This window comes from Gymnoscopelus braueri, assembly GCF_963280865.1.
Source record: "Gymnoscopelus braueri genome assembly, chromosome: 18".
Taxonomy (NCBI): Eukaryota; Metazoa; Chordata; class Actinopteri; order Myctophiformes; family Myctophidae; genus Gymnoscopelus; species Gymnoscopelus braueri.
In genome coordinates this window covers 24,577,460-24,721,638 of record NC_137618.1, presented here as the reverse complement: position 1 = coordinate 24,721,638, position 144,179 = coordinate 24,577,460, and the positions used below count along the sequence as shown (strand labels likewise).

Here is a 144,179-nt window from a genome sequence, read left to right as displayed (position 1 = left end):
TTAAGGAACCATCTGGATCAGAAATGCCTCGGAGTGCTCTGGTGAAACACCACTTCAGGCACTGGATTACTGTCTACTTGCCAGGCAATTCCCTATATTCAGCCTGGTTCATTGGGGAGGTGTAAAAATGCTTCTGTCTATTGTGTGCATCTCCATCACAGACTTGTGAACCCCCATACTGTAAGTGTCCCATTAACAGTTCTTCCAGGAGATGGGGAGATTGATTCTCAAAAGCTTTCCTTTGTGTTGCCAATGCATGCTGCTATTGTTGGCTCTGCAACCAGGAAGTACGAGACTGAAAAAAGACAATCACAACAATCAAGCATTTGCGTTTATATGAAATGGGGATGTGGAAAGACAGTCCTTTATCAATATGGCAGGACTTCAATAAAAAAAGAGAAAAAAGAGAAATTTAGCAACCTTGTGTTGAATAAAAAGGCAATTCTGTGAGTTATTTCGTCAATCATACAACGGTTTGGAGGGTATGCTCTATCAACACGCCACATTACTTGAGCCTTCCGATTTTTACTATGATGCTGCTGACGTAAAAGGAGAGAAATGCAAGATGTTTAATTGATTTTGAGCATGCACAGGTCTTATGAGATGGCTGTTGTAAGCTGAGGAGACACTCTACTGTATGGTAGGCCTGTCCCTCATTGGTGAGGAGAGCCACTGCATGTCAAGCAGAGGTGGGGCCCTGTCCCTTGAGTCCCCTATCACAGCAGGTTAACCTGGCACTGCTTTTTTAAGGACTGATTGCCAGGCCCCCCGTAGCTCGAGGTAAACTGACAATTTTCCATCAGCAGGGAACGCGGCTTTATTAGTGAAAGAAGGGGGGATGGTGGGAGATAAGAGAGAAGTGAATTCAAGTTCACAGAGGTTGTTAGAATGATAAATATGACTGGAGATTTTAATCATACGATCAATCATCACAATCGTCTCTAATACAAAGAATGGAGGATTAACTCATTTGTTAACACAGCTTTGAATTAACATTAGCCTTCCCATGGAAAACAAAACACCACAAACAATGGGTAGATGCATCCCATCTACCTTAAAGACATTCTGTTAGAGACATTAAAAACAGATTTAGCAAACAGCCTCCGGGTATCTTTTAAAGTAATCTGTAAAAAAGACAATAAAAGACAAATCTGTAACCAAAGACATACTTTAATGTCAAGCACAAACACACCTCGAGCAGACTTTTTAACAGGTGGGGAAACATCACCTGAGTGAAAAAACTGCAGCCCTCATATAAAGATAAGACAAGACAGACTCTCTGAACAGCAAATCAATATTATCCCTCGGCTACATGTAAATTTAGAAAGTCAAGTCTGCTACAGATATTGTATTTTTTAACACAAAACACAAACAGATCTACGGAGAGAAAAAAACTGCCCATGAAGCTACCTCTGTTTTTTTTAAAAGCACAACTTAGAGGGCAACAAGCCAAGCCTTATGGTTTTCAAGGTCTCCATTTGTTTTGCCATGTTCCACTGTCAGGCAGAGAGAGTAGAGAGACCAGTGGCAAGTATGGTGAACCATAGAAGGTTAGGAGGCCACGGCTGGGATTATAGCACAAGTAAGGACCCCATGCAGGGACCTGACATGGCTACCAGCTTACAGTGCATTTTTCTCTGACACTGCAGGGTCACTCGAGGTCAGGAAGCATGAAATGTTTTCACACACGTTGACAGACGAGCGAGTCGCTCTGTGTCGGAAAAGGCTTCTTCAAAGGTTATCTTTCTGTGTTGTGTTTTTTATAATCACAAAGTCACATAGCAAAGTCACAAGCAGACAGAGAGCTGTTCTCCACATCGCATGCTCTGTAACGTGTGACTTAAGGGACAACAGAACATATCCACCTATTTGGCGGAAACTTACGGTTCAGCGAGTGCGATAAGGTTCACTACAGTTCTGAAGGCGCAAGTAGATAAAAAAACATCAAAACATTCCACCTAGAATCCACAACGACGCTTAAAACAAACGATCATCTGCATCTCCATATTAATCATATTCATAATCACTAACACAATCTCGGCATGGCTAGATTATACAAATCAGTAAAATCTATATATACATAGGCCATTACTCACCTCTCACTGCTAATGAGAGGCCATTGAGCGCGGGGACGTAGCGAGGCCTGGGTGATAGTTACCGATCAGCATGGGAGCCAGCTAATCCAGCCACTGATGAACTCATCGTCTGTCTGTCCACTCCACCCTCAGACATGTGCTAACATGTCATAATCGTCATAATTCTCCACTGGCTCTCGACTCTATCACCCCAGCTTCCTGATTAGGGCCCTGCTCCCAAAGGGAACAGGGTTAATGCTTTAGTAATTCCACCCTTAGCTTTGCACCACCCTGTGCGTGGCCTTTCCATTAAATACGGCATATCTCAGGCAGTCAGGGAGCCTGAGAGTGTCGAGTGTTTAAGCACAAGGAGGCGAGCAGAGCTGTTATTCTTGGTAAAGCTCTCAGTGGCATCTGTCTAACAAAACGCGGATATGCATCTCAATGTGTCATCCTTGTAGCTTCTGGATACGGCAAGATACCCTTTTATCAACAGCCAGCCACGACACGTCCCACATATTGAACACTAGGGGTATCTTTTTCTTCATTCAACCTCATGTGTGTTGTAGCAGCAACCTGTTTTTGCCACTCCCCCCAAATCTGCTCCTTTTTTTTTCTCCAACCATGAAAATACCTGTCATGAATACCCCTCTTTTCATGCTATTCCCCATCCTCGCGCTACACTGTAAGCGGCTGTCAGCAGTGCGTCTGATTTATTTGTCAAGTGTTGGTAGGATGGAGGCTCCCGCTTGGCAGCCCGGGTCCAGGAGGGGGGGTTCCACGGGGGCTGGTGGTGCCTCGGCTCCCCCCGGCTCGGGAGACTCTGGGTGGGAAGTAAACTTAGCCGACTCCCATCAAACAGAGCCCCGTACACCCATCAACACCTCCTTTGCAGGTGAGCCGAGACAAGCACGAGACAGGAGGGGATGTCAGTCTTGAGTGGAGCGCTGAAGGAGCGTATGTCGAACGTTTTGGAGTCATGTTTATATTCATGTTCTGCCAGGCAAATATGGATTACTCAGAAATGGCATGCATGAACTTGACAAAAAAAGCAACAGCAGCAGCAACAGCATGCTGACAAATGTGTGGTAGATTTGATACAAATGTGTGCACTGACACCGCAGACCGAAACGCAAATGCATTGAATATTGCTTACACATGCCTACATGCACTTCTATCACACAGGTGCACTACAGTTCATCAGCATGATACCAGTTGTTATGCACTGATAAAGATTGCTACTGAAATTAGTGCAATGATGAAACCAGCTATGAGAGTAATGGTGTGGCTGCACAGGGCCATGTTACATGTGATATTCCCAGAAATACTAAGTGGCTATCAGCAAAACAAAGAGATGCTGCTTGCATTAACGCTCACTATACCATCTTGCATTTTTAAATTATCATAGGTTTTCTAACAAGCAAAGGAGCAACACTGCTTTCATACATCACCTCTACATCTACAAACGCAAATGGATCTCTAAAAGTTGGAAACCTTTGTCAGCAATCCTTTGTTTTATCTGGAACCAAGGAGAGATTTGTTGACAGGGGGTTGGCTTAAGATTTCAATGACAAATGGCTGGGATTAATTTGGAGGTGGGCTGATGGAAAAACAACAAAGCAAATTAATGGCTGATATAGACAGTTTATCTCACTAATGGGGTATCAAACTTTTAATGTGGGCCAATGTTAATGTGATACTGTTAAGGTGCCTTTAAGGTGCAATGTATGTTCAAATAAAACATAACATAACAAAATAGTAATAAGTGCTAGTTAATCTCTTAATCATACCTGCTAATATACTGTTTACATCTGAGCAATATACCAGCCAAATGAAAAAAATGAAAAAATAACCTGAACCGTATCACTTGTTCATGCAGCTAATATAACCCTGACTTTAACATGTCTGTTGGTCCGGACATTGACATGTGTCAGGTGCTAACTGACTGCCCGTCGATACATTCACTGACCAGAAAGGTCTCTAGCTGTCAGGGGACTGGTAGTAGCTTCCAGTGTGGAAAAACTTGGAGCTGAAAGTCAATCAAATTAGCTCCTTCCAGCCCACTAACTGAAGAACCGAAGGCAAGCAGTCAAAGCCTTCCTCAGAGAGAACTGACAATGTCCACGGGGTGCAATCTGAGAGGCACCCCACAGAGAGAGACGTACAGGAAAATGAACTGACGATCGAATAGGCTTCAAATAAAAACAATATTTGGGAACTTTTAAAGAATTACAGATGGCACAGATGATTTATTCTGACCAACAAGCACGCACTGGTTTTGATGGAAACGCTGTGAATGTTGAATGCTGCTGTTTCACATGTGACAAAACCTAATGTCATGATGTTTATTTTTTTGTTTTGTTTATTTGTCTGTATTTTCAGGTGAGCGGAGCCCTCTGGAGAGACGCAGACAATCAAAATGATATAAAGATCAGAGTGATAATGACTTACTGAACAGGAGTCTGCTTCGCGGGGTCCGTAACGGGTTTGATCCCTGTCCTCTTTCATTTCTGCCTTATTAGAAGAACCTGTGGACGACAGACAGCCCTTTTGTTTTTGTACCACTGATGTGCTTAAGAGACATGAAACATGCAACACAATCATGTCAGCACACATCATGAAGTAAATCCTCAAAGCAATGGGGAAACTACATTGCTGAAAGCACATCCTTCTGTCTTCCTTTAGATTAAGTTGATGTCAAGGGTTGTCTGTAAGGCTTGAACAAATCAATGAACAGATTCTGAAGGGGGGAAAAACTAAGCAGGCGACAGATGGTTGGGTGGATTGTGTGTGTGTGTGTGTGTGTGTGTGTGTGTGTGTGTGTGTGTGTGTGTGTGTGTGTGTGTGTGTGTGTGTGTGTGTGTGTGTGTGTGTGTGTGTGTGTGTGTGTGTGTGTGTGTGTGTGTACTATGCGCGTGTGCATGCACACTCAAAGTGGTAGGGGGTATTTTCCACTCATTCCTGTGTCAAGTCATATAAATCTATTTGAATATTAGCAGTGAGTTGTGTTTTCTGATCACTCTTGAATTGAATATGAGTGACAGCAGGGGGCAGGTACAGCGTGTTCCTGGGCTAGCTGGCATGAATTGTTGTTCTGAAAACAGACCTTGAGAAACTATTCAAGTGTCTCAGAGAAGGTTCAGAGGGAGAGATCAGTAAAAACAGCATTGACTGAGTTTCAATGTTTGTTAAGATTATACAGCTCAAGGTTCTCACATCTTTACAACATGCTATTAGTAAACTTCTGGCTTCATCTCACCCTGTCACAAGTGTCTTCTCCTGTCAGAGAAACCCAAATCAAATGCCATTGAGTATCCTGCTATACATACATAATTACAATCTTGTCTGGTTTACTTAGTCAGTTGGCTGTCATTTGTTTTTGTTCAAAGCTGTCTTCTCAATAAAGAAATTCAGGAACTTTTCACAGACAATCGGCCTTTGGCGGATAACGGACTGTCTGTATCCTGCTCTTGTTTTTAAACCCTGCTGTTGCATTTGATTTCTTTTTGTTATATTTTATCATTTAAGTTTGTGTCATTTTTCAGTACTTCTGTTGATATTGTTGTTTTTGTTTGTTTTATACTGCTTTGGCCCTGCCCTGGCCATGCCTCCTTAAAGGAGTAGTTCACAAAGGAGTTATTTTCTATCAATTACACACCCCACGATGCCTTGAATTCATGGATATATTTTTGTTTTTGTCGCATTCCTAAGCCAATAATTTGATGACCGGTGGACTCTCCGGTAGGAGACTCAATTGACCTGCATTTGAGTCTCCTACCGGAGACTTAGCTGGTCATCAAATTATTGGCTTAGGAATGCGACAAAAACTTACAAAATCTCCTTGAATTCAAGGCTTCATGGAGTGTGTAATTGATAGAAAAATAAGTTTTTTGGGGGGTCAACTACTCCTTTAAGCTCGTTGTCACTTCCTGGTTAAACAAAGCTTATAAAATCACATGTTTGTGTTTTCAGAAATATTTCACATTAGATGCATTCAGTTGAACTTAAGCACTGGTGGTCTCAGTCTCATTACGAATTTGCCATGGTCTTAACCTGGTCTCTGACAATGATTGCAGATGTCTTTCTGATAAATCAAATAAGTCTGCTAATCAATAATAGGTCAAAAGTCTATTTTGGTCTTGCTGTCATTGTGGCATTTTAATGGGGCATTAACATATTTTGAATGGTTCGCACTGGTTTTCCTTAATCTTGATTTTGGATGTGGTCTCAAACTTGTCTTGGACCGCCGGTGTCTGGACCACAACACCGCACAGAGGAATTTACCAACATGCAGGGGAGAAAAACAAACTGAGAGACAAAATGGCCACTAGGTATGTTCCATGACTTCCCAGAGTACATATAAAAACACAGAACACACACCCATCTAGTCACCTCTACTATGCACACTGTCCCTCAGGGCACAGCACTGGCCTGTTTGAAGATCAAAGGAACTGAGGTGAAACATCGCGTTTACAGGTGTTGGGAAATTGAAAATTTCCTTGGCTCAGTGTGTTTGGAAAGGTTGGAGCCAGGAAGAGGGTGTGTGTGTGTGTGTGTGTGTGTGTGTGTGTGTGTGTGTGTGTGTGTGTGTGGGGGGGGGGGGGTATTCAAACGCAGGCTACCCCATTCAGCACACTGTATATATCACGATATGCTTTATATATGTGCTTCTTCTCATCAGTATAGCTGCTAATGTTGATCTTCTCTGATTAAAATGAAAACAATGCTAATAGGAGGGAGGGAAAAGGATAAGCTTTTGCATTTACCACAGTGTTTTATGTGTGTCCCGACTCCCATCATTTGTTATGAATAAAATAACTGAAACATTTTTTTTTAAACATCAAAAGAATTATGCCCACCATGTTTGTTGGCGTTTCTGTTCCGCTCACCGATGATCTGCCTTTGATGGCCCACCTGCTCCTGTCCTGTCCTGGAGGGCCTCGGCTGTCTGTCGCAGAAAGAATAGCCTATAACCCTGAAAACACCGCATATTCAACGTGCGTTCCTAGTGGTGGTGAATACTTATGTACCCTTTTCACAGCTGCTATTTTGACATGAAATAATAGGGTAAACACAGGTGTTACTGTTTACCAATGATGATACTAATTAAGTTTCCGCGGAGCTTTCAGGCTATTGTGCATGTTTGCTCACTGTAAAGGTTCTGCTACAATAAATGAAACTGAAACTGAGTTGTAAGCTATATTGATTGATTGAATACTTTACTAGTAGTCTGCACCAAAAAAAAGCACAGGAAAGTACAGTTCAAAACAAGGTCTGACATATAATGGTAGCATGTTTACCCTACTATTTCATGTTTATATGATGAACAAGGGTCTATGGGCAAGATGGTGGCGTTTAATCACAAGAGACCCTCGCCGCAAAGTGCTAGCAGGGGAGATTGGTATACACGTTCGCCAGGGATTAGTGGAATTAGCCTATTTCTTCTTCTTTTTTTCAAGCAAAACAATGAATCTACCTTAACCACATCGAGTAGGCCTATGCAATTTACTCTGCACCTCTCCACGTGTATTCCCCCGTCTCCGCAAGACGCAGGGGTTGTCAACCTGTGGGTCGGGACCCCCAGGGGGGTCCCCACACCACATGATTGTTGGGGGGTCCCCAGACCCCAGATGACAGTGAAGTGACAATTAAGACATTTTTTATTCCTTAAAAAAAAAAGAAGGAAACAAAAGAAAAAGACCATTATACTGCATCTATAAAGTAATCAACAAACTATTCTATAAAAACTGGTCAAACATTGGCCAAATTGTCACATGAAGAAAGAATGAGGCAAACATTGCGAAAATAGCAGATCTACAAGCTCACAATGCCTTCCCACCAGGTGTTGTGAGCTTGTAGATCGGCTGTTTCACAATATTTATGTGTCAAACTAAATTGAATGCCTCAACTCCTACATTCCAAGTATTTATCAGGTGGGGGGTCCCATAGTTCAAACATGATTATTGTGGGGGGTCCTCAGTTCAAATATGATTATTTTGGGGGGTCCCCAAATCAAATATGATTATTTTAGGGGGTCCTCAGTTCAAATATGATTATTTTGGGGGGTCCCCAGTTCAAATATGATTATTTTTGGGGGTCCCCTGTTCAAATATGATTATTTTGGGGGGGTCACTGCCTGAAAAGGTTGAGAACCACTGTTATACTGTGTTATACGCTTTGGAGGCTATATTTGTGCGCCATGACTCTGTGGTGTTTGTGTCCGATTGGGAGGTGCCTGCCTGCAGCCAGTTTCCTCATATACAGGAGTATAGGGAGTTTTGTTTGTTTCTCCTCCATGCCAGGAGGAGGACAAGTGACAGCCATTCCGGCTCTTTCACAGAAACACATTCATCTGTGTGTGAGAAAGGCAGGCAGCCGCTGAGCTCACATGAAAGGCCACGGGGGCTGCGTTACACAGGAAGGCAGACTGTACATAGGTTACTCAACATGTCAGACTGGGGGGGGGGGGGGGGGGGGCGTCGAGGGAGGGAGCGACGAGAGTGTGTATTATTTATTTATTTAACTGTCTTTTATTTTTTTACATATAAAGTGGCATCTGTTTGGGTCAATAAGCTGACTCCGAAATGCATAATATCAGGGGTCTTCAACGTTTTTCAGGCCAGGGACCCCTCTATGTTGCAGAAATTTTTACTTGGACTGCTATTTTTTTTTTTACTTCTACACCTATACCTCTTTGCCAAAAATAGCCGATATGCAAGCTCACAACACCATTGTCAGCTTATCTGCTATTTTTGGATAAATTTCTCATCAGAAAAGGGATGCTATATAGGGTTCAAGTGGTTAATGTAAAAAAATAGTCATGTCACACAAAAAAATTGCGGCCCCCTGTAACTAGAGGACCCAGACCCCTAGGGATCCCGGACCCCCTGTTGAAGACCCCTGGCATATATATTTTAATGCCAAAATCACAAGTGATGTGCGCATAACCCGCACTCCCATATCCATAAACTTGTCCTGGGCTGGTCCTATTATTATCTTGAATCGTACTACAAAGCTGTTAACTTTGCATGCTGGAATGAGGAAGGAACCAGTACAAAAGAAGTCCGACATAATGAATCTATTTTGGTTAAAAAAATAAAATTATGTCAAAAATAGGCATACCATTCATGTGACATTTATTTTGCCTCAACAGGTGACCATCATATTCTAATAATATATTCTTGCCCATTTTGTTAAGAAAAGAAGAATATATATATATATATATATATATATATATATATATATATATATATATATATATATATATATATGTATATATATATATATATATATATATATATATATATATATAGTATTTATTTACTTTCAGTCCACACTTTTTTCCCAGTTTTTTTTTTGTCCACACACACGTGTGTGTGGACCATTTCGAATAAACAAATTTGCAATAGGCTATCAACAGATTTATTTGACAAAATGTGAACTAATCCAATGGCATGGCCGTCATGTAAAGGGGAATATTATAGGCCTGCATTCACTGACCCATTTCCATTCATTTGAAACGGCTGCGTTTTCCTGAAGTTAATGTTAATTTCAATTAGCATTTTCTTGTTGTGAGTCTTGTGAGATTAGTGTAAAACGAAATAAGATCTCAAATAAGTCTAAGGAAATATTAAGTCACGACTTTTGACTTATGTATTGAAGCACTCAACAGGTTTATCTTCCAGGAATAATGAATAAATGGACAAAAGTACAAGACGTTCGTTAATTTTCACTGCAAATAAATATTCCACATTTGTTTTCTCAATAAAGACCGGCATGCCACTTATAATTCGGCCAGTGTAGAAAAAATAAATAAAAATAAACTTTGCAAAATGTTTAGCTTAAATAGCTATAATAGCCTACTATTAATTAATACAATTCTAATTTGAAATATGAAAAATAGTATATATATATATTACATAAATAAATAACCAATGCAGTATTTTTTTTCATTGCTGAGGAAGGCTACAATACACGCCACACACAACTTATTATTATTAGGCCTGTATTAACTGTCTCATAAGCATAAACTATAACATGTTTGGAACACAGACATCTACAACCTATCTAATCTGAAACTAAAACAGGCTTTTCTAAATCAACAAGCTAAAACTATCTATCCCAGGTTTAGAGGGGGAAAATATGTGTTCTGCGCCCCATTATTTAATGTGTGAAATATGAAAGATTGCCAACAATATTTTATGAGGACACACTGAATCATGCCCAGACATTGTGCTTCCTACGCCTAGGGTCTGTGTTTTCGTTGTATTTTTCAATAGAGGCAACACAAGAAAAAGGTGGAAAACAATCATGTTGAAAACACATTTTACAATAGCATTAAAATCAATAGCAAGTTTTGAGGTTGAGAGAAAATGTGTGTGTGTGTGTGTGTGTGTGTGTGTGTGTGTGTGTGTGTGTGTGTGTGTGTGTGTGTGTGTGTGTGTGTGTGTGTGTGTGTGCGCGTGCGTGCGTGCGTGTGTGTGTGTGCATGTGTGCATGTGTGCATGCATGCATGCTTGCGTGCGTGCGTGCATGCGTGTTTAATGGGTCATGGTTGCGCTATGAAAATAATGAAATTGACTATACCATTGTTAAAACACAAGAGGCAACGTACGTTGGTCGTGACTCGTGCTACTAATTTCTTCAATCAATACCAACTATTGTGCTCCTCGTGCATCATGGCCTCCTGGATTATAGTTATGGTTATGGGCGGACCATTAGTCTAGTTATGACGCAAATCTACTAAAGTGAGCCCTCGAGAGTGATACAAGCCCCCCTACCCACAGGCATCTATCTCCCCCCCCACACACACACACACACACACACACACACACACACACACACACACACACACACACACACACACACACACACACACACACACACACACACACACACACGGCGTGTGGACTAGTCTGGACACAATGTGTGTTTAGTAGGCTATACGCATGAAATTACTAATATTTATTAGAGAGGGTTGTATGTAGCGCCCATGCATTTTAGTTGATGCCGTTTTGTTCCCTTTGTCCGATTTATACTGTTGACTCCATTTAAGTCCCTGAAATAGGAAATCTAAATCGTCCAGCTTGAGGAGGTGACCGTGCGTCTGTGATAATTGTGTCCAAACGGAATCATGTCGTATAAAGCTCAGTGTAGCAGGTGACTCTTCTCCTTGAAGAATAGTAGTATTTTCTAAAAGCCTTTCCCTTCTCTGTGGATCAATATCAGAACAGCATGTGCCGAGGAGGAAACGGCATCGACGCGCCGCGTGGGGCTGACCTTTTCCACTCCCCACAGGTCATATCATCCTCCGCGAGAGAGGTCACAACACCGAGCCATGCTCGTGAGAAACCCTCGCGCATGAAAGGCCATTAGGACCCTGATTACATATGAAGTTCATATTCCGTTATTTTTGTTGTCAAGCCTGAAGCCTCTATAAGCCCGTGGTTCTCAAACTATATAATTTCAAGGACCACCGTAACTCTGACCCTTACGGGTCCATTTGGTTCCATTTGTACACTCTCAGAGTTACAGAGCCTGTAAGGGTCCATTTGGTATACCCCCTCAAGGCACACTGAGGGTCCCTGGCTCCCACTTTTAGGGAACCACTGCTCTAAGCCAAATAATAACAAAAGCTGGTAGGCTACAAATGAAATACTTTGTTACCAAGCGAATCGTCGTGGTTGCCCGTATAGCTCATATATGAACCACCATGAAGTCCCATAATAATGTACTTAACTGTTCACCGTTATTAATCCATATAGGCTACCGACTCGGACGCCCGTCCGTCCCCCAAACACAATGAGATGACCCATGCTTTTCTCAACATATAGACACCGACACTGAAAACAGCTCATCTCCAGCAGAAGCAAGTAGCACGTCCTCTCGCAAGAAAAAAAAAACATATCTCACACAGACTTTCTTTCTGCCTATATCCAAGACAAAAGTTAAAGCCTAAAATTCCTCTGATTTACACAGCATTCGCTGTCATGCACAATCTATATGACAAATGTTTATGAACTGTACAATTGCCTATCATGGGCGTATAATGGCTTGCTCGTTTTCCAGTGTATAGGGCTACTACAGCCCCAGTCAAGTTCAAGTTCACGGCTGTTTGGCGCAACTCCCCTACTCTCAAATGACCAATGTGGGGGAGGGGGAGGCTATTTGCATTTTCGGCATAAGCCTATGCAGAGGTCTGTCTGCAGATGAAGAATTAGATTACAATAAATTACATAAAAAATAAATCTATAGGCTGGAAAATGTGCCATTTCCTCCAAAAGCAGAGTGCTATGCATGCATCTCAACAAGCACTGAAAATGGATATCAGCCTATATCTCAAAATATTAGGCCCAAAACAATAACTATCTTGTTTAAATTCGTATTTGAGTTTTATCATTCTAAACAAAGTATTTCCAGGAAACCCCAAGTTTGTTAGCCTACTTTGTAACATCCAGCTACAAGTGATGACTCATTTACATTTCAAAACATACTTTTGGTCATGATGTAGCAGTTATGCCATTTTAGCACCAACAGCCATTACCACGCTTTGCAAAGCTTGAAACAAACATATATTTTTTTTAAAGGGGAAACTTTTCCTTGAATAAACTATTTCAATGTCTGAGACCTGCATCTGCCAATGTTTTTAAATATTTCTGCCATAGTTACATGATAGAAAACAAGGAAAACCTAACCATGTAAACAAACGGAATTAAGAAAAAAACAAAGGGGATATTTAACACTTGCAACACCTTTTATTATATTTGTATGCAGTAAAATTCTTATCACAATAAGGAAGAAAACACCTCTTAAAACTTTGAACAAAACACAACAAAACAACTGCCCATGTTTAGCTCATAATTGTACATATTTATAGTAAAGAAACATTCTTTATAAATATTGTTTCATCTGTAGCAAGTAAATACCATAATTTAATTACAAATGGATAAATATGGCAGTTGATATTTACAAAAGTAAGGGTGTAGTTACAGAAATTCGAACGGCACAACGTTTATTTTCTTCATAATCTTCGAGATAGTATTTCACAATTTGAACTTGCAAAGCACAAAACATCACAAGTTAAGCCCAGCAAACTAAAATATACATTCACAAGCAAAATATTGTGGTCTGTTTTGAGTTAAATGTTGACTTTGGCACGCTTTCCAGTTTATAGATGTTTAGTATAGTACAATCAATTTGCCTTAGGATCACAATATTCAACATTATGGTACAATTTTATCGTAGTATGTGCACTAAAAGTCCAGTTAGAGAAATAGCTACCATTGAAGGAACATCTATACACCAAAGACTGACAAATTCTATCACAACCAATGGGAAAGAGAGTGTTTAGTAATTATTTACAGTATTGAATACACATTAACTATATTACAAACTCTGGTGGCAATTGTCATCTTCCCTGGTGAATTGAAATGATTTCCAAAATTGTTTGTGTGTGTGCCTCCTGTGTGTCCGTGTTCCAATCTTCTATGTCCAGTGCTGTGAAATGAACTGTGTTGGTTCATTTCAGCTTTGTCCTAAACATACCATTCACTGAAATTGGAGGATAGGCCACTGTGACTGCTGGTATTGTGCACAGCTGAGGCGGGGGACAGGTTGTTGTGAGTCTCAGTGGTTGGAGACACCAGGCCTGGTGGTGTAGAGGATTCATAACCAGAACTGGCTGCCGGCGATGAGTCAGATGGTGGTGGTGGTGGAGCTGCTTCATGGACCTGTAAAAAAACAGGGGAAAAGGGGACAAAAATACAAACAGACATGAATACAATGATATATGGGCCCAGAAAACAATAGTCTAGTAATTCATGTATTTAAAGGAGGAGCATGGGATATAGTTTAACCATAGGCTAAGCTGATGAGTTCCCAAAATACACATAACACTATCATGAATACATTGTGGTCACTATACCCGCATCCACTCACTCACTCACTCATTCAGTCACACTGCCTGTTTCTGTCTCTCTCGGTTATTTATTTACCTTCATGTGCTTGCGGAGAGAGCTTGGATGCGTGTATGACTTGTCACACATTTTGCAAAGATATGGCTTGTCCGACGTGTGAACATGCATATGTTTCTTTCGGTCGCTGCTGTTAGCAAATCTCCTGTCGCAGCCCTCAAACTCACACTGGAACGGTTTCTCTCCTGCAAAAAATAAAAAAGGAAAAAAAGAAAGACATACGTTAAAAATAATAACAATAGATGGTTAGAGACATCAACACTGTTATTCAGAGAGGCCTCTTGCATAGCATTACAGTTGTACAGTTGGCTAATGACGTTCAACCGTACAAAGTTGACCATTTGAATGCTACATGTATATTGTGGACGTTAAATGAAGACTAGAATAATTCAAAGAAGTGAGGCAACCAAACATGAAATTAAACTTCGAAACTGCAGCTCATTATAATCATGAGTGAGTTGCACTCATAAATGAGTTGTGCTCCCATATTTTGCCTAAATGATCCATGTAGGTTTTTGCTATTGTAAACGGATTCGGCCGATAGGCCTATAATGCTCACCATTTGTTGGGAAACAATACACATTTAATTAACACCTGTCCAATTAGATGGCACCAAACCACAACGACTACCCCAAGAAAATAGTTTGGTTGCACCTGGCCTCAAAGCAATGCCTACGATAACAAAAGACACTCGATGAGAGTTTAGGTTGGCTCAAATTCACATAAGACGAATTAAGCAACTCCAAAACAATAGCGAAAATATAATATAGCCTATATATACATTTTAAATCGATAAATATTCAGCATTTATCGATGGATAAATGGGATAAAACGGGAGGGGGAGCTGCGGCATGAATTGTAAAAGCGCAGTCTGGCGTAAACATTAAACCAATTGATGAGATTTACTACGAGGCTGCGCTCCACGGCGCACGCGATGCGAGCAGAGCACAGCCCTCGTGTCGCCTTTGACCCATTTTTAAAGTTTACGAAGCACAAAACCTCCACAGACTGGGTTACATAATTTACTACACATAGTTGCGACACCACTCTCTCTTAGAATTAAACAAAACCAATATTTGCGGCCCGTGACAGATAACTATTCGCATGTTAGCCCTACTATGGTAATATCCTAAATATTATTTGACAGAATAATGTTCTTGGAGGGCTAAAATAGCCACATGTAATTAGATTGCTTGAATTGGTTGAGATTTTTAACACAATGTGTGTATCTACTCCATAATGTTACGACAATAGCACAGTAAACCGTTTGTATCTATATGCACATGCTCGATTCAATGGGCCTATTAAGGAAAATGCATTATGCAATCTTCAAAACAAATTGAACAATTTTTACCTGTGTGTGTTCGCTTGTGTATCTTCAAGTTTTCCGACCGTGCGAAGACCTTCCCACATCCAGGGAAGGGACATGGAAAAGGCTTCTCGCCAGTGTGCACCCGAATGTGGTTCACCAGTTTGTATTTCGCCTTGAATGGTTTGCTCTCGCGGGCGCACTCCTCCCAGAAGCAGATGTGGTTACTCTGCTCCGGTCCCCCGACATGCTCCACTGAGACGTGCGTGACTAACTCGTGCATGGTGCTAAAAGTTTTGTTACACGACTTCTTGGGGTTGCAGAGCTGCTCCTGGTCGATCCATTTGCAGATGAGCTCCTGCTTGATGCACTGTTGCCTCATGTTTTTTTTGTAGATTGTAGATTCAAGCAAAACAATGAATCTACCTTAACCACATCGAGTAGGCCTATGCAATTTACTCTGCACCTCTCCACGTGTATTCCCCCGTCTCCGCAAGACGCAGGGGTTGTCAACCTGTGGGTCGGGACCCCCAGGGGGGTCCCCACACCACATGATTGTTGGGGGGTCCCCAGACCCCAGATGACAGTGAAGTGACAATTAAGACATTTTTTATTCCTTAAAAAAAAAAGAAGGAAACAAAAGAAAAAGACCATTATACTGCATCTATAAAGTAATCAACAAACTATTCTATAAAAACTGGTCAAACATTGGCCAAATTGTCACATGAAGAAAGAATGAGGCAAACATTGCGAAAATAGCAGATCTACAAGCTCACAATGCCTTCCCACCAGGTGTTGTGAGCTTGTAGATCGGCTGTTTCACAATATTTATGTGTCAAACTAAATTGAATGCCTCAACTCCTACATTCCAAGTATTTATCAGGTGGGGGGTCCCATAGTTCAAACATGATTATTGTGGGGGGTCCTCAGTTCAAATATGATTATTTTGGGGGGTCCCCAAATCAAATATGATTATTTTAGGGGGTCCTCAGTTCAAATATGATTATTTTGGGGGGTCCCCAGTTCAAATATGATTATTTTTGGGGGTCCCCTGTTCAAATATGATTATTTTGGGGGGGTCACTGCCTGAAAAGGTTGAGAACCACTGTTATACTGTGTTATACGCTTTGGAGGCTATATTTGTGCGCCATGACTCTGTGGTGTTTGTGTCCGATTGGGAGGTGCCTGCCTGCAGCCAGTTTCCTCATATACAGGAGTATAGGGAGTTTTGTTTGTTTCTCCTCCATGCCAGGAGGAGGACAAGTGACAGCCATTCCGGCTCTTTCACAGAAACACATTCATCTGTGTGTGAGAAAGGCAGGCAGCCGCTGAGCTCACATGAAAGGCCACGGGGGCTGCGTTACACAGGAAGGCAGACTGTACATAGGTTACTCAACATGTCAGACTGGGGGGGGGGGGGGGGGGCGTCGAGGGAGGGAGCGACGAGAGTGTGTATTATTTATTTATTTAACTGTCTTTTATTTTTTTACATATAAAGTGGCATCTGTTTGGGTCAATAAGCTGACTCCGAAATGCATAATATCAGGGGTCTTCAACGTTTTTCAGGCCAGGGACCCCTCTATGTTGCAGAAATTTTTACTTGGACTGCTATTTTTTTTTTTACTTCTACACCTATACCTCTTTGCCAAAAATAGCCGATATGCAAGCTCACAACACCATTGTCAGCTTATCTGCTATTTTTGGATAAATTTCTCATCAGAAAAGGGATGCTATATAGGGTTCAAGTGGTTAATGTAAAAAAATAGTCATGTCACACAAAAAAATTGCGGCCCCCTGTAACTAGAGGACCCAGACCCCTAGGGATCCCGGACCCCCTGTTGAAGACCCCTGGCATATATATTTTAATGCCAAAATCACAAGTGATGTGCGCATAACCCGCACTCCCATATCCATAAACTTGTCCTGGGCTGGTCCTATTATTATCTTGAATCGTACTACAAAGCTGTTAACTTTGCATGCTGGAATGAGGAAGGAACCAGTACAAAAGAAGTCCGACATAATGAATCTATTTTGGTTAAAAAAATAAAATTATGTCAAAAATAGGCATACCATTCATGTGACATTTATTTTGCCTCAACAGGTGACCATCATATTCTAATAATATATTCTTGCCCATTTTGTTAAGAAAAGAAGAATATATATATATATATATATATATATATATATATATATATATATATATATATATATATATATATGTATATATATATATATATATATATATATATATATATATAGTATTTATTTACTTTCAGTCCACACTTTTTTCCCAGTTTTTTTTTTGTCCACACACACGTGTGTGTGGACCATTTCGAATAAACAAATTTGCAATAGGCTATCAACAGATTTATTTGACAAAATGTGAACTAATCCAATGGCATGGCCGTCATGTAAAGGGGAATATTATAGGCCTGCATTCACTGACCCATTTCCATTCATTTGAAACGGCTGCGTTTTCCTGAAGTTAATGTTAATTTCAATTAGCATTTTCTTGTTGTGAGTCTTGTGAGATTAGTGTAAAACGAAATAAGATCTCAAATAAGTCTAAGGAAATATTAAGTCACGACTTTTGACTTATGTATTGAAGCACTCAACAGGTTTATCTTCCAGGAATAATGAATAAATGGACAAAAGTACAAGACGTTCGTTAATTTTCACTGCAAATAAATATTCCACATTTGTTTTCTCAATAAAGACCGGCATGCCACTTATAATTCGGCCAGTGTAGAAAAAATAAATAAAAATAAACTTTGCAAAATGTTTAGCTTAAATAGCTATAATAGCCTACTATTAATTAATACAATTCTAATTTGAAATATGAAAAATAGTATATATATATATTACATAAATAAATAACCAATGCAGTATTTTTTTTCATTGCTGAGGAAGGCTACAATACACGCCACACACAACTTATTATTATTAGGCCTGTATTAACTGTCTCATAAGCATAAACTATAACATGTTTGGAACACAGACATCTACAACCTATCTAATCTGAAACTAAAACAGGCTTTTCTAAATCAACAAGCTAAAACTATCTATCCCAGGTTTAGAGGGGGAAAATATGTGTTCTGCGCCCCATTATTTAATGTGTGAAATATGAAAGATTGCCAACAATATTTTATGAGGACACACTGAATCATGCCCAGACATTGTGCTTCCTACGCCTAGGGTCTGTGTTTTCGTTGTATTTTTCAATAGAGGCAACACAAGAAAAAGGTGGAAAACAATCATGTTGAAAACACATTTTACAATAGCATTAAAATCAATAGCAAGTTTTGAGGTTGAGAGAAAATGTGTGTGTGTGTGTGTGTGTGTGTGTGTGTGTGTGTGTGTGTGTGTGTGTGTGTGTGTGTGTGTGTGTGTGTGTGTGTGTGTGTGCGCGTGCGTGCGTGCGTGTGTGTGTGTGCATGTGTGCATGTGTGCATGCATGCATGCTTGCGTGCGTGCGTGCATGCGTGTTTAATGGGTCATGGTTGCGCTATGAAAATAATGAAATTGACTATACCATTGTTAAAACACAAGAGGCAACGTACGTTGGTCGTGACTCGTGCTACTAATTTCTTCAATCAATACCAACTATTGTGCTCCTCGTGCATCATGGCCTCCTGGATTATAGTTATGGTTATGGGCGGACCATTAGTCTAGTTATGACGCAAATCTACTAAAGTGAGCCCTCGAGAGTGATACAAGCCCCCCTACCCACAGGCATCTATCTCCCCCCCCACACACACACACACACACACACACACACACACACACACACACACACACACACACACACACACACACACACACACACACACACACACACACACACACGGCGTGTGGACTAGTCTGGACACAATGTGTGTTTAGTAGGCTATACGCATGAAATTACTAATATTTATTAGAGAGGGTTGTATGTAGCGCCCATGCATTTTAGTTGATGCCGTTTTGTTCCCTTTGTCCGATTTATACTGTTGACTCCATTTAAGTCCCTGAAATAGGAAATCTAAATCGTCCAGCTTGAGGAGGTGACCGTGCGTCTGTGATAATTGTGTCCAAACGGAATCATGTCGTATAAAGCTCAGTGTAGCAGGTGACTCTTCTCCTTGAAGAATAGTAGTATTTTCTAAAAGCCTTTCCCTTCTCTGTGGATCAATATCAGAACAGCATGTGCCGAGGAGGAAACGGCATCGACGCGCCGCGTGGGGCTGACCTTTTCCACTCCCCACAGGTCATATCATCCTCCGCGAGAGAGGTCACAACACCGAGCCATGCTCGTGAGAAACCCTCGCGCATGAAAGGCCATTAGGACCCTGATTACATATGAAGTTCATATTCCGTTATTTTTGTTGTCAAGCCTGAAGCCTCTATAAGCCCGTGGTTCTCAAACTATATAATTTCAAGGACCACCGTAACTCTGACCCTTACGGGTCCATTTGGTTCCATTTGTACACTCTCAGAGTTACAGAGCCTGTAAGGGTCCATTTGGTATACCCCCTCAAGGCACACTGAGGGTCCCTGGCTCCCACTTTTAGGGAACCACTGCTCTAAGCCAAATAATAACAAAAGCTGGTAGGCTACAAATGAAATACTTTGTTACCAAGCGAATCGTCGTGGTTGCCCGTATAGCTCATATATGAACCACCATGAAGTCCCATAATAATGTACTTAACTGTTCACCGTTATTAATCCATATAGGCTACCGACTCGGACGCCCGTCCGTCCCCCAAACACAATGAGATGACCCATGCTTTTCTCAACATATAGACACCGACACTGAAAACAGCTCATCTCCAGCAGAAGCAAGTAGCACGTCCTCTCGCAAGAAAAAAAAAACATATCTCACACAGACTTTCTTTCTGCCTATATCCAAGACAAAAGTTAAAGCCTAAAATTCCTCTGATTTACACAGCATTCGCTGTCATGCACAATCTATATGACAAATGTTTATGAACTGTACAATTGCCTATCATGGGCGTATAATGGCTTGCTCGTTTTCCAGTGTATAGGGCTACTACAGCCCCAGTCAAGTTCAAGTTCACGGCTGTTTGGCGCAACTCCCCTACTCTCAAATGACCAATGTGGGGGAGGGGGAGGCTATTTGCATTTTCGGCATAAGCCTATGCAGAGGTCTGTCTGCAGATGAAGAATTAGATTACAATAAATTACATAAAAAATAAATCTATAGGCTGGAAAATGTGCCATTTCCTCCAAAAGCAGAGTGCTATGCATGCATCTCAACAAGCACTGAAAATGGATATCAGCCTATATCTCAAAATATTAGGCCCAAAACAATAACTATCTTGTTTAAATTCGTATTTGAGTTTTATCATTCTAAACAAAGTATTTCCAGGAAACCCCAAGTTTGTTAGCCTACTTTGTAACATCCAGCTACAAGTGATGACTCATTTACATTTCAAAACATACTTTTGGTCATGATGTAGCAGTTATGCCATTTTAGCACCAACAGCCATTACCACGCTTTGCAAAGCTTGAAACAAACATATATTTTTTTTAAAGGGGAAACTTTTCCTTGAATAAACTATTTCAATGTCTGAGACCTGCATCTGCCAATGTTTTTAAATATTTCTGCCATAGTTACATGATAGAAAACAAGGAAAACCTAACCATGTAAACAAACGGAATTAAGAAAAAAACAAAGGGGATATTTAACACTTGCAACACCTTTTATTATATTTGTATGCAGTAAAATTCTTATCACAATAAGGAAGAAAACACCTCTTAAAACTTTGAACAAAACACAACAAAACAACTGCCCATGTTTAGCTCATAATTGTACATATTTATAGTAAAGAAACATTCTTTATAAATATTGTTTCATCTGTAGCAAGTAAATACCATAATTTAATTACAAATGGATAAATATGGCAGTTGATATTTACAAAAGTAAGGGTGTAGTTACAGAAATTCGAACGGCACAACGTTTATTTTCTTCATAATCTTCGAGATAGTATTTCACAATTTGAACTTGCAAAGCACAAAACATCACAAGTTAAGCCCAGCAAACTAAAATATACATTCACAAGCAAAATATTGTGGTCTGTTTTGAGTTAAATGTTGACTTTGGCACGCTTTCCAGTTTATAGATGTTTAGTATAGTACAATCAATTTGCCTTAGGATCACAATATTCAACATTATGGTACAATTTTATCGTAGTATGTGCACTAAAAGTCCAGTTAGAGAAATAGCTACCATTGAAGGAACATCTATACACCAAAGACTGACAAATTCTATCACAACCAATGGGAAAGAGAGTGTTTAGTAATTATTTACAGTATTGAATACACATTAACTATATTACAAACTCTGGTGGCAATTGTCATCTTCCCTGGTGAATTGAAATGATTTCCAAAATTGTTTGTGTGTGTGCCTCCTGTGTGTCCGTGTTCCAATCTTCTATGTCCAGTGCTGTGAAATGAACTGTGTTGGTTCATTTCAGCTTTGTCCTAAACATACCATTCACTGAAATTGGAGGATAGGCCACTGTGACTGCTGGTATTGTGCACAGCTGAGGCGGGGGACAGGTTGTTGTGAGTCTCAGTGGTTGGAGACACCAGGCCTGGTGGTGTAGAGGATTCATAACCAGAACTGGCTGCCGGCGATGAGTCAGATGGTGGTGGTGGTGGAGCTGCTTCATGGACCTGTAAAAAAACAGGGGAAAAGGGGACAAAAATACAAACAGACATGAATACAATGATATATGGGCCCAGAAAACAATAGTCTAGTAATTCATGTATTTAAAGGAGGAGCATGGGATATAGTTTAACCATAGGCTAAGCTGATGAGTTCCCAAAATACACATAACACTATCATGAATACATTGTGGTCACTATACCCGCATCCACTCACTCACTCACTCATTCAGTCACACTGCCTGTTTCTGTCTCTCTCGGTTATTTATTTACCTTCATGTGCTTGCGGAGAGAGCTTGGATGCGTGTATGACTTGTCACACATTTTGCAAAGATATGGCTTGTCCGACGTGTGAACATGCATATGTTTCTTTCGGTCGCTGCTGTTAGCAAATCTCCTGTCGCAGCCCTCAAACTCACACTGGAACGGTTTCTCTCCTGCAAAAAATAAAAAAGGAAAAAAAGAAAGACATACGTTAAAAATAATAACAATAGATGGTTAGAGACATCAACACTGTTATTCAGAGAGGCCTCTTGCATAGCATTACAGTTGTACAGTTGGCTAATGACGTTCAACCGTACAAAGTTGACCATTTGAATGCTACATGTATATTGTGGACGTTAAATGAAGACTAGAATAATTCAAAGAAGTGAGGCAACCAAACATGAAATTAAACTTCGAAACTGCAGCTCATTATAATCATGAGTGAGTTGCACTCATAAATGAGTTGTGCTCCCATATTTTGCCTAAATGATCCATGTAGGTTTTTGCTATTGTAAACGGATTCGGCCGATAGGCCTATAATGCTCACCATTTGTTGGGAAACAATACACATTTAATTAACACCTGTCCAATTAGATGGCACCAAACCACAACGACTACCCCAAGAAAATAGTTTGGTTGCACCTGGCCTCAAAGCAATGCCTACGATAACAAAAGACACTCGATGAGAGTTTAGGTTGGCTCAAATTCACATAAGACGAATTAAGCAACTCCAAAACAATAGCGAAAATATAATATAGCCTATATATACATTTTAAATCGATAAATATTCAGCATTTATCGATGGATAAATGGGATAAAACGGGAGGGGGAGCTGCGGCATGAATTGTAAAAGCGCAGTCTGGCGTAAACATTAAACCAATTGATGAGATTTACTACGAGGCTGCGCTCCACGGCGCACGCGATGCGAGCAGAGCACAGCCCTCGTGTCGCCTTTGACCCATTTTTAAAGTTTACGAAGCACAAAACCTCCACAGACTGGGTTACATAATTTACTACACATAGTTGCGACACCACTCTCTCTTAGAATTAAACAAAACCAATATTTGCGGCCCGTGACAGATAACTATTCGCATGTTAGCCCTACTATGGTAATATCCTAAATATTATTTGACAGAATAATGTTCTTGGAGGGCTAAAATAGCCACATGTAATTAGATTGCTTGAATTGGTTGAGATTTTTAACACAATGTGTGTATCTACTCCATAATGTTACGACAATAGCACAGTAAACCGTTTGTATCTATATGCACATGCTCGATTCAATGGGCCTATTAAGGAAAATGCATTATGCAATCTTCAAAACAAATTGAACAATTTTTACCTGTGTGTGTTCGCTTGTGTATCTTCAAGTTTTCCGACCGTGCGAAGACCTTCCCACATCCAGGGAAGGGACATGGAAAAGGCTTCTCGCCAGTGTGCACCCGAATGTGGTTCACCAGTTTGTATTTCGCCTTGAATGGTTTGCTCTCGCGGGCGCACTCCTCCCAGAAGCAGATGTGGTTACTCTGCTCCGGTCCCCCGACATGCTCCACTGAGACGTGCGTGACTAACTCGTGCATGGTGCTAAAAGTTTTGTTACACGACTTCTTGGGGTTGCAGAGCTGCTCCTGGTCGATCCATTTGCAGATGAGCTCCTGCTTGATGCACTGTTGCCTCATGTAGCGAAAAAAGGCACCAGGGTGGTGATGGGCTGCCATGTTCATATTCATGGAGCCGTACTGGTGGTTGTGGAGCTGTGCGTTGTGGAGCTGTGCGGCCGAGTACGGATCGGTCCTCGGGCTGGAGACCTGGTGGTACTGGTCGGACCGTCCAAAAACTTCTCCCGGTAGTCCCAGCCGCATTTGGCCGTTCAGTACGTTCGAGGATCCATGGGACCCATGCTGATCGTGGATCCCAGGGAACAGAATGTGGCCTTGACTGTCTGTGTGTGAGTGATGGAGGGATCCCGCCGTGGGGCCAAAAATAGTATGCTGGCTGCTCACCGGAGAGGACTCTCCGAAGCCACGGCTGCGAAAAAGAAAGTCCCTGGTGGAGTTGAAAGGAGAGCTTGCATACGAGGTGACATGAGCGGCGTGAGCCCCCAAAGCCGCAGCGGGGTAGCCCGGCGCCTGGGCGCTGAAGGCAGAGCTCTGTCCCGGAGAAAGATCATGGTTCAGCTTAAATGCACCCATGTGTGCCGAGTCTACAAAGCTATTTTGTGCCAAACTCAAGTCTCTCTCCTGCATCTCGCTTGCTGAGTGATGTCTGGCAAACGAGCCTACTCCCAGTCCAGGAAACTGGTGACCAGCATCCAGTAACATGTTTTCAGTTAGCGTATTTTTTTTTTTGCTCGAATCAGTAATGGTTTAGGCTACGAAGTAACGAGAAGAAATTCAAATGGTAATGCTGACACGCAACGCTTTAACTTCCAACGTTGGAAACATCATATCAGGCGTAATTCAAAACGGCGATCCGCTCATGAGGAAAAATAGCCTGGCTTTGCTATCGGCGTCTGAATTCACTTGTAGTTAACTTATGACTCAAAAATCCCAACGTAATGAAGTGAAGAGTTTCCTTTAGCCCTTTCCTCTCGAAACAGTGACAGTTGGTTGTTTTTAAAATACATTTAAAAAAATGAAATAATGATCTTACTAGGTGTCCTTCGCATTCACTGAGAGAGGGTGCTGAAGCATCTCAGAATTGTTGTTCCGACTGCTATGTTTATTTCTCTCGCTCGCCTGTGTATTATCGCGGACGGTCCCTGTTTCTCCGTGGACTGGCACTACCTCCTCTTACGCCCCCTTTAACTGGAGCCCGTGCATTCATTCCACGCAGTCTCATTGGCCACTGCGGCTCATCAATCCCAGGTGCCCCTCCAATAGCAGGTACCGCTTTGGCGACTAATAGATGATCGCCATTTTCCACTAATAATTACCGCCTACTTTTTAGAAGAGGATTTTCGGGGAAAGAAAGAGATATCAGAAAACACAATTGTTTTTTTTTCCTCCAGTGGGTAATGGGTTAATGTATAGATAATGCGAATGCAATGTCTGGTGATATCAGAAGGGCGCTGACATATAGACTACTATTTTCGAAACAAATACATAAATAGCCTTAATATAAGCAAATAACTTCGAACTTGGGAGGTGACGTTGACAATTGACGCTATTTTGTTTGCATAACCCAAACATGATACTGCTTATTTTTTGTTTTATTTTATCTTCGCTTACAAATCTTGCATTCGTGGAAATGTTTATGGAAAGACACCATTAAAGTATGCAAATTGAGCCCTGGCAATTAATCACAATGTCATCTAAAATGAAACAATCCATGGACTGTTAATATCATTTAAAAGCAACTTAAGCTTTAACAACCTAACAGATTTCCGTAATAAATCTTTGTTACTGGATATCCCATAAAACTGGATACATCAAGCCCCAATTTCGTAGCCTACAGTGTTTATCTAAGACATATTACATGGAACGAATATCATGACGCACAACCTCCCTGTCGTGTCTCAGCTATATAGGATAGTCAATGTTTAGTAAGAAAAATGGCTTTCCTCTGTGTGAAAATCCAATTTCCAAACCAAAATAGTCTAAAACTGATTAAATGTTAGTTGATGATCTGTATATAGTCCTACACGATGAACATGTGGTTCTTAAGACGCTCTTTGTGGGTGAAATTGTGGTAAACGCTGTAAAAGCATTCCTATTTGAAGAAAGGATTCTGTTTGACTAAGACGCGTTCATAGTTCCACACCACCCCGCGGGGCTCCATAAGGAATCATGTGTCTTCTGTGGTTCTGTGGTTTAGCACTAGAACCACGATGGGACGAGGTGCTATGGCTCAACCGTCAGTGGTTCTCGGTGACACCTTTGGGTTCCACAGACTATTGGTTCTCCATCAACCTGCTGTGAATCTCCAGAGCTTTTCAACTCAGCTACACCTAATTAAGTCTCATGTTATGACTGTGAAGTGCGCTCAGAAAACAATTTACAAGTAATGATTAAGGCTCAAGGCTCTCTTGAACTAACACGGTTGATATTATAATGTCTAAATAAAAGTTGTAAGTCAGTGAATAAGAGTGGTTTGAAGTGGTGCTGCTGTATTGGTTCTTTAAAACATATTCCATGTTGCAACATAAGTGGCTACTCTGTTATTACAAGTTAAACCACTAGCCTATTTTGTACAGTTAAGCTCTCCAGTTTTTTTATGTGAGACTGAGACCTCATATTTGAAGTAGAGCGTCAATATCTCAAAGCAAGGGCTCACTGGCAACCTTCCATTCAAAGCACACGAATCTCCGTTTAAATGCTACGTACAACAGCTGCCCATTCAAATGTTTACATTTAACTGAAAGGAGGTTTACTTACACTTTCATCAAATTAAAGTCCCTTGAGCACTCCAGTTGTTCCAGCACACAACAAACTTTCTCTTGCCTCTCTCAACCCTTCGGTGCTCCAGGCGGTAAATAACGGGAAGCCGAGTTGAACGTATAAGGCCTACAACTTTTGAAATTCCGTGTCTCAAAGTGGGGCAGCCTGAGCATACACGCCATTCTTCCAAGTCTATTTCAACCCGCACCACAGGAAACTTAGGAGCTGATCCAAGTTCAAAGTCACGTCTGCCGACCTCTATAAGAACTTCTTTATTTCTGTAGAAAACCACAAAACATTCCCGATAGGAAAAAAGAAAAAGAAAATTAAAAAGAAAGAAAACTCAATCGGCCAGAGGCACATGGCTGTGGGTTTCCCTTCTGCTACGAGAAGAAGGGGGATAACATAATGAAATCCCCAAAGACCACTATTTCAACAGGTTTTAGGGCATGGGATAGGGGACGTCGGGACGACAAACTGCTCTAAACCAATCGCACACATTAAATATTATTTATTATATAATCTAACGCATGCAGCTATTTCAGAACTGGAAAAAGTAAAATTATAAATTAAAGTGAATAACATGAAGGCTTGTACATTAAGGCAAAAGAGAGTTCTATAATGGCGCTGTGCCTAACACAGGCCAAGGGTGAGAGAAGCGGGGCGTATTTCACTTCTCTATTATTTGACAATATCAATATGTTGACGCATTGGAAGGTTACTTGTGTGGTTTCCGTGACCTTGTGTTTCATGGATGTTTGACCCATGACCCCTTAAGACCACATATGTTGCCCTCTTGACACTTTTGGTAAAATAACCCTTTTTATGACAAAGCGTCTTTGTTTTAAAGGGGGAAACGTTTAAGACATCCCCCTTACTCCTTGGAAGACATCGACATGCTTTGGGTGATTTTAAAACTAAAAGTTAAGGGAGATTAACCCATTCATTAGTTGGTGAGTTTGCTCTGGCGTTTCCCTCTCCATTTTAACTAATTGATTGACGAAGATGTTAAAACATGTGCCTCATGCTAACATGAAGCTTTATACTTGAATAGTTCTAAAAATGTAGGCATATGATACAATATCACCATATTGACACAAATTGATTCCCCTGAGTAGCTGGGAAAATCACTCAAAAATTTTTTTTTTCTTAATTAGGCTATATAGGGACTTCATCATAACTTAATTTTGTGGTTAGAATGTTGATTGCTAATTTATTTACCGTTTAACTGAACAGGTCCATGTAGCCAAACAATCATAAACAATTAATCACATGTCAGAAGGTAAAAATGTGCATATAAACAAAACTGACAAACTAGTTTATAGGCAAGTAGCCTACCGTAGGCTAATGGAACATTATTAGGCTATATTCTCGGTTTAATTCTTCCAAGTGGAAAAGCTGCAGTTAAACATTTGTTTATTTATTTTAATGTAGGCTAGCTGGTGAACTCTATATATGCAATAGTCTGGCGAATTAAATCATTTTATCCAGAATTGTGCTAACCCTCCCTCACACCTGATAGCCTTGCCTACTAAGTGCAACACAAACTTACAAGTTGTAGATTTATAGACAGCTGTTGCACATTTTAAGGTGAGCTCTTTTAAAGTTATCAGACCTTTGAACATCCATGTCCAACTATTTAAGGTTGGCTGCGGCTATATCAGAAATGGATTCCAAAAGGGTCTTTAAATTAAGACATTAAATCGATAACAGATACACCTGCTGAGAAAAGGGGGCGTGATGTCTAAAATAAAAGTGAACTTTTAGGCTATATATCTACACTGTTTAACAACTTTGTTCACACTTCACCCATATGGACATTCTGTGATGATCATTGATGGTAGCTCTTCTGGGTTATGCCACCGTGCACGTTTTACAAAGTGTATTTATTTTCACTTATTACCAATGTATTGGTACAGTGAAAAGTATAATTTGTAAATTATTGTGATCAAGATTTAAATTATGTCAACATACGTTTTATTATTATTCATGTGTAATAAAAGAAAGATTCTGAAGTCAATTATTGTGGCTTTTTCAGTTTGCCCCGTCTCAACCATACAGCAATATCACAAAACTGAGTTTAAAATGTAAAGCTTCTTATAGCCTATTAAGCCTACTAAGAGTCACGAGCAACATTAAGACATAGGCTGAACATTATTATAATAATTATCATAATGCAGAGCACATATTAAGAGGCTTACAAATGTCAAAATGGTCATTAACTCATCAACATGGCATAAAAATAAAATCATCATTTTAATGCTTACATGTCAGATTTTACAATTGGAAAACTATGTCAGGTATGATATTTATTTAATTAATTTGAAGTAATGTAAATATTGCGCATTAGGGGAAAAAAACATGTGAGTAGATATTGACAAATGCTTCTGGGAAACCACAAAAGACAAAATGGTAATGAAAATGACAATTGCCAACACAGCCCTCATGTCGTCAGTAGGTACGATGAATGCATTTTTTCATGTTTTACTATTTTAGGCTAATAATTTTGATATACCTCCAATAGTGGTTGGAAATGTCATCAAGATAGCCCTAAAGTATTGGACAAAAAAATACAAAATACAAAAAAAAAACACTCATAGTCCTTAAATCCACTAATGTTTCTGTCGTTTACATACACCACTACTATAAGCGGCACAAACAGATTTGTTGGTAACTTTGTGAGTACAACTTTTTGGAGTCAACAGCGATAAAGAGAGTGAGGGGGCGGAACCCTGCTGAGACCCTGCGCTGAACGACAGCCAATCGCTTCGTTCTCTTAACTGCCAGTCACCGAAATCCGTCCAATACCCGCAGTGCCATTTCTAAACTGTATTCCCTACTGTGTCCTCCAACTGTTGTATGTTCTGCCAATCGCTTGAGGACAGAGTGGGAAAAGGAGCAAGCAGAGTTAGAAGCAGGACAAAAGAAGTTATAGACCCTTATAAACATATATTCTAATGTTTTAGATTGCGTGGTGTGGGTAAAAACAATAGCGGTGAGTGTGGATGGACTTGACAGTGTAGTTATGGAACCCCCTTTAAGCAAGAGGAATCCGGCGATAAGATTAGCGGATTTGGCAGCGACTCAACCCCTGCCTCATCAGAATATGACAGGCTTCCCGGGGCTAGGGGGGCATCACCCTCTCTCCCACCATGCCCACCTCCACCCTGGGGAGCTGGGCAACGACCCTGGAGTGGCACTCACTCCATTTGGACCAGAGCACATGGCACAGACAAATGCTCTCAAACTTAGCCCATCTCAGCACATTCAGAGCCATCCCGAAGCTCAGACCGCGGCATCTTTCAGTTGTGTTCAGACCACAGTTGGTTTCCCCGTGGCTCACCCCCACTCAGGCTACTCGAGCAGCAGGGACCTCATCCTCAGGAGAGAACTATCAGCCTCTGCTATGCATGCACTTGGCGAACAGCATAGTTCCGCCTCCTCCCCTCATCACCATGGCATGTTCATCTCCCCAACAGGTGCTTATGGGCACGCGGAAAGTGGGGCCCATCCACTTTTCACTGGACTTCACGACCAGGCGTCCCCAGGTGCCCATCACCACCATGCCCTCAACGGGCAGATGCGCCTGGGTATACCGGGGGACATCTACGGCAGGCCGGAGCACTTCGGGCACAGGCCAGAACACTATGGACCCTCTTCTCTCCACAGCTACAACTCCATGAACCTCAATGTGAACATCGCTTCTGCTCCGCACGGAGCGGCGGGGGCGTTTTTGAGATACATGAGGCAGCCCATAAAGCAAGAGTTAATCTGCAAATGGATCGACCAGGAACAGCAAACTTCGAAAAAGCAGCCCTGCTCGAAAACTTACAGCACGATGCACGAACTGGTCAACCATGTCACCGTAGAGCACGTCGGGGGACCCGAGCAGAGCTCCCATGTCTGTTTCTGGGAGGAATGTCCGCGCGAGGGGAAAGCTTTTAAAGCAAAGTACAAACTGATCAATCACATCCGAGTACATACAGGAGAAAAGCCGTTCCCATGTCCTTTCCCAGGTTGTGGAAAAGTCTTCGCTCGATCGGAGAATCTTAAGATTCACAAGAGGACTCATACAGGTCAGTAACCTAGACAGACGCGATCTAACAGTAAGAGCTGCGTGTATAACCGTCCACAGAGTACCGTCTGTAATGCATTGTAGCACTTGAGTTTGTTGTCTCCCTGTTGTTGACATTCTGACTGTCCACGAACAGAGCATGACGGTGCGTAATTGTGCGTAATATAACGAACAAATACGTTTTTTAAATGACACATTTCTGACAATGTATCGCCTCGCGCGAGTAAAAATGCATCATTTCCTCTCTGAATCATAAACTTTGCTCGTAGACGTCTGATGCTGTAGTAGGCGTGAGGGGATTATCGCATAGGATTTGTAAAACGTGCTTACGTAGCCTACATCTAAACCAGTGCGCCTCAATGCTAAGCGTAAATGGAGTTATCCATAATAGTCTAGACGTTTACACATCTGGTTTATGGGGTGGGGGGAGTTTGTGATTAAAAGGTCTGTGCATAATGCTGTTATTCCTATGACGTTGGATTAAAATATGTATAGGCAGCACCATTTAGCACTCGAACTGTTAAAGACAAATGAAATATAACTAAACTATTTACTTAGGCCTATTGTTTACTCCTTCGCGTAGTTTTGTGCAAACTTTGCTGTGCTGGTGCCATGGCTTTATGCATTCAGATAGGCTATGATGGTCTAACCACAACAATGGCGTCAGTGCAGCCCATAGTAACAACACAATGAAATGTTGTGAAGAGTCGCACGTGCTATGCAAAATAGCTAAACTTTTAACTGTAGTGTGTAGACTACCAAACCTGGATATATAGGCCTATGTTACTTACTAATACTAGGATCTGCTGGTCCTCAAGAGCTTTTTGGGGCATGGTTTTCTTTTGAACTTCTTTTGAACTGTCTCGTTGCAAAGTCGTAGGCTATGCCACGAATAAGTATGTCTTCTCTATCGTGATTAATTATTAAGGATCAGAAGTTCAACAATGGAAAAGAAATACCCTTGTGTTTCGAGCCATTCTATTACAAAGCATACTTGCAGCAGCACGTTTTGAATGGTTGTATATTCGACTGTTTTGCCTCGTGAAGGTGTATTTGTGTGTGAAGCATGCCCGTATTAATTCCACTTCATGGGGCACATAAACGGCTCGTTGTGGCCGTGGCGGTGCTCTGAGTATAACCAAGAGGTCCTCTGACATGGTCCACGTGCTCAGACAGGAGCCTGCTTGTAAATGTGTCTGTGGCACATATATGAATAAATAAACTATGATGAACAGGAAGTGGGCTGCCACAGCAACCATTTATTGAGTAATTGGCCTTCATGACATGAAGTATTAAACGCGGTATGCTAAGAAGCAGTGAGGGGCCCAACACATTGGTTGGCCAGGCGTACGTAACTAATGATATGATGTGTATAGTGTTTAGCATAAACGTAGTAATCGAGCATATATGAATAGCTTGTACACAATGTGTATCTGTGTGTCAGAAATAACATTTTATGGCGATGCACTGATCAATCTTTGTTTCCCTCCATTCAAGGAGAGAAGCCTTTCAAATGCGAGTTTGAGGGCTGTGACAGGAAATTCGCCAACAGCAGCGACCGGAAGAAGCACTCTCACGTTCACACTAGTGACAAGCCTTACTACTGCAAGGTCCGCGGCTGTGACAAGTCCTACACGCACCCGAGCTCACTGCGAAAGCACATGAAAGTACATTGCAAGTCTCCACCGCCTCCCTCCACGAACGCCGCCTACATTTCCTCCACAAACACTATAGGAGACCCCCTTTCGCCCAACTCTGAACCGCACAGGAACCGATCCGCGAACCTCTCGCCTCAGGTTACCAACCTCAATGAGTGGTACGTGTGCCAGGGGAGCGGAGGACCCAACCACCTTCACACCCCCTCCAGCGAGGTGGCAACGTCAGAGTCAGACGACGAGGACTCTTTCAGAAACACAGACCCAAGAACAATGCTCTGATGAACATGTTTACAGCTATACAAGTGTTGCCCATGTTGTTCTGTTTAAATGTGTAGGCCTATACTGGCCCATGTGCATGTGGGAAATTGACCAATGGCATATCAATATTTTAAATATCAACGGTAGACCACAACTAGCCTATGTAATATTACAAGGTTGTGCTAAACCGTGTAATAATAACTTAATTATCGTTGTGGATGTAGGTCTAATAATATGGGGAGCAACTGCAATGTGTGCCCTGCTCCTTTCCTTACAACAGTGAATGTATAGATCACAACTTTCAGCTACTTGACACTATATAGCCTACATTGGAATTGGATCGGTAAAAACAACTTTTAAAGGAGTTAGCCTATATTCCTTGTGAAAGAAAAGCTTTATTATTTGAGAGACCCATGACGTTTGGAGGAACCATGTTGTTAGACAGCTAGACAATTTAACCACAAACTATTTTCAAAACATGTAAGCTCGACTGGTGACTGGTGTCCTATACTCCTAAACTGACATTTGGTCCAAAATGATCTCCCGCCATTCCCTTGCAAAATTAATAAGTTGCTTATCAGTCACTGTCAAACTCCAAACATTCCAAGGGAAAACAATTGGGATCGTTTGTAAACCCTTAAGTGGCAGTGAATAGTTCATATTCAGTAGCTAATATCACTTTGAAGTTTTATTATTCCATGTGATTGGGACTACTTATATACATGTGGTACAAACACTGGTCGTTCGTTCACGAGGAAAATAAATATATATCCAAGCATTTGAGTGTCTTAAACGTTCACACATGACTTTCGAGATTTATACATTTGTTTGGATGGAATTTTGTAATATTTAAAAACTATTTAAGACTATATTTTATGCAAAAAATAAAATAAAAAAATAATACGCCAGTGCTATGCTCGTTAAAGAGTACGAATAAGTCCCTCGAGACCCTAAATGTGTACACTGACAGGCTTTGTCCCTGAAGGATTTGTATATATGTAATTGTATTGATGCTCGTGAATGTCGTAGTTTTAATTACGAAAATGTCGTTTTGTACATTGTAATTTATTTGCTGGTATCATTGTTGTACTGGAATTACAGACACACCAAAGAATAATAATATCAGTTTTGGTGACATGTAGTATACTGATGCTTTTTATTGTGTTCTGTAAAAGAAAATCATTTTTACTTGAATAGGCTGTGTAATGTGAAAAGTCCCTTCTCGCATGCCCTTTTTGTAGTAATCTGTCTTTCTCTTTGAGGTGCATGGTGCCGTTGAATCTGTTGGATATTATATATATAAAAAATGACGAATCAGTTACAGTATGACTGTGCAGACCCTTGATGTTCAAAATCTAATTTGACATAGTGGCAAAGCTAAATAATCACACCTAGGGCATAACAGTAGCCTGAATAGTGAACAGGTCTCATTTAGTCAAATTACTGGTTTATAAATATTTTTTGAACAGCCAATATGACAGAGACAGAATAGTCTGGCCATTCAACAATTTAGTTAGACTGTAAGGTGTATGATTGACACATTTTAAATAACAAATACAAAATCACTGTTTCTGAGTGACTTGCAGGAAAAACAAACAAACAAATATAGGCTTCCTAAATATTTATATAATTGTTAAATGAAGTGATAAGTCATAAAACTGGCCTTACTTAAAATTCATACCTTGACATTTCTACACACTTTTCACTGTTATCTCACAAATATATAACGGCCCAAATATGAGACTAGCATGGTATAAACCAATCACTGGTCTAATGGGGGAACTTCTAGCCCCCTGATGGCGCTACCTCTGAAAGGCGGGACATGCACAAAGCTGCCGAGGCATGAATCATTCATGGGAAAAATAAAAGATAAAAGCTATCTGACAATAAGCAAGACCTTGTATGGAGTGTATGAAACAAGTCCCCCCTCTTATTTCCTCCATTAAAACGCACAATCTCACTTTCAAAGTGTTCCCTGTCCCGTCTATAGAATTAAAATTGACCAACGCGAGTCCTGCACCACTTCAAAGGCTGCTACTTCTGAGCGGAAGGCTGGCCGCGTTGACAGTCTTCATGGTGCGTTAGGATTTCTATGGCAATTGGGTGGTGAGACGCTCACATTTGAATATGTCTGGTTGAAAACCATTAGCTTGCCACTAAATGAACTATAATCAAAGCGTACGGCACACCTTCTCCCTAAATGTCTGATATATGTTATCACAAGGCTATGCCTATGTTGACAGGTAAACAACATGGGCCTGCATGATGGGTAGCATTCAGCCGTCTTGGCTGCTGGTGAGAATGAGGAGTGAATATGGTGAGCCTAAATCATTATGCCCAAAAATGTGTGCAATATTTGAATTGGGTTAACCTGAAGAACATTCTGACTAAGCATACATGCATGCAATGTAGTATTATTTCATGCATGCAAATTAAAAGATCAACAAACTTCATATGAACAAGAACCAAATTAGCCTAATTTATTTCAAAGCCACTATACTGTATAGCCTTTATTACAGCAGTTACATTATAAAGGCTATAGGCTTATGGTAGCTTTTATTGCCATCATAACGTTTTTTTTCCCACACATTGATGACGTGTTATTCAAAACGAGTCCTGAGTTCCTTTTTATTGCTCATGAACTCTTTCTTGGGACAAGGGCCTATAGAGTAACCTATATTGTAGGTTCTATTTAGAAACAAGTGCTCCATGAATGTTACAAAATAAACACGATGAAAAATAACCAAAGAGATAGCCCCTTTGGCATGAAAGGGGGGACTTAATAAAAGGAGTGAAGCAGTCACCCTTCAATGAGAAACGCTTTGAAGTAGAACTTATTATCTGAGAAATACTTTTTGGTTGTCCTAACGACGCTGCTGAATAGGAAAGGCACTCCTTTGTCAGCGATTTGTTCTCCTTTAGTGGGATGCCCGTGGAAATCACTTACATGGGCCACCTTAACATACTGCCTGCAAATCAGTAACTGGCAGAGTCAGACATGCAGACGCCACTTTGGAAAGGACAAAGCAGAAGTCGCAGTGAAAACGATGCTCGCTCTCTCATTCCACCATTTAAGGGACTGAATGATAATTTCTCAGACGACCGTAGAACCCAAACAAATGCTGTCTTGTCAGATTTTACAAGCATTATCCATCTCCTGAATACTGTTAGCACAATGCACATAGGACTGTTTTGTGAGGTGATCATTTTGGGCTACAAAAGTTAGTTTGTTATAATGTGGGTAGTCAAGGCTGGTGCGCCAATGCACCTGTGCCAAGCGTTCCTTGGCTTGCCGTGAGAAAGGTGTTATTGTTGTTGCAACAAAAGCATCTCTTCTCTGTCACTTTATAGCCAATTTTTTTTGTCATATTTTTGTAGAAAGCAGGTGGGGGAAAACCCCAAAAACGAATATCAGCAGAACTGCAGCACCTTGTGACAGCTTTCGCACAATCCCCGAAGATCAACCCTCTCTGATTCCATTTCAACAACTATAAAGAGTTGAACTTGACTACAGGAATAGAGGGCTCAAAAATTAGAGAAAAAGAATGAGGAGGAGAACCCATTTGTGTTAGTGTAAAGTTTACTTTTGCTGCTTTTACTATTGCTGCTGTAACAGTGAAATTTCCCCCGGGATTAATAAGATGAACTAACTACCTACCTGGGGGCAATATGTTGGGAAAATAATCAATGCATGATGCCAATCTGTTGCTAATTTAATTGAAATGAGTTGTTGTGGAAAACAAACAACAAATGACCACTGTAAATGGTAAAGAAAAACAGTTATTATTCTAAATATAATAAATTTATATATATATATATATATATACACAACATTTCGTTTACCTTTGCAACAACATAAGGAACACATCTAATTGGAATGATGCAGACCTTTACACCATTGATTCAATCAATGATTGGCCTATACTTCCAAACAAATTGGGAAGCCACTTGTTAGAACATATTTGATTACAATATGCCTATAGCCTAACTATAACCTATATCACCTGTTATCAAGGACACACACACACACACACACACACACACACACACACACACACACACACACACACACACACACACACACACACACACACACACACACACACACACACACACACACACACACACACACACACACACACACACACACACACACACACACACACACGGAGAAACACCAGGAAAACATCGTGCTCATTACAACACAACAAACAACATTTCCACAACATAGTATTATATTATATAGTACCATTTCATAATTTTCTTAGATTATCTGTCGCAGTGTGATAGAGTGCCCGATGAAACTGCAGATTGTCATTATCTAGGCAAATTGCCAACATTTCCAAGCACCCTACCTGGCTATCTTATAAGTTTCGCGAACAAGTGAGAAAACGAAAATCAGTTCCAGTTGCACACGCTACGTTCAGCCTCATTCTGAACCACAAGACTGCTATCGGAACAAGACGTTTTCTGTGCAAGCCCAGCCGACAAAAGCTGTTTCTTTCTGCTCAGCGAACAGTGAGTATGCACGATAAGCGTAAGGGGAATGAATATGCAAGTTTAGTTACAATCGACTTACAACTTTGATATATTTGGGCATGAACTTTAGTCTTTATACGATGGATGTTTGTCGCACCGGTAGAATTAAGTAGCTTTTGTCCCTTTACTTTGGAAGTTGGGCGAAGACTGCATGGTGCGGACTGTTCGGACGTTTGTAGGAAAAATGTGCTCATCACAGCCCCAACTTCAGCAGCTGTGGATTCACCTATTAGCCCCGATGTCTTTGCGAAAGGAGAGCGGGAGTTAACACCTGACAATGGGCTCACTGGGGGTTCACTCGGCTGACCTGTACCCCGTTTTTAATAGTTTCATGGGAACTTCATTAAATCAATTACTTAGTGAGCATATCATCATTTATTTGTAATGATCTCTGGAAAAAGCTCGTTTCCTCTGGCATTTATACGTGGCTATATGGGGAAAGCCCCCATATAAAAGTATAGTCTAATTTTAGGATACATTCATTCCCTAATTCTATTATCATATTTCAACAAATACATAGATTACAAAAGGCTATTCTATACCCCAGATGTCATTTTAAACCATGTTGTGTAAGGTAAATAATTCCCAAAGCCTTAAAAAACATTTCTCTTCTTTGTATATTGCTCCATAGACACATTGACAATTTATTTAATTAAATTGATTTACAAACCCTAAACTTAACGCACTTTCACAGTAAATTCCAGTGTTCATTTGTAAGACTGGTCACAAGTTAAATGAACACTTTTAGAACGTTGTACTGTGCATAATGCAACATACCATTCTACAGAAAGTTAACACCTTTAAATGTGTTAATTTTTTTTTATCAACTATAGGCTACAATGTTGTATTTCCTGGAGACAGTAAACATGTAAAAACAAACAAACTGCAAAAGCACCAAGCTCACATGATATAGGCCTCTCAGTGCTCTGGTTATTATCTACACAAAATATTTACAATAATAAATCAAAGTAATAATATTTGCCAAATTGTTACATTCCTCTACAGCTATTTCATTATTTGATTTGCATTCATTTGTAAAAATCATATAACACATTTTTCAGAAACCCAAGGTTTTTATTTTTACATTTCTTAAATTGTGTTTAAGCATTTGGTTTATTTTGAAATGTTCTGCTTTTTTCTGCTGTTGCTGAGTAGTGGGTAAAATAGGTGGACAGCAAAATGAAGAAATGTAATTTAACTACTACTAAAGTAGTATACAAGTGCATTTTTACACTGAACATTCTGGATTTTACTGTCAGTTTGTGGCTGGCTGGCTCTGAACAATGTGAAGGCAAGACCATGAAAACTATGATTTTCTTTTTTAAGGAAAGAAAAAGTAAAAAACAATATATATATATATATATATATATATATATATATATATATATATATATATATATATATATATATATATATATATATATATATATATATATATATATATATATACATATATTTATATTTCATGGAGAGTTTTGGGGGATTAAGATAATGTGTTTTCCATATAGTCACATTACTGTCTAGTGTCTACTTTACATTCATCCACTGCTCTACAGAAGAGCTAGATACATCACTCTAATCCTGCCTGTCTCCATCTCAGAGAACTGACATAATATCTGGCGGCTCAGGAACATCTGTGGGGGTAGAGACTTGGTGCTGGTCCAAAGCCCCATCCGAGGACTGGGAGCCACTCCAAGGCAGTAGGTGAGGAGACCAAGGTCGTCCACGGACAACCACATGAGCCAGGCCCTGCTACCTGGCCCTTATACAGCCCACCGGCCAGAAGGTAGAAACTAAAGTGCAGATAAGCGTAAGTGCACTGCCCTGGTAGTCTCTCATTGAGTGACAGGGCTTTCCTAAAAGCCCCTAAATGCAAGATGTAACATTGAATGTAACAGGAAACTAGGCTGGCCAGGTGTGTGTGTGTGTGTGTGTGTGTGTGTGTGTGTGTGTGTGTGTGTGTGTGTGTGTGTGTGTGTGTGTGTGTGTGTGTTGGGGAGGTCCAGCGTAATATTTAGACTAATTCCCATTGATGATTCTTTAGAAGTATCATCCAGAAAATGTGCCTTTTTTGGGGGGGGCAGAACACTTAATAATGTTCTGTATAGAGTTTGAAAACAATTAATGCAGGGTATAATTAACTACTTTAGCCAAGTAACCTATATAGCAGAGATTCTAGAACAATGTGGGCACCTGTTGTTTTATTTGATGCAGGTTGGTTGGCATATGTGAGCATATAGTTGAAAGATGAGAATGGTGATACATTATTAAAACATAAAAAAATAATAGTATATCAATTAAGTTCATCATATTCCCATGATGTTGGTCTTAAAATCTAATATGATATTGTGATTATTGCTTTTGATGTGAAAAATGGCCAAAGGCCTTTTATGACTTCCTGAAATCCTTGCAACCCAATTTGGAAAACTGTATCTCTCTTTCTTTAACCAATCTAAGGACTCATACTGTGATGGGCCAAATATGTGCCAACATCACAGTCCAAGTGCATCTCTATAGATAGACACAGATTGGTATCTCATGGAAGATTTGTGTGGAACTATCATACCTGCAACATCAGAGGGTCATCCCTGAATGCATCCTGTTTTATTGCAGAAAAGGTCAGCATTCAGAATGGGAGGAATCATTCTCTCACAGCTGGAAAGGGGAATGGACTATCCTTTAAGAAAGGAGACAGAGGTGAAAGGCAAAGGCAGGTAAGGATAGAGAAAAATAAAGGCATAATAAAACACATCCTTATAAATAAAGCAAAAGTGAGAAGGAAGAGTCCACAGGAACTGTGAACGTATGAGTAAGATATGAGTTTCCCCAAGCTCTTACCCGCAGATATTTGATTGATTTCACATTGTGGGCCTTCTAAATTGTTTATCATGGGCAAATTGGTTAAGTGTGGTCACCAAATACTTCCCTTATACCAGTCCATTCCTGGAGCCCTAATCCCATATGTGATAAGCCAGTGCAGCAAAGTATCCTGTGTGGCTGTCCACTGTCTCCCCAACCATGCAGAGCCAAGACCTCCCCCTGACTTCATGGATGTGGCTTGGTGGATAGGAAACATCATAAGACTCACGCCCATCCTCTCTAACCGACTTTGGATTGGCAATAAAAGATATGGCTCTGGTTGGGCAGAAGGAAATATGGTGTCTTGATGTTTCCAACTGACCAGGGATAAGCCAGAAAGGAAATATGGCTGGATAGGCAATAAGATTGAGATATGGGGTCTCCAACTGGCCTGGTGTCTTCAAAGAGATGTTATTTTAGTTTATGGAAGCCCCGGACAAGGCTTAAGAGATGAATGATTTAATAGCGAGATGACCTACGTTATGAATGTTGTCCAGTGAAAAGCATGCACTTATCCAGATCATCGTCCACCTTTCCACCTCGCCTTCTATAGTCCATCTTGGTCTATTGTGGAGTCAACATGAGTCTCACTCCAATGCTCAGTCCCAACCTGTAGGTAATACATCACAATGATGAGCAATATTTCAAATGCTAAATAAAATATCCAATAACCCTGTCCCCCATCTAAGGACGAGCAGCTTACGTATTAGGGCAGGCTCTTTTACTTGTTGTGAAGAAACCGATGACAGCCATAATGTGTCTGGTTGTCCCATAGGACACTTAGCTCTGGACTGTCCCAATCACAAGACTAATTGTATAATTAGGCCAGCTCCGCTGGGGATGGGCACCTTTTGGCCCTTCCCTGACACTTGCCATAGTAAATGACAGTATATCTCACAAACTATCACTGCCGATCCATCTTAGTGACACAAAGCCTAGAGAGACAGCAATATTTTCTTAACATGACTGATGGTTCCTGGGGGGGGAAAAAAGGTAAAGATAACATGAGATTTATTTCTCAAGTGAAACAGTACAAACCATGATATATCATATATGTTAATTGCAAAGTTGTAAAGTGATTACTCTGGTCAATATGAAAAGTAACCACACATCATTCCAGGATAATGACTCCTCTCTTTTCTGTTTTTAGGGTATGGCAATGTGCCTTCTTAAGTTTATAGCTAATTTCACGGTTCTAGACTGTAAAGTGTGACTTATATTATTGGGTTTTGTGATCCCTGTTTTGTGAACTCAGCCTCATAAAGCCCCTTGGAATTGGTCCTGATGCAAAGTGCCATGCAGGCCCCTCCCCTCATGGAAATTCCTTTTTATTTTCCTTAGAACAATGCCAACCAACAACCCCTCCTTCCATTTTCAGCATCACCATGCAGATCATTATAGTTGTCAGAACAGAAGTTGTGCATTGAATGTGAACTGTCGGTGAAAGGGGGCTGCGGCAAGGCGCTGCCCGGGGGAGCCGTGGAGTGAAGGTGGTGGTGCAGGCGGTGCTGACTGGCCGTGGCGAGGTTAGGAAACCTTTCCATCCAGGAGGCCCCCACAGGTACCCTCATTACGCCGACTCCATGGAGCACCGAGCTGCGTGCAGAGGAGCGAGGAGGTGCGACTCCTTAACTGAAAGTCTCCCGTTCCCACCTGGCCCCTGTCTGCCTGTCACAACTCCTATAGGGAAGAGTCCTAATATGAATTATAATAAGGATGATAACCATCCCGTGTTTGCGGGAACACTGAATATATTACTATCGTGTACCAGCAAACACAGATCCTATTCATTGTGAATGTGCCTCACATTCTGATCATTATACATGTGTGCTTTACTTCATTCACGAATCACTAGGCCTATATCCTAATAGCAAACAATGCGCATATTATAATAGTTAATCATCACTTTAAAAGTGTAGGCTCTGCAAGTTTAATCACCGTCACTGCTTTTACTTCTTGGTAAATGCAGCGATTGAAATGGCATTAATATTCGTTTCAAATAAATTGTTTGTTAATTATAATTTCCTCTGCATTTGTTTGCTGTTGCAGGTCCCTACTGTATAGGCCAAACAGTAATATGGGCCACATAATGTGTCCACAGCATCATCGATGCATGTGTGTAAACGAATGAAGTTCGACCAAACTTCCCCGCTGCATATCTTTGACCGAGATTCAAAGGGCAAGTGGTGCTTCATTAACCGTATCCCCATTTACTTTAGTTCCCCCCTGAGTCTCAGAGAGAGCGGATTAATGTCAATTACCTGTCATTTTGGAACATCTACAATATGTTATGTAGGCTGCTGCTTGGCTCCAACGAGGGCATGAAGCCATTTCGTCAAAAACAATATCGAATCAGTTTCATTTAACACCTAAAAATTATGCCATTAAAAAAAATTATTTTAATTATTTTACATCAAATGCTTAGCTTTATATACGTAGCAAATGTGTCTAAAAGTCGCATATAGAAGCATTGAAAAAATGGTTATCCAACAACTTTTTCCCCTCCCTCCTGGGGACATTTTTATCATACTTTCATGACAGGAACAGAAACCAAACAAACGAATATATTAAGTCCTGTCTAATTTATAATTGATTTGGATGAGAATATATTTGATCCAAAACCCAAATAGTGGGTGACTGAGTGTTCTCCCTATCCTTACAAATAGTTTTGCATTAAACACCTGCAAAGTAAGACAAATTATGCATAGGCCTATTATAATATTAATAAAGTGTCATGGATTAAATAAAATCGGGTTATCCTTCACAAACTTAACACGCAATTACGATCCAGGGCCGTAGAGAATTGTTCAACATGAGTGCATGGAGTATAGGCCCATACAAGAGACCTGCTATCTCATTTTCAAGTAGCCTACTTCTACAAGGGAATCCTTACTCCTTTCACTTTTCAATCACTTCTGCCTCTGCTCGGGATTAAGGAGGGCTCTTGACTCTCTCTTTCACACAGAAACCAAGAGTGCTTGTCAGCAACTCGACGGAGAAAAGAAAAGAATAATATAGGTGTCCTGCGCACGAGTTCAGGGTTATCATGTTTAATTGGATTAGATGGTATCATATTGGAGGTTAGGTCTGGAGCACGACAAACAATTGCCATTGACAACCAAGAGGGGCATACACAGGCTTAAGAAGAAAAGGAGGGGAAAAAAACATGTCCAATTCGTTCTCAAACTAGCTGAAACTAAAGGCACATTTTCCACGAAGAGTTCTCACCAAAATAAAGAACATAACTAAACTATACTACAGTAACTACACCATTAAACCATGCCCCCCGTCGTCTAATGCAACATGTTGCGACGAAACAGTCAAGTTTGTGGCATTATTACCTTGACTGCATGCACATGCCGCTGAGGCAGCGAAATGGGGACAGGAACCCAAATCATTATCTTTTCTGTCTGCATTCCCCTTAACCTGTTGTCGGCCTGAAAGAAGGAGACAAGCACAACTAAACAGCCTGCACTAGACACAAAGTGGAAATGAGTGGAGCGCCCATAACCAGTGTTGCCAGGTTTTGCGAAAGAAACAAGCAACCGGGTCTATGAAAACAAGCCCAAAAGAAGCAATCTTGAATATTTAAAAAACATTTTTAACACCACAAATCTTGTATGGGGGTAGACACATTCATTTGGGGGCCCTTGAAATGAAACTGTTTGAGAACCACTGGTTTAAACAACATTAGGAAACCCAAAATAAGCAACTACACTTTAGAAACAACTTAAGCCCAAAAAACCGCAACCATGCACCGATAAGCAACTTTACAGAAAAACAAGCCCAAAGTCGCTTATAACGAGCGGACATGGCAACGCTGCCCACAACTCTGCATTGGAAGGGAATAGTGCGGGACAGTGATTGTTGGCGGAGCGTCGCTGTTTCGCGCCCGTCGCTGCAGCGGCAGCAATAACAAGGCGCGCGCAGCTGAGCGTGCAGGTGCCCATGCCGCGCGCCCGGCATCCACCTGTTCAGAGAGAGAGAGAGAGAGAGAGAGAGAGAGAGAGAGAGAGAGAGAGAGAGAGAGAGAGAGAGAGAGAGAGAGAGAGAGAGAGAGAGAGAGAGAAGAGAGAGAGAGAGAGAGAGAGAGAGAGAGAGAGAGAGAGAGAGAGAGAGAGAGAGTTTTTATTGTCAGAGTGAGAGAAATGAGAAATGATGTATGACAGCATTGCTCTAAATGTGGTGTATTTGTCCTTTTAGGCTGGATGGTTAAAGGCGACGGATGTGACCTTCAGTGAAGCTTGTCAGTGTGTTTAAGGCGTGAAAACCTTCATTCTAACAATGTAGGCTGAACAGTTTGGATGCTTTTATTGGGTGTATTTAGTCAAATAACACGCTGGCCCTTTGACCTTGTATCTGCTGTTTATAGGCTATATAGGCTACACTCTGCAGGACAGGTGATGTGTTGAAAGTTTCTTTAAGAACTTATTTGACGTGTAAATAAGCCCAGATAAAATTGGTCAAATAGGTAGTAATATCCAACAAAATATGGAAACTATATAGTAGCATGACGGCTAGGCTATTCCTCATCTGTGTCAGTGGTTCTAACCCTTTTCAGGCCGTGACCCCCCAAAAGAATCATATTTGAACTGGGGGCCCCCCACCCTGACAAGCACTTGGAATTGTAGGGGTTGAGGCATTCAATTTTCGATTCCACAGATAAAAAATTGTAGATCGGCTATTTTCACACATTTTACCTCTTTCTTATATTATTTGACAATTTGGCCAATGTTTCACCAGTTTTTATTGTATAGTTTGTTGATTACTTTTGATGCAATAATGGTCTTTTTCTTTTCGAGGTATAAAAAAGGTCTTAAAAGTACTTAAATTGTCACTTTACTGTCATCTGGGGACTCCCCCATCCCCCCCCCCCTTAAAATCATGTGGGGACCCTCCTGGGGGTTTCGAGTTCCGACCCACAGGTTGAGAACCACTGGTCTGTGTGAAAAAGACCATAGCCACAGATCCATTCACTTTATGAGGTGCTGCTGGTTTGTTAACATATATCTTGTCTGGTGCGTTTATACTGCGTTAGTAGCGCACAACAGCATGTGGAACAACACAATAACAAACACGCACGCTACTAGTGCCCCTGTCCCGTCATGTGGGCCTACTGTTTAATAGTCTATATAGCCTAATATGGTAAGACGTTCAAGAAAGATTTTTTTTATTTAATTTTCCCCTTTTATGGCACTACTTTTCCGAAATTAAAAATGTGTCTAAACAATTACAAAATGTGAGGATTTTACTGTATATACCACATCACAGTCGGTCTTCCTCAAGGTTTCACCCATGCCTAAAGTCTCCATGTAGCCTATAGTGTTCGGGACAGACTTATAGGTTATTAGGTTATGAAGGTAGTTAGCTATAAGTAAATCAATCGATAAACACCCCTTGGGCATAGATAGCCATATTCCCGTAGTAGATGTGGGCCCAGCCAGATCTGAAAACCAGTAGGCTATATGCAAGTATAGGCCAACAGCTCTAAACACCAGTGGTTCTCAACCTGTGGGTCTGGACCCCCGGGGGACTCCCCACGTGATTATTGATTATCATCATTTATTTTGGGGGGGGGGGGGTGTCTCCAGGTGACAGTAAAGTGACAATTTAAGGACTTTTAAGGCCTTTTTAATATCTAAACTTTTTTTTAAAGACCATTAATGCATCAAAGGTCAACAAACTACGTACAAACATTGGCCAAATTGTCAAATAAAATAAGAAATAGGCAAACATTTTGAAAATTGCCGATCTACAAGCTCACAGTAGATCTGGTATTCAACAATATTTACCTGTGGGAGTCAAATGTAATGCCGCAACTCCTACGATTCCAAGTGCTTGTCAGGGTGGGGGGGTCCCCAGTTCAAATATGATTATTTTGGGGGGTCGCGGCCTGAAAAGGTTGAGAACCACTGACACCACGACGTAAAAACGAAACGTTGGAGCAACTTCGTCAGTCAGTCCGTCACACTGTAACGAGTCTCATTACTATGGCCCCGACACCCTGCCTCACTTTACTAGCCTCCTAGCAACAGCAGACAAAAGCGGCCGGGTTTTAGTGGGTCTCCGTCGGGGCCGGGTCAGCCTTTGATCTGTCCCCGTTAAGGAGAAGGGAGTAGAGGTTGTCAGCCCCAAAGCACCCGGCCGGGGGCCGGCCGAGTAGACTAGAGAGAGACCATTCCAGTCTATACTCCCCGAGAACTTCACACGTCGATAAGCAACCCACTGACAATGAAGAATTATTTCAACATACCAGACAAGGCCCAAGTAGCTAAAGCAAGGCTAAGGGACACTGTGCGCACTGCGCAGTGATTCTCAGCCAGTGGGCTGGGCCGCGAGGGTATTCCAAGTGGTGCCCAAAATAATTGGCAAACCACTTTTAATGATAATATAACATTTTTTTATTTTTTTAAAAAATGACATAGTATTTTTATTTAAAACGTTTTCGGCGTGAGCAGGCAGCCATGCCCCGGACATAATAGTCTCTGTCCTCGTGTGTCCTGCTCCCTCTGACTGTCACGAACCGTCAGACAATAGATCTTCTCAAATGAAGTTGGTAATGGTCCACATGTGCCAGATCACTCAACCAGTCGGCATGCAAATTGAATGAAAGAGAGGCTGGACATGGGCGGTCATGTGCCCATCACTACTGGAAAAGATGCGTTTCATGCCATTTACTCTGATCTTGCACTTGTAAAGCCGGATAAGAGCGTCTGCTAAATGTAAATTGTAATTACTGGAGGGGAAAAAAAGTGCACATTCACAAGTTATAGGCCTATCCAAGTGTTTATTTGTATTCAGGAATATGACGTGAGCAAAAAAAATTATGTAGAACGTTGACAGTATGACCTGGTTGGCTATTCAAAATGATGGGTTGAGGTGTTATTTTGTGTAAAATAATAAACTGGGGGGGAAACCATGCATTACCAAACAGACAAGTTAGAACGTGTTGTGTTGCAATAACAAACCTGTATCATTCTTAAATATTTCAATTAGGGAATGTTAGTGTGTTGATTCTATTGCAGCTAAATCGTTTTGCAGTTTAAAAGTAATATGGTTTTCATTCCAGAAGAAAGGAAAGTGAAACGAATTAATTTCCTATAATATAGGCCTACTTATTTGGAATATTTTTTTTGTATATTAAAACACTTCCCTGTCTATACAGAATACGAAATGTCGAAAATTTATCATTATTAATAGAGTAATAAGCTAAAGGTTTGTAAACAAATAAAATAAAAATGTTGCTTCTTGAATAGGTCTAGGCCTATATCACAGAAGTGTACTTAAATTGGAGATTTTCTGAAAAAAATGTCAAATGCTTCTTACAATCAATAATAGCCTATTGAAATAAAAACATCTGTTATTTTCTTGATCAAACTCCATGCGCATTTTTCTTTTAAGCAATTTTGGCTAATAGCCTAACACTTTTCTTTTCAAACGGCGAATATCTGCAATAACGCGAGGTTTCATCGCTCCGAAATAATCTTCCATTGAAATTAGTTTGTCATATATTGTCATTAGCACACTATTAAAACAATGAAGTCATTATTTGGGCGTCCCCGGGCGAGGAATTAGAAGAATAAAACCATCTTTGCCACACGGGTCCCATTTAGATTAATGGAAAAATATGTAAAACATTTCGTTTTAATTTTCCTCAGACAGTGTTTTGCATACATGCATTTTCTCCGCATGCGTTGTACCTCATAATTTATGAAAGCAATCTTCACCAACACATTACGGGGCTGTGAAATAGTGCTTGCAGCCTAATTGATTCCCGTCACAATTTTGTGAGGTTATAATCGTGTTAATTGTAATTTACTCTCAGGGAATACCGGAGAAATGTATTTAAATAAATTTGCCGAGTGGACTCAAAAGATTACACACTAAATAGAAATGTCAATTACACAGCAGAGGCAGACAAAGAAAGAAACATTCCACTAATCTACAAAGATGTCACTCACATCAATGACTTTTTCTCCCGATATATAATGTTACAATTATCTTGAGACGCTACGAAAAGAGAGAAACTAGATGTGTAGCCTAAATCAGTGAATTTGAACGGAAACAGAATAATTTTAATAAGAAGAAAGAAACAAAAAAGTTTCAGTGGAGAGGTGTACTAAAGCTTATGGGGGGGGGGGGTGTATCATCTTAAGGTTTCAACTTATTTTAAGGGAAAATAAACCCCAAAAGGGTCTCAAAGAGAAACTGACTGCAGACACTCAGATGTGATTTAAAACATTGTTTAATCATCCCTAGATGATCAATTTAAAACATTGTTTAATCATCCCTAGATGATCAATTTCGGAATAATGTCAAGTATTTGATTGTATATTAATTGCATATTTTTTATGACACCTGTTTGTTGCTCCAGGAAAGGGCTTAAGATGATATATTGCCCAATCAGCGGATTCTCCTTAGCACATGTTGGAGCAAGGTAACACACTTGTCACCTCATCCATGGCTACACTGTAGCTGATGTAACATCATTTATGTTTATATTTATGTAGCACATTTTTACAAAGCAAATGTTCTTACATCAAGGACTCTTTGGGTCACATGACTTTCTGTACTTGCATGTCGAGCCTATAACCACGAAAAGATACATTGTGTCATAACTTTGTTTTGTGAAATGTATTGAAGTCACAGTATGTGTTCAGAATGATAAAATGTGTTAATATCAACTACAGCTGATGTATGTATGACACAACAGGTTGAACATGATCTCATGCATGACTTTTGTTCTTAATTTAAAGCCATTGTATTTATTAAGTATCTGATCAATAAGTTGTCACTAGCATCAAAAACTTTGTTTAGAATAATTCGTAACTCTGAATCTATGAATCTGAATTAGGAAATAAACACATTCCTTTAATAATTCCGATTCAAGTTGCGTTAATAATTGACTGATGGATTTTTCTTTTTCCTTTTCCAGCATGTGACATACAGATGATTGTTTGGTTTGACAGTTGTCCAAGGATCAGTTCAAATTGGAATTAATGGTTTGATTTGTTGGCTCAGAAACATTAGCTAAAATGCGACTTTGAATGATAAATTAATGAAAGCCAATGTGTAATACAATTTCTTCAATACAATTTAGCCTAATGATGTGCTTTGACTAGTGTAACTTAGACACTTACTAAGACAAGTTCACTCTGAACCACATCACCTTCCTGACTTTCAAGGGGTTATACTATGCTTATAGAACAAAGATCCACCTGAATGTACAATTATAAAAGTAAAGATATCTTATAATCATTACTTCATGTGTTCTTTCAAGTGTTTTAATCCGGGAAAAAAATCGGTTTCAAATTTGCTGTACATATATCACAGTTTAAATTATTCACACCACAACATAATATGGAACCTCTGAAACATAACACTCCGCAGAACTTGCGCTCTTCCGAAACACTGTTTGTGGATTTAACTAAATGTCTCACAAAGCAACCCACTTTGCATCAAGTTCATATTAAAATAATGGGCGGGACTGGGCTAAAAACAAACATACATTTTAAAATTGGACATGAAGGCAGGAGAGAAAAGTGAACCAGGGGTTAGAGAGGGATACGTGGCCAAGTGCCAAGGAGGCTGCTTATTGTTTGGCCTTTAGCTGGACGCAGGAGTGGTTTCGATCTTTTCTGTCTGGCTTGGCCTGGCACAGACCGCAGTCCTGCTCCAGACACAATAGATCATACAGTAGCCTGACTAGTACACAGAGAGAGACAGAAAGAGCGAGAGAGAGAGGAACGAGAGTGGGGTGGGGTGGAGTGGTGTAGTGCCTTTCATTACCATGGTCACCAATGGCACTATTAACCATTCAACACCTCCCCAATTATCCTCCCATCCGCAGTCAGAGAGACAAAGCGCTGGTCGTGGTCTGCTGGAGCAACATGGCCACTAATCTGTCCCACTCCAGCATCACACCCACTTCACTGTTTCTCAAAGTCAGGCAAACACAAGCACTTTACCCAGACGCATTGTCATTTTATTTGTAACTTGGCACCACGAAAAGCACTTCAATGATGCGTGACTCTGGTCTGTGTGGTGGTGACGTTTTTCTTCCAATGCATTCATCCTTTTTTTTCTCCAAACAAACGTCAATAATTACAGGGGCACAGATAGACAGAAAAAATTATTAATTGTGCTGAATGGAACTAGCAGGAACATGTTATTTTGGTTCAATTTGAAGGATGCGTGTACTGTACAGACTTAGAATTCTGTCCCGCTGATGGACCAGGTAAAGGACAAAGCTACAGCATGTGCCACTGTTCCGCAGGTCTGGTGCCACACGCCTGTAGTGAAGCAACCACACAGGCACGCTGCTGATGGAGAAAGAGCCACATGGCTCGATTGAAACAAAAACACAACGTGTTGGTTTAACTAAATTCGTTGAGGCTGTTTAGCAAACAGGACTTTGATGTTTTTTTAGTTGGGGCTGGGGCAGGGGGGGGGGCATGGGGGCTGAAGCCAGCGCTGAGGCCTGGCTTTAAGGCTGGGGCCCAACGTGGTATGGATGAATAGCACGACAACAGTGGCTTGTTGTGTTTGTTTACCCTTTTGCTCAGCTGCCTGGACCCTGGAGATGGGAGAGCATCCGTCGTGACCCAGGAGAGGTGGGAGGCACAGGCACACACACACACACACACACTGGAAGAAAACACAATACGCACACCACATGACACGCCAGCAAGCACATTAAATGGCTTGCCAAGAAAGTGCCCGTGCCCACAGAAGAATCTCAGATACTTCATTTTGACAGGAGCGCCATCAGATGTCCGAGTGTTGCTACATGTCCTTAACTCATTGAAAATGATAGAATTTGCATTTATATTTTCTTTTTTTACCTTAGCAGCAAAGACAAAACAAAAAACATACCATTAACTGAATCAACACACAATTAACATAAATATAGAATTTTGTTTCCAGTGTCCCATTATATTTGTTACTGACATAATTGTTCGTTAAGTTTTTCACACAGTATTGTCCTTAAAGAGACCCATTGTTTTGACAGATTCTGGTGTCATGTGATCTCCTGTCACGTCCGTCTCTCTCTCTGGGTTTATTTTCCCGGAACAGCGGCAGACAGCGTTATGATGTTCTGGGCCTGCTTCAGCGAGGGCATGTCAATCATACTGCCACGGAAGGTGAACGCACCCTGGACAGGATCACAGAACAGCAGAGGAGAGAGAGAGAGAGAGCAACATTAGCAAGTGAAAGGTAGAGCAGAGTTAAATGCAGGTGATTCAACTGAAGGCATTTCCCCAGAGCATAAATTGACCATTCGCTCTGTGGCCATTTTGCCTTTACGTCATACTCGGATGGAGCGGGATACCCCACCCACCGCCGGAATGGGGTTTCCCTCCCCACCAGAGTATGATGTAAGCGCAACATGGCTGCCGTGTGAATATGGTCAACGGACTCCGAGTCTATAAAGGAACATTTAAATTACTGTCCCAAACATATTCATGCAAAGATGAACATATGTAGGATTTTCATTCAAGGATAGCATCCCTTGTGTGCATATGGTGATGTAAAGTAAAGTGTGTGTAAAGTGAAAGTGAAATCTTGAAAAAATAGCAATAAAATTAGCAAAGACAAAAGAACGGCAAATTATGTGTAAATTTGATGCAAAGCAATGAAGCAACTTGACTTAGTTTTTTGTTAGGTAAATTATTTAGCTATATTATTCTTGTATTCTTTGAACACCATCAGCATCCGCTGAAAACACTAAATAGCTTCAACAGATCATCCTCACCTAGGTTCAAGGTTTCTTTATTGATACACTAAGATAATAGACAAAAAACTAATAAAAACATATCTGTATGTCCAACCATTCAATATAATATAAAAGCTCTACCACCTACTAATAACTGTCCTGCAAAGTCAAAATATATAGAAACATGTTCAAATATGCAGAGATAAAAAACTAAACATGAGAAGAACATTAAGTTGATGCCCGAGGAGGTGAGAATTATAAGAAACAAGAGCCACCATGCTCTCTGTTCAAATCCTTGTCATCAACAGCGAGCGTGCGTGCACGCGTGCGCACACACACACACACACACACACACACACACACACACACACACACACACAGTCACACAGAGTACACGCTGTCGGTGGCAGAGGGATGGGTAGGATGGGTCCCTCGGGCGATGCTTAGTGGGAGCAGGCCTGGCAGGGAGAGCGGTGTGGGCAGATTGTGTATTACCTCAGCAGATAGCCCACAGAGCTCCACACACAGGATCCAACCATGCACTAAATTAGGAACAATAATATTGTACACTTAATTGGCCTACCTCCCCCTAGCCTCCTATGTTGTCTCTGAGAGTATACACACAGGGGTGTACAGTAGAGATTCTGTGGAACCACAGAGGTGTGCGAGTGAGTACACAAAGGAACAGTCTTATTCTCCCAAAGGAGGAAAGGCCTGTGTCATCAACATGCCATCTGTCAAAACTGCCTGACACACAGTGCCTGTATGCACAGAAATGACTATTATTATGAATGTACCTTGAATTGTAGTTGTATTGTAGTTTGTTCCAACATTAAAAAAAAGAAACAAATGTAATGCACTAAAGATAACAGACACATGGACCAAAAATTCAGTAAATTCAAAAGTTCCCTATAGAGACCAGAGCAACACTGGTATGTGTACCAGTGGCACCTACTGTATAGGGCACCCTCTCTGTAGGGGCAGCAATCTTGCCCATTACTGCACCAGCGTGTCTACATCACGGTTGTCTTCTTGCAAATTAAATTGTGGTGCTTAGGCACTTACTCTTGTTTTTCGTCAATAACATTGACTCACGTACAGTTGAGGGACAGGAAGCCAGGTGAAGACCCATACACGCCAATAAGGCTTATTGAAAGTTCAACTCCTGTCCTCCCGGCTGAATGCACACAGTCAAATGCACAAAAACACAGCACAGTACCTGTACTTTTGTTACACAAATGTACTTTTGTTACACAAATGTATGGGTCATACAACTGCAAATGACAACCTCATAATGTCGTTACTCATGAATATGACTATTGGCAGAAATGTATCATATATAAAAGTCAAATGACTCAAAAATCTATCCTCACTCTCTGCAGAAGAACCATGCACAACTGATGCTTATCTAGTAGTATTCAGGAGACCTGGATAAGCTAGATTTTGTGGAGGAGATGGTTCAGTTTACCGATTCCATGAGCAGAATTGCATTACATCTACAAGAGGCCGTTCACACAGTCTCAGAGGAGAATAACAATACAAGATCATTTCTTCAAATGTGTATATGGCTTTAACGTTGTTTTACCTTTCACAAACACATGTGGTGAGTGTTCTTTGTTCAAGCTGTCTCTGGTGAAAAACAGACAGATTCATAATGGTCCCAGAGAGGCTTAATCTTTGCACCTTAATCTTTTATACATCTGCAGGCTGTCATTGGCTCTGTACGATGTATATTAAGCTGCTTTCACACATGCACTGAAAGCCTGAACCTCAGTACACATCGTCTGGAGGGGCTGTATGTTTGAACGCAAATGTCCAAAATGTTGTACTGGATTTGGAATGGATTTAACACTGCCAGCTCCCTAGCACAACGTCTGTGTAATGTTTGACTGAGCCCCATAGGCTCAATGTGGGAATAGACCAGGTTATTGCCTGGCAAATTCACAGTGATTGAGTGGGCATGTTGATCATGTTTCCATGGGATTGACATGAAACTAAAAGAAAACATAGCCTGGTATGGCCAGACACTTTTTAGCTCTAGCAGATTTGTCTGGTTTCCAGGCTAACGAAAACAAACTTATTTTTTGTTGGAACAATTGAGGTATGAATTGAAATCGGCCAACTATCTCCTCGGGGCAGTGGGATCTAATGACAGATGGGATCCAAAAGTCATTACAAAGGGACGATACAGAACAAACCAAATTTGTATCATCAGCGCAGCCGAGTATGTGGGTTGCGCCCATGAAAAATGTGACAAATCTTCTCTGCTAATGCCACACGGCTTATTCTGTGAGAAGTCAGCGCAAATATATTAAGTGTCCCCAGATTATGCCCATATAGGGAGATCCATTCCGTCAGCACCAGCTGACATTGTTAGGCAATGGTTATGTCACAGTAGTGCATGATTTTGCCCAAATAGGGGCATGCCTGATGTCAACATACTGCCATAATAGCTGACTGACATGATCAAATGCTGGGTACCAAAACCTTAATGTTGATAAACGCGTTGCTTAATTCGCGGCACAGTGTCAGCGTGATAACCCAACAACTTTTCTTCTGCTTGTTCTTCATGAGCCAGTTTTAGCTTATCATTGCTGTCAGGCAGAAACCTCTTATTAGTTTTTTGTTGTCATGGTTTGTGGGCCAAACACACCAACTGATTATTTAGGGTTAAATCTGTGTCTCCGTTCTCTCAGCATTCTCTCAGGGAGGGGTTCTCCCAGCGTCACGTCAGGGCAGACATTAAATCACAGAGGACTGCTGGGATGGTTTTCCTCTCTGCGTGGATTGCAGTTGCTTTGTCGGAGAAGATGCTTTTCCAGCGTTCAATGTCACATAGAAGGAGGGAACTGGCTTCACGAATCAAAAGGTAGTAACGTGTTTGCTGTGCTGCTGTTGCTGTGTGTTAGCTGGCCAGCAGCACCGTAGTGATGAAACTCTGGAGAGTAAAGCTTGATCTATACTGTACATCTGAATTACCGTACAAATCTGTCTACTGTTTTATTATTAGTCTAATAAATAGTTTTGGTTAATTTGTGAGCTTCCACTGTATCCAAAACATCCATGTTAGTAAAGGCAAGTCAGCAGGAACCATGAACACTGCAGAATGAGTAAAAATGACTGCAAATTACTGCTTGGTGAAATATGCTGACATTACCTTCCCCTCCTTCTGATGATGGTCAAAGGCTGCAATGAGCTCTTTGGCCCACTGGAACCTCTCCTCGCTCGGGGAAAACTCCTCCTGTACAGCCTGGATCTGACCAGGGTGGATCACCTGCTTACCTAGACAGAACAAAAGCCAGAGGCAACGCACGCACGCACGCACACCACACACACACACACACACACACACACACACACACACACACACACACACACACACACACACACACACACACACACACACACACACACACACACACACACACACACACACACACACACACACACACACACACACACACACACACACACACACACACACACACACACACACACACACACACAGTAATAAAATGTAAAAAATATTGTCATAGTGAAAGGACTACGGCTTCTATAGTGATATTCGAGATGAAACACAAAACGAGATTTGGAGTAACAAAACATCGTACTACTTTTTATTTATTTATTTCAGGGGTTAAGTCAATACAGTATATGTTACAGCATGAGGCAATTGCTGTGGGAAATATAGTTACATTATCTGAGGGTAATTTCTCCCTGGGTTCCAGCCGGCAGGTATTCAGTGTGTGTGTGTGTGCGTGTGCGTGTGCGTGTGCGTGTGCGCGTGCGTGTGTGTGTGTGTGTGTGTCTCTCTCTCTCTCTACAAAGTGTTAAGTCAGCATTAAGGTGAGTCATTGAGCCACCGCAGGGCCACAGGATACTATGCATTACAAGTGACATCAGGTGTCCCCTCTATGCTGTCCTCTGAGCCCCGTGTGGCCCCGCTGTAGCACTGAAACCTTGCTGCATGCTTAGTTACACTTCAATCTAACACAGACGCCATCTAGAACAGGACCCTGACATGAGAGAAACCAGGCTGTGCATGCACCCACACACACACAAGTGCATTTTGCATATGGACACACATGGATACACGTACACGTGCACACACACGCACACACACACACACACACACACACACACACACACACACCACATCATAATATATACAAGATACCATTTTGTTACATTTAATAATTGCAGTGAAACAGTAGCAAATTTACAACCAGCCAGTATATATATTATTTTTTCACTGCGCATCGTTTCCTAACCTTTGCTAAAATATGGATTGCCTCGTGAACAGAAACAAATGAATTTGAAGAAATCGGTCGTGTCAACCGCAAATTTCTGACAGCAGCATAAATTAATTTTATGCATTGCCCCATTGACTTCCATTCCAAACCTTTGAGCGGATAATGGTAGAACGGTCACCTGGGTCTCATTTGAGACAGGAGCCTAACGAGGAGTTAAGGCAGACTCCATCTGACACAATCCTCAGTTTCCCTCTGCTCCTTCACAGTTAAATCTGGACGAACGCCACAGACATAATCCCGTGTACATTTGCGGATCAAACTTGCGGCGATAAGTTAAGGTTATGAAACGTCTGGCGACAACGACGGCCTGGCGGCAGCCAGCAGGTTCTCATCAGTTTAGAGCTTAGCTCTGTCTCCTGACAGCAAATCCTTCAAGGTGGCCGAGCAGGCGGCCTGCGCTAGCAGAATTTAACCACTTAAACCCTCTAGACTTAGTAAACTGGACCCGAGTTGGCTGTGTACTTGGACCGCTTTTTGCCATCTACACCAAATGTCTTCGTCAAACATAGCTGACCCACAATGCTTGTAGGTCAGCTATTTTTGGCTAATGTTCCTCCCAGAATATGAATGCTGGGGTTTAAGTGGTTAACCCAGGAAAGGAGAGGAAACAAGAGGAGCCCTCTCCCCTCACCCCAGTTAACCCCCCAAGAAACACCCTCACAGCAAGTTACATAATCAACACACTCTTATAAACCATTTCTACATCAAATATACATGACATAAGTAGTTATTTTCAATGCAAAGATTATCCCCAATCGCGACCTCTGAAAACAGAGTTACAATAATATTATGAACCGTGCAATAAAATCAAATAAATCTGACTGAGGTTTAATTGATCTCTTAGAGTATAGAAAATTACCATTATGGGTCCAAATGTTATAAGACAAGTTCTGACTAAAATGACCTTTTTTTCCTACTTATATTTATCCCAAATAACTGGCCATGCGGCCCCCATAGCATAGAGCAGAGCCCATAAGCATATTGCTACTTGCGCCATTTGTTGCGGTCAAACGTTATTTTTTTCTTCATGAATGCATCCATGCCTTGGTTGTCCCACACGAAGTATCGCGAGGAGTGGAGTAGAGCGTCATTTCTCCCAGCCAGCCATTTGTAAACATATCAACGTGGGGTGAAATCACGCTCTACTCCACTCCTCGCGATACTTCGTGTGGGACAACCAAGGCATGGATGACAACTATTAACAGATTCATGAAAAAAATAGCGTAAGTAGCGATATGCTTATGGGCTCTCTGCTCTATGCTATGGGGGCTGCTGGGGAAACTGGACGACAGGGGCAATTCTGCAAATAGACCTCATGGCCAGTCATTCGGGATCAATATAATTAGGAAAAAAAGGCTGCATGTTATTTTAGTCCGGACTTGTCCTTTAAATTGACACCCAGGGTGTGAAAAGCCAAGGGAAATTGTACTTATGCAGTCTCTGTTGGGTAAACAGCCTAAAGACTCCTTGCTCCCTTGGCAGAGACACACGTGTTTGTGTGTGTGTGTGTGTGTGTGTGTGTGTGCGTGTGCGTGTGTGTGCGTGTGTGTGTGTGCCTGATGCCTTCTGGGATGTAGCAGAGTGGCAGTGTGTCTCATTCCCTCCTCTACCACCTGTTTTGCTTCTGGCAGTGACTTAAAGATGGGAGTGTTTCCTTCACTTTGCCATCAATCCTGGAATTGCCAGGGTTAAATAAAAATAGGCAGTGTGTGTATGTGTGCGTGTGCGTGTGCGTGTGTGTGTGTGTGTGTGTGTGTGTGTGTGTGTGATGACAAGAGAATGACAGAGTAGAGAAACAGACAGGGTGACTCAGGTGCCCTCTTTTACAAGCCATTGGCTCCCCTAAATCGCATCATTCATGTCCTCCAGCCAATCCCTGTCTGCCATGTGGCGCTGGCATCTCATTGGAGGATTACTATTTAGCAAAGTGCTCTCAGGCGAATGATGGGCAGGGTTGCTGGGATGGTAGTGAAATGTGGTCCCTGAACACAGAATTTCCACTGAAATTCAGTGAATCTGTCCGATTGACTGTCACCAAGCAAAAGGTGGGGAAACCATTCTAAACCAATCTAATTTATACTAAAAACTATGTATTTTAAACTATTTTCAATACATTTCATGTAAACACTCCTCAATAAAAATCCTTTGCACCCAGGGACCGTATTTCATTGCCATCCCATGGACGTTGCCCGTCATCTTTTCTCCATTGAGAACACATTGTTTTTGTCATACAACAAAGTTGCTCGGCGAAGTATAAATTATCGTTACCATTTGGGTAAAGGCAGCTGAAACACTCGGACACTTTGAAGGTACAAACAAGATCAAAGCCACCAAATTAATTAGCTCCGAGTCTGTACTGTACCTCACTGTTTTGGTGCAGTGAGATAGAAAACATACAAACAAGATACCTCACCTTCAAACCTGTACACCAGTGTGTAGCGATAGATGTCAGTGCTTCACCTGTGCTCTGTGCTAATAGCTGCTGTATGGGGCTTCGGTAGTGCCAAGGTCAATTACAGCACCGGTAGAGGCTTTTGGCTGACAAGTATTATTGCTTAAGTACACTCTGGCCAGTAATAGCCACTAACTAAGATTATACAGAGTGCCCAGGCTTGTAAAGCCATTAATACACAAGGCCTTTGAATTGTTCTTTTCTATAATATACCAAACTATTTATTTCATCAACGGGTTGCTTCCATTGCTGTCTTTGTTCAAGCTTCTAAAATTCCTCAATCATGCATGATATACTTATTTTTTATAAGAAAAATATTTAAAATGCAAATGAATCATATCACAATCAAATATACAGTATAAGATTGGAAAACTCCCGCACCAAATGTATATTTCGGTCAAACAATCCCATTTCTTCTTGATAGATAATGAACACCAGCACAAAGATGTGCAAATGTGTGTGTGTGCGTGCCTGCGTGCGTGCATTTATACTGTAGTTTTGTGAGTATGCAAAACTCACAAAAAAAAGATCAGCAGTTTTTAATGCCAAAAGATTGAAATTAAGTAAAGGGATGCAAATGTTTGTTTGTGTGTGTGTGCACACGTGCGTATGCGTGTAACATGGGGAGTGTGCTCATGGACTACTCACTTGGCAAATAAAAGCAAAATGCCAAGAATTTCTTCCCTGCCAGTGTGAAATCTCACTAATGATCATAATGTAATAATATGTAACCTTGTGCTGCTCTGCTCAATGAACTCACACAGCTCTCTGACACATAACAAAAAACAACCAGATCATAAAACAAAATGCCCTGAGACGCAAAGCTGATTTATTTACTTAGACCCACACAGAAAGGCTAAATGTTTCAGATTTATATTTAATTAATCTTTAATTGGCAAAAATGCAACAACAACAACAATTTTCACTGCAGACAGAGAAGAATAACTCTGGAATATCCACTTTGGAACAGTCTGTACTGCCTCCTGTGGTTTGTTACACAGTCTGTGGTGCACATTCACGCACGCATGAGTGCATGTGCGCACGTACACACACACACATTCTGAAAGCGTTGCCTGGCTACAGGCACACACTGAGATGTTACACTACAGGCTAACATTCTATGCTAACTGCTTCTCTCTCAGACAGACGTGCACGCACGCACGCACGCACGCACATGCACATGCACACACAGACACACACACACAAATTAAAACCATTTAGTCTTCCTTTCATGGTGGGCAGAACAGAAGTGTCATAATCAGAGAGACATTTAACGACTAAACAGCGCTGTCTGCATTTCGGTAGAATGGAACCAAAACTACTGTGTGTGTGTGTGTGTGTGTGTGTGTGTGTGTGTGTGTGTGTGTTTGGGGGGGGGGGGGGGCAAGCTGAGCAGGCTGGGGGTAATAGTGATTTTTATGTGATATCCTTTCTGCCATGAGCAGGAAGAAGAGTATGTCAATGTCAAAACGAAAAAGCCAGGAGATCATTTGTTCCCTCCTACTGTTTTTCTAAGCAATGTTTTAAACATTCATGAAACGCCTCACAAGCCCTATTCTCCCCGGAAAAGCCAGGAGGAGAGAGGGAGAGAGAAAGAGAGGGAGAGAGAGAGACGGATAGATTGAAACACTGAATGGTCCTGAACAGATGAAAATTATTAGGGGTGGGGGGTGTGGGTCTATCACCAGAAAGTGAAAGGAGATTGAGTATGACCACCCTTGAAAAATTTAAAATATAAATAAAATCCTCAGTCTAAAGCCTGATTTAGACTTGGTTGCACATTGTTCGTATCTTCAGTAGCACCAAAATTAGCAGATCTACAAGCTCAGCACACGTCGGAGCATGATGTATAGTGAGTTGTATTTGGTGCGATGCGCCTGTGCACAACTAAGTATAAATCAGGCATTGCTGTATCCATTTTCATGTATCCACTTGTGAGTTTGAAAATGTAACCAAATGGACCCTTAGTTGCATTTGTACATTCTTAGTGTTAAATGAACACTGAGGATTTTACAGTGTGGATGGGAGATGAAATGAAATCAAAGTCAAAAAGTGCAATATTTGTATTTGAAAAGTAGCAGAGATAAAGTCACGTGCTTGCAAAAAAAAAGAAAGGAAAACACTCCAAAAATGTACAGTGCTCAAGTAAATGTACTTAGTTACTGTCCACCACTGACGACAGGAGAGTCGACGACTTGAACTATACGCAGGAGACACTTACGGGAAAGCTAAAAAATAAAAACCTAGTACACTGCGTTTCAGATTAGCCGTCCCCAACGGGTACGCTGGGGTCGAGTTAATGGGACGGGAGGGAGAGCTGGTCAGCGGGGACGGTGTACCTGTGAAGCCCATGAGAGCCCCCTCTCTGGCCTGCTGTCTCAGCCCCTCGTTATCCTTGTAGTCGATGTAGACCAGGTCGATGGCCTGCAGGCCAAACGCCTTGGTGGTCACCACCACCTTCTGCCGCGCGTACAGCAGCTCCCTGGCGTCCTTAGTCCGCGTGGCGCCTGAAAAAGAGGACATAAATGTGGAGGAGGACACATAATGGAAGACCATCTTTTCACGCCGTTTCGCCCAGGCTATATAAGACCCACTATGCAAAGGACAGCAAAACACGGAGTGTAATATGGTCTATGCCTTCATACTTTATACGCATCAAATAAACAAATACATGTATTTATGTATATTACTGTACTGTATGTAACTGAAATGTATTTTGATGAGGAGTTACCAAACGTCCATTCCAAGTTACGGGCTCGTTTTATTTCTAAAGCTTGGATAATTGGGCAAACTAGACTGTATAATTGTACAGTCTAGTTTGCTCTAGATCTCATACTGTACTAAATACAATGTGAGATCAGTTTATTTAATGCATATCAAATATGAAGGCATACACAATATTATACTTTAGTATAATTAGTATAGTTGGTTTTAAATAGCCTGATCGAAGGTTAAACGCTGTAAAAAGAGGGTCTCTTCCAACACATAATAGACAGCAGGATAACAAGAAAACATGGGCCGCTGGGCAGCGACGGGTGGGTGAGTGGGCGGGGGGTAAAGGGGACTACACGCTACGGTACCTATGCTGGCACAGAAGTCATCAGAGCCGAACACAACACCGTCGTGATGGAGGCCGGCCTTGGGAGCCAGTCGACGCACCTCCTCACACACGGCCTGTAACACACACACACACACACACACACATTTAGACTGACAGAATATTCGTGTGTGATTCTTGTTGAGAGGCATAAAAGACATCCATCTATCTATCAATATATATGACATCATGTTAATCAGTTATTGCGTGTTCATGTTTACACAGAGTTTAATCCAGCATGCCACCTCTGCTTACTCCTGCAATAATTGACATGTGGATGGGAACCTCCAATCACACAGACATCCATGGACACACGCACGCACACACACAGTGTATTGTCTATTGTGAAAAGCCTGGAACAACAGGAATGTGTCTTGCATGTCTTGGCTCCCAAATTAATTTAAGCACTAGCTGTGACACAGCGATTTTTTTCTTCTCGTCCTCAGTCCCTGGGGTTCAGTCTGCGAACACACACACACACACACACACACACACACACACACACACACACACACACACACACACACACACACACACACACACACACACACACACACACACACACACACACACACACACACACACACACACACACACACACACACACACGGGTAACCAAAAGACAAATCAAGAGAAAGAGGACAGAATGTTTCTCCCCAAATCCCCAGACCGCGCCCTTTCCCCCCATGTAGCTGAAGGTCACGCTGAACTGCAACCACACTTGCTTTGATGCCTGCCAAAATATCATTAAAAACTCATCCAATAAGATTATATTGAAACAGGTCTAATTAAAACATGTCAGTGTGTCTATCGAAGGGGAGAGAGCGGGGGGTAAGAGAGAGAGAGAGAGAGATTATAAAGAGACAAAAAAACAACAACCTCAAAAGCCTCATTTTGAGAGACTGTCCGAGCACTTTGAATGCCTGTCCCGTCTCTCTTTAGACACGTGGAGCGCGGTGCCAGCTGACACAGTCTTTAATCTAAAGTGAACGAGGGACAAACAGCAGAATGTCTTACGCAGGCAGTTTTTGGGGGTTGGGATTTTGTTTTGCAATTTTACCTTAAAATTGAGCAGGCCCACAGCGGTTTCCACGAAGGTGACCAGCCGAACGGGCTCCGTCAGCGCTCGTCCTTTCAAGTGGCGCTGAAACCTGTCAACGAACTTAACACAGGGGGACAAAACGCACACACACACACACACACACACACACACACGCACACACATACACACAGTCACACACACACCTCATTAAATACAGTCACTGCTCATCTGAATAGGGGGGAAAAAGCAATCACAATGCATTTATTTGTTTTCGCCACAGAGAGACATCTACTGTTGATCTCTTCTAAAACAGCACAGCAAGGATTTGTCAGTTCTTTGCGTGACCATAGCTCATGCTGTATGCTTTTAGCCATGTATTTGCTTTTGGAGTGAATTGTTCTTCCTTTCTTTATGCAAAACTTTGCTGCGAGGTTCACTATGCCGATATATTTAATCACTGTCAACCTGGCGTCCCTATTTTGGGCATGTCATTATAAAAGAATCTTCAAAAAATACTGAAAATAGCAGATCTATGAGCTTACAATTTGTCGCCATGCGAGGCGTTGTAAGCTTGTAGTTCTATTTAACAATTTTTGTGCAACACGTCATACACCAAAGCATAAAATAGGGCTTAAGTGGGTAAATCCGACAAAATGCAGTGTTTTTCTGACATATCTTTGCTGTATGATGGCGTAGCGAGGTTCAGCAGTCAGAGCGGGGTGAGTGATGTCATTAATGCCTTGCCATGTAACATGAACGGGAAGAAAAGGAATCACCAAACTGAGATATCAAACTGCTTGTGTCAGAGTGAATTTGAAACCGTGAAAAATATTCAGGATTAACAATACAGCAAAATGATAAGACAGGGCTTTATAAAACCACGGTGGGACACACAGAGAGAGAGAGAGAGAGAGAGGTGGAGAGAAAGAAATTGAATTTTAACCCGCAAAAATAATTTGAAGAATCTTGACACCTTTATTTACCTGCACCATTCCCATTGCAGCCTTTATTCAGAGACAAATATTAAGTGCTGGGAGTGTGTGTGTGTGTGTGTGTGGGGGGGGGGGGTGGCGGGTGGGATGGGGGTGAGCAGTGCTGCACCAAACACAGGGGTAAATTATATTTATTGCATGATGAACAAGGCTCCCCAGTGCCTGAAGTCTTCTGCTCCGTCTTCTTTCACAATATGCCGTTCATCTATACACACACACGCCACCTCATCTCCAAAGTGGCTACACGCATGCAAAAAAACACATGCATACGTGTACACACATGAAAAATACACAAAATTGCATGGGGATAAAAACGGTGGGGGAATAAGAAACAAGATTCAGGGGCGTGTTTGAGTGCATTATTCCATTCTGCACCCACCCCGACGGTGGCGGGAAACGAGGAGACTGGAGCAACAACCAGACTGTGATATGACACTTTGCCGAGGCCTTTATTCCGCGTGGCTCCTGCTAATATGCGAGCTCACCTAAAGAAGGGCTTTAGAACCAAGTTTAGTTCTTTGAAGACCAAAGCATTCCAATTTTTTCCAACAGACCAGCTCACAGCCAGCCCTGGACTGCCAGTGGGGTAGCCCAAATTCCAAAATCTATCATCTGGAAACACACAAAAGCCCCTACCGTCAGATATTTTCTTTCAAAGCCTGAATTCCCCCCCCCCCCAAAAAAGGCAGAGGGGGCAGGGGGGGATCTGTGAGTAGAAATGTCTAACTGCATGTCCCCCCCTCCTTCTCTTCTCTTTTTCACTCTCTCTTTCACACACATACAGAGGGATAAGGTGACAGATATAAATAACCTCAGGTAAAGTGTGCGGCTATTTTTTTCTTGTAAATGAGGACCAAAAATAGCCCCCAACGCTCGCACTCATGCCACACTTGTTCTCAAACTCAAAGAGTGGGCCTCCGTTGAAGGATTTGGGGGGAGAAAAAAAAAAATAGGGCCAATTTTAATCATCTCCCCATTCAATCTCAGTAGGATAAATCATATCTGAGAGATTTGCATAAATACAAACCATCAAAGACTTTTCATCTTCAAAGAGGTTTTCAAGACCCAATAGGCTTTGTACTGTAATCATCTGAGGTCACAACCCTGCAGGAGCAAGGCTGCTATGGCAACATAAAAAAACTAACGCTGGGGGCTTAACATAATATAAGCCCCCCCCAACACACCACCCACCCTCTCCCTTCCCAAAATGTGGAGAGAGAGAGAAGGGGAGAGGGGAAAAGACCGACAGAGGACAAGAGAGAGAATGGGGGTTCAAAAGAGGGTGTAGATAAACCTATGTGAAGATATTGGGATGGATATTATACATGATGGATAATACATGCAGAATACCAGCGCTACGATGAGTGTGCAAGTCCTTACCAGGCTGTGACCATGGGGCTTATGTTTGGACTCGGCTGAGTGAAAACAAATGGCAGCTCTATCGGCAGCGCCGTTGGCGTATAAGAGCTTCAACAGCCGAGTCTCTCTCTCTCCCTCTTTCTCTCTCTGATTACATGTTTATATGCTTTTGGTGTATTCTCCAGTTCATCCATAATGGACGTTAAGGGCCCCAATTCATGGCGCACAAGAGGCGCTGGTTGATTGTTCCTCTTGCTTTAGGTACAACCATTAGCTGGCACTCAATGTGAGGACCATCACTCACATTGAGTGAGAGACGCCCTAAACATTTTTTTTAGAGACGCAAAAAAAAAACAAAAAAAACTCACACCTCTCCTTCCCATTTAGTGCCACGCTACAACACAAGCCTGCCAAGGATTTTCACAACTCCGACCATGAGAAGGGAAGGAGGGAGATGGGGACTCTCAAGAAAAAGGAGGCTATAGTGGGACAAGTTTCAATTAATTTTCTTCAAAAGGGGGCCAGATTAAATGTTTCCGGCCTGCTGAAGTGTTCATTTCACAGAGGGGAAGCGGAGAAAGGGATGAGGGGAGGGGACGGGAGGAGGAGGAGGAGGAGGAGGAGAAGAGGGTTGGGGTATAGCGGGGCCAGGGTGCAATTATTTCGGTCCGAGTGCACACCAAATAGTGTGGCGGGCAAAGAATGCGCACGGCTCCGAATTTGTGTGAGAATTGTCCTTGGACAAAAGGAGGGAGTTACGCCTGTTATCGCCCAATAAGGCCTGTCAGTCACACAAGGGCTGGGGGGGAGGAGGAAGGCAGAGCTAAAGATTTCCACACAAAGGAAAACAAGTAAGTCCATCTTTTAGTAACAAATCAGTCTGGAGGTTCCTGTGCTAATATCAATAAAAAAGGGAGGAAAATAAACAGGAGAGGGATTTACTGCCTTGCCTTACAAGGGTGGAGAGAATCAGAAACATGCTTACAACACACAGAAAACACAGGAAACACAAACAGACACGCGTGTGCACAGGAGAAGATATGCAAAGTTTGGCAGGCAGACCAACTCAGCAATGCGCACATAGAATAAATTAATGTAATGTAATAAGGGTATTCAATTCGGCAGTATTTAGTGACACAAGTGTGCACCTGCACCTGTAAACGTACACACGCACATGCACACACGCGCACACACACAGACACACACACACACTCTGCATCAACAAAAACTGGTTGCCACTGGGTCGCTTAAGCAGATATTTGAGGTACAGTCGGACTTTAAAATGGTTAAAATATCCAGCATAACATAAACATCTGAGAAAGAAAAAGAAAAATGATGCCTTTTGAAGTTAAGAAAGGAGGCGAATGGAGAAAGAGTGAAGAGAGAAAAACACCTGTCGGCAATTAGACTGGGAAGAAAGAGAGGGCAGCAGGAAATAGACGTGTTCTAATTAAAACCACTAGTTAAAAACTTCCTGCTCCTGGCCCCAAGTCTCTGGGCGCGTGTGTGTGTGTGTGTGTGTGTGTGTGTGTGTGTGTGTGTGTGTGTGTGTGTGTGTGTGTGTGTGTGTGTGTGTGTGTGTGTGTGTGTGTGTGTGTGTGTGTGTGTGTGTGTGTATATGTGTATGTGTGTGTGTGTGTGTGTGTGTGTGTAGGTTTGCGTAAAACACAGAGGAAAGGACTGGACAACCTCCTTTCACTCTCTCTCTCTCTCTCTCTCTCTCTCTCTCTCACTGTCTTTCTTTTGCAGTGCTTTCCTCCTCGGTGCCTCTGTATTACCCTGAACACTTTTCTTTCCAATGCTATTCTCTTCTCATCGGCTCCCATTTCTTCTCACATTGGCAATTTGCAATCTGACGCTATTCAACACAAACGTTACTGGAAGAATAGAGCCTGCCATGTAAATCCAGTCATAATAAACAGACAGAAAAGGAGAGCGCTGGAGAGATTGATATCAAGAGAACACGGAGAGAAAGACAGAAGGAGACAGAGCGGCAGACAGATGTGCAGACAGACAGTAATAGGGCTCCTCCCGGTAAGTGTCCCATATGGAGCTGATCAGAAAGGCCTGCTTTAATGATGTCACTGTCTCCTGACCTGTGGGAGCTGACATCCGCACAGCGCCCCTTTATAGAGAGCCAGAGGGATGGCGGTCCAAACACAAACACGCCTCTTAACTACTGGTGCAGGCAACTTAGCACAGGGAAATGGTAAAACCTAGGGGGGAAATATCAACGACTTTTTCAGTCAAAATATTCATAATGTTCATTATACTGCAACTGAGATCTTTTTCTGGTAATTCTTTGGTCGGCCAATAGGTTGATCATCAAAAATTATGATCAACGTATTGGACCAGAAGCCCCGTAGAAGGGGAGCTTTTTTGAACCAGTGACATGTTTGGACAACTGATATATATTATTTAAATGTGTGCCTTGGTAAGAAGGGAAAGATATTTTTGCATTGGAGCTCATTTCCATTTACTGCACTGGTGTGGTTGAGTTTGTAGTTTGGTTAGGTGAGGTTTTACTGCAGTTGGCCACAACATGACTTTTTTTTGTTTTTTTTTGTTCCAGCAGTGGTAGAAGTCACCATTGTGCTGTTTCAAGGACCTCTACAGCCTCTGAAGCTAATCTGCAGAAATGTCATCCGTTTCTTGAGCCAGAGCCAAGAAAAACACAGTTTCTCCCTAGGTCCTGCCACAGGGATCGATTCCCGCTTTTACTGGGAAATGGAAAAGTTTGTTATTGTTTCTTTGAAGATTCCCGCGGTTTCCTCTTACTTCATGAGTTTGCGCATGAGTGCCACTGTGTTCTTTAGAGACGCAGCGAGAAGAGAAGAAATGTCATGGGTATTTTTAGTCATGTTCATTTTTTTGTATGCTCAACAGTTCCCTGCTTTCCCTTGGGGAACTAGAGAGTGTGCCTCTTGTGCTGCATGTTTCATTAATAAGGCAGAAAACCACTGATGGCTTCATTTAGCGTTACGTTGTGGATTTTCTTTTTTCAGAAGAACCATAATCTGCTACAGTCTTACCCACTGCACCTCCTGGGTATCCTCCACTTTAGGCAGCATGAGGGCAGGAGGAAGCACCTCTGCCTGCAGTATCACCTGGAGGTCGTCTTCTGCCAGACCGCTGGACACAGAGTTAACCCTCACACACTTCTCAGTCCTGCCCAGGTCCAGCTCCGCCAGCATCCTGGGGATAGTCTCCCTGGCCTCTGTCTGGACCACAAGAACAACGAGACATCGTCACAATCATTCAGTGTGAAGCCACTGGCTCATAATGCAACAGGATGCAATTGTTAATGATATAATATTTCAACTACTGCATGTAAAAAGATGTGAATTTGTTGTAAAGACGTGCATTAAATATGAATTTCATATGTTATGAAATATTTTATTATATTTGATTGATTCATTTGTATTGTGCTTAGTACAAGCAATAGTACAACCCAGAGGATAAAACATAACAGTATACTTAAAGGACCATACTGCTGGTCTGGCATGTTCAACCTATGTTCATACAAGTAGTCCTCACTAATGTTCATTATAAGATGGTGGCCCAGCTCCATGTCTCAGAGCTGGACTGTGGATGGTTCAGAAAACTTTTTTTTATTAATGCAAGAACAGTGACCTCTTTTTTAGCATGCTATAATGCTGTACTTTGTATTAGTTTGGAATCCATATCGATGACGTCATTGTTAGGCAGGTTTCTGAACTGTCCATAGCCTACCAATGGCACGTGGAGTGAGCAGACGGAAATTGTGCCATCTTATAATGAGCATTAAGTGAGGACCAATTCAATGAAAGATATGGTTGAAAATGAGTGAAGTGCTCCTATGAATAGACAATGACATGTATTTACACCTGGTGTGGTCCTTGAACCACTTGAACCATTGATGAAATGTGTTGCAGATATGCTATTTTCAACGTAGAGATTTAGTGTGAAAGGAAAAAAAGGAGGGGACCAAGTGTAGACCTCTGGAGGACCCCTGTCAATGGCGCATGTATGGTTTAAGTGGTTAAATACTCATTGGAAGACAAAAAAAGTATTAAAAAGTGTATACTTGAGAACATGCATGTGTGCAAGTATAATTATGTTTCTGAAATATAGTTGTGGAGAAATATAATATGAGTATATGAGTGTGCGTATGTATGTGCGCGTGACCTGTGCATGAACATTTGCTACTATTCACACACACAAAATGTGTGTGTGCCTAGCCAAGGGTTGCAGCCGCCAGGACCCAAGGAAGCTGCGTGGGAAATAGCATTTATACGCCATACGGTGCAACTTTTGGCTCTGTGTTGTTTAGAGGCCTCTCAACGTGGGACCCAACTTTGGGGTAGATTGGATGCAGCGTTTATCACAATGTGCGTTCAAGGTGTCAAAAACAGAGAGGAAGGAGCGCATCTGTTTGGCAATGTGTCAAAGTTGGAGCGTTAAAATCAGAGTTCCTTCAAATCTCTAAAGGAGTTCCCAAAGGCTCTATTTTGGGACCTATATTGTTTACTATAAATATTAACAATGTTATAAACACACCTGTAATAGCCATTTATATGCAGATGACACAATCTTATATTCCTTTTCAGACTCTGTACAGGTATCTGTCCATATGTTGCAACTTGCCTTTGATTCCAGAAATCATTATTGTATTTTAAATTGGTTTTAAATGCTGACAAGACCAAATTTATGCTTTTTACTTAGGGAAGAGTTTTTAATGATAATGATCCTCAGCTATGCACCTCAAATGGTACTTCCATTGAACAAGTTCCTTATTATAAATACCTTGGGATTTGGTTGGATGGAAAACATACTTTTAATACACACATTGAGATTTTAACAAAGCCATTGCAAACCTTTTACTACAATAGATCCTGTTTTCCATGAGGCACTGTTCCTCTCTGCTTTGGACTATGGGGGACATTATATACAGAAATGCATCAGGCGACAGCTAAAACCCTGATCACACCTGTCATACTGTATAATAAGGTTGGTTGGCCCTCCCTTGCGACTTGGAGAGATCAGCATCGTTTTTTATTTATTTATATAGTTTTAATTGGGCGTTTACCCTCTTATTTAAATTATCTTTTGCAGTGGAAAACTAGTGCCTTTCATACGTGCTCTCAGGACTGTTTGATGCTTGAGATTCCACGTGTCTCCACTGAGTTTGTTAAGTCTGCTTTCAAGTTTTGTGCCCCCCATACCTGGAACACCTTACAGGGGTTGAGTACAGCTCTCTTGTTCCCCTAGGTCAGTTTCAGTCAGATATATCAACTTTTATCAAATCTAAATTGCACCCTTTTTAATTGATGTTGATAAATCATGTGATGTAATTTTCTTTTAAATCATGTGATATTATTTATTTAAAATGTATTTTTATATTGTTTGTGATTTTCTCAGACTTGTAATCTCGGCACCACTGGAAAAGAGGGTCTCGGCCCTCAGTGTGTTTTCCCGAGAATTAAATAAAGGTTCAAATTAAATGAAAGCGTTCATGATTTTTGCCATCGTTTGTAAATCCCCTCACGCAAACTTTAGAAGGCAATCATAGCCAATCGGAATGGAATATGATGTTCTTCACATGATTCCAGAGATGATGTATACTGATTGGTGTGAGGTTTGAACATAATCTGTAGGAGTAGTAGCAAAAGGTGCGTTTAGAAGAAAATGCTAAATGGCAGAAATGGGCGTGGCTTATATGGGGAGCTGCGTCGTGATCCAAGGAATCCAGGGGAAAGAAAATGTATTGTACGACCTAAGGGTCAAGCATTATAGGCCAACACATAAAGCGCCCTGTTATAGCGCCACCATGGCCGATTTGCAACATTTGGGGTGAAGTGCCTTCCTGCAGTGAGCATGCCAAGTTTGATGCCAATTGATCTAGCGATTCTCGAGATTAGCTGTGCACAGGTGGATGGGCACACATGCACACAGACAGGGGCGAAAACATAATCTTTGAGGATTACCTGCAATACTTATACCCCTTTAAGCACATTAACCCTGGCGTCCATATTTCTATCAAATGTTTTCAAAATTGATATTTTTTTCCCTCCAAAATAGCAGATCTACAAGCTCACAACGCAACGCATAGTGATGCCTTGTGGGCTTGAGGATTGGCTATTATTGATTAGCATAGGTATATGATAGGGCTAAGTGATTAACTTAACACATGGAAAGACAACAGCACATATCTGCATCTGTCTCAGAGTCTGGAGTGCAGTCTGTTTGACACAATGCAACTGAAGAGAAACCTGCATGCGCCCCGGATGCCTCTCCCCAACAAACACAGGCATTGTGCGAGGAGGAGAGCCGGAAGAAAAGACGAGGAGGATGGAAAAATCAAAGGAGGAGCCAGCGGTCGCAACGTCTATCAGTAACACGGTAGCACACACACACACACTACTAGATTCAAACCAGATGCCGGACTAGGAGAAAAGGAGAATGGAGGGAACGAGGGACAGAGTGGGTCGAGTGAGAGAAGTCTGGACTGGGAGAGGAGAAAGGCTCTCTGGGAGAAATGTGTTCCGAGTTAAACAGCATGAGGAAATGGTAGCTTAGGAGTTGTCGGGTCAGATCAGAGGCTGGGGCCTGTGAGTGCCTCTGTGGTTGTGTGTGTGTGTGTGTGTGTGTGTGTGTGTGTGTGTGTGTGTGTGTGTGTGTGTGTGTGTGGGGGGTACAGATGCTCTGATGTCCTGTTTGGCATTTTTGGAACTTATGCTGAACATAGATTCCTTAGAAAGAAAACAGATTGATACCTAACAGATGGCCATTTATTAATATATATGGTGCATTTCATTTTATGTTAGTTTATTTTATTCATTTTATCGAGGTTGAAATGACATGTCAGGAAATGAGATCCTCCACCGCTAGATGCTGATGAGTGTCATACGTAATGCACTGCTATTACATGCTTGACAGCAACTTGATCATGCAAATAACATCGATTGTGTTCTGCTTCACAAAATCCCACAGAAATATTTGAACTGGCTGATTACCAGCAGACCATCTTGCTTACTTAGAAGACAAACTGACCAATACCAATGAGTGTGTGTGTGTGTGTGTGTGTGTGTGTGTGTGTGTGTGTGTGTGTGTGTGTGTGTGTGTGTGTGTGTGTGTGTGTGTGTGTGTGTGTGTGTGTGTGTGTGTGTGTGTGTGTGTACTAGGGCACGGACGATATATCAGTCTGGTCCATATATTATTAGATTTTCTTGACGACATAACTATGAGCCAAAGTAGCCAAAGTTTCCCGATTTGTAACCACTTTCAACATGACATCCCTATTTTGGGCATGTCATTATAAAGTGAACAGTTTCAAAGTTTTCAAAAATGTTCAAAAATAGCTACAAACTCACAGCGTGTTGCAATTCCATGCTTTGTGAGTTTGAAGATCGGCTATTTTAGAATCGTTTCAAATGGGGGATTAAGTGGTCAAATGTTTTCATACATTCAAATTTATATTTCTCTATACAAAAAAAATAAGTGATTGTGTATATTTTTATTTATTTGTTTGCTTATAAGTTAAAAGGTTCTCAAATAGAAACTTTAATCAAATTAAAGTTTTTCAAATTAAATCGTACTCTTTTTGACAAAATATCGGTCAAAATATCGGTCAAAACATCGTTAATCGTGGTCTGGGAGTCTCCGTAATCGGGATTGGCATCCGACCCAAACATCTTGCATTGCTCGGGCTCTAGTGTGTACGTACAACAGAGACGCATAAAACGGGGAGCCCATTCATCAACATCTCTTGTAAAAAGCGGGTAGTACAAGGTGGACTAGCAGAGTAGAACTTCAGAGGAGTAGAACTTTATTCTGCTGTGTGGTGGGGGAACCTCAGGGGTCACGGGACGGCTCTTGAGACAGAGCAGCTCTCACTCTGATCTCCTGGAATGCAGAACTGCACTTGATGTTATGAATACCCCTCCAATATCAATAAAATATGGTATCAAAGTACATATCAAAGATTAGCCAGGATTTAATAGGGGGTCATATCTGGGCTGCGCTTCTACGTGTCGTCTGTTCACAGCATTAGATGAGACAAAAGGGATTGTTACACCATGAGTGTGCTGTGATCTCTTAGTCTTAGTGAAGTTTTAGAATGAAGTGCTGTCAGTCCCCCCTCACTCTCTCTCTCTCTCTCACTCACACACACACACACACACACACACACACACACAGAACCAGTGATAGACCCATAACTGTACAGCGGTAACTTAAAACGGACGGAGCGATTTACGCAGCCATAACTCAAGATTCATAAACCTGCTACATGGTGGATAAAATTCTGCCCTCTCTATTCACTGTCCCTCTAGGGTCCGCAAGCGGAGAAATGGATCTGCCTGAGCCGCTGGCTACCCTCATGTGCCGGGAGTCACATTCATCCTTGACCAAACTAAATAAATAGCAGCCCGGCCATCATCAAAAAGCACGGTTTATAACATTCACTGATCAAATAAAGACAGGACAGGGCTGAGTCTCCGAGTCCAGTGTCGGCCTGATATACTGCCAGCCTGCGTGTATAAAAAAAATCCCTTTCATGTAACCAGACACCCAGTCATTCCTAGACTCGTCTCCTGCACTGCTCTGCTTTTGTGATGGTACTTCTGAAACCCACGAAGCCAGGAACAGTATAGGCAGCAGCCAAGGCTATAGGCCACCATGCACTCTCCCCTCTTTTATCTCTCGCTCTCTGGCTCTCTATTGACAGAGAGAACATTCTGCCAGACACCTTGACTCCAACGGGCCCGCTACTCCGAGCTTGAATAAAGCCCTTTGAAAAGGAGATATTTTACATTAATGGACAGCCGTCCGACAAGTTGCTTCAAAGGTCCCTCCCCCCAATCACCCAGCGTCCCACGGAGCATATGCACAGGGCTGCCTCTCCCTGCGTCTTTGATTCTCTCCACCATTCTCATCATTAGAGGCTGATGCACACAGGTGGCCGGGGAGCTGGTGGTGGTGGTTGAGGGGCTGGGGGGGTGGGGAGTGGTCGGCAGGGCCCAGGCTATCCCGTACGCACGGATGCGCACGAGGGGCTTTTCAAAGTACAGAGAGGCTGACCTTCTAGGAGAGAGAGGGCAGCTCCTTAACACACAGCTCACCCCTCAGAGCACCGGGTTCCTATGGAGTGGCACGTATATGCCGCGCAGCACGGCTCTACCGCCTTGCTGACAAAACATCAGACCACAACCAGCCGATGCTGATGTGCGTGCGCACAGCCCACAGCGGGACCACCTCCTCCCCTGCATCAGATCATGGATGTCCATGCAGCCGCAGTGTCATATGGTTTCGACATGGTTAACGCCAAAACACCGCCTCTGGATTTAAGGTCTCTCGCTGCTAACCCACCAACCCCACTAATTAACTACAGTAAGCATTGGTGTTATGCGTTATGCTCTAGTAGGAAAGGTAACGCACACCAATGGCTGTGGTGAGGTGCTGACTACTGAAAGCAAACTCGAAAAGAAGAAAAAAGTGTTGCACATTATGGCCCCACATTAATTGATGGGAATTAAGTGTAATTTTTTTGTCATAGGAGCCAGTGTACAAATGTGTTCCTTCTTTTTAAACATTATGCTTTAAAGTTAAACAAGACCATGTAATCAGATATCAATAGACAAACGAAGTAAACCCTCATAATTTCCCCCAATCAACTAAGCCTTGAAGAAGTCATGTTAAATGTTCGTTTTGAGGAATTGTATGCACTGTTGAGTGTATACTAGGGCTTTCACCAACTAGTCGACTAGTATAACCACTAGTCGACTTTGTTGGTACTAGTCGAATAGTAAAAAAAAAAAAAAAGTTTTTTATTTTTTATTTTTTTGTAATTTGTTTTAATGCCATAGTAATGGCCCATCTTACTATTATTTTATCAAAAGGGGGTAGTATGCCCAATAAAAGCCTATTATTGGGCAATGGGGATCCTTGGAGACGCTGCTGTGGTGCTGTACTGCTGTGCCAGAAGCGCTTCCCTTAAAACGCCATAAAAATAAGGGCAGGAGGATAATAATAATAGTAATATAGTAGTAGGATGGCATTAAAACAATGCCCCCCCTAAAAAAAAAAAAGGGGGGGGGGGGGGTTTTGGTAAAAAAAATGTAATGTAAATTTCGACTAGTCGACTACTACTTGGTCAAATGAGTCGACTAGTAAAAATCATTAGTTGTGAATGCCCTAGTGTATACATAATGCGTATGGTCTCTGTCATCGCTGTTGGTCTGGGGAGAGTGTAGACAACCACATGTCTCTTCAGACACACATGGAGTCGCCACTTCTTTTGCCCCGACTGTGAGGAGTTTCAACAGGAGGACATAATGCATGTGGAGGAACACACCATCCATCCATTCTGCTCCCTGCTGAACAGGTACCCTGACCAAACTAGGAGTCGCTAGTGCAGCGAAACAAAAGACAATCCCCCTGCTGGCTTCCCAACGGTGAACACGGCCAATTGTGATCGTTTGAGCGCCCGGCCAGGCGAGCCAAGCCGGAGGCACGGGTGACGAATCGAACCCGGTCTCTAGTGTCGTGTCCAGCTGCTTAACCCCAGCACCACCTGGATGCCCCCGTGTGACCTTTCCTGTAGCGCCACCCTCAGGCCAAAGTGCCAACTTTGTGCAAAAGATGTTTAATAATCTAACAGGCAGATTGCAGGATGAACCCTGCACAGCCTCAGGAGCTGCAAATGGGGCTCTTAGGCACTTGTTATTGTTTGAGTGTGGGCATGTTTGCATGTCTATGTGTGAGCATGTGTAAGCTAGGGAGGAGAGGGAGGGAGGAAGTAGAGTGGAGATAAAAAGAATGAGTCACAATGTAGCTGTTTTTCCTTCGAGAGCCGGCGTTTTGTGTCCTGCTGTGCCAACTTGTGATGCCATTTAAAATGAACTGTAAACTAGTGTACGTAAAGGCTATGTGAATGATGTCTAAGTGAGTGTGAGTGTGTGTGTGTGTGTGTGTGTGTGTGTGTGTCTCTAACCAGATTCCCAGACACCCTGGATTCATTTTGACAAGTGACACATGGCGTTCCAGAGAGCTGGAGTTGGGATAAGTGACTAATGCGGGCCGGGTTGGTAATAGAGATACAGAGGAGAGATTCAGTCATCTCACTCCGTCATTCAGAAGCACTCTGGGTCTGCATTATTTATTCTTCTGTAAAGCCTCTACAATAAGATAACCAGCACAACAGGGATGGAGGAATTTGTTTATGTTGTTAAACCAGCTTGTCACTCAGAGTATGTGGCTGATGTTTACACTAGTTTAGGTAAACTAAGGCTGTAGCTATGAATAACTAATGTTAAGAGGAGATGTTATTAACACCTTGCAAATAGTTGCAACTCATCACAGAAAGCATTGGAAGTGTTTCTATGCACAAAGCAATCAATCCTCATTGTTACAGTAATTTAATTCTGTGTAAAAATGGGAGGAGAGGCTCAAAGAAAAAGGGAGCACAGTCAAACCGAAATAGACCCTTTTTACGGGTCTATTTGGATCTGAATTCCTTATGTGTCCATTAGTTTTTTCCTGTGCTCCTTTCTTTTACCACACAAACCCTAGCATCCCTATTCTGGTCAGACGGTCAGAGGAAATAGCAGATCTAAATAGCAGGTATTAATGTATGTTTTGTGAGCTTGTAGATCTGCTATTTTCGGTGTATCATAGGAAAGAAGGAGGGGGGGGGGCTAGTATACACCCTTGGGAGCTCTGGTAAACTAAGTATATAGGGTTTAAGTGGTTACTGTAAGTTAAGTTAAGCTAAATGTCATCAAGTTTTACATTTTATATACTCTATACCATTGGTTCTCATAGCGTGTACTGAGTGCCACGCTATGAGCTTGTATATCTGCTATTTTTGAAAGATCCCTGGCACACATATTTTTAAGATGGGGGGGGGGGGGGTCTGCAGCCAAATACATATCATTTTGGGGGTCCTTGACGTGAAAAAGTTTGACATCCAATCCACTGCTGTATACAGTATATGTTGTTTTACGCCGACACTAAACTGCCTCAAAATTAGCCAACATTGTAAGATACATAAAGCACAATTTCAGTCCCCCCCACCCCCACATCTGCTCCTCTCCTCCCTTCCATGAGGGCCGCTCTCTCTCCCCCTGTGGTGGTTGTGCGTTCAGCGGCTCACGTAGCACAGAGCGGTGTGGGCCGCAGCTCTGCCAGGGAAAACACCACAGTGTAACAGGATAATGAGCGAGGGAGAGGGGACCTCTCTGTTCTTCACATCTCAGCGTTTTCTGATCCCTCGCTCGGCCTCAACCCCTGCCCTCGACCCACAGCATCTGGAGCTGCTGCGCGCCTATGTCTGTGTATGTGTGTGTTTGTGTGCGTGTTTGCGCGCGTGTTTACAGAGAAGACTTGCATCTAATGTGTCCCTCATCTGGATTTCTTTCCAAATACAATTTACAATGTAGGCATTTAGCAGACGCTTTTATCCAGAGTGACTTACAAAGTGCAAGAGCAGAGTAAATGGCATGAACCCTTGTCAACAAATGACAGGGTAAATGGTTAAATAAATAGAGTGCTAAGAATGCTGCAAAGTAACTACGATAGCAGATAAACATCAAACCTAGCATCCGTCTCTAAACAACATGCAATCTAAATAACATACTAAGCATTTTGTGGAAAAGCAAACAGTATATGTCCATCTAAAGAACATACATAGCATTATGTGAACAAGTAACCAACATACTGTATAACTAGCATAGATCAAAATAGGCACCAAGAATAAGGAGTACAAGGGGATATAATCAATGGCCTAGACCAGTGTTTCCCAAACCCATTGTGGGTCGCGGACTCGTTTTTATGGGTCGCAAGTAAATATAATTTTTTACTTAAAAAATGTTATTCCATTCTTTTTCAAAAAAGTCATGCATTCTTTTGTAAGTTTGGGTTCCAGGGAGACTCTTTCGGGTCTTGAACTGAAAAAGTCTGAGAACCACTGCTCAAGAGAAAAAGGCAGTTCAACGATTATCTTTACAGTTCTCCTTTTCTGACTCTCCAACAACCCTCCCTCCCCCCTATCCATCTCCTCCCTCGCCTCCATCCATCTCTCTTCTCGTTCCAACACCTGACGAGCGTAGAATTCCACTCGCTCCTCAACAACAGTCGCTAATCACAGTACTGTCATCACCCTCCGATGAACTCTGACCTCCTGCTCTCCTCTCACCCCCCCAAAGGACTCCACCCCGTGCGTGACACCTGACACTGTGCACGCACATACCAACACACGCAGACTTTGATAGACGGGAAGGTTTGGCATGGAAAGTCTTTCTGATCTGGGTCTATTTTCTGGCTGAGCGGCTCGGATCCCCGTTTGTGATTCTTGGCAGTCTGGCTGGGAGTTTCTCTCAACTCTACTGAGTCCTCTGAGGAACTGGCTGCACACGCGCACGCAGGCACGCACACAAACACACACACACACACACACGGAGATACATACATGCACACACATTGTAAATACAAAATGTTCAATATTCATAATTCAAGTCACTGAACCCCAGGAGTTCCTTCTGTCAGGTGTTTAGTCATTTGAATCCGCTTATATGTAGAATAGATCTTTCACTGTCCTCTGGAATAAAAACACTGTGCATTCAACTGAGGTCACGTATCGGTTGACAGTTGGCCGCATAATTTATGTTAAGATGAAAATCTCCAGTGACAGCCAATAGTTCACTCATATTCTTACAGTTCATTAACACCCAAGACAGGAAGTAGACAACAACGATGCCAGCTGCCCTCTCAAATGTTCTAACGTGAGCTACGGAGACAGATAGATAGTGTGTCGAGAAAGCAAATGAGAGGTGGTAAGGTGTGTGTGCATGCCATGCACGCCTTTGTGCGCATTGTCTGTACATGTTAGGTGCATGCATGCATGTGTGGGTGGGAGACCTGAGGTGTGCACTTTTGTTGGTCCAACTTTGAATGTCAAATAAATGTAAATAATTACGTAATAAAAAAATTAATTGTGGGCAAACTGGGCAATTATACAATACAATAAGGACTTGTTCGGACTGGCAGCCCAAATCCAGCCCAAATCTGATTTCCTATGCAGATTAGTGACTTTTGACCAAGTCCTCCCGGTGAAACTCATCATTATCAGGTGAAAAGAAGTGGCTGGTGAATGTCATGTGTATTTGAGGAGACACGTGGTTGTCTACACCCTCCCTAAGACCAAACAGTAGGGGTCAGCAGTGACAGGGACTACATGGGGGAATTGGGATTTGGCATAACGATTAAACTGAGAAGAAATGCGTATTTCCTTCAATTGTAAAAGCACTGAATGTTGAATTGTGAAATGTATCAGAGCCATCCAAATCTCAATGTATGTGCCTGCATGCACAAATCACAAAATAAAGCAAGCAAACAACAAACCAGACTGATGCTCCACCACACAATAACTGAATGATGAAAGTCAACAATCAACACAACGAAACCCTCGCCCACCAGCGGAGAGGCTGGGTTCAATCCCTGGTATTGATGCGTCCGGCTTAGCCGGTTGCTCCAACAAACACGAGTGGCAGCATTAGCCGGGTATGAAGCCGCTCGCCGACTCTTACTGGTTGGTCGGGGCACCTGTTAAGCAGGGAGGATAACTGGGGTGGACAGCATGAACCTCCACATGCACTACAAAACTCTTCACTGTGAGATGAAAAAAAAGTGGATGGCGACTCCATGTGTATCGCAGTAGGCCCGTGGTCTAACCTCTCCCCAGGCCAACAGTCGGGGGTTGGCAGAGACCACAGTACACACGATGACTAAATTGAGAGAAAATGAAAAGTGACAACAAGTTGTTCAACAAAGTGCTCGGGGGTGGCACAGGGGTAAAGTATCTGTCCGCCACCGCAGAGGCTAGGGGTTAGAATCCACCACAGAGCATACGGCGTGGCTGAGTGTCTAAACGAAATACAATTAGCCGTGTTCGGAGGAGGGAAGCACGGGTGGGGAGGGCGTTCTTTGTCGCTGCACTACCAATTCCTACAGTAAAGGCTGGGGTGGTGCCTGTCAGAGGGGGGGGGGGGGGGGGGGGTGTTGTGCGGGAGGAGTAGGATGGAGGCGCTAGTCCACCTGGAGGGGGATTCTCACTGGCAGGTGGGCCAGTAGTTGGGTACAATAGCAATGGCAACAGAGAAATGTGTGGGGAAGGTTAATTTGCATAACGATTAAATTGGGGGGAAAGGGAGAAGACTTTTTTTTTTTTTATAAAATAAAATCACACAACAATCAAAACACGTTTTTAAACCCACTGAGTTAGCACTGGCCCTGGTAAGCTCTCACTGGCCCTGCTGTGGAAAAGTGATGGAAGTGATCTAATGATAGCAATTGCAGACAAGTTCCAAATTCAGAGGAAATGATGAAAATGGGAAAAGAAAACAACATCAGTCCACTTTCACACTTGAGTGAGAGAGGTGCTCCCTGCCAGCCAAACCGCACTGTTTGTGTTTGTCTGTGTGTCTGTGTGTGTGTGTGTGTGTGTGTGATTGTGTGTGTGTGTGTGTACACACACAAGGAGAAACGCACGCTTTGACTCCATCAAGCGTGTATGCACGTACACAATGTGGCACGCACGTGCGCGTCCGGCGTGCACTGTTGCGTGCACGCTAGTGTGAGAGGGAAGGTTGCTCCCTGCCGGCTCGGCCACGCCACCAAGCCATCTGGAGAGGAAATCGAGTGTGAAGTACAGTATAGTTTGGGACCAGGCTCCGTGGCAGCAGCTCAGCGGTTAGTTCATTAGTTCCAAACTTCCAGGGATTAGGAGAGAATCTCTACGACGGGGAGGCAGGGGGGAGTCAGAGGAGGGATGGAGTGGTCCGCAGGAGGGCAGAGAGAGTGTCGGGGAGGCAGAGAGAGAGAGGGAGTAGAGCCAACGGCAGGAATGCTATAGCCCATAGGGCAAACAAGATAGAGAAAGAACGTGAGAGAGAGAGAGTGAGAAGAACAATCTTAACCCTGAGGTCCCCAGATAGGAGAGGCAAGAGGGAGAGAGGGGGAGAGGAGAGAGAGAGCGAGCGAGAGGGGGACAGGTGTAGCCGTCAGTTCCGCTCCAGGGTTTCAACCTGCCCTCTCTACCTCCCTCCCTCCTCCACCCCACTGATCATACAGATATGATGATATGTGTAAGAGTGTTAGAGCAGTCAGCCTTGTCTTCTCCTCCTCTTCCCTCCTCCTCCTCCTCTCCTCACTGGGTCCGCGGTGACAGTTAGCAGCCCCCCCCCAACCCTTATCCCCACTTCCACTTCTCCTTATTTCTTTCCCTTCCTAAGCATCCGGGGAAACTACTACACAGTTTGGGAGTAATGCCTGATTTATAGTTGGTTGTGTACGTGTTGCGCACACAAATAGACATAAATAAAACATGTCGCAGCGCCATGCGTTGTGAGCTTGTAAATCTGATATTTTTAGTGTGTGATACCAGCGCACAACAAAGTACAAATCTCCATTCAGAGTTTCCGGCAAGTAAAAGAGAGGCTACTAGACTTTAAATGAAAATATAGTTGTTTATATCTGTGCATATAACTGTAAATATGACAGGTAACTGTCCCCAATCCTTACTCTTTAGAGCTGCTTCCACATAAACAACTGAGGAGCTGTTAAGAGAGCTCTTCGCTGCTTCTCTCTCCATCTCTTTTCTCTCTCTCTCCATCTCAATTGTGAGGAAGGCAGCAGGCAGGCATTGCAGGGGCAGTGTAAAGGCCTGGCATCGGTTGGCAAGGCGACAGGCCTACTGTGCCGTTGTCATGGTGAACGTAATCGCGGCGAACGTGTGTTCGGTACAATACCAATGGTAAACAACAGGAAGGTTTACATATGGATATGGACACACACATAAATTATCTTCATAATTGACTTTGCATGGATGTATTTATTGATAACGCACTCAATTCCCAAAACAGATTATGATACAAAATGGACTGGGGTTCATTGTTAGGTGAACATTTTGGCAAGAAGTAAACTAGGACAATAACCAGGGAGCATTTCACCCTTGAAAACTGCCACTGGCAAAATAAACTCACAAGTCACAATACAAGGCTTTTTACTATCCTTTGGCATAACCATAAACCATAACACAAACACACATGCCTGTGTGTGCATGTGAACACATGCACACACACAGGAAGCACTGATTGTCCAATAGGGAAAGAATGTCATCCACCTGAAGGCATAGTATACAAAGTGACCCCCATGGATTTCCAATTGCCACGACGGAGTAGAGCAGCTGAGAGTGTGAGGAGTGAAGAGAGGTGCTGGTAGGAAAGGTGCCTTTTATTATTGAGTTAATAACTCATTTATATATTACACAGTACGACCAAGCAAACACATAATGGATCACAGGTTTTCTCATAGCACACTGTGCCAGACTCTTTTAAAGCTAACATATGGTCTCCAAAATTGACTTGAGTCTTGTCCTGAATCAACGCATTGTGCCGTGAAGTGCGGGCTTAGCCAGATCGGAGAGAGAAGGAGGGGGCTGGGGTATGAAGAGATTATTAGTCTTGGAGGGGGACTGCTGGTGTACAATTCTATTTTCCAGGAGTTGATCATTGGCATTTTGATGTGCGGCGCTCAGGGTGGCGCTGACGATACAGAGACACCTGCTTGGCGACATTATTCTGCGTGTTGGGGGAATGAAGACAGCAGAGAATGCTGCTGTCCCCTACACTCATCAGCACCACCTATGAAAGGCCTTACTTATTCTGCGTGTTGGGGGAATGAAGACAGCAGAGAATGCTGCTGTCCCCTACACTCATCAGCACCACCTATGAAAGGCCTTACATTACAGCCAGCTAAAAGAATCTAGGAAAATGTCCTGATTTTTTTACATTATAATATTGGTGTTTGAAATTAAATCATGTTACATATAATAACCATGTCCTTTAGAAAAACAAGACGGCAGTATTGTTGTCAGTATATCATAGGGACAGGTAGCCCTTTTTGGCGTGGCAATTTACAGTCCTTTTGAAATTAGTGAAATGAGTGGAGTGATGGTGGTATACTTCCCTTGATAGAAGATGGAGATGTGAACCTTGTCACGAGAAGACAGCTCAAGTATTCTTCTCGAGCCTGAATGGCCGCTACAATGCTGCATTCCTCTCCACATGTCCCCTCAAACACATAATGAAGATAGAAGCGCTGACATCCACCAACTCCTTCGCAAGGGTCACAGTTTCTAGCCTGTCAGTCACGCGGTGACCCTCATCTCATTGTCTTTAGCATTCTACAGGAATAGCCTCTGGCCATATCCATCGTCTTTATTATCATGACTTAAAAAAAAAAACCTTTGTTATTTGACTTTTTCCCTCTTCTTTTTTTTTTTACCCCCGTCCCCCTTCTTCACCCCACTCTCCAATCACAATTTCATGGGCAGTTTGGCAGGGCCAATGGGGAGGCGGTGTAGGCGGGAGGAGAATGCTTTTAACCTGCTGCATCTGCTGCCGTCCTGCTGCTCACCCAGTGGGACCTGGTCACCTTGTTTTAAAGGACTCTGATAGGGGGCCGGAGCTGCCTTTATGCAGACACAATGGGGTGAAATGTGCTTGTTTTAAACATCTTACTTAGGTGGATTTCCTTTGGGTGATTAAATCTAGCACCTGTCTGAAGGAGGGAGACGGAATTAAAAACCATTTTGTCTCACGCAGCTGCACGTGTGTAATGCGCACTTGTGTCTATGCATGTTATAGACACACGTGGCGCGTGAATCATAGGCATGTTTGTGAAATGCTGTGTGTGTGTGTGTGTGTGTGTGTAAAGAGGTTTGCGTCAATTACCTTTTTGCTCAGGGCAACCCCGTCCTCGCAGTCTAGGACAGCACAGTCGACGTCCAGCGAGGCTAGCTTCCGTAGCTTCCTCTCGTCGTTGCCAGGGCAGTAGAGGACGGCCCTGCGTGGCACATAGCGCAGCGAGGTGCCCGCTGTGTGGTGGCCACGATGTCCCAATGCATGCCACTGCCAGCCGCTATTCAGGAGCCAGCTACCGTCCCTGTCAGCACAAACACATGGTGCACACCAGTGTTACTTTTGAAAGTAACTCGTTACCAGATTACTGCCATCAAACAAGTTTATTTGTTACGTTTCAGGATTACCTACTGAGAAAAGTAACTTGTTAGATTACATTTAAATTACTTTTGCGTTACAGACAGTTAAAACCCCTTTGCCATTTGTTGTGCAAGTCCAGTTGGAGAGTAGGCTACTCAGTGAGCCTGTACTGTAACGTGTATTAACTCTATTGTCATTGGATAGCCTAGTCTACAGCCCATAATCTTTAACTCTACAGGCTATTAACAAGAATTACATACGCAATATCCCCTTTACAGCGCTTTACGGTCATGTTTGGTTAACAAAGTCGAGGGTGCAGCCTACCGGAGTGGCCATGAGTGTTGTGGAGCTGTGCTTGGCTTGGAGATGCTTCTTCAAATTGAACCTGACAGACACTAGGTGTAATTTGCATGACGTTCTTACTCCTTTCACCAACAAATCAAAATAATATGAAGCTGCCACAACGTAAAGTTAACCTCTCTGCCTTCTCCGAGTTTCTCCGAGTTAGATAAATGAGCAGCACATTGCGCAATTACCCACTGAGATGCGCACACCTGCACCTCCTGTGCCTTGTGTTAAGATGCAGGAAATAAACAGAAACAGCGCAAATGCGTCGGATGGATTTTCTTTTTTCAACAGAAGGAACACTGAAATATAATTAAAAGTAACGTACTGTAAGTAACGCGATCACGTTAGTTACTCGAAAAACAAATCAGATTATAGTAACAGCGTTATAATTGTGGAATGAGCAACACAGCTAAACGTGGGTAAATCCCCAACATGCTACTGTTGGTATTCGCTCTCATTTTGAGCGACCTGCCAGTCACACACCTGCTGGCTGGCAGGTGTGTGACTGGCACCTGAGCATGGGTCCTGCAACTTTGACAGAGATCTGTCTGTAGTATCGTTGTGCAAATCTTGCCTGTAAATCTCCGGAAGAAAGGTTCCTCAGTGAAGCAAGGGTGAGGAACTGGTCTTCTTGGGGTGTTGTCTTCCTGGGACGGCCACTTCGTGGTCCGTCTTTGACATCACCAGTCTCACGGAACTTGGTCCTATAAGTTTGGAAATGGTACCAGGGCTGACACCAAATAATGCTGCCACTCCGCGTAACGGAACACCAGCTTCCACTTGCCCTATTGCACAGGCCTTGTCCTGAAGGGACAAACGTGGCATCTTTCCATGGGGGCAGTGTTGCTGCTTGGAGCATACACAAACTCAACAAAGTTGTAGAACCCATGCTCAGGTGCCAGTCTGCTGGCAGGTCGCTCAAAACGAGAGCGATTACAAACATAAGCATATTGGGGGATTTTGGCCAGTCCACACGTTTAGCCGTGTTGCTCATTCCACGATTGCACGATCCTTACAAGTTATACCTGGTTGTAAAGGTGACTAATCAACTATAAAATACAATACCAATTGGTATTATTGAAGGAGTTAAATGTAAGTATACGTATACTGTATACATATAATGATTTAGTTAAGTACAGTATGACCTACAGATGTATCATTATAGGGCAGTTTGTGTGAGCTCAGTGTTCTGTGTTGTGTCTTGTTAACAAAATTGCTGCCCTAGCCAGTCCATTGACCATTTGTACTGTAGATAAAGGAATAAGCATTTGTGCAATCTATCATGAATAGTATCAACTTAAAGATAAAAAACTCAAAAGTAAAGAAGAGAGATTAATATACATATATATACATATATAAATACGGAAGAATATGTACAGTCAATCTACAGTGAATATAGTGAGCATTGCAATATAGAATCTATCAATGGTGAAACAGGGAGGTGACTCCATACCCCCACTTAATATGGAGTGAAAGTCTGGAAACATTTAATTCAGTGAGTTCTGTTTTCCCATTCTGCTCTCCATTGAAGTGGATGAAGCACGTTGACCTGTGCTTTGACTCTCTTTGTCAGCGACAAACTCACCCAAAACATTGAGCCACTCATATGCTAATTGTTTCAGCAGTTAAGCACATTCAGCTGAATATCTGTGCGGAGCATGGTGGGTGGAGGGAATGTGTCAGTGATAGCTGGAGAGATGGAAAAATAAATATGGAATAGAATTCAAATAAATCTTTTGATTGGGTTTGCTCATTCTACTTGGGGGTTTGTTCGTTTATTGCTACAGTCAACAGGAAATAAGCACGTTTTATAGGCTAGTCTGTGTTTTGGTTACAAGCTGCTACACTGTCAGATACATAATGGATGTGTGTAATATGCATGGATTCAGACTACAAAGGTGCTTATCAAAGCATTCACACTAGTCACACATGTATGCTTAGCGTGCACACACACACGCATGCGCACGCGCACGCACGCACACGCACACACACACACACACGCTCACACACACGCTAATACATACAGAGTCACACACCAATAATCACAATCATGGCACACGCGTCTTAATTATTTGTTCTGTCGGTCTGGGTGCTGAAACAATTAGCCCTAATGAATAGCCTAAATGATTAAGATCGGATGGATCTAATTACAGTGAGAAACAGCTCTACTGCAACCAAGTCTCACTGGGCTTCAGTGGCCCTTGGAGGGAACATTTGTAGATAGCAGCACACATCTTTGCCCGAGGAGAGGAAAAGAGAGAAAGGAAGAGGGGGATATGGTTCATCTTGTAAAAAAAAGGATGTTGGGTGGGGGGGGGGGGGGGGGGGGGTGATAAGTATTCTGTTTGCTAAATAGCTTGCCTATTATTCTCTCAAGGAGCTAACGTCCTTTCAATAGCCAATGAATCCTGTCAACTATGCTTCCAAATGCCCTCCAGTCAGTCTTACAGTCAAGCCTAATCTGGACTGAGATGATGGTGGCTGTAACAGGTAATTAAAACCACTTCAGGTGGCTGCTGCCCGGGGCACCGTAGCGCTTCCAGGTACTCAGTACCTCTGCAGGGCACCCCAGTGTTCTAGTGTTTGGGATAGGGGGCACCTTTTGTCAAGAATAATCACAAAAGGTTGCAGAAGGGTGGAATATGCAACGGGTTCTTTGCCATGCGGATTGGGGAACAGTGAGCAGGGGAGGACCTTGCAGTCACTTGAGGGACAAAAAGCTACAGGGTCCATAGTGACGGGAGGAAAAAGCAAACATGAAAATTAGAAAAGAAAATAGTGGGTTGGAAGACCGAGGGGGGCATCGAGTGGTAGGGGGGCATGAGAGGGGGCTGCAAAGACCCAAATGAAGTCCTCTCTATTCAGCAGATGCTGCTCCGGGGTGAATGTTAAAAAGCCACTCTAAGTGCCCACTTGAAAGGCAAATAAATTATAAGTTAAGTGGGGTACGCTTACAAGAAGATGGTGGCAGTAATAAAATAATAGATTTCATTAAAAAAAGAAAAAAGGGGGGTTGGGGTTCGGGGGGTTGGAGGACCCCTTGATGTCGGCTAGAATCATCAGAGAGAGAATGGCACAGCACCGAATCAGCTGACACTAAAAGCAAAGGTCAGTAACAGAGACCGCAATCAGCGCTTCTCTCTCTCTCTCTTTCATTCTACCATTTTTTTTTTGCCTTTCTGCTGTCTTTTAGCTCCGCGGGGGGTCTCACTTTACAGTAAACTGGTGACCATGAAAAGATATACGGGGATAAGAAGTGAGGTCAGCTTGGCTTGGTCTTGTGCGGGGGAGAGAGGAAGGCGTGTTATTTACAGGGTTAGATCTAGCAAAACCTAATAGGTTAGTATTCAACAGTTCTCATAAACTTTATTACTATTTTGACACTGCTTTTTTGGTCTAAAGACAAGACAAAATCCTGAGTGTTCATTTAATGTGTAATAATGGACACTTTTTACACTCAGCTGTAAACCGTAAGATATAGAACGTAGTCGGAATTCAAACCCAGGTCTCCCACGTGATGGCCAAAATGTCTATACTGAGCTAAGACCGTTTGTCCAGGCTAAAAAAGTTCCAGATTGCAGCTTTAAATGAACACTCAGGATTTTGCACTGCATGCACTGTTTCTCTCGTCTACGGCTAAGGCTTTGGGCACTGTGCCAGGAAAGTAGCAGGGGCTTGATCAATAGTATGGTATAGAACAGCTGTGTGCCATCAATAACAGGATACACAGCAACTAGGCTCACTGTGCCCCCTCCATTTCAGAGACATTATAGGTGACTTTTGTGGTGGTGAAAGTCTGTTGTTTGCACACCACTGTGGTGACAATACTGGCCAGCTGAATAGTGCAGCAAAAAAGCTTACAATAATAGTGCATCCTTTAGTTGATGGGTCTTCAACAGGGGGTCCCGGACCCCTAGGGGGTCCTCAGAGATACTGCAGGGAGTCCGCCAAATCTATCTTTTATCTTTTCTTTTACAATAACTGCTTGAACCCCAGCATCCCACTTCCGGGAGTAACATTCACAGAAAATAGCAGATCTACAAGTTTGGTTTGGAGGCAAAAGTCCCCCTGTCTTCCACAGGGGGTCCAGGACCCCTAGGGGATCCTCCGAGTTACTACGAGGGCAGCCAAATTTGTGTTTGATAGGAAAGTTATTTCTGCTTGGTTTGTTTATTTTAGTAAAAAAAAAAAAAAAAAAAAAACATGAATCCAACATATTAGCAAAGATAATGTGCAAACAAAACAAACAAACATTTAATTCACACAACACTGATGAACCCATAGTCACATAAAATTAAAGCATGTGTGGAATACTTCCAAGCTAGCTCTCAACAGTCAACAGACATTAATTAAATAATCACCTAAACATGGTGAGCTAGCTCTGAAAGCGTCATCAATTTGCATGGAAGGTTTTCTAAGGTTCATCGTTCTCTCAGCTAAGGGGTACTTGGCCTGTAAAACGTTGACGACCCCTGCTTTTGTTGTTGGGGTATTTGCCATGCAAGTACGTTTGGACATACCTGGAATTTGTCCTCTGCATTTACCCATTCTAACTATTAGGAGCGCTGGATGCCATTAATATGGTGCCTGGGGAGCAGTTAGGGTTAAGTGTCTTGCTCAGGGACACTTCGACACTGTAGACTGGGCGAGCTGGGGGTCGAATCGGTGACCTTCTGATTCCCAGACGGCCTCTCTAACCACTCAGCTATGGCCTCCTGCTTTATACTCTGTAATACGACGGTTTCGCTTGCCAAAACAAAACAGACACACAAGCTTCAACACACTGTTAGCTTGTAGATCTGCTCTTTTTGGCAAGCAACACCCTCGTGTGATGGAGTAGGCTATAAATTAAGCACTAGAGGGAAATGGTACTAGCGTTTTGTTCAGTTTTTTCTTGAAAGAGAAAATGTGAATCATAAGTTACAAGTCTTGCCAAGCCAAAACTGTGCGTTTCAAGACAACGCACCCCCTAAGGACATCATTTGGTAAGGAAACAAATATGCTCAGCTGCTGGGAAATACTGCTATCAGTGCCATAACTGAGAGAGTCTTTCAGGTTTTTCAGACTGGGATAGGACTATAAATAAACTGGATGCTGTCTTCCCAGAATGACTTGCCTTACAAAGTGTTGTGATGTGGCTAGCGATGTGGACCAGTGAGTGTACCTAATACATATGTGTCAAATCTAACAGCGAGTGCAATGAGGTCACAAATCCGTTGCACTTCATGCAACATCTCACCTTTTCTTATCCAATTGCATACAGGCTAATTAACCAAATTATGACATGGGGACAAAGCAATTGGGGGAAATGACTCTGAAACAAAGTCATGTGAGTCATTAGAAATTAGCACAGCTCTCTGGAAACAACGCTTTATGAAACCGCAAAGAAGAACCCTGTGTTGCAATCAACATGTCACAGGTTAGATCTACACAACAACTACTGCATCTCTGTCTTGTGCACAACATTGAATCCTATACCTGCTTGGTCCTTTTAAGTAGCTCTGGAGAAGCGTATTAGCTAAACGTGTACAAAGTAATATAGCGTACTTAATGGAAACCTTATGTAAAAAGACACCATACACATTAGCCTAATTAATTTGCTTCAGTTTAAAACCTCACTTCAAAATGCAAACTACTGGCACACTAGCAAAGCTTTTAAAAACTGCAATATACCAGAAAACATCTTGGCCGTTCAACCCAATAAAATAAAGACGGCTCTTATCTTGAAATAATTAATTTGATTATATATGGTTTGACTGAATAGATTCTCATCTGGCGCTGCTCTCAGTTCAGACGACCAGGGAACTTAATAGGCAAAATGGCAGATCTGGTGGCTAATATTAACAGTGTAATATTCCCATAAAAACACCAGAGGAACTGCTAGTAAAAGCAGGCAGCCATAAACATTATTGGTAGGCTATATTACAGTAGCGCTGTAACCAATCAGGACATAGGGCCCGTCATCAAATACACACAACATACAACGCTGCCATATACCACATGCAATCTGGATCCTTTTATTTATGCCATTCCACATCTGGCGGACATTTTCCCACCATTAAATCATGATCTATGCATTATATGTTTAACAGTCCCCAATGTACTGTCCACAACTGCCTTACCAAATTCCTTTCCTCTTCATTCTCCTTTTTCCCCCTTTTTTACATGAAAGGTTATGATAACACAGGGCTGCGTGGCTACATTTGTGGCTGTAAAGCGGTGGGACTTGGCCGCAGTGACTAACTTTTACTGGTCTGAGATCAGAGGTAACTTGTGTGTTAGTGGGTTTATATGCTGCTGGACGGGACTGGTTCTCATTAGCAGGCAGAAACCAGGACCATGAAGGGGGGACGATGGGGGCTTGGAAGATATGTCAAATTCTCCAGGCATTTTACTGAAATATATATGAATAATTCCATATCGAGGTCTCAAAAAAGGATTTATTTTCATTGCATCCTTCAACAATATTAAGGTGTAGGAAAATTATTAAACAAAATCTTTTTCATTCTATTTCACCACCGACTTAAATGTATTAGTAGTATGCATTTAGCTTATAAAGATGTCAATTGATCAATCAATCAATTCCCTTAAACTTGCGTTACTGTCTGACAGACTGTCACTGAACCAAAGATTATATTACTGTAACAGTATTCAGCTAATTTCCCTCTGTTTTGTATATAAAAGCGTCCTTGAAAATGACAAAACAGCATTTAACAGCTTCCCATCTTGGGTCTTAAAAAAAGAAAGAAGTTCACTAGTACCGTTAAATTATCATCTTATCTGTTTCAGAACAGCCTCTGATGATCTGACACACTGACACACTGACACACACACACTGACACACACACACACACACACACCCCCCCCCCCTACCTTTTGCAGGATCTGAACTACCATGTTTCTGCCTTGAACTCTACATCCCTGAACCACACATCTTATCTCCATCACTCTCCTTGTCGATTGTGCTGGAGCACTGTGCAACAGACATATTCTGCTCCTGTTTTCCCTGATTCCACATCCTTATCTCTGGAAGAAGTTGCACCTCTATATATAAAGATACCAGCAGTGCACTTTTGGCATTTTCAAATAATCAAGTAACACTTCACTCCAAGCAACACAAACGAGATACTATGAGGTCTGAAATAATATTCAATCTGAGGTATTGTTGTTATTCATGGCGCTGGCACTTAATATTTATTAGACCAATAGCCTGTACTAATTGGTTCATTATCATCAAATCAGGATAACTATTTCACTTAACATGTAATTTCACATAACATGTAACTGTATTGGCCTCCACCTGGCAGCATAATAGCCTAATTCAGGTGGAAACGATTGTCCCACCACATGTATTAGAGTAGATAACAGAGTCCCTTGCCCAACAGACCCTGACAACAGCCTCCCTCTCAATATGTAGATTTCCACAATTATCTCCAGTGTGGCGGCACAGGCAGAAGCTGTGTCTAAAATGCACAAAATTAAAGATCTGTGTTTCTCCCCCACAATAATCAGTCTCTTTTTAATATGCAAACTACTTTCAGAGCTCTGTGGCGCTTAAAGGTTCCAGATTAAATTTGACGAAAATAAATAAAGATGAATATAAGCGGGAGGGAGGAAATCGATGTCGCAGTGCATAAACAGACCACTGTCGTCTAACACTCCCCCCCCACACACACACGCAACAGCAAGCTGTTGGAGTGTGTGAAATAAAATGTTCTGAAAGTCATCAATATTTATCTGGTTTGGTGCCCACCTTCCCATATCACCCTTCCCACTGAATGAGAAAAGAAACAATCTGTGTGCTGATACTGCTATCAGTATATGTTTACATATTGTTGTTGTTTTTCCCCCGCTGCTTCAGATCTGAAGACATGACTGGACAACTGATACATTTTAAAATTCAAACAGGTCTTTCTGGATGCGTTCTACCTTTCGTTTGACCTCCCTGCCTCCTTTGCTCACCCTCACGCAAGTCCACGCTCAGCCTGTATACCCAATCTGTTCCCCTGACGATTACATCAGCTGGAGGAGGGTGCTGACCTTACCATGGGACTGCAACGGTACCGAGGACTGGCCTGTCCTCTGACTGACAGAAACAGGTGTTGACTCCGGTAGGACAACTTAAAGGAGGAGTTCACCCAAAAAATGACTTATTTTCTATCAATTGCACACCCCATGAAGCCTTGAATTCATGGATTTATTTTTGTTTTTGTGCCATTCCTAAGCCAATAATTTGATGACCGGGTGTGTATCCGGTAGGAGACACAAATAATCTACTTTGTGTCTCCTACCGGATACATTAGCCGGTAGGAGACGGGAATCAAATTATTGGCTTAGGAATTCCACAAAAACAAAAATAAATCCATGGATTCAAGGCTTCATGGTAGTGATGTGCGGGTCTGGTTTTTTCATGACCCGCCCCGCCCCCGCCCCGCCTCAATCATAATAGCTCAGATTTATATAGCACTCTTTAAGTACCCAAAGTCACTTTAAATGTCTACAGTAGCACAACATTGTCATGGGCTAAATAAACAAGCATGTTGTTCAAAAAAAAAAAAAATGCGTTTGAGAGCGGCTGACCCGCTCACCCGCAGCCCGCATAATTGCCTCTGAAATCCTGACTCGACCACCCGCTCCGCGGGTTGACCCACGGGTAACGGGTCGGCCCGCTCATCACTACTTCATGGGGTGTGCAATTGATAGAAAATAAGTAATTTTTTGGGTGAACTCCTCCTTTAACACCAGTGTAGAAATGAGCTTTCCAAATGAACACAAGGCGGAAAGAGGCAATGCACTGACTCCAGTCTCTTTATTCATGTTCGTGCCCTAAACTTTTAATCTCACTTCCTGAGATTTGGTCAACCACTCACAAACACCTCAACATCAACCTCTTCCCCCTTTTCACAAAGCCCCTTCCCGTTACCATGTCCATTCCCTGTCAACAATACCCCTTTCTCCTCCTACCAATCCCATGACCCCCCCTCCCTTCCGCGCTCATTACGTAGGGTTTTATGCCTTAATCTGCACAATGAGGATGAAGTCATAGCAGTTATCTTCAACAGCCAATGCCTGTCTACCTGTAATCCCTCTCAAAGTCCGGCGCTTTCTCCCCGCTCACAAATCTGCACACAATGCCTTTACACAAGGCCTCGCCCTCCGCTTAATGCTCGGAGACGACAGCAATCGCTTCTTATTCTCCTCGTCCCTGCTCACACAGGACTATAGTCAAATCCCACTCCGGCTCCTTGGGAGAGGGGAGACGTCTTTATCTAGATCTCAAGGGCCGGAGCAAAATAGGCAGACTGGAAATGACATGAGAGCTATGATTCGCACGAGAGTTTGGACTGGGCAAGGTTTCATGGCTAATGGTCTCTCTCTGTGTACGTATAGTAAGGTCTGTACAAGCCTACAACTCCACTCAGGTGGTGAATCTGTAGATAAAGCCACTGGGACAGGGTAAAAATTCACTACAAAAAACTCTTCTGCACAGCCGTTCGGTTTTTAGAATTCATTCAAGCAGTAAAATAATGAACTCATCATTAAATCATAATTGAGAGGTGGAGCATAAAAAAGGTCAGACTAGTGGCTGTATTTGAGGACGGCATAAGGGGGATAGCTTTTAACTTTGCATTTTTATTGACTCCGGCTAAACAAAACGAGCGGGCTCTCTTAAGACTGGGCACTCTGTACCGGCCATTCAGGCCTTGGGAGCCCCATTGTAGAACTCTGAAGCGAATGAAAGGAAACCCCACTGGTGGAAATGCAGTGGAACAGCTCCACAACAGGCCACAACTGTTCCCTTATGCATGAAAGGCAGGGAGATAAAAGACAAGATGGACTTCTGAGGTAGGGCCAAAAACAAAGGCAACAAAAGTGCTGATCGTGAGGGGATGACACGACTCGTCTCGGCGGAACGGGCAAGGAGAAAAGGAGCCGGGGACAATGCTGCTCCCGGGCCAAGTGACATGCTCAAGAATTGAAAAATCCACACAAGAAGTTTCTTTCCTGATTCACTAAACCCACAAGGGCTGAGTGACTGTCGGTTGGAACCAGATCAACCTAACAGGGGGTGTGGGGTGCATGGGTGATAATCAGCCTACAACTTCTCTTCTCCGTCTCTCTCCCTCTCTCTCTCTCTCTCTCCCTCTCTCTCCCAGCCTACAACTTCTCCTCTCTCTCCCTCTCTCCCCCCCCCCTCTCTCTCTCTCTCTCTCTCTCTCTCCCCAACTTTCTTTCCCAAATCTTCTTCTGCATGGCAAACAACTTGGCATGGGCAGAGGACAACTGGGGTGATGGCATTAGTCTACACACGCGCACACACACACACACACGCACGCACACACAGACACGCACACGCACACACACAGACACTAAACCAAACCTAATCAAAGCAGGGTGGGTTCCGTTCCTGCAGCTTCCGTTTTGATCTGTTGGCCGTCTCTGTGTCTGATCCGTTTCTCTTTTTCACCTTCAACACAATTAGGCTGCAGCCTAACCTCCATGGAAACAGTAAGACCAACAAAAACACGTGCACTCTCATTTTAAATGCATCCCTGTTTTTAGTGCCACAGTCTAATGGATGCTAATATTAGAGGAGTCTGAGCCAATGTGTCAGGGGCCATGCAAAATAACGACAACGCTTCCTGCCAATTATCATTCTTTTGGCTTCTAGACTGGGAATAGCAGACTCTTTTCATTTCTCAGAGTTAGCTGGGGGAAGAAGGGAAAAAAAATCTTTCAAAATGAACAAGGGCTTGTGTGTGTGTGTGTGTGTGTGTGTGTGTGTGTGTGTGTGTGTGTGTGTGTGTGTGTGTGTGTGTGTGTGTGTGTGTGTGTCCCATCTCAAAAGATATCTAGGCCTAATTTACAGTTTTAGCATGCCACCTCCAATGTCCTACTGTATTCACATGCATGCAGGCAAACTATCTGCAAAGTGGGACTATTTACCAAGTTAGCCAGCCTATGTGAATAAATCGCACTCAGAAGTTCTCAAACCCTCATCTGCATGTATTTGTACGTTAACTATAAACAAAATGTGAAACCGTTCCATAGGCAACATGCCTGTGTAGGATGTCCCGCGGCCCTACTTGTTGAGCTAATCTTCAGGTCAGAGAAGTTACAGTTAGGGATGGGACGCTAATCGTTATTATCGTTTATCGTGATTAAACAAATGCTCGCAATAATCGTATCACGGAGATTTAAATTTATCGTGAAATTGTCCTACGTCATACACTGGGATCAAACTTATTGTTATTGTCAATTCACCTTTGCCGAGTTACATATCCGGTACCACTTAAACCCTCTAGAATTGGTAAAACTCACCTGTAAAGAACGTACTTGATACGTTGCAACGCGCTGTGAGCTTGTAGATCGGCTATATTTGGCAAACGTTCCACCCCAGACTATGGATGCTGGGGTTCAAGTGGTTAACAAAAGTGGCATTTAAGAGTTTTAGGCATATTTAGATTATCGCGATAATATCGTAAAATCGCAATTATTTTTGGTCACAATAATCATGACATGGAATTTCCATATCGTCCCATCCCTGCTTACAGTGCACTCCACAGGTGAAGGCCCTCCTCCACGCTAGCCCGAGGGCCCACCACCACATTACTTCACACATACCCATGGGCCCTTTGACTGGCCCATCGGCCTGTCTGATTAATGGATCGATGCGGTAATTGATTATAGCGAAGAGGAGGTGGGAATGCGAACGCAGGTCAAACGTCAATATTGTCCCCAGTGACAAAAGGTGGCAGACATAAAATGTAACGGTGATAGCCTGCAGCCAGACCTCTACCCATCAAAGCCCTGACAGGGATAACATAAAGGCCCATTCTCTGGCCAGCCCCTGTACTGCCCCCCCCCCACCACCATCACCACATCGCCCCCTTTCTCTTGGAAATGCTGTCAGTTAAAGTGACAGGAACCATTATGGAAGCTGCTTGTCAGCTCACCTTCATAAAACAAGCCGTAAAGCAGCCAATAACAGGCTTATATGGCTTCATTATGCCAGCTATGCAGGATCACAGCTCAGGGCTGTGGGGGTGTGGGGGTTGAGAGACGGAGGGAAGGCGTAGAGATCGTGGGGGGGGGGGTGGGGGGCAGGTCGGTCGGAACAGCTCTGTTCTCATGGGTCAGTACAGTACATCGTAGTGGTTATTTATTATGACAGTGAGGTGGCATCTGCTTCGGTTTAGTTCTCTTCTTAATGCCTGCAGGTCATTATCACCCCATGCAAGGACGACGACGGCGTCATAAAAAAACACGATCACGTGTTGGAAGTCTTAACAGTGTTTACTTTCAATTACGGGACTGCGGAAAGCTAAGCGTGGAAAGGCAGGAACTGAAAAGTGTAGAGAGTACCGGTAGAGAGTCCTCTGTACCCAGAATCATCAAGAGCCAAGCACTTAGTATACCGTGATGGCGTGTCATAGCATTTTTTACAGAATACGGGGAAGAGGAGAGCCGGGGCCAGATGGAGCTTGCATCTGGGACAGTAAAACCTTTGGCCGCGGCAAGGGCTCGACGTGAGAGAGATTCTCATTTACTTCATGCAAATATCTCTTTGCCATTTCACAAGTTGACAGCAGTCGGTGGTCAATATCTCAGGTCTCACATTTCCCCGGTTTTCAGTGTCGGCTACGGGTGTTTGGCACAGAAGCAAGCAACCGAAGTAGCAGTAAAGTGCGCGTGTGTGTGTGTGTGTGTGTGTGCACGCACGCACACACGCACATTCTCACGCACACACGCACAGGGGTGTAGTGCTACTTTTAGAAGTGGAAGAGCACATCTGTACTGCCTTTTTCCCCTCTACACCAAATCTCTTCGCCAAAAATAGCCAATCTACAAGCCGACAAGTTTGTCAGCTTGTAGATCCGCTATTTTTGGCTAATGTTCCCCCCGGAATATAGATGCTTGGGTTCAAGTGGTTAATACTATTTCCCTGTGTGTGCGTGTGTGTGTGTGTGTGTGTGTGTGTGTTTTCCTCCAGTGCAAGTCATATCCAGAATGTCTCTCCATCTTTGGAAAACTGTTCTAAATTGTATATATTTACGGGAGGGAATCAGGGCCTGTATTCATTGTCCTTCAAATGAAAGCGGATGCCTCGAAAAGGGTTCAAAGCTTGAACAAGAACAAAAACTAGGCTATATCAATATTACTCAAGTGAAACAGTGCATGTGCGCACAAAGCTATACCAGGGCATTTGGGGACAACATTTTGTCGTCTTTGTTTGAACATTTGACATCAAACAGTAAAGGCTGTATCAAAGAAGCAGAAGAAGAACAGAATGTATGCATTGCTCAGGAATTACCCTAATTTATACTTCATCGTACAATAAAGAAAACAACATTTTGTCAACTTAAGATGCAATTTTGAAAAAGCGTTATTTTCAGCAAGAAACAATGTTGTACAAGTCAACGAAGTGTAAGGTCTGATCATTTACGTATACTTGGTCATGCACCGAAAATAGAAGACATACAAGCTCACAATGTGTTACCCTGCTATGTGATGTGAGCTTATAGATTGGCTATTTTCAGTGCACAACCCAACATTTTTCAGTGCATGACACGACACCCGCACAGAACTAAGTATAACTCAGGGTTTTAAGTATCGAAGTCAGTGTCCCTTTATGTGTTTTATCTGTCATCCATCCAAGGTCCCATTGAGATCAGTCACTTATCTCTTTAGCAGAGGAGAGACTGTGAGACGCATCAGTAAAAGCACATCACTGTGTGATCACTGTATTGTTAATTGTCACTTCCATCAACATTAGCCCTCTCTAACATGCTAACCAGAGGGGACAAAGGCAGGGATTGACTCCCCTCTCCATTCTGAGTCTGACACTTGTTCTCTGGTGGGCGGTTTTCAGTGTTGGGATTACACTGTAGAAAAGAAAAGAGAAGGAGGGGAGTGGTGTGTGTGTGTGTGTGTATGGGGGGTTGGGTGAGGGTAAAGGACGGATTGATTGGTGTTTGCTTTTAAGCAGCCTTTCAACCAATGGGGAAGCTGAGAGACCAGCATGCACTGGTACTGGGTCTTCTCTCGACCCTCTCCTGTGGGCTAGGTAATCCAACACCCTACTATACCTTCCTTGGCACGCACGCACACGCACACACACACACACACACACACACACACACACACACACACTCAAAATGTACAAGGATGAGAGGTATATCGGCAGTTTACCTGGATGAACAGAAAAAAGATAGTCACACACAGAAGCATACATGCTGACAGCATACATTAAGTGCACAGCACACACACAGTCTCTGGCAGAGGTCCAAGAAGAATCAAATATGTCGTTGTGTCCCCACCTAGCCATATGGACACTCTATAACATGTGCACATTCTGACTTTAAAAAACACATACCGTAGCCTACATAAAGCAATAGGTGGGGGGGGGGGGGGGTTATATATATTGAATATATTTAAAGTTGCTAAGGTGGTCACAGCTTCCATCACAGCAGTTCAATGTCAGTGCAAGTTATATAACCCTTATGACTGACGTGAATGCATTATCAGAATTAGGTCTACTGTCTGCAGGTGAGAACACTTGCTCTCTCACTGCTCGCAAATGACACCAAGTCACATTTACATAACAGATCACGCTGTCTGCAGCTAAACCCCACTGACACCCAGCAAATGATATGAGGACAAAACACTACCACTGGGAAAAAGCTCAAAGCTGAAGTCATGATGGCAAAGTGTATGTGTTATCTACACACAGTAAAATCCATGTGTTAATTTATGCCCTTGTTAACTCATAAGGTGTACAAAATAAGGTTACATTTGTATACCCTCAGAGTGACACTTACAGTGTAGAGCAGATGTGTTAACAAATGTCTTAACTCTACATCGGGGCAATATTTTTTCACTTGTATACAGACCAGTGAAACCGATACAGAGTTCAAGCTGCCATGATGAAGATGGATGGCCTTTTGAGTCCACAGGTGGTCACCATCATTTGGTGGGCGAGAGAGAGGAGTGGGGGAGAGAGAGAGAGAGAGAGAGGAATGAAGGCAGACGTGGGTGAGAAGTACAAGGGGGTCGTTTGGTATAACTTAAAAGCGGATAAATCAGAGGAGCTTGAGGTGAAAGGAAGAGTGATAAATAGAAAAGCAAGTCAGGTAGTGTAATACAGCGTTCTAACATTGACATCTCCTTCATCCAGAGGCGCAGTTCCTAGGCGAGCGAATCTGAAGGACCACAGGGCCCTGCATACAGACACACAACACAAGCAGGTGGATCGGTCAGATATTAAGATTTCAGGGCTTAGTGCTGTGATATCGGCTACGGCTGCTGCCTCGCCCCCACTGTTACCCACCCGCATGTCCCTCCTCATACCTCCGAGAAATCTGACAGATGGGTGGACTGGTAAGATCCACTCAGGACACCAAAACAAACTAGAGCACTGTCTGTTGGATGTTTGGATTTGGAGGGAAACTATAACCCGATATAAACCCCCCGCCCCCCCCACCCCACGAAAAAAGAAAAAAAGAAAACGGGGAGAACAGAGTGGGCAGAAAGGACATCTGTGACATTTGTCTGATTCCCCTTCTTGTGGGATGCCGATGTGTCATGACCAAAAAATAAACACTGGCTTTTGGATCATATTCCATTTAATTAATGGACCTTGCCAACCACCCCTTCCTTCACTGCTCAGACCCCAGTGCAAAAAAAAGCTCAACTTCTCTTCCCCGTAAGTTGTCTGTGCCCCCAAGTGGTGAAATGGGAGAACTGCAACTGTTTTCAACCACAACAAAAATGACACAAGAGCCTTGGGAAGTCAATGTGCCCTAATAGCTGACAAGACTGAAGTTGAGTGAAGCCCAAGTCACAAACACTTTGGTGACATATGAGCTTTCTTAAACGCAGAGTGAGAAAGAAAGCAATGAACAGTTTGTGATCAGTATAACGGCACCCTATCCGGTGAGATTCAAGCTTTCGGTAATTCAAATAACATCACATAATTAAAGTATGCTTCAGTAGAGTGGGATCTAAAAGGATTAAATAAAATGCATTCCACATCGTTTTTTACATATATTTTCTTTTAGGTGCTGACAAGATTGCAGAATAACACTGGTTTACTTTACACACTATGCTTCCCAACATCACTGCTTTAACAGTGATATTTGGCAAAGCATTTTTTCTTTCCAGGCAAAAAGCTGATTCTCCCCGGTGCTCCGATGACGGACACCTCATTCTTTTAAGCAACGGGAATGCCTTTTGCCCTCGACTTCTGCCCAACCCCAAGCCTTTAATTAAGACTGGCTTAGACCCGATTGATCCTGACACAACGGGATGTTTCCTGAATATCAGCCCCACCAAAACCCCCTCATTCAGCCCACAACTCCCCTACAACACACACACAAAACAAAACCTCAAAAATAGATAGATTATTTTCTCATTCAGTGTAGCTATATTCTCAAATAAACCTTAACCATCGCATCAATTTAAAAAATGCCTTCTTAACCACAATATACTGAACTGAACTTACAGGCCGCCCAAGTCTACTTCCTTTTTAGCTTTTGACTAACTGTAACACTGTGTTCATCATTGCCATGATTACCCTTTAAAAAAAGAAAATCACACAAAGGAATGTTCTGTTCTTCAGTGGTTCTTTGGGATAGTTGAGGTATTATACAGCACCGCTGACATACAAAGAACCTGTTCATCCCCCATCCTCATCTATTGTTTTAATCCATTCTGTGCGGTTTGTGAAAGTTGCTTTATTAAGAATGAAAGTGGGATGGTAGCAGTAGTGTTGGGTGCACCATGTGGAGGGAATACTGTACTTCACTGTACACTTCATTTCATTGCTTCTCATGGTCCATAAAAATAAAGGCCTTTAATCATTTACCTTGACAATACAATATGCAAAGGAGAACTCAATTGATGCCACTGTGTGTAGACTGTCTGAACGGCTAATCAATAGTTTCTCTAGAGGACCGTCTACACTAGAGTATATATGAAGTGTGCCACACGCGCTTTATTGCGTGGGCAGGTTTGTGCACCCAGAGCGGAATTCATTAACCCATTAAGACCGGGAAAGCATCTGTCATTTTTTATTTTAACCACTTTAACCATCATTTTGTACTTTGGTTATTCAAAAATAGCAGATATACAAGATCACTGCACTATGAGATTGTAGATCTGCTCATTTTGAAAAATCATGAACATTTTTGCAAATCTTTGAATATATATATATTTTTGGGGGCCCCTGGAACTAAATATTTTGAGATGGGGGTCTGCGGCCAAATACCTATAATTTTGGGGGTCCTTTGAGAATAATAGCAACATAAGTGTTTCAAAAACCTGTTAGGATTTAGAAGACATTGTAGAGGTCGTTCCCGGGTGAATGAATGAATGGGTTAACATGGAGTGGAAGAAAATCTGCGTCTGTGCGCTTATGCTTGCACGCCTGTTGGGTTCCTAGCGTAAGGCTGGTAAGATGGCCTATGGGGGCCGAAGGATGTCCCTGGGTTAATGAGAGAACATGAGAAAACATAATATAGACCTTTGAAAGATGCTATTACTACAGCACCTGTTCTTTTGTCTCAAACAGTTTGGTTTAGTAAAAACTGCCAAAATGCCAGGTGGATGATAATGCAAACTCAGATGCATTGCCCCAAGACTTCACAGTGTGATAGAAATTCAACATAACATCCCAGAGGGTGTTGGATATAAGATCAGTGAGGAGATGGAGGAGTTCTCAGTTATAAGTGTCTCAAAGGAAACAGATGACAGACGGGTTATACCCAAAATATCAAGATATGTTCTGGAGTTTGTTTTGCAGAGTAAAATGAGGCAAATGAAAATCCCATAAATGACAAACTTCAATGTCAATGTACATCATCATCTTACGCTATGCAGGATATTTAAATGGCTTAAGACAAGCTTTCAAATGCAATCTCCTTCTACAATGGTCGATGAGTCTGACCTTACAAACTGACAGCATCATTCCAATGGTTTCACAATCACTTGGAGGCTCAACTAATTAACTTTATTTTTTTACTTTCAAAAATGTATAATTTGTTTCTGTTAGGAACTTCATTTGTGGAAGGCAGCAAACATTCAGGGAGTATCAGAGCAAGTGTTCAATAAACATAGCCACAGGAAACTACCACAGCAATATCACCAGTAACATAAAGCAGCATAAAACATCAACACATTTGTTATATGCATTAAAAGTACCACTTTAATCCTGGCGACCCTATTTGGAGCACGTAATTACAGGTGAACATATTTTTTTAAATGCCGAAAATAGTAGATCTACAAGCTCACAGTGTGAACAAGTGGTTTGGTTAGCAATTTCAGAGCCAGATAGAAGAGGGCAAAAAGCTTGACAGATTATTTTGTGTCATAACTTGTATAGAGTAATTTAACCCATTAATACCTGGAACGCATCTGTGTCACTTTAGATTTCTTTGGCTATTCAAAAATAGCAGATATACAAGCTCATAGCGCGGCACCGAGTGCCGCGCTATGAGCTTGTAGATCTGCTATTTTTGAAAAATCGTGAAAAAATATTTTTTTGATTTTTTTCAAAAATCTGTTAGGATTTAGAAAACATTTTTAAGAATCGCCTCAGGTCTTAATGGGTTAAACACTCACAACATGAACAAAGAGGCAGCTACAAAGTGGAAAGTTAGAGGTAAGGAAGGGTCCATTCAGGGTGTCGTATATGGGGTGGGGGTGGACATGAACTAGCTTCCCCTACTGGGAGGATCATGGAAACTCGATGTCACCGACACACTGGCTGACACCGGTACGTTTCAGAATTACACCGACATGATTTATCAGTGATACTTACACTGTATGTAGAAATGACTAGATATGGCCAGTCCAAACATAAAGCAGAAGAGAGAGGCATGCTGTGCAAGACAGGCACATTACAGACACTCTGCTGTAAGTCAGCAAAGAAAACCGCTGTCCTGGAGACACGCAGAGGAGTCAAAGTGTAACAACAGAGTGCCAATTATAGTAGTTGAGCCGTGAAGCGATTGCAAAACTATTGTAGTGAGGCTGTCTGTTTGTCCATGTACAGCATGTACGTACGTACGTTACTGCATGTATATTTATGTATTTCTGTACTGCGTGTACAGTATATATGCATATATCTACTGTACTGTATGTGCACATCTACTGTAGGGGTGACACGATATATTGATATCGCGATACTTTCTCCTGCGATAAATAATCGATATACTGCCGATACTGCAATATATATCGAATATCGTGATATCGCAATATATCGAATATCGTCGAATATCGTGATATATATTTTTATCGTGGGCCTAATATCGTGATATATATCGTATCGTGAGGTACCCATATCGTCCCACCCCTAATCTACTGTATGTAATGTATGTACGCATCTACTGTATGTATGGGTACTTATCTACTGTATGCTGATGTATGTCACTGCCTGCAATGACTCTTTACATTGTGTCATCGTCAAATAACAACAGAAGGCCATGAAACTTCATATCTTAATATGTGGCTATGGTATGGTGGCTATGGTACAACTTGGTGTGGGTCATAGGTCAAAGTGAAGAAGGTCAAGTATTGATTAACACATTGTTGTACCTGACTTCTGAGCTATTCATCATAGAAGCATGAGATTCACAGCATTTGAAAGCTTGTCTCAATCAAGCCATCTTTAAGTAAGCGGAGGTCATCTAGCAAAGAGCTACATAGTTCAACTATGCAAACCTCTAGGTTGCCCTTATGGTTCTGATTATTTAAAGGAGCACTTCCCCTTTTTCAACGTCAATCCAGTAATCCCCATAATATCGGTCCTCACTCATGCTCATTATAGAACAGTATAATTTCTGTCTATAACTCACTCTGTGTTTCATAGCGGGGCCTGCTGCAGATATACTCTAAAATGTACCTGCCAATGCCATCATCAGTGGGGATTTCAAACCTGGAAGCCTCTAAAATGTACCTGCCAACGGCATCATCAGTGGGGATTTGAAACTTGGAAGCCTTTCTTCCTGGAATGTTAGTGTGCTAAAATAGTAGCCGCAGTTATTGCATTAAAAAGTTTGAAATCTAGTTTGAAATCCCTGATGATGTCATCGGCAGGTACAATTAAGAGCTATCCACCTCTGAGACACAGAATGTGTAGACAGAAATAGTATCATCCTATGGAAAGGTGAAGTGTTCAGACATTGCCATAATATGTTCTCTGCTACTAGGTACAATCAGCAAAGCTCTGTTAATGTCACAGGTCAGGGGTATATTAAACCTGGGCAGTAGCTGGAACCCAAACAGCATTAGCAGCTTCAGGAAGCCATTAGAAAGATTCCATTTGGAGTTGGTAAAGAGCTTCCTGGACCGAGTGTGGAAATGGGCGTTGGCATATTGATGCTGGAAATTTCTGCTGACTGACACGGGCCACGCAGGTTGTGACGCTGCAGACTGTTTAAACTGGAACAAAGCCGAATACATATTTGAAAAGTTACATTTTTCCTGAAGCTATTTTTGCCACACGATAGGGCGGTCAGTTAACAAAGGAACGGCCTTATTGTAACTATTGGCATTTCAATGCAAGAATGGGAAAGATAGTGTGATAGGCAGGGATGGCAACATAATAATTAGTAACATACAATCTTTAGAAATCCCAATGTGTGGCTTTGAAACCAAGTGGAGCTTCCCCTCCTGTTTGGCAACTCCAAGCCCTGGATTTCTCGCTCTCTCTCCCTCTCTAGTTCAACATAGTAAAGCAAGACTTAAAAAGAGTCTTATCACTGTCACATTCTCTCCAAGGAGAACGTTGTAATGGAGACCGGATGCACAGGCTTACGCTAGGTTAGGCTAATGCTAGGAGACGAGTGGAGAAATGCTTTGAATTTTGCCTTGTAAAGAGCTCCTGTGCAGGCCTCCCGACCTCCCCACTCCACTTCCTTCCCTAGAAGTAAAGGAATGCTGCGTCAGGCTTTATAAAATCAGCCAGCCTGCAGTAAATATGCCACTGAGGCACCGTGAGATAACATTGGCTCGTTATTGACCTGCCTGCGTTCAATAGGCTTAGACATATTTGTATTAGGGGTTCTGCGAGCCTCGATTCAGTGACAGTTGTAGGTTTTCAAAAGTATTAAGCTTTAAAAAGTTATATTTAGCTAGCTTTACATACTGTGTTTATTCTTTACGGTTGTTACCTGCAATGTCAGATTTTTGTTTCCATTATCAATGACTTCATTAAGTCAGTTTCCATATCATGATTATGTCGTAACCATAGCCTATACATATCAAAGTATAAATGCATCATAAGTGCCCTACTTCCGTGACATTTGTTGCAATAGATTGCATACCATAACAACGCATTTTCATATTGAACAAACGTGTCACAGCAGGGCCCCAAGGATTGATGACTTCCTCTTTCATGTTTGACATGGAAGCACAATGTTGCTTCAATATGAATGGAGAGAGATGTCCATTCTATACATTTATTTTTTTATGGTTGGAACCATGACCTATGAATCATGAATCATGAACTATGAACCATGGACCATGAACAATGAATCATGAACCATGATGATTATGTAGGAATAATTTGCTCTAAAGATGACTGAAATCAAAGACTTGACAGTGCTGATTCATATCACTGATTCACCTTCAAATCAATTTAACCACTTCAAATCATATAAACCTATTTGACCAGGGTCCTCCAGGGCTTTATACTTGGTCCTCTCCTTTTGTCTCTCAGTCTACACCAAATCTCTTCACTGAAAATAGCCATGCTTGGGAATGCTTTGTGAGCTTGTCGATCTGTTATTGCTGAATGTTCGCCTCAGTAATTAGGGACGCTATTGTTCAAGTAGTTTTAAGAAGAGAAGGCTAGGCTTGCAACTCACTTTTTAAAGCTCTGTACCCAAAGTTTATTTTTGGTATCTGTATCTTTACGGTTTGTCTCAGCACAAAGATTTGGGGATGTGCGTAAAAATTGATCACTAATGTTTCATCTTCAAATCAGGACAATAACACGCAAATCACTACACTACAAAGACTAGTATACAGAGTTTCTTTTACCATAACAAGAACAATAGTTAAGTGAGGGTGCAGTTCGCACATTTCAATGACAATATGCTAAAAGAAAATATAAAAAATTAAACATGCATATATTTGGTTTGGTACCCCCCCCCCCCCCCCCCATCTCTTCTTCCTTCTTCTCTCCTTGTCTCCTCCCTCCATCCATGCAATGGCTAACTCAGTGGAACACAAGGTCCCTCCTCAGACTCCGGCTGCATCCTGTATTTTCCAATTATCACCTTTTAAAGGCCAGCTGGGTGCATTCCAAACCATTGGGGGGCAATTCCATTTGCATTGCTCTGAGACAAAGTCATGCAAGTACTTTCATGCTAAAGTTCACTGCAGCTAGACGAGAAGGACGCTAACTACAGCTAGTAAGTCACGACAGAAGATCATCTTAGGTCACGCGTTATTGGGAGAGGTCAAGCATGTGACATTTAAAGAAGTGTAATTTGTTTCGTCTCTTCGTTTTTATACAAAACTGAGGAGAAGGAATAGTTAGAATGTGATGAACATTCTCTCTTATCCAATAACATACAGGTCTCAATTAAAAAGGCACGGACGAGAAAAGAACAGAAAAAAGATAACGATGTAGACGTAAGGTACTGTAACTCTGTGAACAACAAGCCACAGCTTCAAGGTAACAAGTTTGACGGTAAAACATGGACAACTGCAGCTCTGCCAAACTTCAGCTCTCATTTCAGTCTGATCAATGCTGCTCTCCTGTGAGAGCTGCTGTGTTTATAATTTCAGCTCATTAAGCTGAATTTATTCTTCCTCTTCATTAACTTGATTTTTAATCAGCTCAAGGAATATTTTACATCTATTTTATTTGGGTCAATTTCTTATGCCCATTGAAATTCCCAGCAATCAAAGGGCTCTTCCTTCTATTGATATGGTGGGGTTTATGTATGTATTTTTTCCTCTTTTTTTTTTTTTACTATTCCATTTGCTTTGCACATTAATGAACACAGCTCTGCCTGCCTTTAGGCTCTCTCTCCCTTTCTGTTCACCAGTGTAAACCTGTGTTTGATTTCTCCTCTCCTCTCCCTCTCGGACTGCATATAGCAGCATTTAGCTGTGAATTAATTTTCATGTTTGGATATACCCTGCTGGGGTGCGATGCTGCTGGTGCATAATCAAAATCTGCAACACTACATATGGGCAGATAGGCCTTGTGGGTATTTTCACAGTGCAGCGCTGTAGCTGGGCGGGGGGAACCAAAGGCAGGGGGAAGAGTCAACGGGGCCACAAAGACAAGGACATGGCAACTCTTGGGCCGCGTAATGACACATCAAATGGCGGAGCCACTGGACACAGAAGAAGTCAATGACGGGACAGTGGGACATAATGGGTGGGGTTTCAGCACAAAAGAATATATCTAAATGTATTTGGCCTGTGGAAAGATAAAGAGTAGAATACAAGATGTGTAGTTCAGTTGTGTGCATCTGTGAATGTGTGTGTGTGTGTGTGTGTGTGTGTGTGTGTGTGTCCCTAGGCAAGAGACAGGACACGCATCCACAGCCATGGCTCCAACACCAGCAGCCTTTAACATGGTGTGTCTAATGCTCCTATTTAGTGTTTGGGGTGCAACGGCGCGTGGCCCCAGGTTTTTTGGGAGGGGAGCGTGGATAGCACCTAAGCCCGGCAGCTGTGGCCCCAAACGGGAGACAAAAGCCGGAGGAAGTAGCGCATCATTGAAGATGCAGCTAAAAGGCATGGCAATTTGCTTGTGCTCTGGCCTATACTACCCTCTCGCTCGCCGCAAGAAACACTTTCCACGGTGAACATGACCACGAAGGACACAGCGCCCAGCACACTACCACGGAAGGACATCCGGGGACTGGAATATTTTGGATTTGTATGTTAATATTTTGGTATTGCTGCGAGTAACAGCCCAAAACTAAAGTAGACCACACTGTAAAACTAATTCAGTATCAAGGCCTAGACATTGCACCGTACATTTAGATCAAAAGCAGGAACATGCGCTACAAAATGCACACCAGACTTTGCTCCAAACAAATGAATCACAAACAGAAAGAACACAGACCACCTTTTGTGCATCAGTCTTTTCATTGTAGTATATCTGTAATCCTTTGATAGGGGGGTGGTCTCTTTGTCAATCGGGGTACATCAAAGATAAGCCAACTTACCATGCTGTTTGTGTGCCTAGGTGTTTATCATGTCTGTATTCTGGACTTTAATAACACGGTGTGGGATGTTTTTACTTGCCATTAAAGAAGCTAGTAAATATGTATTTGTGTCATTTCATAAGCTTTATCAAGCTACATACAATACTGTATGTATACAACAAACAAACGTTGAAATGATGCTCTCTTAATCTCCTCTCTCCCTCGTGCTAATCCAACACACACACACACACACACAGACAGACAGACAGACAGACAGACAGACACACAGTGATTGGAGGCTCATATACAGCAATTATTTAAGTGCTAGACTAATGTTTTTGAGATGAACATGCTAGAGTCAATTTAGGTCTATAAGCATTTAGCAGCTGGGGCCTGTTTTCATAAATAAAAATCCATTAGCGCCATGCACAGAGGCGCTATCGTTCATTTTATGGGATGATAAGAGGCCAAAAGAGATAATAATTAGTTGTTTGCAAGCATTGCACTGATTAGGTGATAATTAGCCCTAGACGAGAAGTTAAACTCCTTTAAAAGGTCTATTTGATCTGAACATAATGTTCCCAGATGGATTCCTGCGCTTCCTGGATTAATTATTATTCCAATTTAAAGACCCGCCAAGCCTCCACAGGCTTAATGTTTTATACTTTGTTGCACGGATATTAGCTTTTTTTAGTTGGAAATAGCTCACTTTAAAGGACATCTTTGTTTTTTTTACAACAAAGGTTATTTTATTAGTTTGTAATGATAATAATACAAAAAATTGTACAAATTTTTTTTGTATTGCTTTCTATCGTTATAGTGATTTTTAACTGGGGGGCGGGGGCATTCAGGTAATTGATTAAAAAAAAGTTAGGCTATTTTTGTTTTTCTTTGCCATTTGTTTTTCTTTGCCATTTCTGTCTCCGCAAGGCCGACGGCATGGAGGTCAGGGCAGAACCTCTGCCCCAAATTTTTCACATCGGTCTGTTATAGCACCACCAGGAAGCAGATTTTTGCAAAACATTTTTTTTTATATTACTCCTACAAATTTTGTCCTAACATCACACACATCGGTACACAGCATCTCTATAGCCATGTTATCAAGACAGATCTGTCGGATTTTTCATATTCCATCCTTATTGGCTAAGATTGGCTTCCAAAGTCTGCAGGAGTGGCCCGTTTTGTACAAAATGCCTCAGATCATAAACGCAGCGTCCGGTTTCTGTGAAACTTTGAACCCACATCCCTACTAGGCCCGAGGAAGAAATGCCACCCTAAATTCAAATCAGCCTCATGGTGGCACTATAACTAGGCAGATTCACGTTTTTAACTGTAGGTCATACAATCAACATCTTTTTCCCCTGGATTCTGTGGCATTTCTTCCTCGGCATAGTGGGGATGTATGTGCGTGCAAAATTTCACGGCAATTGGACGCTTCGTTCATGATTTGAGGCATTTTCTACAAAACAGGCCACTCCTGCAAACTTTGGAAGCAAATCTTAGCCAATAAGGATGAAATATGAAAACGCAGACAAATCTGTCTTGATCACATGACTATAGAGATACTGTGTACCGATGTGTGTGATGTTTGGACAACATTTGTAGGAGTAATATCAAAATAATTGTTTTGCAAAAATCGGCCTCCTGGTGGCGCTATTACAGACCGATGTGAAAAATTTGGGGCAGAGGTTCTGCCCTGATCTCCGTGCCTTCGGCCTTGCGGAGACAAAATTAGCAGGCTTATTATGTAAAAAAAAAAAAACCAATTACCCGAATGCCGACCCGAATGCCGCCCCCCCCCCCCAGTTAAAAATTGCTATAACGATAGAAAGCAATAAATGATTCATCTTTTAAATATTATCATTACAAACATTGTAAAAAACCAAAGATGTCCTTTAAGTATAATGTACTAAAGTAAAGATGGCCCCATTTCTGTCGACTCACTCTACGTCTCATTGGTGGGCTATGTACAGTTCAGAAACCTGCCAACCAATGAGATCTTTGATGGGGAAGCCAATAGAGCGTGCCAAAAATCGTCAACAAGTGTCTTTTGGTATCAGCGGACATCTTTGAGGGGTAAAAACCAGGTTGACTTAACATTGCCCAATGCCACGCCCCCCGTGGTGACGACACGTTGGCACGCTCTATAGAAACTACTGTTCTTGCAATAATAAAACCATTTAAAAGAAGTTTGAAATGACCAAACCTGCCTACTGATGATGTCACTGGCAGGCAGTGTTTCTGAACTGTCCACAGTCCTCCTCTGAGACAGGAGTAGACAAAAATGGGGCCATGTTTTAATGAGCATTAATGAGAGGGACCAATTGTGTGAAGATGAAAAAATGGGTGAAGTGGTCCTTTAAGGATTCAGGTTTCAGCTGTGTGTAAGTAAGTACTGAACACTACTTGCCTCAGGAAGGAATAATGGCACAGATGACCACATCTGGTTCGGCCATCAAGCACAGCTCAAGCTTTCTGTTATGCTTGTGATGGGGAATCACTGTGTGCTGCGCAACGTTTCTTTGATGTTTTCATGACCACAGTGGATCTGACTTTAGTTGTGAATAACCCATCAGCGTGTGTGTTTTACTTGGAGTCCAGAGGGACAGAGGAAACATCAGTAAATGTGAACTCCAGAGCAAGAGGGGTACTCACAAAAGGGTGGTGCAGCCATTCCTGGCATCCATATCAATGACGAGCCATGTTATGAAATGGAAAGCTAAATATTTAGAGTTTCAGCCCTGACAGCAAAATAGGAAAACTATCTATCCATCACATAAATGGACTTCCTTTATTACGCCCCTGTGTCCACATGCACAGACGTCAGGGGACAGCAATGAAGCAAAAATATCCACCGGTTTTAATTAGACCATCGTTCGCTCCGCTGCTGACATGTTTCCTGCCGCTTTCGATGTGTGTGCGTGGTGTATGTGTGTGTGTGGTGGGTGGAGAGGGGGAGGTCAGAGAACTGATCACTTTTCTGACCTCCCTTGGGCGCTGCTGAGTGACTGCAAAGCTCTCAGTTCACTAGAACAACAATCTGTGTTATTATGAGGGCATTTCACCTCGCACCAGTCTCACCTATGCCCAATATCTACTTATTTAGAATGTTTTAAAACATATGTATATGACCACCTATATGAATTACCTTAAAAGACCTTTACAATTAAACTATTTTCCATTAAACTACAAACAAAACATTTTGGTGTCTCCATGAGAGAGCGGCAACATTGATTCTGCTGTGAAATCCCACCCCAACTCTCTAGGCGCACAACTGAGCACTAAAAACACAAAACCCTTGCTGAAAAATCAAAGGAATATTTATTCAGATATGTACTATCCCCCGTTTTCCACAGGCTTACTCCCTCTGGCAGTGAATTCCAAATGGAGACCAATGTTAAAGTGGCTGCTAAGTCATACATGATGAGGTAGAATGCTACCTAAAATCTGTAATGACTCCAGTCTTCAGGCCTCATTCTTGTCTAAATGTCTTATATTCCTCATTCCACAGTCGAAGAGTCTGGTTTGATGAGAAGGAGCCGGCACTCCTCCTTAGTGAGAGTGGCTTTGTACTTAGAGGACATTAGTACAGACATTATCTGGTTGTGCCAGACAGTCCACGACTAAAAACCCTGGCATGGGGCCTCGTAGTAAACTCTGATGGTGGTGTACAGTAGAGCCAGAGTGTTTCAGCAGTCCTGGCATGGGAGATATGGGTCACGCCAGACTGTCCTCTGCCTCACCCCCAGTACCAGAGCCTGTGAGCCCTGATGAGATGAGATTAGCCAGCCAGCCAGCCACGGCAGCCAGCGAAAAACATGAACACTGCCGATTACGTGTACATTAAAGTGACACTTCAGATCAGTAACCCCTCGTGCACAGGCCACAAATGTTTACTAGCGTTGTGAATACATACAGTACGTTGCAATTCTGGCCATCTCTAGAGCTATACTTAGACCCACCTTCGACCCCCTTGGATCCTTAATGGACACTTCATTATCAGGCGATTACAGCTGACGTCAGCTAGGACTTTCAACAGACGGCTGGGCTGGAATCAACTGAATGACTTACGACGACTTACAACTCTCACTGTCTGTCTGCACTGCTGGTGATATGCCACAGAGCTGTGGGGGCGAGAGTTTGAACCACGACCTGTCCACTGTTGTTTTCAGCAAAGTTGCTTTTAATGGGGTAAGCCAGTGGAGGCAGTGCCTTGACCACAGCTACCAGGGTTAACTCACGGCTAGAAATGGGATTAGGCAGTTTGGAATTCCAGGGTAATCACTCATTCAGCAAGCGGGCCAGGAGAGAAGGCCCTCTTAAGGAGAAGGGGCGGGTTTTATATAGCAAGGAGCTTTGATTACTGCCCCGTCTTTAAACCGCATCCGATGAGTAAAGACAAGCACTGGTCCTCCCTCCCCCACATTTACAGGGCCAGTAGCCCTCCTGGGTTCCTGTAAATAAGTGACGTCATGTGACTTAATGATGCCCAGACCAGGCTGAGCAAGACCCTGGGAAAAAAAAGAGAGAGAAAGACAGATTGCCAGCCTCATTGCTACCATGAAACCGGCTGTCGAACCGTCGTGTCAGCAGAGTCGGTCTCACATGCTGCAGTCGCCAGTGTTCTGCATCAACTCGTGATAGTGTGGCTGAAGTACTGAGGTGCGGCAATGCAATGGATAAGAGATCAAGGGGATTCTAGTTTGTTCTATAAGGCCTGGTTAAAGTTCACCCTCAGGGGGGGGATACAGTAGAAACAACCTCCTCATCTGTGGATCAACTAGCACTGCCTCTAATGAAGATGTACGGATGGAGAGAGGAGAGAGAGAGAAGAGTGAGACAGAGAGAGAGACAGAGAGAGATAGAGAGAGAGAGAGAGAGGGGAAGGGAGGGAGTACAGAAAGACATGTTCTCTGTGTTTTCTCTCGCTCTCCTCGATGCAGACTAGTAGTGACAGTTGTTTCCAGTTGCTAGGTATAAAGGGCCCATCATAAAGCCTGGCTAGAGGAAACAGGATAAGCGCTTGAGCCAAGGCAGTAAAAAGCTCTCTGGGAACTTGAAAGCCACACAAATGAAGTCTGCGTCTGCCATCTGGAAACAATAAACAAACAAAACCCAGCAGCCAAACAAACACTGCACGAGAGAGAGAGAGAGAGAGACACAGAGAGAGAGATTGAAAGCATTAACGAATGATAGGGAAGGGAGGGTGTCAATGCTAAAACACGAGTGCATCATTAGCAGAGACTGATGGGGAGACAGACAGAGACACCCCTGTCCTTTGAATAAAGGCTCTTTTGATGGTGGGAGATGGTGCACTGGCTCGTCTGTTTGAAAGCGCGTGTGTGGTACCCCTGAAACCTGGTTCTAATGAAGTGTAGTGCTAACAGGAGGCTGTCTGTCTGCAACCCATGCCAATGATGTGATGAGAAGCTATGAGCCACTTCCAAATGAGGCAAAATACCAACAGAGACTAGTCAGCCCACTCCTGAAAATTTCACCGCAGTGATTCTTTCAGGAACTCACCCCATTATATTGCTTATTTTTGGACATTAAAATACATGAACCCTGGAGCCCCGACTCTGGGCATGTCAAAAGAAGCTAACATTTGGCAAACATTCTGCAAACAAACGGTGAAAATAGTAGATCTACAAGCTAGTTGACATACATCAAAGCATGACCTATAATATTACACCAACTTTGATTTGACTAAAACATCCTGTATAACAGAGCATGGAGACCCCTGCACTGTAGACATGCGTCCATGTTATAGAAGAACTGAACAAACCTAAACAAATGTGTTGTTGCTCTCTCTTCCTGTTGTATTCTCAGCATCATTGAAATTGATGGTCAGGTCCACCTCCTCAATGTATTCCAGAGAATATAAATGAGGGTTGAATGAATGAATCTCCACTACACATGTTTTCTATAGTAATAACATAAGCCAACAATATAAGGTGCTAATTAGTTCCATGATAATAACCCCGATGCTGTAGTGGTACCATACACAATAAATATCAGGTACACACACGCACGCGCGCACACACACGCACGCATAAGATTCTCTCTCTCACTTCCTTTTTACTCGCAGTCTTTTTTGCATCCCAGTCCTCAGGGTCCAATTCCCTGGGTTACATCTGCCTCACCATGGGTAATCTAGTTCCCATTATTACCACAACCCTTATTGCTTATGTATCTTTAATATTTCATTTGCATTTGGCCATTCAAATGTGGTTGACGCATCCCTGCTAGATTAAGCGCTTTAACGCAGTGTGCAGCTGTAGTGATTACCATAACAACCAACACTGAAAGTGATACTGTATACCTAAAATAAAATAAGAAATTCCAGAGAGAAAAAAGGAAATGGAAGTGTCTACCTTGTAAGTTCATTTTAGTACAGTATACAGTACACACAAATACAACAAGCTGTGTGGCATATCATGACCTTGCTGAGGGCTTGTTGTTGAAATTCAGTTGAGATTTTCGATCACAAAGATAGTCAATCAATGAGAGTTTGAGTCGCTTTAATGAGAACAAGACAGACATGAGATGCAAGCATCATTCAGCCAGGACTTAGAAGAGACATCGTGACCAAGCTGAGTGCACTGTCAACACTGACACCAAGGGATCACATTAGGAACTGCAACTATCATGACCACAGCATTTACCGCAAGCTGCAAAATACGTGTAATCTATTGCCACAGGCCTACCAAGACAGAGAACTGCAGACATGCATGCCTTTGCACAGCACTCACGCGCACACAAGGGTACGTGCAGACATGCACGCAAGGTCTTGTTAACAAACACTCTTACTGGAAAAGCAGACGTCCTAGGCATTAGGGAGGTGTGTATCAGACAGGAATGCTGGGTAAATTACACCTCATTGCCCTTGTACAAGCCTACCATCACCTTGGCAGCAGGCCAACACAGGTGCCGTGAGAAGAGCAGAACACTGTCCTGGCAGAAAACAAGAGAATATAGGGTGCGGGCCGGCCGCAGTTTCCAGTAATCATTAAAATGTACAGATCTAAAGTTTAGGATATAGTCACCTATATGACTTTAGGGAAGTATTACCTGAACGCAGGCCTGCGTCTACTTAACAGCAACTGAGACCCCTTGTGGAGGGCTGACAGAGGGGCTGACTCCAAACCTGGAAGCAATATCCTGCCCACACACAACTCTGACTGGTACCCAATTAATGCTAAGTGGGCTACACTGTACTGGGCCAATGCCCTCTTTCAGGGGGCTATTAGGAATTGTTAATCATGCCTACAGTGAATGTTCCAATACAGTTCACTAAATAGGGATATAGGCTACAGCCTCTTATGACCACCAACAGAAAGCTGGGTGGTCACTTATTAAGTATAGTTTCAATGTACATATTGTACATTTTTTTATATTCTACTGTTAGACTGATGATAGGTTCTTGGTTTATCTATGATCCTAGATTACCATTTCTATGCATTTGATGTATTATGATGTGTTGTCCTTGCTTACTGTAAATCGCTGCGGATTAAGAGCGTCTGCTAAATGCCTAAATTGTAAATTAAAGGTAGGGTAAGTGATATTTTTGGGTAAAAACAAAAAGTATTTTGTTAAAAGGTTAAAGCACTATATTCTGATAGTAATCATTGCTATAGAGTGTTTGTTCAGTAACAGGAGTCTCCCCGTCTCGCCAGCTCTTTAATAAACAGAAAATGCATTTTCTGGTAGGTGTCAAAATCTCAGCCAATCAGGAGAAAGTACCCATTTTTAAGCTTCATTTTTAATAATGAAATGTTCCAGTTCCAATTTTGCCTGCTCATTTCTTAGTGTCATCACTTCCAATTTCACTTGTTTAATCTATATCCTGATTGAGTTCTCTATCCTGATTGGATAAAATTGGAAATGAAACTGAAACTGAAACGAAAATGCATTTTCTATTTTATAAAGAGCTGGAGAGACATGGAGACTCTTTATATGGACAGGACACTCTATAGTAACGAGCACTATCAGAACATAGACCCATTTTGCAATTATTTGAATAATTGCAAATCACTTACCCTACCTTTAAGAGTTCAATATACAGATTTCATAATGTATAGAATGGATAGCTATAAAGATGACATGGGAATAATTCTGACAGAAAATATATACAATTTGACCTACGGGGCAGAATACACACAATGTTTGCAGCACTTGTCACATTTTAGTTAAAAAGAGTCATAGCAAATAAATCATATATTATAAATATAAATATTTGCTTTGTCAAAATGCTTGGCAATTTGAGTATCTCCCGCAAGTCATTTTCTAATGGGAGATTTCATCACACCACGTCTATTGGCTCACATGTATAAAAAGCAAACACACAAGTCTCCCACTTGTGTTATCATTAAAAACACTGACTATTTCCCCAGCTCCTCATTCAATCTGACCACCGTGCTCAATCTCTTAAACCACATAAACCAGCCATTAGCCACCCCCTATCCCCCAATGTATCTTAGAACAAAATGCTTTTGTTGCATTGTTCACACATTCCTCTCTGGTTATGTTTGTACAGATGCGATCGCATGTGCGCCCTGGGGTTCTGGAGGAGGCCTGTTCCTAAAGCCAAAAGATGTGCTGATCAAAGGCCAGAGTAGAAGCACTTGTTGTGGGGCAGGCTGTTTTTGTCTATGGGGACCCAGGGTAACACATCCATCTGTTAGCCGTATGGATCCAGCCCACAGTCAGCGCAAGGAACAATTGCAGGTCTCTCTGAAAATAATTTTTCGGCAAGCAACACCGTTGAGCGACAAAGTATAATGTCTGTCTGTCTGTCTGTCTGTCTGTCTGCCTCCCACCCTCACCATCCCACCCGATTCCCTCACCCGCGTTTACTCAGCTGGTCCCCACGCCGGTCGGCAGAGCTTTGTTTTCACACAGCAACATGTGTTAACTTAATGCTCTGTAACAAATTTCAAAGGCAAGCTTAGCTGGGTCAACAACAGGTAATAGAGCGATTTATTGATGTACTGGCTCCAAAGAAAAAAGAAAAAGTGAAGGAAAAAAATGCCTTCATATGTGTGCTGGCCTACACATGCACACATGCATAGTACGTGCACTGCTGCAATGATGTAGGTTTAGTTTTCTAAGCCCCATCGTGCTTTCTTGCCAGCACTGTTAAATCCAACTAGACAAAATAAATGATTTCCTGCTTGAGTTAGAGGCTGAACGACTAATATATTTTACAAGGGGAAAAAGAGGGAGATGGGCTTTTAAAAAAGGTTCACTTATTTTTCAACAGCATCAATCAAACTCTTCAGCACACGTTGGCCTCACCAGGCAGTGGCCAAGCATGTGGGCAGTAAACAGATTAGATAAGTCATTAAGACAGTGCAAGAAAGGCCCAGAGCACGTGGGACCCAGCTCTACTTGGCCAGCCTGCCTGCCCTCCCTGGATACAGCATTTGGTTGCACAGTCACCTAGGTTGTTTTCTTGCTTGATTGGATTATGGCCACACACCTCTGGCCCGGCTTCACACAACCAATCAATGAGGAAATGAGGTGTCAACACACTGGTGTTTATTCAACAGGTCATTTATTTTTCTACCGGAAGCCAAAGTCAGCTCAAGCCCACAAGACACCAGAGGAGAAGAGGGATCTGCTTTGAGCTTGTGGAATCATCTCTGCTTTTTTATTAGCATAAATAAGCTTTCGGCACTAGGCAGAGGACAAAACGGATTGTGTTTGCAATAAATAAATCTGGGATTTTTAGCCTTTGCAGTGAAGTATGAGCCTACTTGAAATATTTGACATTTTGTTTCCAAACTGCATGCATGTGTTTCCACTTTCAACTAATATACAGGCCACAGGTCAATGGCAACAATAAATAATAATAATAATAATATATTGATATTATTATTATCGTCATTATTATTGAGGAGTGTAGAGTAAATCGCAATTGTATCACAATGTTTAGACAAAAGACAACAGAAAGTGTTTAGTTGCCAATGTCTCAACTGAAAAATCGGTTTAAAATTTCAGGCTGCACATCCTCATGACCATCCTTGTAGGCTTAGTCAGACAACAGGAAGTCTTTAGTGCTAAAAAATCAGCATGAGGCACCATGAAAATAAAATTCTGCACAGTAGCCGTCACATTTAAGCAACTGGGGCAATCAAAAATTCACATCCCAATTTATGCAAAACGCCACTTTAGAAACATTCTAACATGATTGCCAAGTGTCTGCACTGCTTTATGCCCCTTCTCTTAATTGAAAACGTTATAGGGGTGCATTACACTCAGGGTTTTTATAAGCTGTGCTATAAAGCCCTGGCAGGCCTTGAGAGGGGAAACTGCTCATTAAGTTATAAGGTCCAGGCCTTGGCTCCCTAATTGACAACCTCTAGGCTACTTTCATCACTTGTCGACTTCATAGCGGCAGCCAATGTTTCCTCCAGGATGCTGTTGCATCTCTGACATGAGGGTGTTTGTGACAAAGAGCAGTCTGCCGCCAATGCTAGGGCTCTAGGCTGTTCATAAAACGAGCACACACATTCCTCTCCTAGTCCCAGCCACTAGAGAGGGCTGCATTTAACCATGCAAACACTGCACCTCAAAATCAGCTAATATCTGGCCAGAAATCAAATATGAATCCCAATATGAATTCTCAATCTAAGGATAGTGATAATGGTCGTGAATGAAGTTATGTGGTGTTGGATAAGGCTCTGCAATATATGGATCTACTGTACATCTTCTATGTGATTGTGCAGTCATTTTCTTTTTCCATATTTTTATTCCATACTTTGTGTGTCTCTCTAAGACAAAATGTAAATAGTCGAGCATAGTACTTTCATGTGTTGACTGACGGATATACGCTCTACATGAGTTTCCCAGCAGCAAAGTGGCACTTGAATATATTTTGTTGGGTGTTAACCCATTCATACCTGGGGGCGATTCTATAACCCTTCTAAATCCTGACCCAAGTTTTCTGAAAAACGTATTTTTTAAAATGTATTAATGTTGCTATACTGTATATATAGCAACAACTACACACAGAGGCGTTCCCGGCTTGAAAGGTATAAAAAAAAAAAGTGAGCGGTGCTATTTATGAGTTATTAATTGTCTCCGCCAGGCCGAAAGGCATGGCGAGAGAGTATGTTTTGCCCCCTGTCCGTCCGTGTGTGTGTGTGTGTGTGTGTGTGTGTGTGTGTGTGTGTGTGTGTGTGTGTGTGTGTGTGTGTGTGTGTGTGTGTGTGTGTGTCCGTCCTGTCTGTGTGTTAGCAGCGAATCTCCGGCACCGTTGGCACGGTCGCTGCAAAACTGTGCACGCACACTCCCTGGATGCCAATTCAGAACCTCTGCCCCACATTTTTCACATGGCCTGTTATAGCGCCACCTGGAGGCCGATGTGTGCAAAACAATTCTTTTCCCATTACTCCTACAGCTTTTAATTAAACGTCATGCAAATCGGTACACAGTATCTCTATAGTCATGTGATCAACCCGGATCTGTTCAATTTCCCATATTCCATCCTCATTGGCTAAGGTTGGCTTCCAAAGTTTGCAGGATTGGTTAGTTTTGAACAAACTGCCTCAAATCATGAACGCAGCTTGCCATTTCCATAAAATTGCACACGCAAATTCCCACTAGGCCGAGGAAGAAATGCCACTTAAAACTTTTCAAATCAGCCTCATGGTGGCGCTATAACAGGCCAATTTGCATTTTTAACTATAACTGCACCGATCTGCGTGAAACTTTGCACGCATACTCCCTAGAGGCCAAGGAAAAACATTTGCACTGCATTTTTCACATCTGCTTTTTACAGCGCCACCTGGAGGCCGACTTATGTCAATAATATTTTTGGATATTAATCACGCAAATCGGTACACAGTATCTCTATAGTCATGTGATCAAGACGCATCTGTCCGATATTTCATATTCCATCCTGATTGGCTAAGGTTGGCTTCCAAAATTTGCAGGATTGGTCAGTTTTGAACAAAATGTCTGAAATCATGAACGCAGCTTGTGATTTCCGTGAAAATTTGCACTCACATTTCCACTAGGCCGCGGAAGAAATGCCACCCTTTTCACATTGCCCTGTTATAGTGCCACCAGCAGGTCTACTTTAGCAAAACACATTTTTGCAACAAAATGCCTCAAATCATGAATGCACGCACATTCCCACTAGGCCGAGGAAGAAATGCCACCCTTTTCACATTGGCCTATTATAGCGCCACCAGGAGGCCAGAATAACGTACCTGACCTGGCGGAGACCTGTGCTCCGAGGAGCACTTTTTCTAGTTTCATCATGTGTCTCGCAAGCCAATCACAGCACGTCCTGCAAAGCTTAGCCTATGGGCGTGTTTTCCACAGCATGGCGTCACAGCGAAAGACACATTTTCACGACGGAAAGAAAAACTTTCACCACGGATGGGTCCTAAACCCTCTAATAGGAGCGGTTGCACCGCTCAAAAGTATAGGTGTTGGGGTTGGGGAAACTTGGAAACCTGGATGCAACATGTGAATGGTAAACTAATCATTAAGTCAGTCTAACATTTGATCATGTGGCCAGTTGTGTGCACGTATACATGCACGTCATAGCAACTTAGGTTATAAATGCATGTTGTATATGTGGGCTTGCATGTCTCCTTCTCTGTCTCTCTCTTTCACTCTCCCTCTCTCTGATGTGTGCTGTGTGGAAGATACATAGCAATCTTTATTATCTACTCCAATAAAAACAAAACTAAAAAGTAAAACATTTCCTACAACAGCAACCTATGCCGACAGGGTCATGTCTACTTAACGACTACTTGCTAAATCCATCTTGTACTGCATTAGTATTATCAATATGATAATGTGATTAACATTATTATTTGTTTGTTTACAAACAGACCAGCTCAGCGAACACTCTAACTCTGTGGTTAGAGTGTCCGCCAATCCCAAGGAGATAAACTGAAACACACTGAAATGTGCAAATCGAGCGATCAAAAGAGAAGGGACTGACTTCTTTGAGCCACCGTAAACAAAAGGAGGAGATCAGATTTCACTGACACGGCATATTGTTTACAAAGCGTGACTATCAAAACATTTGAGCCCAGCCGTGGCTGCAGTTTTAATCTTCAATGTTGATATGATCCAGTGAAAAGATAGAAATCGGGACTGCTGACAGTAGCTGACAAAACTATTGACATGTCAAAACACAAAACCAACAATGTTGTTTACAAAGTTCATGTGTTTTGATAAGAAGACACAGTATGGCAGCGAATTACAGTGTCAAACAAACTTTTACTGCACCAATATGGCAACATTATAGATATGAGGAGATATGAGGCTGACAAAATAGTGAGTTGGAACTTAAATACACCCTAAAAATGTATAAATGCATTTATAATTTTTATGTTAAACTGTAGAAGAAAGGTGCAATCCCAAGTGGTCGGTCTGAAACGGACAATGAGACCAGTTTTAAATGTTTCCCACTGGGGCGCCTGCGTAGTGGTCCGGGTGCATACCACGTATAGGCTGTAATGCTTCGAATCCCGTTCCCGACGACCTTTGCTGCGTGTCTATCCCAGTCTCTCTCTCCCTCTTTCCTGTCCGTCTTCACTTGAACCATCAATAAAGGCAGAAAAGCCACTGACAAAACTGTATATAGGAGTGACTTCGTTAATTAGATCCCATATGCCGGACGGACAGCTTGGGACCGAATCCGATTGGCTAGTTGCGCTCTGCCTCCATAGCCTTGTGGACATGCGAGGTCTGACATTAAGGTTTTGTCCAACTTTCCCTGCAGGGCAAGTACTTCTCCAGTGTACTTGCCCCATCTAAATTAAAAAAAAGACTGCTGTGACGTTTTACGTATAAGAAATGTAGATTCAGTTAGTTATTTCCCTTCTGTTGATAGGCCCTAACGGTGTGGTGGTTATTGCAATTATAAGGACTAGGAACTAGAACTAGAGCCTATGGGTGCGTTCGGATATATAGCACTGATCGCACTGGCCAATACAAACTAATACGTGAGTGCGCTCCCGGTGCGCATTTCTGAACGCACCCTAAGTCTCCATACTTTTGGATCCCACAAACGAATGTGTTCTGACACCAGTGTTACCAGATTTTGCAAGAGAAAAGCGGTCAGGTGATGTCTATGAAAATAAGCCCAAAAGAAGCAACTATAGGCCACATGACATGAGCACAGTCAGACACACGGCTATTTGAACATCACAGATCTACAAACAAATCTTAAACATTTTGAAATATTTTGAAACAATTTAACAACACAAATCTTGTATAGGGGTAAAATAATAATAAATAAATAATAATAAAATGTTTTCAGATGAGGATCCACGAACAAATACATATTAATCTGGGGGTACTTGACATTAAAATGTTTGAGAACCACTGGTTTAAACAACATTTGGAAGCAAGCCCAAATAAGCGACTACACTTTACAAACAATGCTGAAAAACAAGCGCAAAGTCGCTTATAATAAGCGGACATGGCAACACTGCTGGACACTAGTGTAAAAAAGTGCAAAAAATAATAAATCACAACCATGTTTTGGCCCTATTCAGCCTGCAACAGGGAGACAATTCTGGGACCGGTTGGACAGCGCACCAGGGAATATATTACAGATACAGACTGTCTGCAAGGTAGGCCTAATTAGTACTTTACTCATACTGTACCTTACAATCCACTACAGGTGGTTTTATCTCCTATTATTTATATATTTTAGCAAAAGCAACACATTGGATATCAATTGAATTACCTATCTGCATTTCTGCGTTACTTAAATACCACAAGGTAACTGTTACCGGCTATCTAAAGTCTGTAGGGCAGCAGAAGACATGGATGTTTATAAACTACCAGCAGAAGCACTCAGTATAGCAGCATTTTACCAGTTACGAACATGAAATAGTTGGTTCCATATGCAGAAGAAGATGCCCTCTAGAGGCTATCTCTAGTTAATTTAAAGATGTGTCTGATGACTGCCTCCCTAACCTGATCCCTCGCCAACTGATTTAGATTGTATGATTGTGCCAAATTGCCAATGAGAACATTATTTTCCACCACAATCTGAAAACTCACATCTTCAGAGTTCATACTCTACCCCACCCCTTACCTAGCAAACCTTATTTCCTAGTATCACTTCTTATGCAATGAAGTTGTATGTTTGATACTTGTTAGCTACTTGTTTGCAGAAACTCTGCTGTTTAGACACTTTGTTACCGTTTTCCTAGAACTCTATTTACTTGATCATTTACCCTGTTGTTGGTTGACATGCCATTTACTTTGTAAGTCGCTCTGGATAAGAGCGTCTGCTAAATTACTACATTGTAAATTGTAACATAGGACAATAACAATAAGGACATGGCAGTGGCTCACCGGATGTTTTATAATAATAATCAAAATCTACATAGTAACTAACTAAAATGTTCAAATAATTACAGTGGCGTATATATAAAAGTATGATATTTGCCTCTGAGATGTAGTGGAGTAAAAGTAAAAGTATTGTAAACTGGAAATACTCCAGTCTCCAGTAAAGTAAAAAATCCGCAAATGTGTACTTATAAGTACAGTACTTGAGTACATGTACTTAGTTACATTTACACCACTGGATATAATAAACCCTGGATGTATTTATCACAATGTCGCAGATCCCTTGTCATCATATCACTGAAAGAGCTGCACTGGGAATCGGGATTAGCAGCTTGCTACAGTCATTCTGAGATGCTCCACGGCATGCATTTAAAACATGATGTCACAGTGCAACTCCAGGACACTAGAAAAGAACACGTCATAATCAAAATGTGAACATAGAGCGTGACTTACTTCACATTCAGTCGTTTGACCACTCGGCTGATGCGCTGCGCCATGTTGTTTTCTGACGCTCAAGTGACGGGAGCCGTGATTGGCTGAAGATATGTTTGTGGAGTGACTCCGAGCTCTGTGATAGGCTGCTGACATAGAGGGAGGGACGGACCTACATGTGTGGCACATGGCATCATGGCATGGTAAATAGTGTTCTGTGGTGGACGAAATAGCAGTGGTGGAAAAAGTAGTCACATTATTTACTTAAGTTAAAGTATCAATATTGCAATGTAGAAATACTCTGTTACAAGTAAAAGTCCGGAAGTAGCCTACTTTTACTCAAGTACATTTTACTTGAGTAAAAGTACAAGTATTGGTATCAAAATGAACTTAAAGTAACAAAAGTAGAAAGTACTCATTATGCAAAAATGTCCCTTTTCACAAGTTTTCACATTTTTAGAAAATAGCAGATCTACAAGCTCACAATGCATCGCATCGCAATGCATAGACAGCTTGTAGATCAGCTATTTTCAAATGGCCGAGGGCTGAAGTGGTTAATTTATGTGTTGTATTATAATCAAAATCTACAACATAACTACTAACTAAAGTGTTCAAACAATTGCAGGGGAGCAAAAGTACAATATTTGCCTTTGAGATGTAGTGGAGTAGAAGTAAAAGTGCTGAAAATTGGGAACACTCCAGTAAAGTGAAAATACCTCAAAATTGTACTTAAGTACAGTACTTGTGTAATTGTACTTAGTTACTTTATACCACTGCAAAATAGCCTACTCAACTCCCGAAAGTACTTGAGTCAAAGTATAGATACTCCTACTTAAATATTACTCAATTTGCTCTGGCAGATTTTCAAATTTGTACTTGAGTTAAAGTACTCAAGTACTTGCTTTAAAAAAATACTAGAGTATCCAAGTATTATACTTTAAAAAAATACTTGAGTATTCAAAAGTACAAATGACAAGATATTCAGTATTCACTATAATTGAAATAGGGTTTGAGTGGTTAATTCATAATGTAGGCTACTTTTTCCACTTCCTAGAAATGGCGTGAAAAGTACAATATATATACCCACAAATTAAAGAAATATAGACCGAACAGCATTCAAGTAAATGTATTCAGTGGTTCTCAAACTTTTTTGTGCCAAGGACCCCCAAATTGATATGTATTTGGCCGCGGACCCCCATCTGAAAATGTTTTGTGCCAGGGACCCCCCAGAAGAGAAGGTTTATGTAAAAAAAAAAATCAAAGATTTCCCAAACATTTTTGATATTTCTCAAACATTTTAAAAATGTCACTTCGTGCCGCCCTGTGAGCTTGTACATCTGCTATTTTTGAATAGCCAACATATAAATGGATAAAGTGGTTAGAATGATTGTGATGCTAAATTAAATTACTTTTGCTGGGGACCCCCTGCAACCCCTTCAAGGACCCTGGGGTCCCCGGACCCCACTTTGAGAACCAATGATGTACTTCAATCATTACTGTTGCTACTTCTCTAGTCTACGATGCAGCCGCAAGGCAACTGACACTTTTGCAGAGTGGAATCTTTATAGCACAAGTTTAATTATTTGATTTTATTATGTATCTTTAATTGTACCAGAGCTAATGTTATGTAAATATATTTTCATAATTATATTATTCAAATTAGCCTATATTTTGATGTATGATATTCACCACCATTATTAATATTAACCTTGACCTAAGTCCAAAGATGTATACTATTTCCTGTCTGTCTGTCTGTCTGTCTGTCTGTCTGTCTGTCTGTCTGTCTGTCTGTCTGTCTGTCTGTCTGTCTGTCTGTCTGTCTGTCTGTCTGTCTGTCTGTCTGTCTGTCTGTCTGTCTGTCTGTCTGTCTGTCTGTCTGTCTGTCTGTCTGTCTGTCTGCCTGCCTGCCTGCCTGCCTGCCTGCCTGCAGCGCCTGCCACTGTAGCCTATGTCAGGGCTGCCAACACTCCTGGATCCCGCATGAGTCTCCTGGTTTTTGACCACGTCTCCTGACACTCTTCTGGATTGTCATTTCTTCTGGTTTTCTTCTGGATTTGGTATCAAACTCCCAAAATTCACCAGAACACAGGAAATTACATCTACTATGTTAAAAAGTCTCTGGGGGAGGACCCCCAGACCCCCCCGGTTTGGGGGTGTGGTCAGTGCATGCCAACAGACAGAGATATTTACTTTTAAGTAATGAATGGTTATTATTAAAGATGGGTCTTACATTGCTTCAGTCATCAGATCAATTTCTGTAGGCCTACTTTTTTAATGGAATGAAATTGTACCCATTATTCAATGCTAGTAAAGCAAGCCTGATAAAAGTATCAAAATTCACCAAAACACAGGAAACTAGACGCGTCGCAATTCAGGGCAATTGCAAAGTGTGGTTGCGCCGACGCGAGTCGCGGGTCGCTGCCGCCGGGACTCGGGGAATAAGCTGGGAGGAATACCGTCGGAGGCCGCGTGACGTGCCATTCGAATCGGGTGTCGATCGGATCCTGCCTTCGTGATACGTGCCGTTTTGATTTTAGGAAATAGGCCCCTCCCACAAATGTAACGGGCCAATCATATTGTCACGTCACTCCTGATATCACTTTTATTTCATTTTGAGAGGATTGATCCCCTCAAAAATCATATTTTTGCATCAAACGGTTACGTTTTGTGCATTTGTGGCGCCCCCTATGGGTCAAAGTGGAAATACTTTTGGGGATTCGTTGAGTAAACCACCCTCGATATGTGACTCAAATTTGGGATTGACTGGACGTTTCGTTAGTGATTTGTGGCCTTTTTTGTAAAACGGGCCCCTTCCGCTAACTTTGGAAGCCATTTACGGACGAACGGTATGGACTATCAAAATTCTGTTTCACTCCAGATTATCGCATGGGTCCAGAGATAATGTGTACCGATTTTTGTGAAATTTGGAGAAAATATGTGGGAGGAGGAGCTAAAAGTGTGTTTTGAAGAAAATTCAAAATGGCGGAAAATCTATCCTGACGCAAATGGGCGTGGCCTATATGGGGAGTTGCGTCATGACCCAAGGAATCTAGGGGAAAAAAGATTTTTATTCTAGGACCTACGGTTCAAAAGTTATAGGCCAAAAACGTAAAGTGGGCTGTTATAGCGCCACCATGAGGCCGAATGGTGTGATTATTTATTTAAATAATTTCGGACTAAATTATAAACCTCCCCTCCAAATCTGGTAACTCTAGCTCTTACGGTTTCTGAGAAAAAAATACTTGAATTTGAGTTTTTTCACTTTTCCATTAAAGTGGATGGGGACATTTAATGCACTAATAAATCAATATCAATAAAACTATGCAACCAATCTCTTAGCAAAATACAAGCACACGATTCCCGGTGAGGCCGGTCATTTTGACATATGGCACTAAATTGGGAAAAATAAACTGTGGGAGGAGATGCGAATAGAAAAATTGTTTATCTAGAGAGAAAGTTTCTGTAAAACAATAGTCTGGTTGCCCATTCGGGCAACCACACTAATTACATCTACTCTGTTAAAAAAAATCGGGGGGGGGGGGGGGGCTAGCCACGCCCCCAACCAATCTCCTGGATTGTGACAGTCCAATGTTGGCAGCCCTGGCCTATGTATTATCTATTGATGCAGCATCTTGTGTTTTAGGAGCCATTATGGAGGGCAAAATGCATCGGCTGTAAGTGTAACTGTTGTCCACTGAATGCTTGAATATTTTTGGCTAATGTTCATTAGTGATTATAAATGGGTTTTAAAATGTAAAACGGGGAATGGGCCCAGTTCTCCCTAAATACAAAATCCAGGCCCAGTTATCTGAAGCGCATAGAAGACCTGAGGGGGAATTATTCCTACAATAATTATTCACTTAAAATAGCTGCACGCAATCTATAACTGATACAAATCAGGGGTTATCGCTAGACACAAAAGCATTTTATTTTATTTGAATGCATAGGTTGATTCTAAGTCACACCAGATTCATCTTCATTGCATTTATTTCTACACAGGTGACCTTTCCTCGTGAGCATTGTAGTGCCCTTCTGCTCATTATAGTAAAAGAAAGACAGAAAGGACAGAATTCAGGCTCAAGAAAAGGGAGAGAGAGACACAGCAAGAGAGAGAGAGAGTGAGAGAGAGGGAGGGAGGGAGAGAGATTAGAGTACCAGCACGGCACGACACCCCAGGTGTCCTATCTCACAGCAGTGGTGAATTACTACCACTACCGTCCGCCAGGTCCAAGTGTGGTGCACAAATGACACGCAATATTTGCCATGATTAAGTCAGCAGGGGATTCGCTCCAAATGTCAGCATTCAGAGGCCATTGGACTACGTGTGTGCGTGCTGCTCATCTTACTGTACTCTATCAAAAGGTATAGAGCTAAAACAAATTTGTTGGTTGTACTTCTGAGTAAAATTGCATAATCTGTTCCCTTTCCTGTTTCTACAGGACATTGAATAAACATATTTTGGAATAGTTTTTGACTGCATAGTGCACACCACTGACTGTAAGTGGCATCTTACTACAGTATATGACAACATTGTCAGAAATGTAAACTGAATCGATGACCTGCATTGAAAATGGCTTATCCAACTATCCCATTATACACAAAGAGCAGCATCAATTCGGGGCCTAAACAGCAGCTGTGTATTGATAGAAGTATTATCTGCAGGGAATTGAAATGACTGTATAATAATAATGATGGATTCCTCATGAGTCGCTTTCTGGGCCATTTGTGTCAGATATGGTGTTAAAAGACCTTTTTTGTCCTTTCCCATAGGTGAAACCACATGACAAGCTTACAAAAGCATACTTCAATCAACACATGACTGAAACATAAGGGTTTCTCTTGTTTACACCCTCTGAAATATATACTGTACCAGTACTTATTAGAACACAGTGCATCCATCCATGACCTTGTAATGCATTGATATCAAATAAATAAATAAAAACAAGTTTAATATTTGTCATGTAATAAAGTAGGGCTATTTATAGAACATGTCAAATACAGTTTTATATTTTGGATGCAATAAATTAGGGCTATTTATAAATAACACATGTCAAAGACAGTTTTATATTTGTCAAAAATAAATTAGGCGTATATAACAGATTGCTCTACTTTCATAGACAGATCATTTTAAATTTGAATGATTATTTTCAATCATTATGTTTTCCAGATAAATAGGACTTTTGTGCACAACTATTCCTATGCGGAAAGAAAATAAAAGCCATGCAGTTGGAAAATTCCATCCATGGGTTTCTTGGAAACTACCTCTTTCCCTCCCCCTTCTGTCGAACACAATTGTTGTCTACTAATCCAGTTTTGATAGCATTTGGCACACTTTCTTTGGATCACAGCAAGATGCTCAACTTCCATTCTGGTCTCCCCTAGGAACCTCTGAGCCCACGAAAGCAGCCGACACCAGGTCGCATCAGAGCAGGAGGGTTCAAAGTGGCCTCATAAAGCACAGAAATGTATTTTTCTATTCCAGTCAGCCATTGCCGCGTGCGCGTGCACGTGCGTGTGAACACACACACAAACAGAATTTTCAGTGCTTCACCGGTTGGTAGGTAGTTATTTCTATTTATTATTATTTATTGAAGATGTGCTTTTTTTAATCTTTCATGTTGTAAAATGCTGCATGTTTCTAATGACCACCCTGTGAGGTGACAGAATATAAAATATGATGTCAAAGGCGAACAGTGGTTGTCTTTGTCTCCCCCACCTTACACTCACTGATCCAAATGGACAATGCATCGCTGGGGCTTGATGCCTCAGATGTGTGGGTTCATTAAAAATCTTGAACTAGTGCCAGGGCTGGAGTCAGAGATAAAACAGAATATGAAAAGAATAACACAATTTATGGATGGCAAGTCACCACCTCACCCTGGCATTTATAATAAACAAATGGTCTCTGTTTCCAATTTGAATTTCTCATTATACTGTGACTTTTGGAAAATGTGTTTTGATTTACCAATATTTTATCTGAAAAACTGTATAATTGATTTGATTTACATGGCTCTGATTTTAATGCTGATCGCCTGCCCACCGCCCCCACCACCACACACACACCCACACCCACACACACACACACACACCCACCCCCACACACACACACACACACACACACACACGCACCTCCACCCCCAACCTACTCTAACCCCCGATCCAAAAGAGAAAAATAAACTAAAGGCAGAATGATCTAAAACAGCTCCCGAGGCACATTCATATTATTTAAAACAAACCTATATATCAAACAGTCTTTCCTGATAAATTAATTGCTTATGTACAGGCATACAATCCAATTCATCCCTTTTGAAAGACAGTTCTATGGGTGGGGGGTGAGAGGGGGGTTGCCCAAAAAATGTCGAGATAGACTTCACAGCCCGGGTGAGATGGACATCAAGGCAGTGTGCCAGTGTTGGCCACATTAACCCATGGCTAAATCCCATCACACAAATGTCAGTGGATCCGTTATGAAACCGTGACATTTAGATCCAAGGTCTCCATTGTGGTTTTTAGAGGGAGTTGATGTTTGTCCATTCTTTGCATCCATCTAACCTACACAGTTCACACAGGCCCTCACATCCAACTGCACTCTAAATATAGAAACATTAAAGATCAAAAGACAGAAGTCGGAATCTGTCAAGATTTGTGGTGTAAATTAATTCATGTTCTAGTGTATAGCAATTTTTATACCACAGCTATTCTCCTGTTGAATCTGTTTTTTTCTTTTCTTTTCTTTTCTGAATGTGATGAATGTATGCAAAGTGATATGCAAAGTGATGCCCTGCAGTTTCCAAATACACCAGGATACTTTGAGTTATTTTATAATATTTTATATTTTATGTAAGGTCATAGCCATATACTGTACTTTTCAAATTTACCTTTCAGTTTGTGTTTTTATTTTCATTATTTTAGGTAAAATAATATGTAAACAATTATTCAACAAATAAAATGTAAATGGACCCGGGTCCATTTTTACACATTCAAATTAGTCAAATTGGCACTTTTGATTTCATTTTGTATGAACATAAAGTATAATACCTTTACAAATAACAACATGTGCAACAAAAAAGGAAAAAGAAAGAAAGAAAGAAAGAAAGGAAAGGAAAGGAAAGGAAAGGAAAGGAAAGGAAAGGAAAGGAAAGGGAAAAAAAAGAAAAGGAAAAAAACCTAGTGACTTGCTCAATCTGACGTGGGGCTTAAGTCGGCTGCTGGGACAACCCCGCCCAGAGACTAACCTAATATTCGACATCACCTCCATTACTATGGTTCAACAGGACAGGCACATCATGACTGCCCGTGAGTCGTATTTAGCGAAAGACCAAAGGCCACATCACATTCAAAAACAGGACAGCACGTCACAAATATATTATGTTAAGGCTGCAACACCTACAGTATAAGCCCCATGGCCGAGAAGCATGAGATGTTTAATTATTGCCTCCTTACATTAGTTCGGATCTTCCCCTTCAGGGGTCAGTTATGGGGTTGGGGTGTTAGGGTGGGGGTGGCTGAGACTGGTGGCGATGCGGTGGTGAAGAGGAACTCCTCATTACCCGCTCTCTCTCTATATTTATCTTGCGCTCTCACTCCCTCCCAATGGCGCCCTCCTTTTTCCCTTCCCCTACCACCGGCAGTCCAGATCAGGAATTACAAATGATATCATGACAATTTTTCACGCTCTTCAAACCACTGATGTTTTACCGACTCATTTACTATGATACCTTGTTACGGATCCAGCTGTGAATCAGGGACGTGTCATGGGGCTAGAAGCCCGCCTCCCGCTGAGGCTGGCCAATGACCCGGAAGGCAATAGGGGATGCCAGTGCCTGCAGCATGTGCTGCACTGACAGAGCAGCAGGGCACCGTCAAAAACCCTCCCATACAAACTTTCCAGATCAGTCCGCTTTTAACAGATGAGTAAGCACTGGTGCTGGCTTTTTTTTGTTAACCCCTTTCATTTAGCCACTTTCAACGTGGTGTCCCTATTTGTGCACGTTATCATACTGTAGGTGAAGATTTTCAAGATTTCAGACATTTTCAAAAAGAATAAACATTTTTCAAAATATTCAAAACTTCACGTTGTGACACGTTGTGAGCTTGTAGATCGGCTATTTTCGCTATTTGTCATATATTGTAGGGCTTAATTGGTTAACACAACATTTGTGGGATTCCCTTCATGATTCTGCAGGCCGGGTTGATGCCCGGAGAATCATTTGCCCCAAAGGGGAACGGTGCTTTGGTGGATATGGGGTAGAGGATGATAGTGTGTGGCAGGGTCACTGCGCAGGTTAAGCAACAATTCAGATTGGTGCTCATAATGGAAGAGTTGCGTGCACGGTTCAGATGGCCAGCGCACCAGTTAAGAGAGGCCAAAGAATACAACTTAACCACATGGAACTCTAGTGTCCCTAGGCATGTCATAATAGGCGAACATTCAGTGAAAACAGGTGAATATTCTGCAACAATAGCAGATCTACAAGCTCTACTAACACCTCTAAACGCAACGTGTTGTGAGCTTGTAGATTTGATATAAAGGGAAAACAGGGGCCAATTACAGACCCCTGGGGGACTCTGGTCATCGAAGTATACATACCCTATATACTTCGATGACCAGGGCACGTTTTTTATTAATGTATGTTCTTAATGTACCCATAGTATTGGTGATGTTGACTGACTCCCTACCAATATCGCCTGTAATGCATTATGCGCCATATACAAAAGGATAACAGAGCAACACTTTAATCCAGTAATTAGTTTTTCTTCTGTTTTCCAGATGAAAACCCTCACACGATCCATGCGCCTGATGGCTCCTGCATTACTGAAATGATGCAGCCAGGACTGATGAAGCTGAGGGTGTCAGGAGGCATTAAGCCCTCACAGCCCGAAGAAACCAGACTGACCCAGCCCGCCACCAGCTCACTGACCCAGCAATGGAGAGAGCAAAAGAGAGAGAGAGAGAGATACTATTTTTTAATCACGCACCTTATGTATATATCATGCACCGTAATATATATATAGAGATATAGAGAGACAGAGAGAGAGACACAGAGAGAGAGAGAGAGATAAAGATAAATAGGAGATACAGTTGCACTGACAGAACTGACGTGAAAGTAGTCTTGCAAGATAAATATGCATAAAGCATGCAAGAACGGACAGAAAAAGAGATAAGGAGAGAGTGAAAAACACAATGACTTGGCTTCTGGCTTCTCTGTGCATTAGCCAAATCACAGGAAATGGTTCTAAGGGCTTTTTTCCTGTTCGGTTCACTCAGATTCCCCCCTTCTCACTTCATTTAACTGAATTAATGAGCAGGTCCAGCCAGATCTAAAAGAAAAGAATCACCATCTTGGGCACCAGTCATTTGCTGGCGGCTGGGGTCTGTGTTGCATGAAGGGTTATGGGCATAATTTGATTTTTAATAAAATACACTCAAATCCGGTTACCTTCCAAATCAACATGGATTTCAAAGACCTCGTTGGACACAGAAAAATTAGTGATCTGTGAAAAAAGTTGACAATCAAAATGCTTTTAAAATCATAGAGTATATCAGTGTATTCAAGATTCAGCTCTACTCTACAGTATTCTCGTCTGAGCAGTGATTGCTCGCTGTGAGTTTATGAATGACTATGCATTGCTTCTCGATAGTACTAACTCCAGAGTCATGTGGGCCCGCGGTACTCCACACAGTGTGCCGATGTGGAACAAACGCAGTGGGTCGGTAGCCTCGCAACATGACACTGGCGGACTGACAGGAACCTACAACATCACAGAGGACCTAAAGCTGTGTACACATGGTTCACTTCAGGATAGACCTGCACGCAGCACAATGTCAGTGTGGGACTCCCTCTGCGTGCACTGTAGAATACACCTCTGTGATGGTACAGTACACAGTGCTCAGTGTTCCCATAGCATGCTGCAGGCTAGCATAATACAACAAAAGCAGCAACCGTATAAAAATTGCTCCTTTTGTTTGATAGGCAAGTCTAGAGGCAAGAATATGCTTGATTGTTGCCATATGTTGTACATCCCTTCCGATTTATGAAATGATATGAGTTCATTCATTATTCATATTACTGGGGATGTTATTACCATTTTTCCTGTCAGGCATGCCACTGACACCGTAAACATTATGAAATCACACTTCGCCCAAGGCATCGCTGCTGCTGTGCAAAGTGGTCACAATTGACTAGTTAGCCAGGGCAGGCAGCACACTGGAGACAAGAACTAAATGCCATACAATTGACCCGTGAATTTTTAATACAAGCAAAACGGTGGCAATAAGACAAGTGACAAGGAAGAAAAATAACTGGGGAACTGAATCTTACTGAGGCATAATCTACTTATAGCTCATGCACCTCCTACATTTCAGTACAATGAAGCCTCAGCCCTAATATAAGTCATAAACTCTACCTACAGTAACAGTATGACACATGCATTCCAGGCCCAGAGAGCCCTGTAGACTCACCATGGACTAATGTGAACGAAGCAGCTGTAATGATTAGGCTTTGTGTGTGTGTGTGAACATTGTACGATAAGCTATTTGGACCCAGAAGTCTTGTTAGTTCACAGCAAATAATTACCCCCACACCGCAGCAGAATTAGTTGTGAGCTAATTTGTCCCTGGCTTATCAAGGCCTATTCATCACATTCATATACTGTAGTAATTACCAGAAAGAGCCAAAGGATACCCCCCAACCCCCATCAAAACCCATCCCGCCCCCACTTCCCCTCCTCCTCTCTACCCCAGCAATGGTATAAAAGCAAGATGTGTTGGCACCTTTATGATATAAATACTCGCACACCCTGGGCATAAGAAAGCTGTCAGCAGAACATTTGTTTTCCATTTTTCACCACCCAAAGCAGTTCAGACTGGGGGAGGGGGGGACAAGGCGTTAAAAATGTTCTCCAACACTTACTATTTTGCCCTTTGGTGAATTTTGTCAGCTTAACAGATGGGGTTTGAATTGGTTCTCTTTTATTTAGTGTAAGTCGATTGGTCCAGCATTCCGTGCAACAGGCTCTCACCTGCACACATGCTTGGTTGCGGTTGGGTACATGCGTCTTTAAAGCGTAAACACATGGGCATACAGAGTACATTCACATATGCCTGTACTCATGTAGGAATGCATTCATTACGACTGCGTTTGCTTGTTCATAAAGCATGTAAGCATGTAGGCCAGGCTTATTCGTCACACGGTGGGGAACTTTTCTCAGACTCAACTGGTAATGTGGCATCGCGGTTGTATGCCTCCACCAACCAGTTGCAGTCTGTCTGAGGCGTGCACATTATGTCAAAATATGTGCATTATTACTTTTTTGTAGATATTTGCGGGCCTTTATTCAGATTCACATTAGAGTGTGAAAGGAAAGAGAGAGAGAGACATCGAGTGACACGCAGCTAAGGCCGCCGGGCTCGGGAATCTAACCCTGCATTAGAGCCTGTGTGGTATGTGCCTTAACCACTAGGCCATCGGCGCCCACATTTCGGCATTATTAGGCAAGTATGGAGATCCCTGACGTCAGCGCAACTCAATTATGCCCAAATATGGACATGTTTTTAGGCAGCGGTCAACATCAGCGCAAATCACCATTGTTAGGTAACTAAGCTCAATCAGAGACGGGGAGAGGGAGAGGGAGGTATAGGTAAGGAGAAGGAGAAAGGGAGTGAGGTTGTGTGTGATGCCAGACCATGAGCTCGCTCAGCGGGAGAGAGAGAGCTGAAAAAGCTTCACAGACGCTGTAACGTGCAATAACCCCGGGAAGCTTATGGCGCTTTGTTTTCTGCTCGTCAGTCTATATTATTATATCTTTAAATTCATCTCTGTGTGTATTTTTTCACGTATTTTATGGAGATGACTGCCATCATATTGAGGATGTTATAGTACTGCAGGAACACCCGCTGATGTTGCAGCATCAAATACCATGATATCAGTCTTGCCCAAATACTTTATGGAGTTCCACATGGCTCTAGACTGACTGCCAAGTACAGATAGCAGGTACTGCACTATTATAGTATATATACAGTAGTATGTAGTGATGGTCACAGTGACCTTGACCTTTGACCACCCAAAATGTAATCAGTTCATCCTTGAGTCTACGTGGACGTTTATGCCAAATTTGAAGAAATCCACTTCAGGCGTTCCTGAGATATCGCGTTCATGAGGTTGGGATGGATGGACGACGGATGTACATAATGGAAGGACAACCCAAAAACATAATGCCCCCAGCCACAGCCTTCGCCGGCATAAAAAACACTCACAAGTGCATGTCAAGTGAAGTGAATGACAAGGGATGTCAGAGGTGCGTGATCTGACCCACTCATGGCAGTAAGCTGTTACGACCCCCTTGTCCATTCTACCGTAAATAGATCAAAGCACATCTGTTTCTGCGACTGGCAGCCACACATCTATAATTGCGAGCTGGTCTTAATGGCTCAGAGCGACCTATCGGACACTAAGCAGTTTGGACGTGGGAGATGCTAAAGCATATGAGCGGAGCACTTCCATTCGTAATCACCGGACAGGGAATTCTCTGGAGCCACAGTGGCGGCTGTCTAGTCTGCAGGCCGACTGAAATAGATATCACAACTCAAGCCCAGGGTCTTAGTACCCGAGGGGTCAGAGCTGACCACACAGCTGGGGTTGAGGAGCAGGGATAGACCAGGAGTGGTGGACAGGGATAGCGTTGGGTCTAAGGGAGAAGAGTGGGAATAGAGCGTGGTCTATGAGAGATTTGGGGATGCTGGGGGATTTGTTAGGATTTGCTGTCGATGTTATGGCAGGAGATAATAATGGAGGATATATGAAATTGGTTTAGGAGAGTTGTAGGTTTAGGCTAGAGGCTGGTCCACTATGTTGTGAATGAGAAACAGAGGCGTGAACAAGAATAATATGCGCAAGAGATGCAGCGGTGGTTAGACCTCAAGCATGTGTTCCATGCTTGTGTTCCATGCTCGTCAGGGAGGGCTGGTCTTGGCTGATTGGAGTGGCTACTGGACGGACCAGAGAAGCCTAAAGTTGGCCAGTTGTCACAGTATGATGCTGATTCGGCCTAATGAGCGTAGGGCTGTCACCACACATCTGCACCGCGTACACTTGTAGAATCTGGCAGCCTCATAACCTGCTGGAGTCACTGCTAGACACTGGAACTTAATACACTGCCACCTCCCTGCAGAAACGCTGCTTACCAGTCAACGGAGGAACCCAACAAACAAACTTTAACTGTGAACATGGCCAAATCAGTGTAAAGTCAACTCAAATGGAATACCCTTCTTCATGTTTCCTCCTCCCATCTAGAACTGCCATTCTGCCATATAATATCAAGCATCTTGAATAGACTACATACTAATGTTGTTATGCCTACTGTGTTGTTGCCTCTTTGGCAGCACTTTGGACAACTCTGTTGTTTTGAAATGTGCTCTATAAATAAAGTTGGATTGGATTGGATTGGACTAATAACATGATTTTCTTAATTTATTATGACTTTCAAAGGAACCACATAATCACCACCAATATCAAACTCAGTCATATCAGTTGAGTTATAACTGTGCAGTAATGACACAAAAAGTATCACAAAAATCCTTGGGCACTATATGACCTCCTCATAAATGTTTACCACAATACATACTAGTACTACTCCACATAATTCGCGTCTTGTACAGGTAGGAGGAAGGAGTGCGTGTGTTAGACACAGTATGCACGTTTGTGCAGACAACTATAGGGTTCATGTGAAGAGACAAGGAGAGAGACGGCATGTACTTAAAGATGATGATGATGATGATTACATTGTGGTGTCTCTGACCTGCGGAGGACAGACAGGACAGCCGTCCTCCCATCTGTCCCGACTCCAAAGGCGTCTCTGCACACAGACCAGCTTGAGCTTCAAAAAATTCCTCGTGGGCATCCTCCTGGAAAATGGCACAAAGGTTTACTAAACATCATTGTGGCTGTGGCACCAATTATTGTTAATATACATCAAATAGCCTCAGCCTAGTCCCAAGAAGCGGACTGATCACTCCAATGATGGCAACTGTCACTCCCCGATGGAGAGGGCTGTTGCAATAATTAGTCCATGCCCTGTGAATAAAACAATAATACAACAGGGGAGAGGACATGCGAAATATGCCCATCACCTCACATGACCTGAAAACCGCAGAACAAGACCACATTTGCAAATGCCGCCTGACATTGGGCACAGATGAATATAGGCTTTGTTTTGGCATTATATGTCCATATTGGGTTAACATCATGGATGAGGAACAGCGACCCCACAATATAGCAATTGTTGGGAAAGCTTTTGTTGGCCTGTTTTTTGGTTTGTTCCCATGGTGACAAGTTTTGATCTTTTACACTTGTTCTTGTTATGTCGTTTGTGAAGTGGTCATGGTCCGGTGTACATCTCTATTAATCATGACAATGCTATTGTATATTTAACCATTTAAACCCTATCAGTTGACCAGTGTCCCCCACTGTACTTGGTCCCCTCCTTTCTTTCCATCTGCATCAAATTTCTGCTGATCTACAAGCTCTCAACACATCACGATGTGATGCGCGACCAGCTTGTAGGTCGGATATTTTTGCAGAATGTTTACCTATAATGACATGTCCAGAATAGGGATGCTAGGGTTCATGATGTTCTATCTGGGAACAACATGCTCAAATCAGCCACGGCAATAGGTGAAAATGAAAATCTCTCATTAGTTCATTTTCATTTGTGGAGATCAGGTGTAGCTGAATTTCTTGCAAAATAAGAGCAAACTTTTTGTTCTTAAAAAATGTTTTAAAATGTTTGTTTGTTTGTTGTCAATGTATCAGCACTTAGCTGACGTGGATTATGTGGAGTGACTTTGTCCTGTGAATAAACAGCAGCAATAAAAAAAAAACTAGAAAAAGTGCTCCTCGGAGCACAGGTCTCCACCAGGTCAGGTACGTTATTGTGGCCTCCTGGTGGCGCTATAATAGGCCAATGTGAAAAGGGTGCCATTTGTTCAAGGGCTTTTCACTGCAATCGGACACTGCATTCATGATTTGAGGCATTTTGTTCCAAAAATATGTTTGCAAAATTAGACCTGCTGGTGGCGCTATAACAGGCCAATGTGAAAAGGGTGGCATTTCTTCGTCGGCCTAATAGAAATGTGCGTGTGAAATTTCACGGAAATCGCAAGCTGCGTTCATGATTTGAGGCATTTTGTTCAAAACGGAACAATCCTGCAAACTTTGGAAGCCAATCTTAGGCAATCAGGATGGAATATGGGAAATCGGATAAATCTGTGTTGATCACATGACTACAGAGATACTGTGTACCGATTTGTGTGATGTTTGGACAAAATCTGTAGGAGTAGTATCAATAAATGTGTTTTGCACATATCGGCCTCCTGGTGGCGCTATAACAGGCCAATCTGAAAAATTTGGGCCAGAGGTTCTGAGTTGGCATCCAGGGAGTGTGCGTGCACAGTTTCGCAGCGGCCGGGCCAACGGTGCCAGAGATTAGCTGCTAACGGACGGACAGGACGGACACACGGACACACGGACGGACGGACGGACGGACGGACAGGGGGTAAAACATACTCTCTCGCCATGCCTTTCGGCCTGGCGGAGACAATAACATTAAAAACTGCTGGTAATCATGAAGGAATTCTTTATTTTCAACCTGCCCCCATAGAAACCGTGTATGTCACACCACTGAATCTAATGGTTGTCTGCATACGAAATTATGGTCCAGAACTGTCTGTGGATACGACTCATTTCTTATACTAACATGATGGTTTGCTTAGCAATGCAGCGTCTAAATGTACCATGGAACATTACTCCATTCTCAACAGTAGAGGGGAAAGGTGAGAACCACAGTGTACTCATGGGTGTGAAGTCATGAGCAGTTCAAAGGAAAGCTCTGCAATAGTGAAACACTGTGTTTCGCAACCAGTTAAAGCAGTGTCAACACTCTGACATGTTAGATTAAAAAAGAATCACCATAGAATCACCATAGTACAGTGTGATACATTAAGATGTTGTACATACATACAGGCACATGTCCAAACCATCTCAACCTCGACTCTCTTGTCTTATCACCAAACCTTCTAACCAGAGGATCAGCCCAGGTTAGAAGGTTTGGGGATAAGACAAGAGAGGAGAGGTTGAGATGGTTTGGACATGTGCAGAGGAGGGATGAGGGGTACATTGGGAGAAGGATGCTGAAGATGGAGCTGCCAGGCAAGAGGAGAAGAGGAAGGCCAAAGAGGAGGTTTATCGATTCAGTTTGAGAGGATAGTGCAGGTGGCTGGAGTGACCGAGGAAGATGCACAGAACAGAAACAGATGGAAACAGATTATCCGCTGTGGCGACCCCGATGGGAATCAGACGAAAGAATTAAGACATGCAGTACATACAGACACCTGTTAAAAAATGCACTCACGCACACTCACACAAGCCTCCAATCTTGAGCTTAGCGCTCTCTTATTGCTTGCCGTTTACACAGCCATCACCCCCTCGAGCCTTGTGATACGGTGTGCATTGTGTGTAGGTGTGTGTGTGTGTCAGAAAGCGAAAGCTCGGAGGCATGATATCCTTCTCACACTTTTGCAGCCTCTTTTCCAACGTTAAGGCCTATAGGCTATAGCAATATGTATTTCTTGGAGCTGAAAGGGCTGCCTGTTGTAAAGCGGTTTCAGTAAGGACCAAAAAAAGCTTACAGCGGCGCTACATGTGACAAGTGTGTCGCAAAGTGTGAACGGAGAGCCTTCACGCCAACATAGTGGACCAGGGGACAGGGGGCTCGAGCCGGGCAGACACCGGCTGATCCTTGCGGGGGGATGGTGATGATGAGAACAGACACAAGCCACATGAGGCCCCCTGACAGGGCAGGAGACCCCCGCGGTCCATGCATGAGACTTAACATGCAGCCACATGTGCACATATACACACACATAATGCTGACACATTCATACACACTTATACTTCATCACACAACAGTCTCCCTTGAGTGTGAGTGACACCATCTTGCAGCAAAGTATAAGTTCATGGTTCGCGGAAACTTTATTTGTCTTCGACATATTGGCAATAGTGCAGGGACAGACAAAATGTATGATGAAAAAACTAATATCATCAGGCATAAGTGCATTCAAGTAGCCTATGTTCAAATAAATGTAACACAGGCCCTCATTTTACTCTTCGTCTTGTTTAGGAAGTCCATTTATAGGCTTCACCATAGACGTGCACTCCCTGAGATACAGTAGGCATAGATATTGTCATTGTCCATATTTACACACACACACACACACACACACACACACACACACACACACACACACACACACACACACACACACACACACACACACACACACACACACACACACACACACACACACACACACACACACACATGCATGCATATTCATGCATGCACGCACACACATGCGTGCACACGCTCGCGAAAGTGTTTACACACACTTAGTAAAGCACTAGTTAACACATGCCAACACATTTATAATAACAGTATATTACATTATAAATTCTGAATACATTCAATATATCATCTTCCATTTTAGGTCATTTTAAAGAGCTAACCAAGGAAATGAATGACAGAGAATTATGTCTTTACATCTCCCAAGATGTTTACCTTTTTCAATGCATTGTTCTCTTCTAAAATGGTAGAGCCAACATATTTTTGTTGCTCAAAAACATTTTTGGTCTTGTACCATTAATGGAACCGTATCAGGCATTTTCTTTATCTGAAACTTAATGATTGTACACCCTCTAGTGGCCTTATGTTTTATAGCAGTTGTTCATTACAAGTGCAAATAGCAAATATTTCTGAAAAGAAAACAAAAAGAATACAAAAATAAACAAGAACTAATACCAAAATGTTATTATTAATGTGGTAATAATAATTAATTAGTAAGTGTAAAAAAGTATGAATAAGTATTAATCCAGTGATGCTATAATACCACAAAAAACAGTGTTCATGTTCCTAATCTATACGAATTTCCTCAACACGTTTGTTAACTGAATATCTCAAAAATAGCACAGCAAAAATGATTTGATATACATCATTCCTAACATGAAACTGTGAGGGATGTTTTATGTATAAAATTAATCTTGGCAATAAAAAACATCCCAAATTTGTTTTGGCACATTTTGTGGTACCATGCTGGTGATTCCAGGCATGTTGTGGACACCAGAAGTCATCCCCACTTAGCCTCACAAACACACCACTGGTCCCCTTGTACCACAAGGGTGCCTTTAAAACGATATGCCTTCTGGGGTGTTCTTCTATGGACTGCAGTTGCGCCCATTGACTATTGTGTAATTCCCTTCGAATCAGTTTGACCTCCCCCTCCCTGCATTTTCCCCTTCCCTCCCTCCCTGAATCACCGACCAGAAAAAGGTCACATTTCTGAGAAGTGACTTCCATGCAAGTACCACGCTGGGTCGTCACTTTCAATTTCCTAAGACCTTTCGTGTCACACACCCATCAACTCACAAAACTGTGAGCGCTATGCCTCGTGCACCCTTATGCATTTTCACGGTTGACGTGTCAAATTCAACCAATATAATCTAATACAGGCTATTCTCGGCTCTCTCACCTGTTTACATTAGTTACTTGCACTAATACAGGCTACATACATAAGTGTACTTAATGTGTAGCCTATACCTTACCCCTCTGTACATTCTATAAATGCAGAATTAGGCCCCCCCCCTAATTCTGCACATTCCCCATGGCTGCTAAAAAGGTTTTTAAAGGGGGTTAGAGAGTGTGACTTACTGTAGCTACCTGTATATTTTAACCTTATTTGCATTGCTGTTGTATGCGCAGTCTTGCCGAACATGATGCTTGTACCTGTACGAGTGAGTGACAAATCTTGATTGATTCTTGACATTTTCATTATCGCTATTAAGTTGTCAACAAATACAACATTCATAATTAAAACCGATGTAATCCTTGCTGTTGGGATCAATTTGCAATGGGTGGGGGACATTCCAGAAGTAATGAACCCCTGCACAGCATTTCATCCTGTGCTCCTGCAGTATTCTGAGAGAGCCTCAAGACTATCCCAGTGAGAGTTTTAAAAAAAAAGAATTTTTGTTTCGTTTTTTCGGCATGCTGTCCGGATGGTGAGAGATGTTTAACTCTGTTCTCTAAATTAATGGAGCATGAAATGCAGCCCTGAACTGCAGCAGGCTCCTAACCTCAGGTGACATTGTCTACATGGAAGTCGCAAGTGAGCTGTATCATAACCACATTTGACTGGTGACGATTAGTGACCTTTCGCTAGTCCATAGCCATCCATTTCGATTACACCAAGCAGGAAGTGGAAAGCTTTATGGGAGAGCCAGCTGAAATTGTCTAGAGACAGTGTGCTTCTATTTACTTCTCCTGTATATCCTTTTGCCGTCTATGCTGTGTACACAGTAAAATCGTCTGTGTTAATTTAACTCAGAGGGTGTACAAATGGAGCCATTTTGTACTCTCTCAGAGTTAGCGACTATACTGCATTCTTCTGGCTGCAATGACACTTAAAGCAAAAAGCCTCATTTAGCAAATAATGTTATTTACTAACGTGCACTTCATCCGCAGTATCACGGGTCAGACCACCAGATTTCTGAACAGTTTCCACTAGACTGTTGAAAAAGGCCTGAACACCGCCAGGCTGGCCTGCTGGAACACTTTCCTTTGAGGGACTGTGTTTCCTTATGTTGGATACTTTTTTGTTTTACCTTATCCTTAACCTACATAACTGTACATACCTCATGTACATACTTGCTACTTTTTGTCACGGAGTGAGACAAGATTGTTGGACCCAAGCGCAGAAGCGACAAGACAGAGGCAGAGC

At 42.3% G+C, this 144,179-nt stretch overlaps 4 protein-coding genes across 4 annotated transcripts; 1 reads left to right on the top strand and 3 right to left on the bottom strand.

Moving 5' to 3' along the window:
* Positions 1-13,609: 13,609 nt before the first annotated feature.
* On the bottom strand, positions 13,610-15,738 carry LOC308105723 (zinc finger protein ZIC 2-B-like; the record flags this gene model as incomplete). Its single annotated transcript, XM_080456648.1, has 3 exons — positions 13,610-13,804; positions 14,069-14,232; positions 15,402-15,738. The coding sequence occupies 3 exons, from the start codon at positions 15,736-15,738 to the stop codon at positions 13,610-13,612; spliced, it is 696 nt and encodes a 231-aa protein (XP_080312774.1).
* Positions 15,739-21,836: 6,098 nt separating this feature from the next.
* Positions 21,837-24,607, bottom strand: zic2a (zic family member 2 (odd-paired homolog, Drosophila), a; the record flags this gene model as incomplete). Its single annotated transcript, XM_080456912.1, has 3 exons — positions 21,837-22,031; positions 22,296-22,459; positions 23,629-24,607. 3 exons carry the CDS (start codon positions 24,605-24,607, stop codon positions 21,837-21,839), a joined length of 1,338 nt encoding a protein of 445 aa, XP_080313038.1.
* A 5,083-nt stretch (positions 24,608-29,690) lies between these two features.
* On the top strand, positions 29,691-32,677 carry zic5 (zic family member 5 (odd-paired homolog, Drosophila); the record flags this gene model as incomplete). Its single annotated transcript, XM_080412462.1, has 2 exons — positions 29,691-30,741; positions 32,238-32,677. 2 exons carry the CDS (start codon positions 29,691-29,693, stop codon positions 32,675-32,677), a joined length of 1,491 nt encoding a protein of 496 aa, XP_080268588.1.
* A 15,616-nt stretch (positions 32,678-48,293) lies between these two features.
* clybl (citrate lyase beta like) lies at positions 48,294-124,421 on the bottom strand. The gene is made up of 8 exons (XM_080456870.1): positions 124,373-124,421; positions 83,796-84,006; positions 68,058-68,246; positions 62,693-62,794; positions 61,616-61,709; positions 60,875-61,042; positions 54,928-55,052; positions 48,294-51,209 (listed from the first exon to the last, which is right to left on the bottom strand). The coding sequence occupies exons 1-8, from the start codon at positions 124,414-124,416 to the stop codon at positions 51,114-51,116; spliced, it is 1,029 nt and encodes a 342-aa protein (XP_080312996.1). The 5' UTR covers positions 124,417-124,421; the 3' UTR covers positions 48,294-51,113.
* Between the last annotated feature and the right edge of the window lie 19,758 nt (positions 124,422-144,179).

Excerpts from the sequence above, each read along its gene's own strand:
- clybl (XM_080456870.1), bottom strand. The coding sequence starts at position 124,416 with ATGGCGCAGCGCATCAGCCGAGTGGTCAAACGACTGAATGTGAA. Across the intron at positions 84,007-124,372 it reads GTCAAACGACTGAATGTGAA|GGACGGTAGCTGGCTCCTGA; the intron begins GTAAGTCACGCT and ends TTGTGCTGACAG. Across the intron at positions 62,795-68,057 it reads ATACCCAGGAGGTGCAGTGG|TTCGTTGACAGGTTTCAGCG; the intron begins GTAAGACTGTAG and ends CCCTGTGTTAAG.